Here is a 143886-nt window from a genome sequence, read left to right on the forward strand (position 1 = left end):
ATAGCTTATCCTCACAAAAACAATCATCGCGAGTAATTATCGGGTATACATTAATTCGTGTTTCGATCTCCCCCTTCCCCCGGGAACAAAATTTCTGGAGGGGAGGGCGGGGGGGGGGTTAGGCACCCTCGCCCTTTCTTTCTTCCCCTCTACCCCCATGCGTACGCCAGTGTACGTATATAAGCTGAGGAGCTAGGACATCTGATAGCTCCTCAGCTTATATATGGCATCTGGTGTCATAAAACTTCGCCTACAGACCTTAATGTCATGTTACCGAGCTGTTCATTTTAAAGCGAAGCTGTATGTGGCGGAGAAATTGTGTATATATAGGCAAGATGAGAAAGCACCCAACCATTAATTGGAGCATATATGGAAGCAAAACCTAGCTCAATTACAACGGGACTGATCGACTCCCCAGCAGGTGATCATAGCATGAGAAAAGAAAATAGTAGCCTTGAAAGTGCCCGTTAAAATTAAACACCAGTGTGTAAAGTCAGATCATCTCGATGCATGCATTCAACGCTTCGAGGTTATTGCACGCAGCCAATTAAAATTGGCCAGAAGACCAATGCTCTGTTTAAGTGACAATGTCCTCAGGGTTTTCGGGTGACTTCCTCTGGAAGATGCTGGTAATCACCGCCGGTCAAGTACGAACCACTAAAAATGTGTCGCAAGACATCATTTAATTTTTAGATGCGACACTGAGAGGAGCATCTCTTGCCGGCGGCCCTGTCCTGCGTGCGTCGGCGTCCGCGTCCGCACAGCTGCGTCTCTCCTCCGCTCACCCCCTCTGCTCTCTCCGATAGCGAACACTCTCTCTCTCAACATCTGCGGGCGCGTGGCGCAGCGCACTCTCACTCCGCCGGTGGGCGGCGCTGCGCGCTGTGCGCATGTGCAGTACTCTCTCTTCCGCGATCTCCTCTCCTTCGGGTGCGCTGCGCATATACGCGGAGTGCCGCGCTCCAGCCGCGTCAGTCGACGGTCGTCCACGCTACGCTTGCTCTCTCTCTCTCTCTCTCTCTCGCATTACCGACTGCTCACGCAATTCGAGTAATCGACCCAACGGAAACGCACAATGGAACCCCCTTCAGCGTCGCATCACACCAGGGTTCCCGCGAGGGGAGGTGGGCGTAATTTTTTTTTTCTTATCATCTCGCAGTGACATTGCAAGCCAGGCACGACGACTTGGCTAACATCGGCATCATCGTTAAACTCGATCTCTCTACTTTTTTGCTGTGACAGCACATCCACAGCACTGAGGTTTCTATTCTCTCGCGAAACAATCGTCTTGTTCAGCCCAACTGCAGTCGATATGTGATGCAAGCAGAGATTTTTGGCCAAGCACAGTAATACCATTGCTGCTAATATATTTGCTTGCTTACGTCTTTCCAAAGTCCATCCACCTTATTTCTTTTCAACTTGTCTATGTATTTCATCTCACAGCTATTCCTTCCCCTACGAGGTGTACTGCCACCCTGCAAATATATCTGCAATTGAACCAATTTACAACCTTCAAAAACCTCGGCCTTTCCCCTTAGTGGAAACCTGTCAAACTGCAGGGAGCAACAGTGGTCATCATCTCTTCAGCTCGACTGGTTCTCACCTGATGTGTTCTAAAGAAAGCCTATAGGCATAGGCGTCAGCAGGATTTTATCTTGAGGAGGGCAAACCCATTGTATTGCGAGGGGAGAGGGCGTGGGGGAGGATGCAAGTGCTGGGGTGGCTTGGGGAGGGGGGCAAGTTCCCCTTTTGCACCCCCCTGCTGACACCCATGTCTATAGGTGTTGTGTGTCGTTGAAGAGGACGACGAAGTGCTTCTCAGCGGATCGCTGCTCTGTCGGTCTTCTACTTGTTGCGTTTTTTAGCGTTTATCTCGCCAGGACGCCGCTCCCTAATTGTAGCGAATGTGATGGAAGTGGAACCTGCGGACACTTCGCCAAGTAACCCGCCCTCGGATAGTGCCACGCCAAGGAAATGAATCTGCCTCGAACGGCTTCAAAACGAACGGCTTCAAAAAGCGGCCAATGTGATGAGGGCATACCTCTGAAAGCAAGGACTCAGCATTTCTAGTGACAAGTGCGCGGTGGTTGCATTTACCCGCAAAACCATGTCCCAATATCCCATAGCCATCAATGGAAAGTCGATATCATATTCCAGAAATCACAAATTTTTTGGCGTAGTCATCGAGAGGGACATGTCATGGAGCGCACATGTTTCTTTCTTTTAAAGAAGAAACTCACCGCCATCGCCCACATTTTCAAATTTCTCGCTGGAAATACGTGGGGCACATCGGTCAGAGGAATGCTGCAGCTGTACCAGGCACTTTTCCTGGGAGTTTTGCGCTACAGCTTGCCAGGGATGTACATGCTCCACTAACCTTCAGGCGATCCAGAGCATCCAAGCGCAGGTTCTCCGCACGTGTCTTGGCTTGCCGCGATGTGCGTCAACAGTGAAAACAATATATACATTACCCAAGACTATCCTACAGCAACTTGTGACCACTGAGACGCTACACCTACACATCAGGCTCCTCACGAGGCTACCATGTCGCCACCTTGCGCAGCTTCCTTAGAGTTGACCACGCTCTTCCTTTGCAGCCATTGTCGCAGCGCACAGGGCTGAGGTACTGTCAAGTTCCACACCTGCGGTCGCACCGTTCTCCCCGTTGTGGCGCCGGGCAACACCGGAGATTCGTCTGCATGTTCCGGGCATTGGAAAGAAGGCTGACTTGCCACCACTGGCTCTCAGACAGTTTTCCATGCAGTTACTGCATGAACAACACAATGACCGGAAGCTTATACACAGATGGTTCTGTGACGTCCTCGAGCTCGGCAGGTGCGGTTGTTATACCATCAGAATCAACCAAGATTCGATTCCGTGTTGCCCATGCCACGAGCTCGATGGTTGCTGAACTTGCAGCCATCCATGAAGATCTTCAATACATTATGGCAGCTCCACCCCAAAAATGGTCCATTTTTACCGACTACAAAGATGCCCTTCAAAGAGCAGCCTTGCACAGCGGTCCTTTCCACCAACTTGTGACCGATATTCGAGAATTATTTCACCAGGCTGTCATACTGGGGCATAATAATTTATTTCAGTGGCTGCCAACCACTGTGGAATAACTGGCAATGTTTGGCTGATGCCGCTGCCCGGACAGGCCATCACTGTGAAAGGACCATCTTCCTTCCGCTTTCAAGGACTGATGCCGCCAGGCTGCTTCGTCAGTTCGCGCGCAGGACTTCCATTACTCAATGGAATACACCGGACTTTGTGCATCCGCGCCTCCACAACCAGGACCCTCTACTCCAGTGCCGTCTTTCGTGTGGGCTGTCTCGATCACAGTCTACTTTACTTTGTAGGCTGTGATTGGGAGTGGCCTTCACGAAAGCCTACTCCTGCCTCATCGGGATGGCCAGTAGTGCCCAGTGCGACGCCTACGAGGTTGAAGAGACAATCGAACATGTGCTTTGTCGTTGCCCTCAGTACCCATCGAAAAGACGCGTTTTGGCCGCCGAGCTCAGCCAATTGGACAATCAGCTGTTCAAAGTAGAGACTATTCTAGGACATCGATCCATGCAATCAACTTCGCAGAAGGCAGCAAAAGCCCTTCTGCATTTCATGAAGGACACACACGCTTGGATGAAAGACTATAGTGCCCACGAAGGGACTAAAATGTGTGCGTGACCCCGCTCCTATCCCCTCTTTTTCGCCTGCCTTCTCTTTCATCCCCTGAACACCCCTTCCCCAATTCTAAGTAGCAATCCGGGCTCTAAGCCTGGATAACCTCTCGGCCTTTCCTCTCGCTTTTCTCCTCCTCCTCCTCCAGCAACTGTACAAAATTTACCAGAAGTTACAGATGTCACCCGACTTATGGCAACTGTTTGTTACTATTGAAGTCATTGAGGTTTTTGAAAAGCAGGGACAAAGTTTTACCCATTTGTGAAAAACACACACACCTTTCATGAGATAAATTAAAATGTACACAGCTTCTATAGTTACCTATCAAACTGTTACGTATGTGCAGATTGTCGAAATCACAGCTCATAATGAAAACACAATTTCCTTACCGCTAACTTTTCTCCTATATCATTGCAAAGTACGCTATTTGCTGCTGTTATTACAAGTGGCCTCATGTATTTCCTACGTGCGACAATATATAAGACATTGAAAAGCAGTGCAAACTGAAAGCATCCAATGTCACCAAGTAAAAGAGGTTTTATGCCACCCAGACATTTAATGACCATCTTAGGCAGCAATTATGGCACTCATACCACTATCTTAGCACTGTGATTGTAGACACTATGGTAGCAGTCAGATGTGTACATTCGAAATCATCCTCGAAGCCTTCTTGGTTGGCTTTTTGCACCCAAGTTGTTCTTCATTAGAAGGTTCATGGCCCCAGTTTGAAACGACACCTTAAAAAAAAAAAACGAAAACCAGAAACATAAAAACATGCATCACCACCCTAAGCAATGCCTGTATGATTTCAGACGTTGGAAAAAGCAAATTCATCCTACTGTAGCTTGTTATAGTCATGCAACAAAAAGATTTACGCGTACAAATTATATACAGTAAGACCTCATTATCACGAAGTTGAAGGGTCGCAATTATTTCACTATAACCATTACTTTGTTATAGCCAATGTCTATTTCTACCAACAATTTAGATGCAGGAGAGGATGTACTCACCACCGAAATTCACAGCATCCCGCAAAAATTAGAAAACCAAGCGAGGAAAGCAGCAAAGAATTGTTATTTTATTCATGCCAAACAGCTCATTCATGACTATGCATTCGACAGCACGCAAGTTGGCAGCTCACTGCGAAAGTGAAAAGGCCCTTGATAGATTTTTGCCGGGTCTTCAGGCGAATGATGGCTTTTATAACTGCAGCCACGATTTCGAGTCCATCCTAGGTGCCGTTGTGACTGCCAAAGAAGCGGCGTGTCAGGTCTGCCGCATCACAGTGGAGTGCCTGGAGGAACATCCAGGCACCCTACCGGGAGCCCAGGACCCACACCCTCGCGCGTGTTGCCAGGGTCTTGCAGCCATTTTAGCGTGCTGGTGTTGACGGCTACCAGCTTACGCAAGTCTTGAACTACCGCATCTGTAACGCGACGTAAACCGCCATGCACTATAATACCTGACGGGTACCAAAACGGCCAGTAAATTGTCGTTGCGGAAAAAAAATGTTCGTTATACTCATTGCGAGGAAATTTTAGCTTCGTTAAAATGAGGTCTTAAATACATGGGCATGTGCAGGAATTACGATTGTTTCGTTATATCCATTGGTTCGTTACATCCCCGTTTGTTATAACGAGGCTCTTAAGAAAGTCGTCATCGTCATCAGTCTACTCAGTTCCACTGTAGGACGAAGGCCTCTCCCAATGACCTACAACCACTCCTGTCCAGCGCTGCTCCAGTCCACAGTTTACCCCTGAATTCCTTTATTTCATCCTTCCATCAAATTAATGGCCTTCCCTTTCTTCCAGACCCATGTCTTGGTATCCACTCTGTTACCCTAATTGTCCACCAGCTGTCGGTTCGTCTCACTAGTTCACTGCATGGCCAGCCCAAGTCCATTTCTTTTTCTTTATTTGAACTATGAAATCGTCAACTCTAGTTTGTTCTCCGATCCAGGTCACTCGTTTCTTGTCCTTGAGAGTTACTCCTAACATTATTCGTTCCATGGCCCGTTGAGCTGACGTAACTTTGCTTTCTAGTTGTTTAGTAAGGCGCCAAGTTGCAGTTCCGTATTTTATCACTGAACTGCCTATAATAATATGCGGCGTCTTAATCGAGGTAGCATTAAAAAGGGGGAGCAATAAGTGAGCAACCTGTAAGTTTCTAACAAAATAATTTGTGAGACTTTAAGCAAGCCGGGCTGAAGAAAAGTACATGATTTGTCTTTAGGGCTGCTTAAAGGGCCATGCAGACAAAACACAAGTTTGGTTCGTTCGACCGATTGCCTCGTTAGAATCATGCTGACACCACTTTTAACGTAAACTTTGCTCAAATAATCCACATAATTGGGAAGAAAGGGAATGGCCATGCGACCCACTAGCTCATTCCTGCAACAGAACCTATGATGTTACATGGCCGGCAAAAGCAAACGCAAATTAGGCAGGGGTCATAAGTTGCTGAACGAGCTATTTGTGCTTAAATGTAATGCATATTCATTTTACAGCCGTAAGAATGGCGTGGTAAACAATGAAAGTTACGAAAATACATGCAAACATTGAAGTACCGATGGGCACTGCTGTTGGTACTGGGTGCACTAGTATGCTTGTTTTAGCTGCACAGCAGTCCGCCACTTTGGAGTTGTCTTACATAACACTGGCTGGTTGACGTAAGCGACATTGTCTTCTGTGACCCTGTTTGTCGAGCATACACCATGTTTCATGACACGATTACTTTCTACCGCAACAAAAACAGGCTAGGTGTAATATGGTCAAAAACAAAGTAACCGTGACCAACGGTTCATGGCTCAGTATGGCAGTGCCATCTTAAAGGACTGTGGTAAGCAAGGCTGCAGAGCGTAATGACGCACTGGAAGTTTGTTTCAATACCCGTCCTTGTGACTTCATGGCAGACGTCATGAAAACAAATGATTTGGTGGGAAAATAAAAATTTTAATCTAAATTGATTAATTTCTCAGTGAATACGGCATCATTTTCTGCCACATAAGTACTGGGGGCACTATAAAACACGAAATCTTTCGAATAAAAGGAACTTGTATTTTGTCTGCGTGGCCCCTTAAAGCAAAGGCTTTTTTTCTGTCACTGAAACTCTACAAACTTTATGCTGCTTGTGCTAATCAGATTTATCCTGCGTGGCACAATGGGATACAGTCTTACAACTGTCCAGACAAAATTAGCTCTCTTCCTTTATGAGATTATCCCACACAAACAGGGTCATCACACAGGGATAAGACATCTTCTTGTGCACAGCTCATAGATGTCTGGGATTACATGCCCACAGTGTTTCACGGTTAGAACCTTGAACCGTATTCTCTTGCCATGAGGATAATCGACCCATAAAGCAAACGTTACCGAAAAAAAACAGTTCCAGGAGAATACTAAATGTTGTCATTTATGATCAAATTTGGTGTGAAAAGTTGCGCGAGCAGCTGACAAGTTCAAAATTTGGAACTGAGTGACTTTGGAAAACTTTATCCTGCTCAGTACTGTGAGTATCCACCAGACGATCACATTCTTCGTCAAATAAATAAGGATGCAGGCCTGTACTGCCAAGGAACTTTGTTCTGTTGTAATTTAACGTATACTCATGTTATGGTTCATTGAGGTTGAAATGCAACAAGAAGAAAGGTAAGGGCTACTTTGTTTATAGTGGATCCAAAGCCTAAAAAAATGCATTGTTGCATCAACTATTTGTGCACGTGCCAGATTTTCAATTTGTTAGAGCCGAATTTTACCTCTACTGTTACAATGAATATCGGATATAACGAACTAATTTGCTGTCACGATACACTTCGTCCGACTGTATTCAATAAGCGAGCTCCCCCCCGCTAATTAGCCTATAACCTGGCCCTGTTTAGTTCGTGTAAAAACCAAAACCATATTTATTACTGCGATGCCACACAGAAAACTTGTCAGCGAAAGCATTCAACTAGGTTTTGTTTCGAAAGTGCCTGTTCTCTGTCATTTTTCGCATGCTCCCACGATAAGTATCCAAGAAATACACGTCAGATCAATGAAGAATGAGAACTGGCCAATTCTGAAAGCAACAAATTTATTTTCTCTTCGTTTCTGCCTTGATGGATTGTAAGAAAACCCATTTCTCTAAAAAATGCCACTGCGAAACCAAGGTCTAAGATCAAATAAGTTTGAAAGAACCTCAGCTCGTAAAGCAAGCATAACGGTTTGTTTCTTTGAGAGAGAAATGAACAGCCGGATAGAATACCATACATGTACGCTCACATCAACAAGTCACAGTGAGGGCAAATAACATTTTACTACACTGTTGATTGATTGATTGATTGTAGCGTTTAACGTGCCAACGCAACGCAGGTGATGAGGTGTGCCGTAGTGGAGGGCTCCGGATTAATTTGGACTACCTGTGGATCTTTCAAGTGCACTGAAATCTCGCACACACGGGCGTTTTTGCTTTTTGCCTCCATCAGAAAAGCGGCCACCGCGGCCGGGAATCCAACCCGTGACCTCGTGCTCAGCAGCGCAATGCCTTAGCAACTAAGCCACCGCGGCGGCTACTACAGTAAAACCTCGGTACAGGCGACACTGTTACAAGAGACACTTGGTTATAAGACACATTTGAATGAAAGCGGTTTGGTCGGTTTTTTTATGTTCGGCACGTTAGCAACATCGCTTACAAGAGACGTGGTTACAAGAGACACGTTTTTTGGCTCCCTTGAGTGTCTCTCGTAACGACGTTTCACTGTATACTGTTGAGATGAACGAACAAGAATAGTAATACCTGCTTCAGATGTTGTTGCTTGCACTGCTCACTTCCCAGCTTGCAAGCGAGAAGTGCTGCGCTGAAAGTGTGTCTGCTATTCACACCACCACTGTTGCCAGCATTCCACCTTAAGAACAAGCAACAATACTCGAAGCCACGGTAAAAACAAAAAGTGGGTTGAGAGGTATAGATGCACTATACATAGCGTTGTTCGTTTTCGGGTACAACCCGATTTTACCCGATTCTTACCCCTCGAACATGTTTCGGGAGAATTGGGTTAAACTCGATTTCTCCCCGTGGACCTTTTCAAAGTAGCAATCCGCACAATCGTGCACTGACGGTCGCCGTTCTCACCCAGTACTTGCTGGAAGCAAGCCCCACAAACACAGCTTCTGAACTCGTTGAGTATTGGAATGGCTCTACCGCTTGCTATCCCAGGATAGCAAAAGCTGCACTGCCATTGTTGTGCCTAGCTAATTGAAGCTGTGTTGTCAGAGAACTTTCTCTAAGTTGAGATACGTTCAACGATCGGACAGGACTCGAACAAAGACTGTCATGTTGCGCAAGCAGATAATAAGGTATGTAAACAGGGATGAGTGAAAAATTCGTGACCAGCTTTTCGTGTATGAAATGTTTCATTTCTTAGAAGTTATCGATGCTCTTTGCTGTCATCCTTAAAGGGACCCTGCAGCACTCTTCGTGCAGTGCAAGTAAACCTGCGCGACGTTTAGATTAGACTTCCAGGAACACCCGAGCCAAATATTACACGTGAACGTGAAGCGGTAAGCGCACAAATCGCCGTAAAAGACGCGGAAAAACCAACCGCTCTCTCTTCAATTCTCCTCATTATGCACCCCTGGCATGGCCTCTGCGACGTCAATCGGGCCATGGCTGTCCTATTGGCTGTCGCCGGTCAACTTCGCGGCTAAATTCTGGCATTTCCTGCGACGATCAGCCGTCGTCGGCACTGTGTATGAACCTCTTCTATGTCTGAACCTGTCCGCATGCTTTTGGCATTTCTTTTGTTTTGAGTGCGCGCGGAGTTTGAGTGACGAACTAAATATTCCACTTTCAACGAGCCCACTCGACAACAAACGTTCATTGCTCCAAAAACGCCCTGCCCGCCTGAGCGCTTGCTTGCGACCAGGCCACCATCTTTGCTTTTTTGTGGCACCAGACCAGAAATAGATACGTCTACGTTGCGGGGAAAAGGACGAAGTTCCCCGGCCTGTGACATATCGAAGGCCGGCGAACAGAACGCCGCGTGCCGCCCCCCTCTCCGGGAGAGAGCGCGCAGCTTTCGTCGCGTTGTCCGCGGTTGAGTTGAGAGGGAACATTTATGCGCGATTTTTCATCATGCGTAGTTTCCGTGATAGTGAACGGATTTTCATAATTCTTGCCGGAGGAGATTGCTGGGACAATAGACTTTACCCCAAAATACATTCCAAGTAGTCGATGGTAAGTGTTGCATGCAGGATCCTTTTAATGATTCATTTCCAAACAAATGCCAAATTTCGGAGAGCTTTTTCTAGAAAATCTAGATGTCCCCCCCCCCCGATCACCAGCTTGAAATAAACACCAATCTTAACACATTAGAGTTAAAAAGCTGGTGATATCCTTTAAAATAAACTGATTGTATTACTTAGCACGTCTCCTGATTTAACTAAAAAAAAAAACCCAAATTTCGGAATGGTTTTAAAAGAAAACTTGATTTATTCTCCAATTATCAGTTCAAGAAATAGCGTCCGATTTTTACCCCCCCCCCTCCCCCAATTTGTAAAAAATATAAAACATGAAAACGAACAACCTTAACTATACACACTGGCATGCGCATATGTGTGGCCTGTTACAGCCTTTGCTTCAACTTGACATGGCCACTGCTCACATGTTCCACTCACTTCTGAACACTAAGCCAGTTCTCTATTGTAATAAACGGAGCAACAAAAACAGTGACCACGAATAGATAAAAACAGCAATCCTATAAAAATGCTCAATGTAATAACATGCCATTAAGAACAACAGTCACTTGAGATTAATAACATACAACTACAGTGTGTGACATTATACTGCATTTGTAAAATGTTGCTCAAAACTTTTCCATAAGGCATGACGGCTGCAATGTATTATTTTGCAGTAATTTAGTTGACGCCGACAGTGGTGATGCCCTTGGAAACAATCCTAAACCTCACAACGTTTCCGAGAGCTCTGCAGTCGCCGCTTTTGACTACCCTCAGTTCCCTGGTTTCACCGGAATCGAACAGGTCACCGAGAAAGCTGAGTTCGAGGGAAACGGCCGGAACGTCTTCCCAATTCTTCCCCAGAGCGGGCTTCATCGAGCCGCTCTCTCCTGCCACAAAATCGTTCGTGACGACAATGGCTATCCTAAACCGCGCCGCCAAATGCTGCAACGCGATACACAAGTGCGACAGCAGCGACAAACCACCGAGGTACTGGTCTCCCGTCAAAACTGGGGATGCAGCAGCCGTCAAGGAGTCGACCACTATCATCTTCACATCGGACAGGTCCGAATCACCCTTTCCCGTCTCCAGGGTATCGCGCACTTGGTCTACAACTTGCACCACCTCTAGCAAGTCGCAAACGACCACGTGTCGGATCTTGGCCAGCATAGTTTCGGTTTTCCCGTTCCCGCCTAAACGGCTAGCGATTATTTGGCGCACTCTTTCGGCCGAAAAGCAGCACAGGGTGTCGATGTAGAGTGCGCCGAAGTGACTCGCCACGGCGAGGTTGGCGGCGAGGCTGTGACATAGCTGCGTCTTGCCGCTGTTGCCGGCACCGACGATTTCGGTGACATGTCCGGTGTAAAGGCCGCCCCCGATGGTGTTGTCGACGTTAGCGCTTCCCGTGCTGAAAATTGCGGTACTCTCTAAAAGCTGCTCGTAGAGTTCGAGCCCGGTGCGGAGCCTGGGAGCGTATACGGCCTGTAGAGATCTACGTATCTGAATAACGTTCTTGTAGTCGAGACCACTGCGTTCGACGAGCGCTTCTCTTTCGCAGGATAGGTAGTCGACGACCGTTTTTATTCCGGCAGCTCGGAGCTTCTCGACGACTGGCGCGGTTAGTTGGGGGCAAAGTCCGACGCACAGTAGCGTCATTCCAACATAAGCGACTGCTGAAAGTTGTGTAGAACCAGTTTAAAACTCGCGTACGGTCATAGAAGGGCCAAGAACCACGGGAACACCAAAAAACTTTCAAAAACAGACACCGAACGCCGACTGGCTTGTCTCGGCTCATTGTGACTTACGTCGACCCCACGCAAAAGTGCTCTTTTCTTAGATGATTATAAATGTATTCAACAAAACAAATTAGTATGGTATAAACTAGAGCAATTGCGAAGACATTGCTCAAACGTTGTTGTACATTTGTCAAAGTTGGTTGCATTTGCTAGCTGCAAAGGTAGAATAAAAAGTAATCATAACTCCACCGCACACACAATATAAATAAGAATACAATAAAAAACAAATAAAAGTCACCTAATGGGCATTTTTTGTGTTACAAAATTTGCTCTTTGATAAGCAGCGTTTTCACCGACCTGTCAGTGGCGAATCACCATTTCGCATACCAGGCGTCAGCTGTGGATCAGCTGGAAGAATAAAAAACAACATAAGTACGCGCGACGTAAAGCTGACGCTTGACTCTGCGTACGCAATGACGACAAAATTAAAGGACTATTCAGTGCCGGTGCGCTTCATTCGCTCTAGACTGCAAATATTTATTTAAAAATGAAACTGCATTGTAGGCACATGCTCAAAACTGCGATTCAGTGCAACTTCTCATCGCCGCGAACATATCGAATGCACGCGTTCTTCTAGGGTTATGTGTGTTGAACGCAATAAAAAATGACAGTTCTGTCAAATATTAGACGTACAGGCTTTTCTCAAAGTGCTGACTGCGAGGAAAAAAAGCGCCCCTCGTAAGCTGCCCTTCGAGACTCCCCGGCGGCCGCAGACAGCCGCCTGTGCCGGGAATGGTCACGTGACTCCCACCAGCCAATCGCGAATAAGGCCATGGTGACAAGTTGTTGATGTGAGAGGTCTCCGATGCTGCGAGCGGCAGACTGCGTCGAAGCGGGAATTTTTCTGCACAATTCCTAGCGATTTTCGCCGCTTTCGAGCGCAACTCGGACCGAGGACGATCCAGCGGTTGCCGGCGGCGCCTGCGAGGCTGACAAGTCGGCAATGGTACGTGAAACGTGCGGAACGGAAGGCTTGCGCTGACCCGTGTCTCGAGTGTGTGTGTGTCCGTGTTGTGTGTACTACGCGCAGCCTAGGCCTAACGGTGTCTGCAATCCCCGATGCCGATCGCATCGCGTACGCGCGGTGTCCGACCGGTGTTCCGGCTCTAGCACGCTCCCGCTCGAGAGAACGGACATCTCCGTCGTGTTTTCGGCCGATCGGCCGCGTAAGATGTCGGTTGGCGCTGAGATGCCAGCGGTGTCTGCAAGGAAACGAAAAAGAGCAAGAAAAGAAAAAGCGAAGGCAGTAGTTTCTTTTTTTTCTTTCTAGGTCATGTCACTGACTTCCAGGTGAAATGCGTATGTGTTAACTGTGCTTACAACTGAAGATCTGAGCCGTCTGCGATCTTGTTAGCGTCCTTTTTGAGCTAGTTAGATTCTTGAGGAGGAAAAACGATCGCGGCGTAGCCATAACTTCGAAGGAGCATCGCTCGGGAGAGCGTTGCGCGTAGAGGGTTCGCGTTGAGGTTTAGCGACGTTGGCATCTATTCAGGTGCGCTGTTTCCTCTTGCAAGAAATCGGGCCGCTGTGTTCGATGGCGTTTACGACCTTACCCCGTCGATGCCGAGGCCTTAGTTCGAAACAGCTGTCATCCGGGCCTTATTAGGACCACGGGCTGGTATTGTACTTCGTTCGCAGCTGTGAAATGCATACGTGACGTGAGCAGGCGTCGCTGACGTTTGCTGGCTGTTGTTTGACGCGGTTTTTGTCGTAACCTTCGTGTTACGTTTTCCTTCTTCCACGTTAAGTGGCCGTGGATCGATCATTGGCGTTGATTGCGCAAACAGGTACCAAGGTCTTTGACACCGAGTGTGTGACCGCATTTTTCGCTCCACACACACCCCGGCGTAAGGTTTTTCCCCCTGCTCGCCTACTTTTTCCTTGCACAATAGGTCATGTTTTAATTCCGTAGTTTGATAAATCGGTTACTTATCTGATAAGAAAGTTGCTGAGGGTCAATCACATTTTCTAGGCCAATGCCCGGCTGAAGTCAGACACTCCTGATGCAGCATTTGTGAAAGGTAGATCGTGTGACCGCCTGAGTAGCTTATCTGCACTGATGCATAGCAAATGTACGGAAGGCTTGTGCACGCTTGTTAGTGGGCGAGAAATACTTTAACAACATGTCAGTTACTGCATTATGCATCACCACTTCCTTTTGTTTGCCATCACTGGTTGATTGATTGATTGTAGGTTAACGTGCCGACGCAACGCAGGCGATGAGGCGCGCCGTAGTGGAGGGCTCCGGATTAATTTTGACCACCTGGGGATCTTTATCGTGCGCCGAAATCTCGTACACAGGGGCGTTTTTGCTTTTCGCCTCCATCAGAAAAGTGGCCCTGCGGCCGGGAATCGAACCCGTGTCCTCGTGCTCAGCAGCACAACGCCTTAGCCACTGAGGCGGGTTCGTTTGCCATCACATTCGTCTGGTTGACCTGCGTGCAAGAGAATGTAATGTGGTGTATCGGCGTCTCTCTTTTGCACGCACATAAGTGGCAGTGCTGTCTCTAAGCATAGTAGCGACTAACAAGTAGGAATTCACCCCCAGTCCCTGATGTATAGTTTATCTCTCTTTGCGTGGAAGGGTTTAAGCATGGATGTGGTGAAACTCATTACTAACGTTTGCAACGTCTTCTCTTGGCCCAATGACATCACAACGCGGAAAGCAGGATGGCAATGGCAAAAACACGTACGAACAGTTACTGCCAAAATATACGACTCTTGTCGCACCTAGAACCAGAATCGCAATAATGCCAGCACTTGCCAATTTGCACCGGAACTAGGCCTGTTTTGCTTTTGCGTCTTTTTTGGCGCTTTCATATTACTGTACTTGGGTACAGCTTAAAAACAAACGGAAGTTTCTGCTCATCACCGCAGGTGAAACAACTTGTTACCAAGAATTTTCATATTACTGCAGCGACGACAAAGGAGCGCAGTCACAAAAGCAGACGATGTAATGCCTGAGGCGTAATCCCTTTTTGAAACGTGCGTGCGCGTTGGCATCCAGATTACTCGCGGCAGCGGAGTGATACACCACATGCACTACTGCTGTTCTTTACTCGAGTGCAGCCTGGCAACATGGTTCTTTTTTGCAACCGTTTGATGCGATGAGAAAACAACTTTACACCTAAATGTGCACGCAAAGTCAAGCCGAGCCTCATTGGTTTGCGGCTAAGATGAATTTCTTTTTGTTCAACAGCGCGCGTTCTGCCCGTGACCACCAAACTGGAGCACTCGTCATCGGTAGAGTGTGGAGTGCTCGCTGATGCCCGTGAGGGCGGTGGTACACGGAGTAACGTTTTGCCGCACTCTCCTCCATGCACGCAGGCTTCGTCGGACGAGCCCTTATACCTGACGGTGGGCACGGATGTGAGTGCCAAGTACCGGGGCGCCTTCTGCGAGGCCAAGATCAAGAAGGTCAACCGCATGGTCAAGTGCCGGGTGAGTAGGCGGCTGCACTCGGCGGCAGTCTCAAAACGATGAAACTACGTTCCTCTGCGCTAGCCGAGCGTTTGGACTTTTGTGAATTGCTGTTCCACTATGTTTCCAACTTCGTAACCTTGCTTAGTTGCTGTGTTTTATTTACCGTGGCCCTATACACCGAGGAATTCGTCGTACTTGCGAACATTAAGACAGGGGCAAAGCGTTTTATTTACCGTGGCCCTATACACCGAGGAATTCGTCGTGCTAGCGAACATTAAGACAGGGGCAAAGCTAAAGAGGAGACGAAACACATGCTAAAATTCCTTAGTTAGTAACCAACTCGCCCAACTTAGCGCTTTAGTTGTCTTATACACCATTTTGAAGTGTAGCAGCGCAAAAAAACAATGAGGGGCACACAAGATATTCACAAGACGGGCGCTGACTCGCAACTAGTATTTTATTAGAAAGAAGAAAAAGAAGCACGTACAATCTGATGTCGTGAAAACAACAAAATTCGAAACATCGGATAAAAGCTGGTGAAGGCATGTGGTTCGCTCGCATAGCTAGGTGGCATCCAAACACACCTTTAAAAGAAGGCTGGTTTACACATTTGGCCCGACTCGATAGGTTTCTGCAACTTCTCGTGTCAGCTGGACCTTGTGGGTGAACAAAACGTCTCATTCATCAAAGCGCGGCATGGAGCCTCATGATCGGCAGTGCGCTGCGGGGAGGATGTTTCCTTTGTTTAATCATTCAAATGTCCCCCTTGGCGAGTGTTGATGCACGATTTCCCAATGTACACTTTTCCACAGTCGAGGGTCAGGCGGTATACAACCACACCCAATGGCCAATACTCGCGCAACTTTCAATTCCGTTCCTATACACTGTAGGAAAGGAAACCGTGGACTCTATGATGCGCTGTGGCTCTCCTGTATTTATTGAGTATGCGTTAGGCCTGGCCGGAACTTGGAAAGCGGCGTAGACATGCGACCGCCCCTGGAGCGCAGTCGTGTTCGACCTCCTGTGGCGCGTGGCACTGCTGATGCCGCCGGGCAAGCACCGCTGATGACGATGGTAGGCAGCTGTTCATGATGATGATAGTGGCACTGCAAACAGATGATGATGCGGAACCCAAACACCATTATTCCACCCCTCGTAACTGTCCTCGCTCATAGCCATTTATTTGAAGCGGGTTTTTTGTTTTTTTACACCAGTGTAAGTTAGTGCAGTTCTTCCTGTCAATCACGTGTTACCTTTGTCACATTCTAACTTGAACACAGCACTTGCGCCCTTGGTATTAGGTGCCCGTGCGCCTATAAACCTGACCGAAGAAGAGCGAATGTTGTCACAGTAGAGGGGACGGTGTCAAATTGGGTTGTTGTGTTGCATCGCGGACAGCAGGCTGTGAATGTTTTCGTTTGGAGCAGGACGCGATCCGAGGCGTCTTGCTGGATGGTTTTGATGCCTGCGTCTGCTTGTGCGTCTGTCCTGAATGGGAAGTACTACCATAAGGCCTCTGGACCATACAGTGGGGTCAAATGCCAGCATCCTTTACATCTTCCCCATCGAAATGGAGCGCAGTGCTTCCGGCATTGTGTAGAATTATTGCTTAACTCTTTTTTGTTTCTTTAAGTGTTCATCGTTGAATCGCGTCATTCGTATTTTCTTTTAAAGGCCAGCTGCAGTGAAACTTCGCGAAGGTGAAATTTATTAAACATGCCGTAGGATTGATTGTAGGGTTTAACGCGCCGATGTAACGCAGGCGATGAGGCGCGCCGTAGTGTAGGGCTCCGGATTAATTCTGACCACTTGGGGATCTTTAACGTGCGCCGAAATCTCGTACACACGGGCGTTTTTGATTTTCACCTCCATCAGAAAAGCGGCCGCAGCGACCGGGAATTGAACCCACGACCTTAAACATGCCGTAGGTATCGCTTGGGCTACAAGAGACGCAATTAGCAGTTGTGTAAAATAAGTGTTTAACATTACTCCGTGTTGCAGCAATTGCCACTGCTTTCCTTCTTTCTTCTTCTTCTTCGTTTTTCAATTTTGGTTTCAAAATAGCCTATCTCCACTGGCCACTGCGGCGGGCTGGTGCGCATTTCAGGTGTCGTGTTTTGTAACTTCCAGTCTTTTTGTCAGACTATGAAAACAGCAGTTTCTAGAGGTTGAAATTTTCGCTCCAGTTGGCCTTTGAGGAGAGAAAAAAAAGTTGAGAGCCATCCCGCTAGTGAATGTGGTTGTAGTGCGAGAGTGGTCGGTGCATGTGTCCTTCAGCAGCGAGCAGAGACAGCCGAACGATGCCGTGGAGAAGGGCGCATCAGTGTTGGTGCTAGGCGAACCCGCACCCTTCAAGTCACGGCACTATACCCAGGTACAACTGAAGAACGGCAACGGAAGTTGCCACTGTGTCTCATCACTGTAGCCGGATGTTACTCCGCGCGGCGCAAGTAGTGCGTTACTGGGACTATTTTGAACATGGCACGAGCTGTTTTCGTGATTTTTTTAACTTAATCTGCTTATAAAGTACTGCAGCGACAACAAACAAACCACATGAGAAAAGGCAGACGATATCGCACATCCATAGCAATGTCCTTTCAAAACTTGCGCGCCCGTTGACATCCGGGTTCGTCGCTTAGGCGGACTGATACCGCACACGAGCTATTGCCGTTCTTAACTTTTTACGGAGTATAAGAAAAAGCTCTTACCATTACGGCCCATATTCTGAAGGTGCCAGTTCAGCCTTGAAAAGTCCAAATGCCATCTGGCAGCGCTCCAGACACTGGGTTTTGGGATTTATGTGAATGAGACTAGCCACCCAAGCTTAACGTACTGCATAGTTGATAGTGACTTTGTTCATCACGTACATGCACAGCCCTGTCTTAATGTGTGCATTGAAAGAGTAGTGACACGAACTTTTAAAGCTGAGATAACGATGTGAAATGCTTCCTTTTTTTCTTTAGCTATCTCCCAGCAAGTTTCAACAGTAACAATTCGGTATAACATATTTTAAATCCATTTTAATCTTTGCCTGCACAAGAAAGCCCAGAGGGGGTCAGCATGACATCATCTGCTCCTTGCCCCAAACTGCCGACGTCAGGGCTCCCGTGACGTAGCCGACACACTGGCTGCGGTTGGCGCTCATTGCTGCGCTGTGTGTATCACGTCATGGTTTTGGGAATGACGTCATGCTGCCCGGGTGCATGGGGGTGGTGAAAACCTCGGCCGGTCTGGGTGTGCACGCGTCCAGACCGGCAGCGGTGCGGCAAGAATGGCGACGACATGGGCACCCTCCTGTCGTGCTGGCCACGCGCCTTTCGTTTTGTTGAAACCGAAACTGACACAAATGAACGACACTGTAAATGATTGTTTACGCTGCAATCGACCATCTAATGTGTGCCATTTTATGATTAGTGGGCTGGTTGGCATCTATACAGTTGAACCCCTTTATAAGAGACACGTACCGGGGAGCAGTTTCTGTCTCTTATAAGAGATGTCTCTTATAAGCAGGGTACCATGTTTTCACTAACTGATCAACCCATAGTTCAATGTGGGCACCGTATGACTAAAATAAGCTCAAAAGAACGCTACAGCATGTTTCAAAAGATTCATTCTAATTATTGTTTGGCCCCAGAATTTATGAAACTTTGTTTGCTTCACGACTGTATTTACACTGTTTTTTACAACTTATTCTACAGGCTTTTTTTCCCTTTCCTTGTTTGTGGAAGATGAATCGTTGATGTTGAGTTCACAAGCGTAATGAATAGCCAGAGCACACAGCTTCCGCTGTGTGCTCAGGCTATTCATTACGCTTGCAGGACTCAACATCTGCAGTGCTTCTTGATTGGCAGCTACGCGAGTGGGAGAGCCCGCATGTGCAATCGCACTCCATTCAATGGATGGCAGTAAGCTTCAACCACTTCTGTCAGTTGCATTTCCATTGGCAGGGCTTCTCATCATCATTTCATAGCTGACTGAACCACTTTGTGTTTGCTGGAGTTATAATAAATTGCGACTGCAGGCGTCTGTCGTCCACCTGTGTAACCAGAATGGAAGCAATTGCCATTAGTGACTGGTGGCACTGCATCTGAAGTTAAAATGTCGTTACAAGCGAGATTATTGATTAAAGTTCAAGGATGACTTGTCCCTTATAACCAATCTTCTACATCCGATGTCTGTTATAAGAGAGGTCGATTTAATGGGAAAGATAGGGCAGCCAACCATGTGGGTGAATAGTGTCTCTTATACCCATTTGTCTCTTACATCAGTGTCTCTTATAACGAGGTTCAACTGTAGCAGCGAAAAAAGTGCATCACAAAAATTTCGTGTCAGTACTGCTTTAAGGAAAGCATGTTAAAGGAGTACTGACACGAAATTTCTCGCTTTCAGTTTTTATGCTGTAAAGAATACCTATGGTCCCAGTAATTACGAAAATCGAACCGAAAGGCGTCAGCCACCAACATATAATTAATTATAGCACGTTTATTGCAACCACTTTCAAATTCGGTCGCCGCGCGGGAAAATGGCCGTTCGAAGGAGAGCCTGCAAGCGGACTGCCTGACGTCACGGTCTCCGTGACGTCGGACCGTGACGTCATGGTCTCCGTGACGTCAGGGACGTTCGCTGCATCGTCTGCTACGGATTGCACGCGGTTCACACTAAAGCGCTGGACACATGTACGATTTGTACACTCGATTCGCATGCGACTGATCGTTACGACTGTCACCACGACTAGTCGTACGCGTGAATTTGAGACACATGACCCGATGCGTGCATGCGATGCGTCGTCGGCGTCGCTCCGCCCACCGTTTTTGCTCCATGGTCAACTACGACTATCGCTGAGCTGAATTTGTAGATCCCGCGCGTTTAATCGCAAAAAATGGATAAAGCAGGCAATCGTGAAGCGTTTCCTGCCTTCGGAAACAGTTCGCGCACACGCCGGCCGCGCCTGCCAGCTCGGACACTCAGCGGCTCGATCCGGCGCAGACCACGGTAGCAAGACGGTAGCAACCGCTTGTCGCTGCTCTTCTGAATCAATCTGATCGTTAAAATGAAGTTCCACATGCGAGAAAGTAGGTGTTAGTGTGGTGAAAAATTGTGCTTGGGATTGTTATCAGGGCTTATTTTAAAAGCGGCGATCAGATATCTGCCGCGATGCAAGCGTATACGCTGACCGGCCCCCCGCGGCGCGCGGCGGGCGGTGCGCCGACCGGTCGAGAGATGGCAATACCTGCGCGGAAACGTGAAGTGCGCACTTCATAGCGCACTTCGCAAGCCTTGCTCACAGCGGTACCGCAACCAAGCCAAACCTCCTATCGAAGCGAGACCGCCCACAACAACAGCGCAGGCTATCGCTTCCGGTTCCGGAAACAACTGTATGACGTCATGCTGAATCGGCCGCAAAATCGCGGATAGCCTGACGTCACACCCTAAGCGATTTCGCTAGTGCTGCCGATTTGTAATAGTTCGCGGCCAGGGCAATTAAAATCGATTTTTGATGCGTTTCCAGCCTCGGATCGCTCCAAAAATTTCTGTGGGTAATCTGTACAAACTACTGAAGCCAATTATATCGTTATTTAGGCCTCTAAATTTGGTGTCAGTACTCCTTTAAAAAAAAAAGCTAGCCGGAAATAACTGGCAAAATAGAACGTAGAAAAGGAACATAGCAAGCAAACGGCCCTGTTTGCTTACTTTTTTTAGCTTTCCAGTTCTTTGCACAGATAAATGTGGCCAACTGCCCGGCGTCGCGATGTCTGCTCCTGTCTCCTTAACGTCCTCACACAGCTAGAAAGGGGGGTGGGTTGTTATCTGATTCCTTCCACGCGAGAGGTGTTTAACCTTTGAGCGCTGATAACGTGGGAAGGTAGACAACACAAACTTCTGTTAGTTTTAAGTACAGTTTCGAAGCGGTGCGTGTTTGAACTGTCTGTGCAATGCGCTTTGTTTTTGCCATGTTTGCCCAGTTGAGTGTCTCGTGCAATGCGAGCTATGGTCGCGGCAGGCGTGCGAGTGCGGGAGGCTGTAGAAGCTCCCATTCGGTTGGAAAAATAGGTGACAAGTTGGAGGTTACTGTGTGTAGAGGTCTTTTCAAAAAGGAGGGAGTATATGTTCTAATGTTCTGTACAGGAGCGTTTGCACACTGTTGAACGTGGTTAAACTGGAAAGTCTGTTGTGGGTTCAGCTATGGAAATGTGTCATTGGCAGGCATTGAAGACCGGCGTGGCAGGGGGCGCTAGAAAGTTAGGTGGGCAGATGAGATCAAGAAGTTTGCGGGGATGAATTGGTCGCAGCTGGCACAGGACCGGGATAATTGGAGATCTATGGGAGAGGCCTTTGCCCTGATGTGGGCGTAGACAGGCTGATGATGATGAAGGACCGACCTTTTTTAAACTGCAGGTTTTGCAGGGCAAAATGGTCTTTGCAACCTTTGTGCACGAATCGTAACTCTTGTCGCGTGGCATTAAAGCAATTTTTACAGCAAGTGCATTTGTAGCATGCAGCTTCAAGGGTGATGTGAAGCTCTTTCAGGACTTTTTTTTATTATGTTTTTTAAGGGAGGGGGAGGATAATTTTGTGAGGTTGTTAATCTCTACCCTTGTATTTAAAATCTGTAAACATTTTACAATATCAAAAAAGTCCATTTTTGCAATTGTGAGGGTCGTATAGATTATGTTCTGTGTTTCATGGTTTTCCTATCTTCGTTCATGACTATTGTACCCGACACTTGGTTTATTTCGAGGGAACATTTGGGGGATAGAGTTCACGATTTAATTTGCCTTTAGTAGCGTATCGGTAGACCGGAGTAGATTAGCTATCTGCAAGACGGCGGAACAGGTTGTGTGAGCTTAACAAACTGTTTTGTGCACAAACCTTTGTTTCGGAACGCGTGTTTTTTGGTTGTTCTAGGTTATTTTCCTGCTCTAAAGCCCATTTTACCGCTCTAAGGATGCTTCTCGCTACACTAAGGTCCTGATTTGCTGATTCAAAGTGCTTTTTTTTTCTTTTTTGCCGGCACAATCTTCTATTTTACTGCTCGCATCCCTAGTAAGGAGTCGCAAATAAGTGAGGTTAAGGGGGATGTTTTAGCGGCAGTAGTGAAAGCTTGCCTGCCAAAGATTTCTAGATGCAGCGTTTGAACACTGCTTTCTAATACCCCTGTCACACGGCAAACCTAATTTCATTCAAAGTGAATGATAATAGCCGTTAATGACATTCGGTTTGGCCGTGGGAGTCTACACAGTGAAACAAATGTCATTTGGTTGGGATAGCGGTCACGATTAGCGGGCTTGCAAAACCGCAAAATTATATTTCAAGCACATCTAGAACGTTTCCACACATATTCTTTAAAAACATAACAAAGGGTCATTTTTTTAAAATAAAACAAAGAAAATCACCGGTTTACGTCACATCAGTAGGCATGTCAAGCCGAGAGAAGTCCGCAAAAAAATCTGTACTGGGGTAGTGTGCACACTGGAGACGAGATTTTATTTTTGGTAAGTACTTGCTTGTCTTCGTTCGTCTGAAATACCAACATGAAGGGGAAAATATAAGTTTACTAACAGTTTTTAGAAAGTGTATTCATTGGTTTATTACTGAACTTTCTTCTCTAGTGGTACGCCACTGCTGTCGAGGCTACTAATTTGGCTGCTGAATGAGCTCCCGAACCTCAGTTAGCCGCTAAATGTCATTCGGCATTCCTGTGTAGCACCCAATTAATGACATTTAGAGTGAATCACATTTGCTTTAAATGTCATTAGATTGATTGATTGATTGTAGGGTTTAACGCGCCGACGCAACGCAGGCGATGAGGCGCACCGCAGTGGAGGGCTCCAGATTAATTTTGACCACCTGGGGATCTTTAACGTGCGCCGAAATCTCGTACACACGGGCGTTTTTGCTTTTCGCCTCCATCAGAAAAGCGGCCGCCACGGCCGGGAATCGAACCCGCGACCTCGTGCTCAGCAGCGCAACGCCTTAGCCACTGAGCCACCACGGTGGGCAAATGTCATTAGATCTGCCGTGTGACAGGGGTATAATTGCTACCACAGGCTACGGTAAAACGACACTGTTCATTTTTAGCCCATGTTTGCGTGCAAATGAAGTGGAACAGTGACACACACAGTCGCAATAACTTTCAGACCGTCCCCAAAGCAGCAGACGGGACTGGCACTGCAAACAACGCCGGGGTGAAAGGGATGGCGATGGGACGCCAAGCGGCATGGACCAAGGTGCTCCGATGGTCACCCCACCTGCACTGCGGTTGAGGGATGCCCACAGCCTCCTGAAACAGCCTCTCGAAGGAGACTGGCACCGTGCGCGGTCTTTTGGGAGGACGCCGATCGGTCGGGAACCGAAACGCCCCGTTCGCTGCCTGCGGCGGTCTCTCCCCCTCCCCGCAGACTGACGTGCATCTTCTCAGGCGCTTTTTCAGGTTGCGCACTGCTGTTGGAATGTACTGTGTTTTTGCACGCATAACCAGTGCCGCCTTCATTGTCAGCTTCCACTGATTCGAGGCCTCTAGAAAGATCGCAAGAAGTGTTGACCGCTGCGGATAGTCTCTGAAACTAGCATTGGACAATCGCGAAAGTCTTTAACCCTTTCGGACGCTGTGTACACAACTGTGTACATTTCAGTCCTGCGGTTTTTACAAAAAAGAAATACCAAAGCTGAAAGTTTTCGCTAGTTGAGCATAATTTTGTATCCCCAATCTAACAGTGAAGATTTTAGCGCCATCTGGCGGCTAGTAATATCAGTACGGCCGTAAACAAAATGGCGATTCACATGACGGCTTCAGCGGGTGAGCTTTTCCAACTCTTTTTCCGCATTTTCTCAAAACTTGCGGCCCTAAAAAAATATAGAAACAATGCATATCGCTTTAATATATACGTATGTAATAATATTCAGCGCTACTTGATGCTCCTGACCTCTGTGATGCTATGTGCACAATTCTGTGCTTACTGTAAAAAAAACTGATTGTGTTGGGGTCAGTAACCTGCCAATTCATCTTATTTGGTGAGATACAGAGCCTAGAAACAACAAAAACAAGTTTGCTGGCGGGAATAGCGAGTGGCATCTCAATGGGTTGAAGGGGCCTGAAATACATTCGTGGATATGGATAGTAAATCCCCTCGGATGTTTAGATAACTCGGTTTGCGTCAAACCTTACCGTCTGTGTTCACGTAAACTCGTTCAGTCTTATTCCGCAAAGTTTGTAACCATTTTTCTAGTGCTTCTTTCGAAACGCCCGCAACTTTTTGTCGGCTTGTGAAGTTGCTGTTACCATCAATGCTTGCAGCAAAGAAATGTTATGTTCTTCTTGAGGTTTTGGTACGTGGACAGTAAGCTGTGGCGCAGCCTGAAAACAACACGATGCAAGCTTTGATGACCGCAACTCTCGCATCGATGTTTCCCTTGCTCCATGATCGTGACGGACCAACTCCAGGTCAACTATCAATGGTTTGCCAGCCTCTATATTGCACGACTTCTGGTTGCATCCATGTTTGTCTCACGGACGCGGCAAACTTTCCAGGGCCCAGTTTTGCTATTGGCTATCCAACACAAGTGTGTCGACATTCTGAACATTTTTTTCTCCTGGTGACTGTTAGTCATCTGTTCGTAGAAGCTGCGCTTTCAATGCCCTCTGAGGTTTACTCGTTGAGTTCATGCGCCCCGGAAGCACTGCAATACAACCACCTGTTTTCAGCCATCTTACCGTTGCGGGATCAATTTGGATGTGAAAAAAATTAAGGCTGCACTGCAGTTCTTATTTTATCACTGGTTACTTGGACTTCATGCTTGTGATTTTATGCTCTGAAGTTTGTAATTCCAGTTGCTGAAGAAACCGGTGACGCGAGGCATTAGAAGCTTGGATGTTACATGCTAGTGAACAGCTGTGCAGCGATCAGTAGGGGCAACAAGTGCTTAGCGCTAGCTCACCTATGACGATGTTTTTGCAGCGTCAGTGTTTCAGGGCCCCTTTAAAGGGCCCCTGCAACACTTTTCTTTCAGGCACTCTTTGGGCCTTACGTCTGTTCTTCGTAACATGCAGAGATAGACGCAAAAGGAATTATCAAGATCCGTGGCGAAATGGAAGAGTTATTTAATTTTGCTCCAATGACGTCGCATCTTGGGACCAATGAGGGCGGTGGAAAATTCCGTGTTCCAGAAGTTTGAAGCCCATGGTTGTCTGACCTGGGCAGCTCCTTTCCGCTTCTCGATGGTGTCGTTCGGCACCGCTGAGCCAATTGCACCAATACAGTGCCGTCTAGTAGGAGGAGGTGGAGACGCTCGCTGCATCGATGTGTGCTGCTAGGCTTAACTTTTGAACTCTGCCGTACTCTTCAGGGTATTTTTGGCTAACAGGGCGGCTGTTCATAACAAGACCAACCTTGAAATTATGTCCCAAGGGATTCAAAGTGTGGAGTGTCTGTGCCGCCTTGCTACTGCGGCTTGACATGAACTCCACTTGTGGGCTCACAGAAAGGCGAGAAACAGTCGCATATCCTGTTAAAAAAAAAAAAAAGAACTCGTTAGATGCCTACATACACACACGCAAAAAAAAGGAAGTCATTGCGGGTTTGAACCACCGACCTTCAAAACGAGCCTGCAGAGTTAACCACTCGGTCATTCCAGCAATGTGGCTAGGTGCGAAAATTCGGCATACAGTGCTGGTCGTCAACGAATATCTGTCTGTGTGCGTAGTTCCTGTCGTTTTTCAGAAATTCTGGCCGTGATAACGTTCGTTTATCACGAATTGATCTTGCAGATAAGCCCCATAATGCAGTACTACAAGAAATTTAGCCGTAGCTCCCTCGTTTGACCAATAAAGAGATATCCCACTGTCGTGAACTCCTTGACGCAGGCCAAGTTGGGCATGAAAGGAATGCACCACTCAAATCACACTTGTCTTTGGTAACAGTTTTCCAACAAAAATAGCTTGGTTGAATTTGGTTCATGACAGCCGATTGCTGCTAGAGAGAAAAGGTGCGACTGTTTTTCGGTGAATGGAACCACGAAGCAGCAGTCTGCCTTGCGAGGCTCGCTGACTATACTACTTCTGGCGTTGGCACTGTTACCTGCTGAGGATTGCATCATCATATGAAACGCAGACGGACGACTTGAGAGGGTGCGCAAGCACTCGAAGCAGGCGATAGTGTCTGCCCTCTGTTACTATGTGCGGTGAAGTTTTTGTGGTTCCTCAAGGTAAAAATATGACCTATAGACTCCTAATAATTCCTTTTGCATTTGTATCTGAACGACGTGAAGAACAGCCGTAAGGCCTGAAAAGTACCTGAAAGGGAAGCATTGCAGTGGTCTTTTAAAAGTATATCCTCTTATCCTTGTGGAAGCAGAAAGGTAAAAAACCAACAGACTTCAATCCTGCTTGAAACGCACCCAGACCGCTGGCCCTAATCAACACTCTGTTCGTGGGATAAATGTAGTTTTATTTTTGGGTGCTCCATTGATGACCAAAATGTTACCACCATGAAGAGTGCTATCTTCATTCTTCGCACCTGCGTGCAAAAACAACATTCTTCTCCGAAGGAAAGTTTGACATCCACCTCAATGCAGCCATATGGCTACAAAGCAAAGCTGTACAGCTTTCTTACAGACTTTGCAATTGAAGAAAAATTCGTCCTGGTCCAGGATTCGAACCCGGGACCACCGCTGAACCAAAGCAATCGCTCTACCAATGTAGCTAACCAGGAGGCTAGTCATTTGTAGCGCAAGAGCAAATCGATCAACTCAAAGTGATGAACAGGTGCTAATCGGCCAGATTTGAGGGAAATCCCCAAGGTGGAGTAAGGTGGATGTCAAACTTTCCTTCAAAGAAACTTATTTCACCTTGGGGATTTCCCCTAAATCTGGTCGATTACATTCTTCTCATTTGTGTGGTGGGTTTTTCGTTTTTTTATGCGTTTCATTGGAATTTACAATGGCCAGACCTTTGTTTCGTCACATGCAGTTATGCTGCAATCTCACACGACGGCAATCTCTGGACAGACAAAATAGTTGCAATCGTTTGGAAGGATTGAGCCGGAAATCGATTATCTATTGGGGGAGGGGGGGGCAAGTGTGTGGAAATGGGGTGCGAGGATTTCGGTGGGTGTCGCATTGGATTGAGGTTATAGGGTAAGCTCAAGTTTCGCCGTGCTTTGCTGTCGGTCGCTTATGGACGTTACGAGTGGCTAGTGTGTATTATACGTGTTAGAAAGACACTTGTGTTGAGAGGGTTACCTGAGTTGTTTTCTTGGGCACATGGAGCCAATATGCATTGGGCTGTTGGTCACAAACTCTGAATGTTTTTGTATGATTTTGCCGCAGGTCACCTTTAAGAACAACCATGGCACACACGTCATTCCAGACGACCACATCAAGGGAGGCACGTTGCGAGTGAGTGTTCTCTGCTTTGTCTATTTTCTTTTTCTTTGTGTAAACATCTAGGATAAATTGGAAAATGTCTAACAAAGTCGGAATAGTAAAAGAGATATTTGAGGATGGTTTGAGTTGGCTGGTAGAGTTCAGGGCGTCGGCTGTGGTGAGCTTTGAGAGAGACATATTTGTCTACACTGTCTTTTAATCTTTTTTAGTCGTCCAAGATAAGTTGGCAAATGTGTGAGAGGTAGAACGTGGCAATGAATATTTGACGATGGACTAAGACATTGGCTAGTAGGGTTCGAGACAGTCTAAATTGAGTTCTGGGAGAAGGATGATTCATTACGGCCTGAAGCTAAGGCCCAATTGGTCATGCAGGAGAATTCAGGTGGTAGTTACGAGCTACACTTTGACATTCGTGCACCCACCCCTCTCGTTCCACTTTATAATCACCCTGTTCACCCGACGAAAATTGCCGTATTTAAACGGGGCATGAGGCAGAGAGGAGGTCGCAAGCAAAGTTTGCCTATTGCCATCGCGCAAACGTAGCAAGCAATCTTGCTCGGTTCCTGTGGTAACCGTTTTTGGAGTTCAAACTTTCTTGATGTCAAAATAGCAATCTTGCGCTTCTCTTCACCCAGCCTCAGAAACTGTTGACTGCGTAAGTATGACAGCTCTTTTTCACCTCAAATGGGGCTCCTGTTCTGCGACTATCACCATTGCCAGCAGATCCTTGTGGCCTTCCGTTTTGTTTCTTGCGCGTAAACGTTTCTGCATTCGTTTAGCTGTGGCTTTGTGGTGGTGTTTTATTTAACTGAGCTTGCCATTGCCGTTTCTTTTTCTTTCTTTCTGTTTACTATAAGCACTGCACAATCGTTAGCTGTTGATGAACGGGCAGATGTAGAGGTACAGCCCAAAACTAGGGACGAGGGCTTACCGGCTCAAAAGTTGTTGTTTCGGCCAAGAGCTGACTTTGGTTGTTGTTTGGCATCTATAATTGCCCATGCCTGTTGGAATGCCGTATACAAGAGGGCGTTTTAGTTCTTGTTTATTTTGCCTGCGTCTGCTGCGCTCATGTTGCACCGTGTTCCGATGCAAATCCTTAAAATGGTGGCACGTTGACGCAGGTCGGCGCTCATGTGGAAGCCAAGCACCCGGACAAGAACCAGTACATCGAGGCCATCATTGGAAAGCTGCTCGACTACAGTCAATACACTGTTGGTGAGTGCAACTCTTGCGCAACGGGGGCGTAAAGCAGGGGGTTTCATGCGAGTTCTTTCACAACTTCAAAACCCTTGAATTTGAAAAGCTTGTTTTCAAGGCCTTGAAGGGGCTGAAATCTTTACAGACCCTTGAAAATCTTTGAATTCCTTGAACGTTCTGTTTTAATAAGCATACATAACGACATGATGCTGTTTAAGTCCTGAGGGAGCGTTTCTTGCCTGCTTCATGGTTCATCTTCATTAGCAGATAAAAGTTTGCATTTTGTAGCACACTGAAAGTGCCTATCAGTGTAACCGTAGCAAACAATGAAGAGGGATCTTTGAAAAAGGAAATTTTGCTCTGGCCATGGTTCTGAAAAGGGACTTTTCATCAGACAAGTCTCCTTGTTGGATGGTAAGACTCTGGCCGTGTTTGCATTTTTTGACAACTTCTCGTAATTTCAAGTCTTCATCTTTCCCTAAACATTTTTATTTCTAACAGACCGTTTGTCCTTGAAAATGCACTTCAAATGTGTTAAATGTCTTTGAAGATCCTCGAGTTTTTGTCATATAAACCGGCATGGACCCTGTAAAAGAGCGTGGGTTTGGCCACATCAACTATGTCAAGAGGCTGACCAGTGTGTGCGCTCGCTTATTACAGGGTGCTAATGACCTCCCTCGAAAACGATAGCAAAAAATGGCAGTTGACTTTTTCTTGGAGAAGTTGTGTGTATAAAATGTGAAAACAAGCCTTTGGGATAATGAGGCAAAGCAAGTTGGTGTTCGTAGCCTGTGGAACGCCAGGGAAGTGACTGCACGAAGACGCGGGAGAGAACAAGAGAGTGACTCAGCCAAGGCCTTTGCTGCTGCCATGTTTTGGTTTGTGTTTTGGCACTGTTTCTTTTATGATGTTCCTGTATGAACAAGACCAGTTTTGACGCCCTTCTGTTGCCTGTAGTATGTAGCATGTGGACACTAACCATCCCATGGATCCTTAGCATATGTGAGCGTGATACTCGGATGGCCCTCTTAAGCCTGCCTAGGAAGAGATTGGTGTTAACATGGGGTCTATTTGTGCTGTCTTTGGTTTTTTATTTATTTATTTATTTATTGTCTGTTTGATTGTGCGCCTTTCAGCGGAATGTTTGAAAACTTTGTGTTCACTTTTGTGGCGTCCCAGTGGAGCTTTTGGGCAAACTGTCCTTTTTTAACAGCGAATCTGGTTAGAGAGTCGGTATTTTTTCTGACCACAGTTAAAAATACCAAGAAATTGCCGAGCTTGCGCACGGGAGCACGGGCCTCGCAGCAACCGCTCGGCAGTTAACAAAACCAAAAAAATGCCGACCGCTCATGTGTGCGTGCCTCGCGGCGACCGCCCAACGTCCCAAGGTTCGCCAAAAAGAAAAAAAGCTCCGGCATTCACCATAATCGAGGCAAAACTTGCTCGGAACGAGAAAGACGCGTCATAGCGTCCGCCCCTACAAGGTGATGTCCATTTGGTTATCACTTCCAAAAAAAGAAAGAAGCTCACACTTGTAGTAGCAACGGTGATGGAGTATAGGTCGTTGCGGCAGTGAAGAGGAAGCAAATGGGCTGCAGTTGTGGACTTAAACCAGCGTCCGCCCCTACAAGGTGATGTCCATTTGGTTATCACTTCCAAAAAAAGAAAGAAGCTCACACTTATAGTAGCAACGGTGATGGAGTATAGGTCGTTGCGGCAGTGAAGAGGAAGCAAATGGGCTGCAGTTGTGGACTTAAACCTTTGGGATGGTCATGAAGGTTGCGTACAGCTTCGCTACCTTCAAGTCTCGCGCGTTTGTGTGAACTGTCTTCATTTTTCTTGATCTCAGATTGTTTCTGCGCTCTCTCACTGTTGTGGACTGGTTCTTTTCTCTTCCCTTCTCTCTCTGCAGTATTTGATGATGGAGATGAGACCACACTCCGGCGAACATCTCTGTGCCTCAAGAGTGGTCGGCACTTCGCGGAGAGCGAGGTACGTTTTGCCCCCGCTCTCTCCTCGTGTAAAGTGCTTGCAGTGCGACCGGCCAACAGCTTTGTATGCGTAATGGGTTTTGTACCAAACAGTTGAAGAGAACTTGGTATGATGTTTAGGCAGTAGCAGACACATCAAAGTTACGAACAAGACTAAAGTTTCCTTTCTTGTGGGACAGCACTTGCCAGAGATAAACGTTCCTAAAACTACATCACCTCTGTTTGTTTCGTGGTTAGCCATTGCTGGGACTTTGGTGTTTACCACTTCAGAAGTCATCCTGTGTTTTATAGTAGCGTGTGGCATTAAAGCTTGCATTTAATGGCGGCGACTTCTTTTTTCCTTTGTCAGACCTTGGACCAGCTGCCTCTGACCAACCCCGAACACTTTGGCACTCCGGTCATTGGCAACAAGCTCAAGCGCAAGCGGCGGTCTATGCTCTCAGCCATCGTTACCATGTACGTTTTTTCTTGATTTTTGGCAATTAGGTTTTTTTATTTACGAGCTCGACTAGATTTCCAAGCCATAGAGGCCACAAAACATAAGATTGTGGTGCATGACTTCCTGGTGTGTTTGTGGCAAAAGGCATATCAGTGTGTTTTTGGACGTGTGTGAACAGTTAAAACCACCGGAATACCAGTATGTTGATAACAACAGGTTGCCATTGGTTATCGGTGCTGGACTGTGAGAAACGGAATCTGGCACACACTTGCCAGGGTGGTTTGATCGTGGAGTGGGTTTGATCCCGGCCGCGGTGGGTGCTTTTCAGATGGAGGCAGCAAGCGAAAATGCCGGTGTGTTGAGATTTCGACGCATGTTAAACACCCCCAGGTGGTCCAAATTAATCCATAGCTCTCCACTATGGTGTGTGCCTCATTGCCCAGGTTTAACTGCAGGGCATTAAATCGCCAAAATTTTTAATTTTAATCCGGTGCACCATTGCACTTGTGTTCTACTTGTGTTCTCAAGTCCTAGGTATGTCCTCTGACATCTCGCATACCATCGACAAGGGGTGAACTAAGCAGGCCCCTTCTCTTGCATAATTCATTGTGTTCCAATTACCTTTCATAAGGATCACCAAGTAATGTTAAGCAGTGGTACCTGTTTTTACGTTTCTGTCATCTTTCTTGGCAAAGGGTGCCCCTTGAACACCGTTTGTTCTTGCTTTGAGGAAGTGGTTCTTGCTTTGAGGTAGTTTTGTGATAACATGCACCTAGCACATAGTTTTGCTTTGAGGTAGTTCTATGATAGTGTGCATCTAGCGCATAGTTCATGAGCCTAACTTCTGTAAGCCTCACGTGTCTTGTCTGAATGCCTCAGGTGTCTTGCCAAACATGAAGAGTGACCGTATTACCAAAACGGCCACCGCTGTAAAGAGAAAACAAATTGGGTTCGTGTGAGATTTGAGTGCAAGTCACCAGTGCAGCAGCCAAGCGCTCTAACCTCAGCACTAGTCCAGAACCCCACCAGAATGAAGAAGAATTAGCCTTATGCGTGTGCTGTGACAGGTGCACATGGCAACACGTGTGTAGAATCGGTGTACGTGGAGGAGACCTCCGACTGTGGGGGAGCTTCCATGTGAAGTGTGGCCTGTTGGCGTAATTAGTGTCTGAAGATGAAGAAAGAAGAACAAACACTGTGTAGCTGTAAAGAAATCTGATAATTGGCAGGCTTTTGCCTTCGAGCTACATAGGCAGACTTAAGTGCCTGAGGAATTTTTTTTCGCATTTTTGCCTTTCTTTTCTTCGGACCGCAGGGAGGAAGACAGCAGCGACGAGGAGTCTGCTTCGACCCCGCCCCCGGCACCCACACCCCCTCGGCGGGCCACGCCCACTTCCGGCTCGAGGGGCGGGGCCTCATCGGCCGGTGGCGGGCCCTCGTCCTCCGGCCGTGCTGCGCCTTCCTCTCCCCCGTCGGAGTGGCGGGTTGGCCGGGTGGCCAGCCTGGACATTGGGGACAAGCGCAAGCGCGACTCGTGGGCCCCCGTGCTCATTGTGAACCCGGCGGCCGCTGCAGGCTGCAACAGCGTCACCGTCCCGCCGCCCCGGGACGACGTGATCGTCCGGTCCTTCAGGGACGCCAGGTTGTAAGTGGACATCTCCTTGTGGACATCTCCTCCTTGAATTAGGCTTAGCAAGGTTGATCTTGATGTTTTTACCGGTAATGCTGTTGCATGTTACAAGGTTGTGAGTAGACATCTTGTAGACGTTCCCTCCCAGGGTTAGGCTTGGCAAGGTTTATCGTTTTCTTGAGAGTGGAGCAGGAGACAAGGTCATGAGTAGACATCTTGTGGACGTCTTCTGGACGTAGGCTCAGGCTGATCTTTTGTCTTTTCTCGATGGTAGTGAGCACTTCCTAAGTGGCACGTTGCAAGGTTGTGAGTAGTGTGCCGATGTGCTGATGACAGAAGGTTGTGAGTAAACGTCTTGTAGATGCCTCCCAGACTTAAAACTTAGTTAGGTTGCTCTTTATGTCTTCCCTCAACGGGGTGTATCTTTTATGTGGCATAGTGCAAGGTTGCGAGTAGACACCTTGTCGATGTCGCCCAGATTTAGTCTAGGTTGCGAGTAGACATCTTGTAGATGTCGCTCGGACTTCGCCGTAGTTAGGTTGATTTCTGTCTTTCCCTGACAGAAGTGCACGCTTCCCACGTGGCATTACACAACCCAAGGACTGTAGAAGGATTCGAAATCTTACCGCCGAAGTGTCATTTGAGCTGAAGTCGCTTTGTTGCAGGCGCAGTTACTCGAACATGGTTCACATACGAAAATGTCTGCACAGGGGACTCTGAACGTGCCCCAATCGCGCTGTTTCTCTCTCCCTCCATCCTTTGACGTCACAGCCTGCAGGTGTCAAAGCGGGACTTGCGCGAGTTCTCGCGGGAGGCCGGCTCGCGGGCCGAGAGCAACGTTTTGCGGCTGGCCGTGGACCGGGCCGTGACCTTTCTGGATCGGGGCGAGCTGCCCACGGGATGGCGGGCGGACCAACTGCTTCTCACCGTCCCTTCCGCCAGAGCTCCGTCGGCCTCCCCGTCATCGTCAGCCGACGCCGGCAGCAACTCTGCTTCCGCACCCGACGACGACGGACACGACTCGCAGTCTGACGTGAGTGTTGGGGCACAGAGTAAGAACAAGACAGGAGAGGAAACGTCGCTTCCTAGGGTGGCCAGCTAACGGCACAAGTGCTTGGCGTAGGTCATGAAATGGGGCCATAGAATAAAGCCATGAAATGAAGCCATGAAATGAAGCCATGAAATGAAGGCGAAATGCAACTTTGTCCAATTTTAGTGAACTAGCCCTTAGTAATTTACTCAGCTCCATTCGAGCCATGAAAGGTATGTTTTTAGCCGATAAAAATGCCAGGAATATTGAAAAACTTTCAGTGTTCATTCTGAAGGGATGTTATCAGTCTAAAAACATAATATCAGTGTGTTAACATCACGTTAGCATTCAAGAGATGCAGTGAAACAGAACTAGAGACCCTGCTACAATCGCCCAGTCAATGTTTTTGATGGTGCCTCAGATTGGTGGTCGCCAATCGCACAAACAAGATTCTGTGACGACATAGGGAAATTGCCGTAAATTGGCTGGGGAGTCGCTACTGCTTCATCTGTTCTCCTTATTATCTCGATTATTTGGTTGAAGTTTGTGATGAAATTTGTGGAAATTTGTGTCAGTTGCTATCTGGACAAAGCAGTCGTGTTAATATGGTGAACTTGTATTTTGTCCAGCGAGCAATAGAACGGAAGATGATATGTGTAACATTAAGGGACAAGATAAGAGCGGAGTGGGCCAGGGAACAAATGCGTGTTAAAGACATATTAGTAGAAGTTAAGAAAAAGAAATGGGCAGGGCATGTAATGCGAAGGCAAGATAACCGTTGGTCATTAAGGGTTACAGAGTGGATCCCTAGAGAAGGCAAGTATTGTGGGGGGGCGGCAGAAAGTTAGATGGGCAGACGAGATCAAGAAGTTTGCGGGGATGAATTGGTCGCAGTTAGCACAGAACCGGGATATTTGGAGATCTATTGGAGAGGCCTTTGCCCTTCAGTGGGCGTAGATATGCTGATGATGATGTATTTTGTCCTCATGCCTCTTTAAAGGAGCACTGACACGAAAATTTCATGTTCCACTTTTATTGTTTTTATCGATGCTTAATGGTCTGCCGAACCCGAAACAACCCTTCAAATACCGTATTTACACGATTGTAAGTCGACTCGAATGTAGGTCGACCCCCCCCCCCCCCCCCCCAAAAAAAAAAAAAACGAAAAAACAAAAATGCCAGCGCCGCTTAGAAAATCGTATCACAAAGAGAAGCTTTTCCGTCGACCCACACGGCGGCTCCACAAGAGTGGTGCGCTCGCGGTATGCGCGGTATTTGTTAAAAAAGAAAAGCTTTTGTATAGGCACCCGGAATAACCATGCGCCGTGGGTTGAGCGGGAAAAAACATTCGCTCCGAGATGACAACCATCGAAGCAACCGGCAGCGGCCACTGCCGCCACTGCTAAAGTGAACTAGAACCACTGCCGCGCGATACCAAAACAAACATGGCGGCTGACGGAAGCGGCCGCTCGCGAGTTCTTTTGAGCGACTAACCTCCCACCATCGCGTTCGGAAGTGTACTGAACAATCTGATATGATTTGGGCTACGTTAGCGCCGCGCATTGAATCAAGGGATTTGCTAATACTCATTTTGTTTATTAGAGACGAATAAAACGCTTCTTGACGCGTTTTTGCACGCGATTCGTGCACGGCGACGCCCGCGTCAACGATTCCGCGCGCGCGGCAGCTTCTACTGGTTTTACCTCGGTATTACGGTATTACGCGTGACGAGCGCGGCAGTGGGAGAAGCCTGACAAAGAGCGCGCCTCCCATTGGGGAGGCGGCCTCTTCATGCCGGCAGTTTGAAAGCGCTCGGGAGTCGGGACAGCTGGCTGGCGCCGCCGGAGATGTTTAGGCTTACCACGGTGGCGGCGCGGATGATGCTAGTGTCGTTTTCGACCACATTTCTCCTTTCCTGCTCAAACGCCTTTGTTTGTGCCTTCAGTGATATCTTAAAGTGCGGTTAGAAGCGGTCGCTAAAGCTACGCGCACCTCTTCGCGGCTGGTGACGCCGCCTAGTTGCCGCCGCCGATCGCGTAGCGCGCGCGGGTGGCATCAGCGCGGCGCATTTTCGCGAGCACAAAACGCCCCATGCGGTTCACACTTTAGACCATAACCATGGGAAAGAGGGTGCAAAGCTGTCCCCAACTCGTAGCACCCCCGATTTCTCGTTTCTCTTGCCGTTACTAGCGGTAAACGGTTACATTTCGATTCTAAGTCGACCCCCAAACATTGGATTGTCATATTTGAAAAAAAGGGTCGACCTACAATCGTGTAAATACGGTACTTCAACGCGCGATAGTTAATTACATTGAACGGCCTGAAAATCGTTTGTTTCAAATTCCCGCGCTTTCATCCCGAACGGCGCATATGACAGACTCCCGGACAGACGTCACCGCTTCGTGCGGACGTCACCGGCGCCCGCTTGAGAGGGTGTTGCGCCCGCTCGCCGCTCGTGGGGTTGTGCGCGTGAAGGGACGTCACGAGTTTTTGACGAGCGCTGTCGCGTCACTTCTTTTCCGCTCTTGGATTGACGTCACGCTGATGTCCATTTGCTGAGTGCCGCTCCGCGCGCTGCTCCGTCGGCGCGATAAATGAGATCCAATTGAACTACGTTCTTCGCGTCGCAGGCCGCTCATATTTCAGCCAGGGTATTATGTTGAGTGAAGGAAGCGAACTGTGCAATAATATTAACGCCGAAAATTGGTGTCAGTGCTCCTTTAAAGGAGCCATGAAGACAAAATACAAGTTGGGTTTATTAGAAACACTGCTTAGTCCCGATAACAATGATACCAATATCATCACAATCTTCGAACAAATAACGGAGATATTAAAGAAAACGTGTGAAGCCGTGGCGACCCCCTAGCCAATTTCCCGCAACTTTTCTATGACGTCACGGAACCTTGTTTGTGCGATTGACGGCCGCCTAACTGACCTGTCGCGACGACACATGACTGTACGTCTGTAATGGGGCCTCTAGTTCCATTTGACCGCATCACTTGAATGCTAACGTGCAGTTAACGCACTGAAAATTATGTTTTATTGTTGGCCCGTATGACGTCATTCTTGCTCATAACACGTCACTGCGGCGCAAAATTTGAAAGTTTTTAAATACTTCTTGCTTTTTTTTCGGTATAAAACCATCTTTTGAGGCTCTAATGGAGCTGAGTGAGATACTGAATCCTAGTTCTTTTAAATTAAACGAAGTTGTATTTTCTCTTCATGGCTCCTTTAAGGGGGGACACTGGTCTTAAAACAACTTCTTTTATTTTCAAGTAAACTCTGTGAAACTTGTCAGTCTTGCTGCTTTTTTCCCACTGATTTCCAATATGCCAGTATTTTTTCAGTTGGTCAATTAGTTCCCAAGATAATTAGAGATAATTAGCCATTTTTGCCCCACAATTAACAAAACAGTGTTGGTCACAAAACTGTAATCTTTATATTTTCCATTACTATGAACCCTGCTGAATGCAATAATGGAAACAGTTTTTTGATGCACCGCTTGGAACTAATTTTACGGCTCATTAAACTTCGGTAGCACCAGTGGCAAGGAACCATTTTCAGTACCCATTTCAAACACCGAAGTTTAATGAGCTGTAAAATTAGTTCCAAGCGATGCATCAAAAAACTGTTTCCATTATTGCATTCAGCAGGGTTCATAGTAATGGAAAATATAAAGATTACAGTTTTGTGACCAACACTGTTTTGTTAATTGTGGGGCAAAAATGGCTAATTATCTCTAATTATCTTGGGAACTAATTGACCAACTGAAAAAATACTGGCATATTGGAAATCAGTGGGAAAAAAGCAGCAAGACTGACAAGTTTCACAGAGTTCACTTGAAAATTAAAAGAAGTTGTTTTAAGACCAGTGTCCCCCCTTAAGCTTCCAGCATCTGCTGTGGGTGAGAAAATGGTGCAGCAGCTGTGATCGGCAATCTGCCGTGCAGCCGCGGAAAGAATTCTGACCGCTATCATTTGGGCCATCAGGGGCCGCTGCCCTCTTCCTCCCCATCGCAGCCGTGAAGCCTTGTAGTCCCCGTTGATTTTAATTATGACATCTAACCGCTTGCCCACAGCGCCACAATGGGCCGTTTCGCCTCCTATATCTATCTTGCTCCGTGGTGTGGGGCAAACTTTACAGCCAAACTTTTATTCCTCCCTTATTTTACTCATGGGGCTGTTCTCAACTTGGGGATACTTCCCATAAGTTTGCAGTCTTGACGAGAAGCCTTTTCTGGTTTGTTGCCACGTTTGTCATGTGTTGCTCGCCGATAAACATGCGAGTGCCAGCAGCGTGGAAGGGACTCAAAAGCCAGTAAAAACGAAGTTTCCTTAGCAAGACAGCGAACTCGTGGAAATTGTGCCAGTCAAGAACAGCCCCCTTGGAGTGCCGATGTTGTTTTGTGAGACTCCAATCAATTTTCTTCTTTTGTCAATTTTCTTCTTTTCTCCTTTGTCGCCCCCAGGTGTCTGATGATGAGCCCAGTGAGGAGAAGGACCGCTTTGTGGCTCAGCTGTACAAGTTCATGGACGAGCGTGGTGAGTTTGGGCTTCCGTTGTTGCGCTCGCCAGTTAGTCTCGCCCCTGCCTCATTCCTTCATTTTCTTGGAGTACGGTACTTGTCACTTGCTTGGCTTTCGTGGTGTCACATTCCGACATTCCTTTAATACTTTCCTGCCCACGTGAAAAGCAGTGATTTTGGGTTGTCTAGCAGAATAATTTATTTTCCCGGTCCCCAAAAATATGTAACAAAATCACTTCTCGTCTGCTCTTCTCTCGAACCTTCTTCGGGTCACAAGATCGCTTTTCAGGCGCTCTTCTCTCGAACCTTCTTTGGACCATAAAATCACTTCTCACCCTCTGTTCCCTCGAGCCTACTTCGGACAATCACATCACTTCTCGCCCGCTCTTCTCTTGAACCTTTTTCGAACCATGAGAGCACTTCTCACCCACTTCTCTCGAACCTTCTTTCGACCATAAAACCACTTCTCACGCGCTCTTCTCTCGCTTCCCACACACACTTCGCTCGAACCTTCTTCGGACCACAACATCGCTTCTCGCACGCTCATCTCCTGAACCTTCTTGGACCAGAAAAGCACTTCTCACCCGCTCTTCTCTTGAACCTTCTTCGGACCATAAAATCACTTCTCATGCGCTCTTTTCTTGAACCTTCTTTGGACCATAAGATCTCTTCTCACCCGCTTTTCTGCCGAACCTTCTTCGGACCGTGAAATGCACGCATGCACGTCGCATTCGCGTACACAGGGACGCCCATCAACAAGGGCCCCGCGATGGCCGGCCGGGACCTGAACCTGTACCGGCTGTTCCGGGTGGTGAGCAAGCTGGGCGGCTGCAACCGGGTCACCAACCACAACCAGTGGAAGGCCGTCTACGCACGCCTCGGACTCCCGCCCTCGCCCCCCACGCAGGCCAGCGCCAGTCTCCTGCGGGCCGCCTACAAGAAGTGAGTGGTTCTGTTGTGGAATACCCAGTGGCTGGGACGGAAAAGTGGCTGTCCTCTAAAAGAATTTCCATTCCGTAGCGCGAGCTTGAACTCTGCAGTAGCGAGAGGTGGCTGCTGACGCCAGTGTGCCTCTTAAGAAGTGAGTGGAAGAACGCAATTGTCTGGGATGGAAAAACAACTCCTTTAAGAACGTTCCGTAGCACGGGGTGTTCCATAGCGCAAGCCTAAACTCTGCGGTAGCTGGCTGTCGATGGCAGTATGTTGCAGGTGAAAGGAGGCAGCCGTGTAGGATGAAAAAATGGATCTCCTTTAGAAGTGTTCCGTAGCACGAGGTGTTTCATATTGCAAGCTTGAACTCTACAGTAGCGAGAGGTGGCTGTTGACACCAGTATGCTGCATATGAAGAGAGTGGAAGAACACAATCATCCGGAACGGAAAAACAACCCCTTTAGAGATGTTCCGTAGCACAGGGCGTTCCATAGCGCAAGCCTAAACTCTGCAGTAGCTTGCTATCGATGCTAGTATGCTGCAGATTAAATGAACGGAATAACGCAGTTGTCTGGGACAGAAAAATGGCTCCTTTAGAAGTGCTGTGAAGCGTAAGGTGTTCTGTAGCATGAGCAAAACTTTGCTGGTAGTAGCAAGAGCTGGCTGTCAACACCTCTACTCCACAGATAAAGGAAGCAGAGGAACACATAACACAGCCAAGCAGCGAACGGGTAGGAGAGAGATCAAAGCCATTAGATAACATGGACATGGATTGCAAAAAACAAAGCATCTCAAGAGACAAGGTTACAAAGCCCTTTGACTATGCAAGGCAGAAGCTAGGTATGTCAGGTGTTCAACCGGACCAGCATGCTTTTTCATCCACAGCCCATAGGAAGTGATTAGTGTCTTTGAACTTTTGTTGTTGTTTTAGCTAATGGAAAAAAGCTTGTTCTTTTTCACTGGGAGCATATTTGAATGCATGGTGTCATGGGTCTGTTCTGTGGCAGGGAAATCCACGTAGGGTGTTAGTGCAAGGAGGTTTGTGCAGGGAAGATTGTGAAAGTTCACACAACGGCAAGTGCGAATTAACTGCAAGTTGCATGTTAAAATGGTAAAAATGTTGATGTTGTGAAGCTTGTATGCTGAACATCCCGTCCTTACCTGCGTCTGCATGCTAATACGCAGCGCGACAATAAGAAAATAAGGATTGAAGATAGCGAAATGTTGACGATGAATTGAGCCTAGAGTTTGAAAAGTTGGTCACACTGAGCTTTGGAAAAGACGTGATTGCATACGCGCCTGACGAAAAAATTTAGGCGATATTAGTGACCGCTCATGATTATGTTTTATATGAAATGTGCCGTAAACCTCAACTCTGTATGGCAAAAAGAAAGTTGGTGCTTTTTGTGAAGTCTGAGAAAAAGTTTTCAAGTTTGCGCTTCTTTATCTCAGCGTGTGAGCTTATGTGTCGTCGCCTTGTGTTCAACAGGTACCTGCAAAGCTTCGAAGACTTCTACCGCAAACTGGGCTGCACCATGGTGTCGAACCCACGGTCGGGGCGTGTGCGTCACCGGTCGGACCGCATCATGACTCGCAACCAAGACCGTGGGCTGGCCCTGTTCGCTCGCAAGGAAAAAGAGGTGTGTGTTTTGGCACGCCCAGCTATTACCGCGGCTGGCGGCAAATTTTTATTGTGCTGACATATTATACGGCTGTGTAATTATTATATTGCGTAATTGGTAATAATTTTATTATAAATATGATAATAAATACTAATTCTGTTAGTAATAATGTAATTACAGCTGAACCTCGTTATAACAAACACCGATATCGCAAATTATTACCTATAGCGAAACTAAATATAAACCTTGGTTGGTCACGCATTATTTCAACGACACTTGTTCTACTGGAACCGTGATAGCCGCTCGCGATGTCGGATATAACGAAGGAATATTTGACCACGAGTGTTAGAAGCTACTTGAAAAAAAATCCCCCTTCGTCCGAAACTGCAGAAGTATACAGGCCCTTTTGACACTGGAAAACTTCATCCTTCTGAGTGCTGTGAGTAGCTACCAGATGAAGATCCCATCCTCCATCAAATAAGTAAGGACGCAGGCTTGCTTTGTCAAGTGAACTTTGCTCTGTTGTGATTTCACGTACTCATGTTCCGGTTCGTTGAGCTTGAAATGCAACAAAGAGAAACGCAAGTTCACAGAAAGAGAAACCTTGTTCACAGTGGATTTGAAGCCTCAAAAAAGCATTTCGTATTAAGTGTTTTTGCGCGAGCCAGATTTTCAGTTTGTTAGAGCCGATTCTTACCTCTACTGTTAAAACAAATTTCGGATATAAGGAACGAATTTCCTGTCCCGATACTATTTTATTATATCGAGGTTCGACTGTAATATGTAGTAATGGGACTAATGGGGTAAAACTTTATCAGTATGTTTTAGTAGCTGGGGCTGTTGGTGTCTCCTGTCATTGTCGTCATCGTAATCATCATCTCATGTAGTCACGGTACTAAAACACTGGGGAACTCGTTTACTCCTCGCCCTAGAACACTTCGTAACGCATACTTAAAAAACAGCAGGACATTCGTTTCTGGCTCATGCTAGAGAGCTGCGTGCTTCAAAGACAAGAGACTTCTTGCAGCTAAGCTGTGTACCTCTACCCCCCCATCGGTTTCATCTCCGTTGGCAAAAATGCCAAGGCGTCAAGAATACACTTACACCTTGCATGCTTCGCCCCTCACCAGGCTTCACGTTAGTGGAGGTGGCCCGGGATTTTTTCAGGAAGCTGTGTACCGAAAACATTCTATCCAGGAAAACTTAGTTTTCAGAACTTGAATGTAGTTGAGAAAGCTCAACTGGAGCGAGCTTTTACAAACGTGACGACTGGAAATACGCAATAACTGTGCATGTGTCAACAGTGTTTTACTGTATAATAGTAGTGTTATAGCATTAATAGTAATACTGGAAATAATGTAGTTATCAGCCAGTAAATTTCGGTTCTCCTCCATTAAAAACGCTTTGCTGTGTCTCGTGTCGTCGTGAGGGACGAGGCAAACTCCCAAGTTTTAGCAAAGTCAGAGTCCAAACTGTGTGCACTTTATGTACAAAATCATATACGGGATGTATAAAGGAAAATTGAAAGTCCACTGGGGGGCCTAAAAATGCTTGCTGGGGTATCGTTGGGGTCGGCAGGACACTTCCTGCTACGTACCGCAAGATGGAAAGCAAAAGGCCCCTTCTTCTCACCAGTCCGAACTTATATAGGCATGTTGTGCTGCTGTTTGCTTCGCAAGCAGCTGTGCCGCTTTCTATATCCTGGTGGTTTGGGGCGTCGTTTCTGTTTTGAAAGATGCGACGCTCATTACGCCCTCGGTTTCATAGCATTCGATTTACTTTACACAAGTGTCGGCGCCCTGCTTGAGATGCCAACAGCCGGGATTATCACAAGTCATGCATGAGTCAAGTCAAGTCACAAGTCAAGTCAAGCACAAAAAAGGCATCTGAGAATGCCGAAACAAAGGTTGAGACGGATTAACAGTTTCAGTGGTTACGATGAAACGATGTCAGTCGTTGATACTGTAACCGACCAATCAGATTGTTGGTAAGAAAAAAAGACGGAGGAACCGATGCATTCGTCACAGCCGTCTTTCTTTAAGCCGTGTCTCAGTGGTAGCCCCGGGGCATAGACTGTTTGAATGGCATGCCGCAGGAAAAGGGTCGAGAAATCGCCACTCGTTTAAGCGTGTGTCAGTGGCAGCCCCACAGACTGTTTGAACGCCATCCCGCAGGAAGTGAGTGGCAACTGGTTTAGAAATCTCCACTCGTTTATCGGTGCTCTATCGTGTGCTACAGGCAGCTTTATTAAGTGTTGCTAAAACCTTTGGTGAGGGAGGGGACATGTTAAAAAGAAATAAGAAAAAGCCAGGCAGGGTACAAATAGCGCCGACCATGCAAAAGGCATTCGGAGAACGCACGTGGTGGTCGCTACCCAACAACGTCAAAGAAAGCCGCATCTTTTTATACCACGCCAGAGCGGCCTTGCTTATTTCTGCATTCACCGTGCATCCTGACGACGTAACTGTCAGCACTCCATTCGGCATGTCGCGTCGTCTCTGCATTTGCGTTTCCAGCAAGCAGTACGACGACCTCTCTGACCTAACCTTACAAATCCACAGTAATATTTGTTGCAGTTTTTCCAGTTTCCCTTCAAAATCTGCTACAAGCGGCACAAAAATCTGTTTCAGGGCGTTTCGCATAAAATCTTTGTGTAATTTGTAACAGGGCTGTTTAACAGAAGTCAGAGCCTTCATTGGTTCGTCTGTAATTTGCGCATTTTTTGAGCTAACCACCGGATGGCTTTGCTCGCTGTAAAAACATTTTGAACGTGGGGAAAGTGGACACTGAAATTGACAATCGGAAGGGTTAATCCAGAGCCGTTTATTTACTCTGCCGCAGACTGCAATTCCCCGCATGAAAACTTCATGCGTAAGGAACATGCAACATCGGCCTCAGGAACATGGAAGCCTAACGAAGGTGACTCAAGTAAAGCATCTAAAGCATCCTGAGCAAATCAAAGCGTTCCAACAATGCTCCAAAAATGGATTTATGCTATACGCCTGTAGCACCCTCTTAAGAGAGTTTACCTTAAATTGAGGACGACTCAGCGAGCAGTGGAACGGAAGGTGATAGGTGTAACATTCAGGGGCAAGAAGAGAGCAGGGTGGGCAGGGAACAAACGTGTGCTAAGGACATACCAGTAGAAATTAAGACGAAATGGACGTGGGCAGGGCATGTAATGCGAAGGCAAGATAACCGCTGGCCATTAAGGGTAACCGAGTAGATCCCTAGAGAAGGCAAGCATGCCAGGGGCCGGCAGAAAGTTAGATGGGCTGATGAGAACAAGAAGTTTGCGGGGATAAATTGGTCGCAGTTAGCACAGGACCGGGATAAGTGAAGATCCATGGGAGAGGCCTTTGCCCTACAGTGGGCGTAGATAGGCTGATGATAATGATGCCCATAGCGCATCCGTAACTTCCTTCAGTTCTGTTGTAATTTCTATTTTTTGAGCTTGGCATTGCAGTCGGTCGTCGCAGCCCGTGTAAGGAGGCTTTGGTGTCTTACTTTGTCCGCTTCTCTCGTTCTCAGCAAAAGAAGAAAGAGGACAAGGTCAAGGAGAAGGACGAAGACAAGGATAAAGACGATGAGAAGAAGCCCAAGGAGAAGTCGGCATCGACGCCGACCCCTCCCGTCGCGGTCAAAGAAGAGCCGCCTCCGGAGAAGCCGAGACCATCGCGAACATCGAGGGCCACCAAGCAAGATGAGGACAGCAGCAGCAGCAACACATCGACCGCGTCTCCAGCTTCGGCTGCTGCCAAGCCATCTGCAGCCGCAGCCAGCCAAGATGACACAAAGGTTGGTGTGCTTTCCTTTTTAAGAGTTTTTAAGTGCAGAGCACTTTAGGGGCTCGCCTTGTCGTCGTAGCTCGCTCGCTGGACCTAAGTAGAGCCACATGGCGTCCTGTCGCTGTGGCATATCTGAGAGGCTTCGAAAGCTAAGTGGTTTATATAGTCATAAGTGTTCCAAACTCGTGAACTGCTGGCGCTTGTCATACATCTCCCCGTTGTTTAGTGCAAAGAAGACTGCAGGTACATTTGAGGCAAAATATACGTAATTAACCAGCAGCGCCCGCGTTCATTTAGTGAAGTACGCTCGTTGGGTTGGTTTGTATGATAGTAAGCGAAAGAAAGTGGCAGTGCAGCGTGGGCACGTGCGGGAGGAAAAGCAAGCACAAGAAGAACAGAACTCTCCCGGTGGCGCAGTTTCAGGCAGGGAGCACACAAGCACTGCGAAGGCGGGAAGTTCGAATTGCAGTGGGTTTTTCGGCTGCCATGTGTATCGCTAATTTGGATTACACCGACCAGCGTTGTCTTTCCCCGTCAAGGGCTTCTCTCTCTCTCTGCACCTCCCTCTCTCTCTTTCTTCCTGTTTCTCTCTCTCTCTCTCTCTCTCTCTGTCTCTTTATTTCTCTCTCACTTCCTTCCTTTCTCCCTCGGTCTCTCTTTATTTCTCTCTCTGTCCCTCCCTCTCTCTTTCTTCCGATCTCTCTTTCTCTCCTCTCTCTTTGTCTATTTCTCTATCTCTTCCACCTCTCTTTCTTTCCCCTCCCTCTCTCTCTCTGTCTCTCGCGGTTTCTCTCTCTCTTCCCCTCCCTCTTTCTCTCACTCTCTCCCTCTTTATTTCTCTCTCTTCCTATCTCTCTTTTCTCCCTATCTCTTTATTTCTCTCTCTCTTTCTTCCAATCTCTCTTTTTCTCCCTCGGTTTATTTCTCTCTCTCTCTCTTTCTTCTCTCTCCCTCTCTTCCTATCTCTCTATTTCTGTCTCTCCCTCTCTCTCTCTCTCTTTCTTCTCCCTCCCTCTCCCTCTCTTCCTATCTCTCTATTTCTGTCTCTCCCTCTCTCTCTCTCTTTCTTCTCCCTCCCTCTCTTCCTATCTCTCTATTTCTGTCTCTCCCCCTCTCTCTCTCCGTCTCTCTCTCACGTGTTTGTTGCGCTGGGAACAGGTCCGGACGAGAGAAGACACTCGCCGGGAGAAGCACGAGAGTCCGGAGAAGCGGGAGGCGAAGCCCTCGGCCTCCACGCCATCCTCCTCGCGGAAAAATGAGGGCGGCGGCGACTCCACGGAGGTCGAATTCCTGAAGGAGGCCACGGTCGTGCTGACGCCGACCACCGTGGAGAAGTCACGGACCTCCAAGGCGGCAAAGGAGTCCGAGCCCACCACTCCGACGACCACCCCTAAGCGACAGGTATTTGAGGGGGAACCCTGGTCTTGAAGACCGAAGATTTACCAAAAAAATCAGTTTTCTGTATTCATTTTATTTAAAGGAGCCATGAAGAGAAAAACAAGTTCGTTTAATTTGAAGGAACTAGGATTCAGTATCTCACTCAGCTCCATTACAGCCACAAAAGATGTTTTTTAACGAAAAAAAAGCAAGTATTTAAAAACTTTCAAATTTTGCGCCACAGTGACGTGTTTTGAGCAAGAATGACGTCATACGGGCCAACAATAAAACATAATTTTCAGTGCGTTAACTGCACGTTAGCATTCAAGTGATGCGGTCAAATGGAACTAGAGGCCCCAATTCAGACGTCCAGTCGTGTCGTCGCGACAGGTCAGTTAGGCGGCCGCCAATCGCACAAACAAGGTTCCATGACGTCATAGAAAAGATGCGGGAAATTGGCTAGGGGGTCGCAACTGCTTTACACGTTTTCTTTAATATCTCCGTTACTTGTCCGAAGATTGCGATGATATTGGTACCATTGTTATCAGGGCTAAGCAGTCTTTCTAATAAACCCAACTTGTATTTTGCCTTCATGGCTCCTTTAAATTTGCAGTTTACAGATACCAAAGAATGTACCACCAAAATATTATGGCTGCACCTAAAGTATTTACACAGCTGTTGCCCTTTGGAGTCGCCTCAATGGCCATTTTTGCGTGTTTCCAAACTTCGTGCCTTGTTTTCTCGGAACCAATTTTTTTCCCACGAGGTCAGCTGTCTGGTACAATATCTTGGCATGTGCTGGTCGGATTTGTATCATTTCTGCTGCATTTGAAAGCTTATGAACTGAACAGTGCAATAAAACCGCGGAAACGTAGTTTCTTTTTCCTAGCACAAGATTTTTGTCCGTTTTACGTAAACATTGGTAATTCATGACCTTGGATTTAACAAGCTTATTGTATTTGCAGAAATGAGGCTAAAATTATGTCTGTGGATTAGTTTCACTCCCTGGTCCTCTTAGAGCAGAAGGGGATAAAGAGTATTGGAACATTTCATAGTTAGATAATGAAAAAATTGTCGAAATGGAATGCCACGAAATGTTTTATAACTCTGATTTTGCACCACACAGATGAAAACTGACTGCATATTTCTGCTGAGGATGTTAAAATACATTAAACGTGTAAATCTCAATCACACAGGTTAAGAAATAACAGAAATATCTTGGAGACCAGTGTCCCCCGTTATTTCTACGTGGGGTGCACATTTGCCAGTGGTGATATCGTGCTCTTTCCAGTGTTGTGGGGACTTGCAAAGATGAGCGCGACACAGATCAGGTTGCAATGGCAGCGGCAGGAAGGTCACGGGATAGCACTCCAATCGTGGCTCTAGATTTAACCTGGACCACTTCGACGTCGCACGTTTCTTTGAGCGAGTGAAAATGTGTCAGCTTTGGTTTTGTTAACGCAAAATACATGGTTTGGAGGTACCGTATTTATTCGAATCTAGGCCGGCCCCGATTCTAAGCCGACCCCCGAAAGTCCGAAGGCGCGAAAAAAAAAAAACTTACCTCGAATGTAGGCCGAACAAAAAAGCGAGGTCAGCGTTCACAAAAAGAAAACACGTTTATTGAACATGAAGATGCGGTCCTGGAACTCAATCAGTTTCTCTTCAAAATCACCGGGCAACTTCTGGACGATTGCGGTTCGACGACGGAGGCTAAAGCCGAAGTGCTTCATGAATTTCTGTAGCCAGCCCCGACTGGCTTTGAAGTGTGCCCGCCATAAGCCTCGTTCCCTTAAAAGCTCCCTTGCTTTTGCCTGGAGCACTTCCGTCGTTACTGGAAGGGCAGCTGCTCGCTGCGTTTGAACGAAGTCAGCCAATGCCATCTCCATTTCATGGTGACGGCATTCTCGTGGTCCGGTGATTGCCAACCTCGTTGCGGCGCACGCAAATATCCTCTCCCGTTGCGTCCTCCAACGACGGACATTTTTTTCATCCACGCCGAAGTCCCGCCCGGCTTGAACGTTCGACGACAACTCCGCAGCTAAAACAACTTTTCTTTTAAAAGCGGCACTATAATGGCACCGCTTCTTTTTGCGCTGTCAAAACCAAACGCCACACCGCACGCAGGCCACTGTCCGCACAATTCAAAATGGCTGCCTATGGCCCTTAAGTGGCTACTGGCTCGTCTAGTAATGGCTACAATACTTTCTTTTCTGGGTGGCGCTAGCTGCGTGCCACTTCACTTGGAAATTGGCGCGTATTTCAAAATCCTCTAATCCAAGCCGACCCTGGAGTTTGATATATCGGTATTTCAAAAAAACTATCGGCTTAGATTCGAATAAATACGGTATTAATGTTGGCTTCGGATTTGGCCTGGACTGATTCGACATCGTACTTTTCTGTGAGCGAGTGAAAACATTTCAGCTTCGTTTTCGTTAACGAAAGCTTCTTCCAAGTTCGGGACGCTGTGCAAGAGAGTGTTTTGCTGTGCATAGAAATTTCGTGCATAACGCACGTAGTTATGGCTGTTGTGGAAATTTTGTTGGGTGGCATTTGTTGTCAAATCTGTCTTCTCAAATCTATCGTGGAGAATGACTGATTCTTTGTTTGGAGGGGCTGTTCTTCCACAACGTGCACAACAGTGAAGTTTCTTGCTTTTTTGTTTTATTGCTTCCACTTTTGTTTTGGTGTTTATTGTATGTGGTCAGACTCCTTGAAACCCTCGTTTCATGGGGCCAGAGAATGAAAATGTGTTTGGAGAGGTCCTCTCTAATTGTTTGTGATGTTGTCGTTGCAGCCAAAGAAGAGTAGAACTGAGGAACCGGCCGACAAAGAAAAGAACGACGATAACAGGCATGCACCTTTTTTTTTTCCTAAAGCTACTCGATAGTGTACAATACTTTGACTAGAAAGGCCGTGACTGGGTGGCTCTCGGGAAGCATACACACATTCGATTACGGTGAAAGGTGGAGGGGGGAAAGGGATTTAATCACTTTTTCTCAATGAAAGCAGCAGGATGCTGGAATTATTTATTGTTTGTCTCGTCTCTCTCTCTTCTCAGTTGTCATTGATTATCTTGGAGTGGTTTGCCTATTAGAATACGCCCTTGGTTTTAACGGGTGACTACTCTTAAAGGTGCAATACCAAGAGGTAAAGATTGCCCGCAAAAAGTCGCAGATTGTTTCCCTAACTGGTGGTTTTGGCACTTGTATTGATAAACAAAAAATGTAGTCAGGCTGTCAACGCTGGGTAGGTGTAACTTTAACTGTCGAAGGAAGGACAACACAAGATAAAATAAGTTTTAGCAGTGAAGACTGATAAGACAAACTTACATGATTTCTTCAGCTTGCACGAACTGCTGTTCCCGAACTTAAACATAAAAGTCAACGAAAAAAGGCGAATTCGAATGCGGTGGACCTTACTCTGAACTCGGCTGTCTTTCTCGCAGCAGGCCAAGCAGTAGCGGCGCTGCCACGCCGTCCGCGGCTGAGCCAGAGGCAAAACCGGAGGCAAAGCCAGAGACAAAGCCGGAGCCGCGTCCTGAGAGCAGCGGGGAGCCCACCCGGCGGTGCTCACTGGACGTGAGCATCGACGTGGGTGACCGGGTGAAGGTGAAGTACGGCCGCGGGCGCCAGCTGAAGATCTACGAGGCCAAGGTGCTTCGCATCGAGGAGGAGTGCAACGAAAAGAAGTTCTACGTCCACTACACAGGCTGGAACATGAGGTGAGAGCGCGTTCCTTCCAAGCCGCACTTCTTCCTCCTCCTCCTCCTCCTCCTCCTCCTCCTCCTCCTCCTCCTCCTCTTCTTCTTCTTCTTCTTCTTCTTCTTCTTCTTCTTCCTCCTCCTCCTCCTCCTCCTCCTCCTGTTCTTCTTCTTCTGCACTGTTTAGGCTGCATTGTGTGTGGCGAACTCGAATTGGACTGGCACGTGCATTTATTTGAGTAGGAATAGCTGCAGAGGTTACAATGGTTCCTGCCTCTTCCAGGTATGACGAATGGGTTCGTAAGAACCGCATTGTGGAGAACGTCACGGATAAGACTTCGAGGCGGAAGCGGCTGCAAAAGGTGCGTTTTGAAAAAATGCCTTGACCACCTTGTGAAATTCCTGCCTGTTTTGCGTTTAACGGGGGAAATGCTTGATGTGTTCTTTTTTTTTTTTTTTTTTTCTTACTCCCACTTTCAGGAAAAGGAGAAGCAAGCAGATGCTTCGGTGAGTTCATTTTTATGTACTACTCTGTTCACACTGCATGTGTTCTGGAATCGAATAAATCTTCGAGGCTGGAGCTCGAGTATGCTGTCAGAATTACTGACATCCAGCATCGTGGCAAGGGGCCTTTAGTTCACACAATACTCTTAGTGTGCGTTTCCTCTGCTTGTTCAGCACTCGAGTGTACACCCATGTGTGTTGAAGTCTGCACTAACGGGTGATTTGGTCCCTGAGAAGTTTTTTATGACATGGCTCTTAAGGGGACACGCGGGTCGAAAAAACGCGATTTTTTCGAAATATACCGATTTTTTGTTTTCCCTTGCATTAGCATCTTTGACTATCCTTCTTTCATGGGTAAAAAAATGAAAACGAAATACGAACGAGAACTTAGTGAAAAATGTGTCTGAATGACTCGCGGTGACCCAAGAAATCGCGCAATCAAGCCAAATTTCGGCCAGGTTTGAGAATTTATTCCGCACGGCAGCGTGGCTCGCCGCCATTTCGGTCACTTGAGAGAGGTAAATCAAGCCTTCTTCTCTCGACTGAGCCGCTCGCCAGCTTCGTATCTCCGCGTAAAAAAAATAAAAAAAATGTTTCTTCCCGCTTGTTTTGCGAGCTCCCACTGGGCATTTAAATCACGTGACGCAAAAGCGGGACCGCCATTGGCTCTTGCCGCTTGTGAGCCGCCATCGCCCGCATCGTTCCGTTCGCTACTTCGCGCTATCTTTTCTATTTCCTCATCGTGTGTTTTTAATCGTGAACGGTGAGGAGAAGCGTGACTTTTGTCGCCGGAAGCAGCGTACTTCATGCCGGTGCAAAGGAAAGCGCAAGCGGCGCAGCATTGTGACGACCACGGCCAATGCCGGCACGACCGGCACCGTGAGGCCTAACGGCGCCGGGCCTTCAAGCGATGCAAGCGCGGCTCTACCAGGCGGGGCTGATTTTATCAGCGAAGATATCGGCTTTATAAGCGCATCGGAGAATAAGTCGGCAGCCTTCCAAGGTGAGGAGACAGCCAGCCTCGGGAGCGGTGCAGTTATCTGTGAAGTCGGCGCTCTGACTGACCTTGAGTGGCACCGTGTGCGCGACGTGCGGGAAGTGCGAACTCGTCGTAGTTGAGGTTGCGAACAAGCGGAAGGGCCTCGCATCGGTACTAGAACTGAAGTGCAAAAACGAGAAGTGCCCTGCGGGAGTGGCTGCGGGAGTGATTTCTTCTGTTTACTCGTAGCAGCGCGCTGCCGCTGTCGGTCGCGGAGGCCGCAAACCGGAACTCTGCAGGGGAAGTCCCCGTGATAGTTTCGCCGTCAATGTGAAAGCGGTACTCGCTGCACGCGCGGTTGGCATCGGACACGATCAGCTGTGCAGGATTTGTGCCATTCTTGGTCTACCAAAACCACAGCATCAAAAGACGTTCTACAACACTGCCAAGAAAGTTCATGTTGCGGCCACAAAAGGCGTCTCTGACAACCTTGCTGAAGCAAGGCAAGTAACTGCGTTGCAAGCTGGTCAGACTGACCTCAGTGTGATTTTTGATGGTACTTGGCAGAAGCAAAGACACGAGCCACAACAGTGTTGGCACTGCCATTTCTCTTGACACTGGTCTCTGCCTGGATTTTGAGGTGCTGTCAAACTACTTGTACTTGTAGCCGCCACCAAAAGCTTGATGAGCAAGAGGAGGAAGTGTGGCAAGCCTTTCATGCCTCTTGTGTGTGAAAAAAATGACTGCTCATCCCATGCCATGGAGACGGAAGCAGCACTGCGCATCTGGCACAGGACGCTATTGTACAACCTGCAGTTCACTGTAGTGGAGACTGCCACTGCCCTCGCAGGGTTGTGGTTCAACAGGGGCCACACTAGCTTTGAGCAAGTTCTCCAAGAACTGGGAATCTTCCCTTCAGAAGAACTGGTCAGACTAAGCAATGCAAGTGACCAGCGGAGGATCAGGCAGATGTGTGCCAAGCTGACTGCTAAGGCTAGCCCCATTGCCGCAGCCTGGTGAAACGGTCCCATACCAAGGACTACCCCAGAAAAAACCGTGAGGGTGCAACTTATGCAGCAGGAGCATTCTAGTTTTAGTACCTCAATGTGGACATTTCAGACTGTATCCCCACCAAATTTCATGTTGTTCGAGCAAGAATTTCTGAATCTGCCAAAGAAATAAACTTTCAATTGCGTTTTTCTCAGCTTGTTGTTTTTGTCCGTTTTCTGAGTTTGTGCACACTTATTTTCCCACTTAAAGTTGTCGTATCAGGATGAAATTTTGCACAGATGTTCATTATAACACGTAGAGTGCACAAATCTTGTTCATTATGCAATTTGTATCCTTAGATATTTCTGATGGTCATAAAACAAAAATATACACAACAAAAAAAGGCACACTACCAGTCATTTTTTTTTCGTGGTGAGGAAAATGATGATGAGGCTTTTTCAGGTAGATTTGTGCACTCTGCAGTTCATAAGGAACCACCTAGGCTATTTTAAAAGTTTCAGAAAAAATTTTTACTATAAAAAAAAGTGTGCACAAAAAAGCCATTTTTCTGAAAGTCATGCTGCATAACATTTTATCCGGAGCAGCTATTCAAAATCTGATTACATATATGACCAGAGGAGCTCAATTTCTACAAGCTGTGAAAATTTCAGCCTCCTAACTTCATTATTAAAAAAAAAGTTGTTTGGAGGAGCACGTCCCCTTAATCCTTGTAGCTAGCGTTACGATAACCTGGCTACTCGGTATTCTTTACTTCTTTTCAGCCGCACCAAAAGACAACACCAGGACCCAGTGGCAGTCAGTCAGCGACCTCGGGTCAAAGCACGGGAAGCACATCAGGTGCATCGTCCGACTCTCCCACCACCTCGAGCAAGAAATCGGCGCGTCGGGGTCGTCCACCCAGCGTCTCGTCCAATCGCGGCCGAGCCCTGTCCGTGACTCCTCCCCCGGGAAAGCCGTCGGCCAATGCCATGTCGACAAGGGCCACGCGGTCGGAGCGTACCGCGATTTCTGATTCGCCGCTTGTCGCCGGCTTGGAGCCGCGTCGTCGCGGCCGGCGGAAGTCGGGGACGCACTCACCGCCCGGCCCGGACGACGACGAACATTCGGAGGACGAAGACGAAGAGGAAGAGGAGGAGGAGGAAGAGGATGAAGCCTTGGAGAAGACCGAAGCTTCGATCAAAACGGAAGCCGACCCATCGGACGACATGGAGAAGACAATGTCCGCGGCTACGGATTCTAGTGAGGACGTTCCGGCTCCAAGCCCTGAGCCAAAGCCTGAGGACGTCTTGGATCACGAGGTTGTGGTGAAGGAGGAAGCTCCGGAGGAAGAGGTTGAGGAGAAGATGGAGTGCGACGATGAGGACACTGACATCGATGAAGGGTCGGCGGCAGCGGCCCTGGCTTTGCCTTTAACTCCGCGAGCACAGGTCAAAGAGGATGCCCAAGTGACCGCAACCGAAGAAGGTGAAGTCGACGAAGAGAGCGACGAGGCAGAGGTTGCAATGCACATTGAGGAAGACGTCCCGAAAGTTCTCGAAGTCGAAGAAGTTCCCGACATCGCCATGGATGACGACGACAGCTTGCTCGAAGAAGGCAGCCTGGTCATCTTCGAGGACGAGAAAACGGACGCCGATGTACCGGACGATGATGAACAGGTGCCTGCTGAAGCGGAGGTAGTAGCAGCAGCAACTGCGTCTATGAAACAGGATGAGGCTCCAGCAGAGGAAGAGGACAAGGTTGAAGCGGATGAGCAGAAGGACGAAGAGGAAGAGGAAGCGGAGGAACCTGAAACGTCCCCGTCGCTCGAGGCCAACCGGCCCGCTCTAGCCGCCACACGCGTGATAACGATCTTCCCGCCGGCATCTGAGCCAGAGGTGGCCAGGTTCAACGCCGATTGGCTGAAGCAGGCGGAGATGGCAACGAAGGAGGAGGTCAGTGAGGAGAAGGAAGAGGAAGGGGTCGAGGAGGCGGTGGAGGAAGAGGCGGCGTGTCCGCCGTTGCCCCCTGGCGAGAACGACGACAACCTGGAGGAACTTCCGGCTGAGAGCATCAGCGACGTGCTTCTTCTACCCCCGTCCCTGGTGGCAAAGGAGGGTCCAGAGAGGGACGCGCTGCTCGCGCCGGAAAATTCGCTCCCGGCGTCGGAGTTCGACGTCTGCAAGGATGAAGAGGAGGAAGAGCGGGAGGAGGAGGAGGAGGAAGATGAAGGGGACAACCTACCGGCCAGCCCCGTCGACGGCGGCGACCGAGAGCCCGTCACGAGCGCCATAGACCGTATTGAATTTGTCAAGGAAGAGTCTGAGTCTGCGTCCACCCAGGACTTCTACAAGGTGGCACTGTCGCTAAGCGATGACGGAAGCAACTCGCGGGTGGAAGAGGAAGGTGGGAGGAACCTTGACAAGCCGGTGGAATTCCCGCCGGTTTGCAGTGAGACGGTCGTCTCGGCAGCCGAAGTCGAGGTGGGCCCGTCTGAGGGCGAGTGCTCGACAAAGCGGACAATCAAGCGGAAGAAGTTCAAGGGGGGAAAGTCTAAGTTCGGAGCTGAAGTGAAGTTGAAAGGGCGGAAGAAGGTGAAAGGTCAGCTGTCGGCGGACGGCACGAAGGCTCCGCGGATGAAGAAGTGCCGCAAGGTCGACGGCGACCAACACATGGTGAAGAAGCGGAAGAAGCTCAAGGGTCTTCCTAGTGGCGCGGATGGCGGGGACGGTTTGGAAGCATCCCTCAAGAAGGCCAAGCGGAAGATGCGAAAGGCGAGCAAGGAACACCCCGAAGGTCCCAAGAAGGGCAAGCGGAAGAAGTTTACTGCGGCCATGGCCAGTGCAGCCGCCGCCGCTGCCGCCGTCGCTGCTGAAGACTCGGACGAGATGGGAGGCGGTGGCGGCGACGTGGAGAGGACGTTTGCGGGGAAGATCAAACGCGACAAGCGCAAGGCCACGCGCCCCTCGCCACCGTTCCACCACGACTACTTGTCGACGCTCGCCGAAGTGTGCGGTCAGGAGGTGGAAATGAAGACGACGGAAGCGCAGGCGGAGTCGGCGGACTCGCTCTTCTTGCTCTGCGAGGAAAAGGTCCCGGCGAGTCCGACGAGGGAAGGGGATGACGAAGAGCCACAGCAGCAGCAGCAGCTGCCTCACCAACACCACGCACATCACCACAGTCACCACCATCACCACCACCAGCACCACCAGCCCCAGCACTCACACCATCATCATCAACAGCAGCAGCAGGGTCCGACGAAAATGGACATCTTCACCTCCGTAGCCGAGGCGGCGCTCGCGGGACCTTCGACGTCCGATCCGTCGGCGCCCGTTCTCGACAACACGCCTCCGACGACGCCGGACGACAGCGGCGGTGCCGAGAATGACTCACCGGGATCCTCACTCGCCGGCTCGCCGCGACGGGAGGGTGACGCGTATCACGCCATCGACGGAGAGAGCACCATGTCGGCGGACTCGGAGAACAGCCGGGGGTCGGCGGACGGTGCGGGCGGATTCAAGGCTGGTGGCGAGGATGACTCGTCATCTTCGAGGACGACGGACAGCGCGTCTTCCGCGGAGCGGCACAAGGCGTCGCCGGTGAAGCGGCCGGCAAAGCATGACGAGGAGGCACTGCTGATGCACGGAAAACGGGCGAGGAAGGCGGCGCGGAAAGCCCTCCTGTCGGCGGTCGACTCCAAAGGGAAGGCGCACCGCATCACGGGACGAAGCCCCAGGGGTGAGTGTGATCTAACATGATGTCTGCCAGCTTGTTTTAAGGGGGGACACTGGTCTTTGGGACGAAAAAAATCGCGAAAAAGTCGATTTTTTGAAAATAAGATTTTTGAATTCCGCAACTATTATTCTCTCTATGTGCGAAGTTTTGTGTCTCGTGAACCAGTATTTAAAACATTATATTGATTTATAACGCGCGTGGGAGCTGAATTTTTGCTGAAGCCAATGCAAAAACGGCCCTACTTTCGCGTTGCGCGGCAGTCGTACCGCATGCCTGATCGCAGCAACCTCGGTATCGGTTGAAAGAGCGGCTTTTCTTCTTTTTTTTTTCGCGCCACAACTGCCCCCGTGCAGACATTGGCCGAATAGCAAAACGGCGCCAAAACCCCCCACAACTAGCGATCCCATTCACCGAGAGAAGGCACGTGACCAAATCTCGTCTCCTGATTGGCAGAGCCTGGTTTGCATCGTCTGCTCTGGTAGTGCGAGCGCATCCGAGGCGGCTCCATCTTGCTTATCGTGTTCGCACGACAAGCAAAGAGCCATGCCGAAGGCCCAGCTAAAGTTTGCTACGAGGCACAAGTTTGGGAAAAAAGCGAAGCGGTTGTTGTACAACTTCCACAAGAGTCCTGCAGTTGCAGAGGAAAGCGCCGGGCCTGACGCGCTACCTGCGCTGAGCTGCGCGGAAGCCACCGCCGCCGACGTAGGCCTAACGGCCCCACCAGTCAGCGGAAATGCGTCGGAAAGCGGCCGTATGAGATGCGACACAGTGATGCTGCAACCTGAAGATTTGCTGCAGAGAGAGGTGGTTGCACGAGAACAGTTGAAAGCGCTTTCTTCAACTCCTGCAACTGAGAGGAAATCCAACTTGTTCACGAGGACCGACGACACTCCTCCCGGCCCACCTGACGAGAGCAGCTTCGTGATTGCGAGTTTGGACTGCGTCAACGTGTTGCTGTTGGCTGTAAAGTGCAGCGTTAGCGGTGACAGCGTGACATTTAGAACCGGCGAGCGGGCGTATGGCCTTTCCGTAAAGATGGTTATCGCGTGTGCGACCTGCGGTGATGTTGCCTCGGAGTGGAGCTCTCCCCGCGTGAACAGCGATAAGAAAGTTAATCCGTTTATCGTGAACGTTCTCACCGCGCGAGCGATGCAGGCTACGGGAAATCGCCAAACCGCGCTGAACGATGTGTTTGCTACAATGAACATTTCTCACCGCGAGCTGCACACCAAAACGTGGCAAGGCTACGTGAAGGAGAAGCTAGCGCCCGCTGCGACTCGCGCTGCCGACAACGTGATGGCCGAAAGTGCGCATTCAGTGAGAAAGCTCTACGACGATCTGCAACTGGACAACCCTGGTAACATTTGTGTTATGTACGACGGGTCGTGGATGACGCGAGGCCACTCGTCTCACATCGGCGTTGGCATGGTTATCGAACTCTTTACGGGATTAGTTCTAGACTTCGTCGTGCTGAGCAACTTTTGTGCTGGGTGCGAGCGCGGGCCAAAGGTAGGCGACCCAGCTTACCGAGCTTGGAAGGACAATCACGTCTGTCAAAAAAACACTGAAAAGAAGGCTGGTGGAGGCCGGTCTCATCCTCTTTGAGAGGTCACTGCAGCGGCACAAACTGAGGTACACCACAATTCTGTCAGACGGCGACAGCCACACCTACTTGGCGTTGGTGGGTGCCAAGGTGTACGGTTATATTCCAATCAAGAAGGAAGACTGTGTCAATCATGTGAAGAAGAGGATGGGCACCACCCTGCGTAACCTGCTTGCAAAAGGTACGGGCTCAGCATCTGAGAGGCTCGGTGGCAAGGGTCGGTTAACTGGCGACCTTGTCACTAAGCTCAGTTCTTATTATGGCTGGGCATTGAAATCGCACGGTGGCGACGTCAGGGCCATGCACAAAACGGTGATGGCCACCTACCACCACATCACTTCAAACGACACCGTGTCCAACCACAGCCTCTGCCCACCAGGCCCGGACTCGTGGTGCCGGCAGAACGCTGCCAAGGCGAAGGGGGAGCCCACACCAAAACACAGATACAACCTGCCACCTCACGTGTGCGAGGCTCTTCTACCTGTGTACGAGCATCTTTCGGACGAAAAGCTCCTGCAGTGCTGCCTGCAAGGCAAAACGCAGAACTCCAATGAGTCCCTCCACTCCATGATATGGGCCCTGGCACCCAAGGAGAAGCACGCGTCGCTGTTCACTGTGCAAGCTGCTGTGGCTGAGGCGGTGCTGAAGTTTAACGCAGGCAACGAAAGAGCCTCGGCTTCCATTCTAATGGCGAATTCCATTGGGCGAACAGGAGCAAGTGGAGCGAGCAGTCAGAGCAGCACACGGGAGTAACGGGGACGTGTGCTTTCGTTCTGCGAATTAAATATTCGCGCTGCTCCGGGAGCAGTGAAAAGTGGGGGAGGGCGTGATGTCAAGAGTCATGTGACCAAACGTTTCCCGCGCTTGCTTCCCGGAGCATTTCGCGCGCTCGTGAGGTCCGCACGCAGTTATTCCTCGCCAGTTTTGCCAGATACGTGCCGGTGGTTTTGCGTCTGCCTTCCGCATGGCGACGAATGAAGAAGCCGAGCGGCTGTTCATGTTCATGATAAAGGGGTCACCATCGTGTTTCCCAAAAATTAGCTGCGAACGATAACAGCATCCGCCGTCTTTCCCAAATACGACTCTACCTTCGGTCGCTGCTCCGGCGGGGTGAACAGGTGCTCGAACATAAACTCATGCAATGTCAAATCGTCGTCGTCGTCGCTGCTGCTGCTGTCCGATGATGAGCTTGCGCTTGAATCTGTGGTGCTTTCATCATCTAAAAGTAGCAGCAATTCCTTGTCCAGACGGTCGCGCTTAGCTGCTGCCATACGCACTGAGCAACTAGCGCGGCTGCTGGATTCCGCCATTTTTCCTCCGCCACCCGGGGATAAAACCAGAAGTGACGCATAAGAGGTCATGTGACTTCCTCGGCGTTCCCGGTTACTCCGCCGCTTGCGACGGAGCACCGAGAACTGCTCTCGGCTGCTCTCGGCGCCAAAAAAGTGCTCCTCATCGACCAATGAAACACAACGCCCCTGCTCCTGCCCGACCACTGGAAGACGCCAGAACTCGCGAGAGCACTTTGGGTGCAGTTGGAAGTGCTCCTGTTCGCCCAATGGAAAGCGCTATAAAGCAACTTGACCTGAACCACCCTGGGCTTGCCAGCACGAAGCGTATGGCAGAAAAAGACCGCCGTCGAGGATCCGCCTCTGCACGCAAGCACAAGTCAGCTGACGGCATGCAGCGAGCTTTCAAGAAGCGCCACTCCGGTGCCTCCAGTCAAACAGATTATGTGCCTGGTGGCTACTGACTCCATACCAGTGTAAATACACTGCAATTTTGTTGTTGTTCTCACTGAAAACGAGTCTGCTGTTTCTTTCTTCATTTTCTCAAAACACAAATTTTGGCCTGTTTGCAAACTTGCGGAAGAGCTATCTCAGCTCTCAGGGCACACAAAACTATAATTTTTGTTGTGCCATGGAGCAGAATGTGCAAAGCACACAATGGTAGGAACAGAATTTTTATTATATGCGTCGAAAAATTTTTATTTCGCTCTGAACCAGACCTCGTGGTGCCAAGTTTTGAACAACAAACTTTAAACTGCCATAAAATCACTACTTGTTGCCTTATCAAAAAAGTACTCCTAACATTGTGTTCCTTGTGCTTTCTAGTACATTTTGGTGTGAAGAAAACAACTTTCAGTTAGTTAGGCTTTTTTCTACTAATTATGCAAAAAATCACTACTTAATGTTAATTATACTAAAAACTAATTGGCACAGAAACAAAATAAGTGCAGATTTGAGATCAGCACAGTGAAAAAAACAAGGAAGATAGGTTTAAGACCAGTGTCCCCCCTTAAAGACGATAGCCTTTCTTAGGCTACGTGAGCACGAAAACTGGCCTGCCTTAGAATTCTGCCACAGGGCCGATAGTTTCGCAAGGCATTCGAAAACTGCTCAACCTAGAAGACAACTTCATATTTGTCATCATTTTTCAGCTACAAAGAACATTAGACAAATATGAAGCAAAATGTAATTATGGCACTGATACTGGACTGTTCTTTGAATTTTAATTTCACCTCCTAAGGTGGCGGTATAAATGTCGTGAACTACCATATTTACTCGAATCTAACAGGCACCTTTTTTCCGGAAAAATAGCTCCCAAAATCAAATGCGGATTACAATCGAGTACGACTCGAAACTGCAGCGCTGTATCGCCATCGACATTTCAAGATGGCTGCTTGACTACTGAAAGCATAGCCAGCGCTTCGTAGTAGACGCGTGTTTGCCTTTGTTGTCTGCGTAGTCTTTTTTTGCGTTCCTCTGTTCTTTCTGCCATGGAATTTGTTATTGCAAAGACACGGTGGGTTCACCATGATGCTGCGTTTAATAATCTTGCGCCCGGAAAGCGATGGAAATCGGGTCGCGTTACATGCGTTCAGTGTTCTGGACACCTGCGAAACAAAAAGAGAAAATCTTCGCACACAAGGTGAAATGGAGAGGGTTCAGCAGACCAAAGAGGGGTGGTATCCCCAAATAGAAGACCTGCTGGCGGAGTACATGCAGCAGCAGCGAGCGACTCAGAAACCCGTTGTGACAGAGCTACCGGGGTAGCGACGGCGCTGCCTTGGACCGTCGTCAAGGTGACTGTCTTGCTGGCAATAACTGGCACTTTTCATTTCGTGCCAGCTTTGGAATAATCCTTGCTTGTTACAAGTGAGCAAAAGTTGAATTTTTGTATTAAATAATGAAAGTCTAGTGCGCGTTACACTCGAGGACATAACTTTTTTTTTTTTCTTCGGTCCGCGAAAAACAGGTGCATGTTATAATCGAGGGCGCGTTAGGTTCGAGTAAATACGGTACTCAAAATCAAGGTTCTTGTGCTCCAAAATTGGAACTTTGCTGCTCCAGAAGCTCCCGAATCTGTTTGGGCTGTCCCAGCCCTGCTTCTCTCTTTGACGAGAAGCACAACAGCGCACAAATAACGCGCTGCTCTGACGCTGTCTGTGCAGATTGTCTGGCGATGTCGTCCGCCGCCGAAAGCGGGTCGTGCACGCCAACATCGACGATGACCACTTGCACCGCGATGACGCCAGGCAGCACCAACATGGGCAGTTGCCACCGACCGTCCAAGTTCAACTTTGACCTACCCCTGGGTGCGTACCTCTTCGGGGGAACGAAATTTCTTGGCTAATTCCTCTTTTGAAAGAATTCACGGTAATGTAACCCTTTCGGCTCTGGGGGTGTTAATTGATGCCATCGCATAAAAGCTCCTCTGGCACATAGAGAACGAAACCAAAACTGCTAGTTTTGTGGGAAATCGTTCTTCGATGATGCGCATTGTGATGGTCATCACTTTTTCCTTTTAGCGGGCCTTCGTCCTACAAAAAAGCAGTTCCTAGCGGTGAAGACAAAATCGCTACATTGAGGCTGAAAAAAAAAAAAAAAAGGGAGGCCCTAATTTTATTCCCAAGCTTGTAAATGTATAAATACATGCACTACATAGTTCGTTCTTTGTTTGTAGCTTCATGTGGTCGTAAAGTTTAGGAAAATGTGCAAAAAAATGTTTGTGCCCAACATAAAATGTTTAATTGTCAGATGTCCTAATTAATCGTTATATTATTAAATTGGTAATTACTTGCACTGCTGGCTCTATTTTTGGTTTGTGGGCGTGTGTGGCCCTAAAATTTAAGAAAACACACAGAAAATATTTTTTTGGGTTGAAATAAAAAATCACGGCTGAACGGGTTAAAATGTGTCGGGTTCGGGGAATTTCTTAAATTGTTAGTGTTGAGAACAAGAGCGGTCATAGTTCTGCTCCTTGGTCTGCTATATGATACATCACAGTACCCATGAGGGAAAGTTTCCTGCGAAGGAAAGTTTGACATCCACCTCAATGCAGCCATGTGGCTACAAAAGCAAAGCTATACAGCTTTCCCAGAGACTTCACAGTTTAAGAAGAATCACAGTACCCCCTAAGCTAAGCTTTCATAACTCCACCTGCTGTGGCATGCCGTTATGCTCTTCTGTGCACTAAGCCCCACAGTTCCTCCCGTACTTCTCGTTATACTCCCTGCATGTTGTGGAGCTAGCCACAATCACAGGGATGCACCAACAAGTACATACAGTGTTTGTGAAAAGTTGCTAGGCCACGCCAGAACTTTGTGATCCATGGAGGATTCAAAGCAGAAGCTTAACGTTCAAGTGGGACTGAATTAATTTGACAGAAAGAATGGAAAGTGCTTTTGCCAGCTTTCTGCGAGAGAAATGTTCTGTAGCACTCGAGAGGTTAGTTCGTATGTTGAACCTTTTGTGGCCTGGTAACTTTTAGCATGGCCTGGAAACTTTTGAGAACAACTGTACATGTGGGCAGACAAATTTATGCACAAAGGCAGTCATGCTTCGCGTTCTATTACAACGGGAACATCATTTTTAAAGACTTTAGTCTTTCTCGGGCTACTTAATTGCAGAAATTTTGGTCTGTCTGTCGGTCGGTGACTCCAAAGTGAAACAAGCTGCGCAATAGTTTATACACCCACGGCGGAATCTAAACGTCTAAGTCCGGTGTCAATGTTCATACTTCTCAACAGTGTTGAACAAAAACAGGACATTATGCAAATATAAGGCATAAAATCAATACATCAGTAGTAGTTGCAGTGTTCCTTTATTAAAAATTCATGGATGCTTGCTTTTTCAATTGAAATACTACATCCACCGCAGAAAAAAAAATTCACTCCCTCGCCGGCGTGAATTTAAGAAATCAAACGGAATTTTAAATTTGAGAAATCTCAAATGCCGCCAGAAGCTTCTGGCGGCATTTAAGAAATCAAACGGCAACAGCAACGAAAAGTTCCCTTAGGTGGGTTCCAGATTCCGCTTGGAACGCGTGGAGTAGGGCAACGTGGTTCTATAAACGTAGGTGCCTCGATTCACTCGCGTCTGTGCCGTACGGCAGCGCTGGCATCGAGGCACCCGACTTGGAGCAGTGGAACACGGTAAATTTAAATTTACTTGAGCAAACCTCCAGCGTGTTATCTTGGGAGGAACGAGACGGGAGAGGAACAGCGTGAGAGGTGAGCGGGAAAGAGAAGGGAGGCATTTACTTGGCAGGGGCACCAGTCGACTGTCGTCTTTCGTCGACATTTGCAATGAAAGGAGCAGTTACGGGGGGCCATTTTTGGTTCGTAATTTTCGCTCAAATTCTGACACCAGTTCAAACCACTTGCTAACTCTCTGGAGGCCTGGAAGCCATTGTCTGCTATTGGAATCCGTGTTAAGTGTGCACTTCTCCCTGTCTGCTTCGCCCCTCGTAGATGACAGCCTGGATGCCGAAAAGCGGATAGCAGTCCTTCAGGACCGGCTCACCGAGCTGCGGAAAGTGTACATGCAGCTCAAGGCCGAAGTTGCGGTCATCGACCGGCGGCGCAAGCGTGCGAAGAAAAAAGAGACTGGTAAGGCATTTCTAGAAGGCCTGGGGATGCACGTTCAAGCAGCATTGACGAAGCAGCATTGACGAGAGTCTTGCCTTCGTGATGTTTTAGGAGCTGCAAATCACCCAAGCTGTTGGTATTTTGTGCTTCAAATTGAATCAATCATGCATGTGTGGGCCCAGAAAGTTACCCACCTTGTTGATGCAATAATGAAAATGCATTCCTGCTTTCATGTGTGATAAAATATTGTACTTGTGACTGCAGAGGAATGTGGAAACGTCTGTAACGTAGCACGTTTGATCTACGTTACAAATGTTGACGTAGTCTTCACCTATATGTGAACAGTGTCAGGTTGTCATTGGAGCACCATTTTGTGTCTTCTGTTCGTTCGGTCCCCAGCGTTAATCAAGTGTAATGAGTCCGCACCAACTTCTCAAACTTTTAACCAGTGTAGCATTTCACGATATATTTTTAATGCTGTGTCTTCGATCTGTTTGGGATCAAAGGAAGTCCAGCTGGAAATTGCGCACGGAATGGTTCACTGAATTATTTTCTTTATTTCAGTGGTGGCCGCTTTGATTTAACTCAGCACACCATTTGTTAAACATAACTTTAATCACATCATAACGATTGGTCTTTTTATTCAGCTGACCGGAGCCGTTTTGAGCAGTGTTTTTGCTCCAACACTGCTCTCATTCTATGGGCAGACTAAAATACGGAGCTCCTCTGGAGCAGTTCAGAGCAGTGGAAAATGACAAATAAAAGAGGCCTGATGTTGCTACTGAGGTGTGGGAAGCATCGTAGAACAACGGCTCCCTGAACACTGATCGTGCCTGTGTTTGTACATTCTGGTCTGAGCTCGTTTTATGCCTGTGCTACACAGCGACTTTTAATTGACAGTTGAACGCTCATTTGGAAGTGCACCTAATGTACCGTATAATTTGGAATATAGGTCGAGAGTTCTCACTAAAAAGTTTGCCAAAACGTCACCTCTCGACCTATACAGTAGCCGGCTGTCTTTTTGGACTCCGAAAATTCGGACTTGTTGGGTATTTCGGTCTTTCCCAAGGAACTGCCAGTTGTCCTGTCCCATCGGAGTAATGGCTCGCAGATTTTTCGGACTATTTTTCCTTCCCCTGCAGGTCCGAAAAATCGGTCGGCTACTGTATTCCGGCTTGACCTATATTCTGGCTTGTATGGCGTTTGCAACGGGGCACTCAATAGACAGTCGGTTTGAAGGCCTTCGAAAGGCCTTTTAACCAGCCGTGTGGCACAGGTGCAAGATAGTTTAGTTAACTCTCGACGTGTGCCCGTTTTGTTGCAGGTACGCCTGTGCTGCCCGGTGCGTCCGCGACTCCCACCCACTCCCAACCCACATGTTCGCCTCCGAGCTCACCCCAGCAGCCCGTCGAAGTGGAGTGCTCGTCTTAACAGCACCGCGTCTCGGAAAGTCGTCTTCTGCGGCGTCTCCTTTCTTGGAGGCTTTCTCACCCGGTTTGGTCCTCTGGACCGATCTTAACGAAGAGCGGCTGCTCGGAGAACAAGCGTCGCCGCTCGCGCGCCTCAAGCACACCACGGGGGTGATCATCACGTCACCGCCCGCTGCCTTCGCTTGTCACCAAACGACGCCATCGTCACGACTGTCCATTGTCGTCGCACCTTCCCCCTTCCTTCTCTTTTGCCGCGCACTCTCTCTCCCATCTTTTCATTCGGTCGTCTTCGAACACTCGTCTTCTAAGTGGGCGGGAACAAGTCACGGAGTACTGCACCTAATTCCGCTTGCCCACCCAATTTCACCTGCCTAATCCTCTCTCATTGCTGAGTTTTACAAAAAATCGCGATTGAGGAGTTTTGGGGTTGAACACTGCCGTCGTAGAGAAGCTCAGAGAAGCTCGAATAAGGCGAAGTGCAATTGAAGTCCTGGTGGAAGAACAAGTTGTGCATTTTCAAAAGCGTGCGGAGATTTGAGCTGCGTCCTGTCTGTTTTTCTGTTGCGCTTGCCGAACCTGTATTGTTGCAATGAAGAATTTCGTGCCTGCATTAACAAATTGCCCGTAAAAATTGTTTGTCTGCATTCCCTTTTGGTTTTTGTCGGTCTTGCAGAGAAATAATAGACACGTACAACCTGAATGCCGGAAATAGTATGACTATTTTAAAAATTCGGTAATTTTTTGCGTCACTTCTCGGCGTTCAGGCTTTGTCGAAAAGGTGGAAAAGAATCGTGCGAGGGTTTTTGTTATCCCTTGAGATCTACTGAATTAGTGCTCAGGACAGGAAATAAGTGGAGTTAGGAACTTGTGTGGATATTTTCGACGTGTTTGACATGTCGTCCACAGTTATCGTCACTGACTTTGACTTCTGTTTCGTTGCGCCGCTTGATGTGATGTTTGACTCGGAATGGCTTCTGTCAACTCCTTGACGCTGATAGCTTAGTTGCGCTTGCCTCTTTTAATACATTCAACAAAGATGCTTGTACCAGAGGTGTGTTCGGATACCGTGCCACAGCGGTGAATGTGTTTTACGCAAAGCACTGATATTTATTGTACAGACGGATAAGTAGCTCTGTGCTTCCACGGAGTCCCTTTTTTTGCGCCTCGACATTGATCTGTCATGGGCAGCTACAGTTGTCAGAAATTCCGTGCAAATTCTTGGGATCTGATAGTTCACTGTGCCGTTCGACATGCTGACTACTTATACATTAATTTGAAGTTGCATTCGTGATTAGGATATGGCTAAAACCCAGTAACGAGGAAAGGCCAGCGATAAGAGTATATTCTTCCAACTCTTGTCCACATTGAGGGTTTCGAACCTTGTTCTGTATTGTTTGTTCTCGAATTGATGGAATTGCTGCGCGCAAATGTTGTTCGTTTTTGTTCAACCTTTACAAAATTTTTTTCAGTTGTATGATTGTTGGCAAACTGCAAAAAGGGGAACGTTTGTCTCTTTTTGCGACATGCATTGCGTCGAAGGCTCAAGCTTTGATGACTCAAGTCTGCTGCTGTTAAATTAACGGCAATTTCAGCGGATTAATTTCGCCTGTTTATGGATTGTGCAGCTTCGTATGATTTGCCCGTGACGTTGTTACGCTTTTAAATTGTGCGCGGAGTCTCCTGTATTGACGGTGCAAAAGTGCGCAAAGACAGCCTGGCTCAAATAACGGCGTGCGTGTGTGTGTAATCATGTTAAGCATTCATACGAGAAGTGCTGTTTGTGTCTCACATTTTGACAAGGCCACCAAAGGTTGTGAATAATGCGAAATATTTTCGAGTTGGCAACTCTTCCCGACAACCTGTTATCATTAGTGCTAGCGTTGCAAATACATAACTGTGTGAAAAGATTGAGTATTTGTGAGGTGTTCTCACAGCGCACAAATAACTGAACGTCTACCTAAACCTTCTTCCAAGCCCGGCCCACGGAAATGGGACCAAGGAAGATCAGGCGACTTGTTGTTGTTTTTCACAAGGTCAAGTCAATCGAGAGGCGAAGGCTCTCTTGCTGCCCGTCGAGCAATAATAAGGTTGAAGCGATGACAACGCGCCACGCGGCGGGAGAGAAGCGGCACTTTTTAGGAACGTTGTTTTTATTTATGACATTTTTATACGCATTTTACGAATGCATCTCATATCCTGTTTCTAGCTGTGAATACATTTGGCCATTTCGTGTCCTTTGTATGAGCAGACATTGTTCTTTGCTGCTTTGGTTTGTTATGTAATGTATTCGTGTTGATTCTCACTTTATTTCGTGTGTTTTCTCATGTTAAATTATTTGTTCATTCGGAAGCTTTGTTGTTGAAAGAGAGCGCGGATATTTTTTCGTTCCCTCGTCTTTTGCAGCTTCCTTGCCAGTGCAAGATTTGAGGAAGGACATTTTGTTTTCGTTTGAGATCACGCTCTTGTAATTTTTTCTTTTTTTTTTTTTTTTGCGAGTTTGTTGTTACGGCGGATTATTTTCCGAAAATGCTTGTCCAGCCAAGGATGAAACGTCCGTCAGAAGAAATCCAAAGCACAAGTTGCACCTCTTGACGTTGTTCGCAACCATTTGCAACGTCCCTTGGCATGCCAAACAAAGCTCAGAAATGTGTCTCTCCCTTGACTGAAGGAGGGTGTCTCGCAATTTCCGTTCTGTGTACATAAGATGGTGTAAAAACGTGGTGGTTATATTTTGATGTTCTCTTGACACTGCGTGCAACTGCACCGCTGTTTTGATGCAAGGTCTCGTGCCGCGTACGGACACCTGCCCAACTCTAGCATTGCAGCGCGCAGCAGACTTTTCGCCTCTTCTTTGTTTCTACATCCAGCGCCGTTTTGTGTTTTGTACGCTTGGGACGGCGCTGCCCTGTTTTAATTTATGATTCCCGTTGGATTTTGTGTGCACGTAGTGTAAGCCTTCACTTGTATCTTAGCGTGTAAAAGTGTGTGTACAGTCTCCATCTCTTTAAAGGCACTTTTACATGATTTTTATCCAGTGTAATTACTATAGTCCCGAATGTGTTTGTCTGGTGGTTCAACCCACGAATATATAAAACCCTACCTGCTTCATAAGCCTGCAGAATAAATGTTGTTTATCCTACTCATACGTGTGGACTCTTGGCTCTATTTTCTTGATTCTTAGTGTCTTTCGTCTTGATTTGTGACCACTGATGGATGGTGCCCATTGATGAATGCTGCATTTCCATGAGGTAATTCGAAGAATTTTGGAGGACAACCTCAGTGAAACAGAAATTAAAGTAATTTGCTAATTTGCCATACATGAGTCACTTTGGAGGACTTAACTAAATCATGGGTTCGTTAAAAAGGGGTAAGTAAACTTTTCTGATTGCTCTGTGCCAACTGGGCTCCGCTAGCTTTGAGATTTGTATGCCACATTTTCTGGTCTATAAGTTGCACCCCCCTAAAAACGCAGTTTTCTGAAGAAAAACAAAACGTATGTAAGATGCATCGGTGTACAGAACACTTGTTAATCAGGTAAACTCATAGAGGATCAGTTCGTTAGAAAGTGTGGTGAACGTACATGGTTGTGGCGGCTGCCACCTCTGAACGCATCCCCCGGTAAACAGTGCTAGACACGTGCACCTACCATCCAAAGTCTAGACAGAACTAATTTCTCAAAAATGGCTTATTGATACACACAGATGGTATGTACTTACAGACGCCGTTTAGGCAAAGCCATTGGAGCCTTCTTCCTCGGACTCGCTAACAAATCATTCATTTATACCATAGAGCTATGTCTCTTAATCTGCGCTGACATCACGCAGCACACAGGCACCTGTTCGAGGGCGGACCACGCACGGCCGCCACGTACCAAATTTATTCATACACAAGACGCGCCAACAAAAATTTCAGAAAAAAAAACGCGACTTATACACCAAAAAATACCGTATTCGTGTACTATGTTTTCAAGCCAACAATGTCTCAACAAAGCATGGAAACCAGTCTTTCAAGTGGCCAATGCAAAGTTGAATAGTTCCTGTGCCTTCTGTCGAGAAGCCAGCTAATGCTTTCTAGCAGTGCCACTCGATTTTGCCACCCATGTATCGTAGACAAAACGTTCTACAGTGCAAAGGCAGACATTTTGGTAACGGCCGCTAAAGGGATTAGCTTTGTTAAACTATCTCTTGTGCAAATGGGATTGTAAGCAGTAAACTTAAAATATTGGAGTTTTTCAGTGAACAAAATGATCAGAAACTTTTCTCTTTTTTTATTTATTTCTTGCTCAATTTTTAGCGCGAAAGTGGATACACCAAGTGGATACTGACTGGATACACCAAGATTTCACTCACGTCATATCTGTCACGAAAATGACGCCAGTACAATGAAGCAAGCAGCCTGTAAAGGGTGCACCCCTGCACACAAGGTCTTCTTGCGGGGAAGCAACCTTTAGTACTAAAGAGTATGTTATACTCTTAGGGTTGTTTATTTTCTGGTTTTATATTTTAACAAGAAAGTATTTTATGCCGGTATACACCAAGATTTCGCTGACGTCATATCCGTCACGGAAATGACGCCAGTACGCCGTTGCCGAAGCGATCCGCCAGCAGGACGTCGCTCGCCAAGCAGACAGGACAGTGCCGACCTTCAAATCATGCCCAGCTTCAGCTTTCGCTGAACGTTTCACTTTCGTGTTTTACCGATTCCTAAGACAAAGAAACCAGCCACAGTTTTTTAATATCACTGATATGCAAATTCACCATGATGACACTACACAATTGGGAAGCAATTCTTTGTGGACTGAAATTGCACACGTAACTGCAAAAAAGGGTGGAAGAGTGTGGAAAGAACGTAAGTTGTACTGTCAGCTGCAGGACAGACCCCTTCGTTTCATCAGATGTTTCATTTTGTCTTCACCTGCTGAGCATGAGGATGCGGGTTCGATTCCCGGCCAGCGCGACTGCTTTTCTGATGGAGGCGAAAAAAATTACGCCATCTTCCCGTAGGGGAACCCTGAGTAGTATGCGAAGCAGCCATGGGGTCGACTGAAGTTCCCATTAGTTTTCAGGTCGTCGTTTCCGTTGACGTTCAGCTTCGCTTGCCTTCGTTGTATCAGTAGCTTCTTGACGTAGTTTGAATGAGTGAAGGACCTAAGGCGCGTTCGTAGCTTATGCTCCGGCCCGTCTCGGTTTGTAGCGCAGTGGGAAGTGCGCCACGTACCTCCCGTTGCGGCCGGAGAGTCGTGGGATCGAAACCGGGCGCCGCCTATTTCTTTTTATAGTGGACTGCGCTGACGTCAGCCCAAACACTGACGGGCTGAAGAAACGCGCATGCGCAGTAGAGTGCGGACGGCGGACAACGACAACAAGGGAAGGAGGGACACAGCCCCGAGCATGAAATGCTTCGCATCTAGAACGCCCGTGTCTATGAGATTTCGGTGTGTGTTAAAGATCCCCAGGTGGTCAAAATTAATCTGGAGCCCTCCACTATGGCGCGCCTCATTGCCTACGTTGCGTCAGTGCGTTAAACCCTTCAATCAAACAAACAAGTCAGTCATGTTGTCGTTATCGAACCTCCATATAGTAAACATCCACACTTTTGGTTTCAGTGCATATGAAAAGCCGCCGGCTGGTTTAGTAAATGACGAACATCGTCTGAAACAAAAATACAGGCAAGTCTGAAAGGAGATCCAAGTGTTGGTATTGTCGATGGAACAAGATGGAAGGCGTCAAGGGCAGTGTCCTAAGGGGGCACATGGCTCTTTAAAGAGCTTCCTTTATTTGTTAAGTAAACTCTGTGAAACTTGTCTGTCTTGCTGCTTTTTTCCCATTGATTTTAAATGTGCCTATATTTTTTGAGTAAGTCAGTTAGTTACCAAGCTAACTAGAGGTAATTAGCCATTTTTGGAGGAACAATAGACAAAACAGTCTCGGCCTTAAAACTGCAATGTCTATATTTTCCAGTACTATGAACCCTGGTGAATACAATAAGAGAATATGGTTTTGCGATGCACCGCTTGGAACTAATTTTACAGCTCATTAAACTTGGGTGTTTGAAATGGGCATTCGAAATGCTTCCTTGCCACTGGTGCCACTGGTGGTGATTTTCGCAGCCAAACAAAACTGAAACATAATAAAAAAGTAATGCATACTCTTTCACACATTCTGGCGATTATTGGCATTGTCAATGCAAGGCTAAATAAAGAAATCTACATTTTTTAATTGCTTAGGTTATACTGATCTTGAGCTGGAGAGTTGAAGAGACGATTGACGGCAGCTTCTGTTTTATCTTCAGTTCGGGTATAAAATTAGTTTTAAAAAGGCGAGAAAACTTGTGCGGACTATCACAATTTGCGCTTGCACTGAATATCCTGATGCAGCAATCAATGAAGAGTTTCGTGCTGGGCCTGTTGGTTCGTATTCGTGAAAAAAAAAAAGACTGAACCCAGCATTTGCAAACGTGCACAAACGATGGAGATGTATAACACGCTTGGTGTGCGCGTTGTGCATCTCTCCTTTGTGTACATGTTTGTGAAGGCTTAATTACATCGTTTTTTTCCGGAGCGATCAAATCCGCGTTATTTTTCGATAGTGTGCGGAGTGCTTTACCAGTAGAGGAAACACTTGCTGGTACAGCTGGTACCAGGAACATGCACACAATGCCAATTTCACACATTCGCTTTGGCCCTGTGAAAATGTACGGCTGGTCTTGTTAGTCCCAACTGTGGCCAGCTGGGCATGCCTGGGTAAGGGTAAGGTTAATGGGTTTATATCTGCGAAAATGTTTGTGTTCAGGTGAAGAGTGGTGGCGAATAAAAAACCATAGATAAGGAGGCGATAAAAAAATTGGCGGCAATCCGCGCTGTGAGGGTGGTTGGAAAGAAAAAGCTGTAAACGACACCCACAACAATTGCCCATGCGAAGTCACTTGAATTCCCACACGTGGCTCTACAAAGAGTGAAACCAGAGATTCTGCCAGCCGTTACCTGGGATTCACGGTGACGGCGTCCCGAACACAGCAGCGTCGGCCACGGCCGGGCTAGAGCGGCGGACGCCGCCGCTGCAGCCCGGCCGTGCGTCGGCAGAAAGAAAAATGAGAGGAACGTCTTTCGAAGGGTGAGACAGCGAAACCTAGCCATCCTGATGTGCTAACTCGAGGCTACACCACCGCGCGACACAAGCGCAAACACCGAAACAATTCGGCATGTGAGCTTAGCGATTCCCATTTATACCAATTTAAACTAGTTATAATAATAATAATAATAATAATAATAATAATAACTGTGGTTGATTCCTCTGTCATAGGAATCGGTAAAACACGAAAGTGAAATGTCCAGCGAAATCTGCCGCTGAGCATGATTTGTGGGTCGGCGGCTGTCTTGTGGGTGTGCTTGGCAAGCGACGTCCTGTTGGCGGGTCGCTTCGGCAAAGGTGTACTGGTGTCATTTCCTTCGCGGATATCTCATCACTGAAATATCGGTGTATCCCGACATAAAACACTGTCGTGTTAAAATATAACGTTCGAAAACGAACACCCCTAAGTATAACGTACTCTTTACTACTACAGGTTGCTTCCCCGCAAGACCCTGCGTGCAGAGGTGCACCCTTTGCAGGCTGCTTGCTTCGTTGTACTGGTGTCATTTCCATGATGGATATGACGTGAGTGAAATCTTGGTGTATCCAGGAATAAAACACCTTTGTGTTAACAACAACAACAACAACAACAACAACAACAACAACAATAATAATAATAATAATAATAATAATAATAATAATAATAATAATAATAATAATAATATAGTTTAGTAAGTTTGAGAATTGCGAGAAAGCTGAGGAAACTTTTATAGTAGTTATTTATCAGAACCAGTTCCTTCTTTCGCTTTTTGTAATACCTGTTGGAACACAACCGAATTGGTATTCACCAATTTAGAAAACGCAGTCCCATTAGGGGCAAGCAGTGCGCAAACGATAGCGTTTTTCTGGCGGCCAGATATATCTGTATGTGGTCTCTACATTTTGTTTACCCGCCCATCCTCTCCCAATGCGGCTATGCGTCGAGGTGGAAGGAGGATCAAACTCACGGACTGGGAAGCCTACAAAGCCCGTGTAAATCTCAGCATTACGGCGGCAACTCCAGACGACGACCTTATTCCAACCATTCAGGAGTCCTCCCGATCCACAATCAAGCGTCTCAACGTGAAGACAGACCAAGTCTATGAAAGATTACGGGCCCTTCGCAGGCGTGCGGAACGAAAGGCGCGAGTCACTGAGAAATCAGAAGATGGTCGAGAGGCTCGCAGAATACAGAGGTATTGGCGGTGAGCGCGACCACGGGCGGCGCTGCGGAGCGCGCCTCCGTGACGTCGGCTTAGGGATTCTCGCATTTGTCGTCTGCTTCACTCGGGCTCGCTCTCTATGCTGTTCCTTTGCGCGCGGTTGAGATTTTGTGCTTGTCCGCAGCAGATCTCGCGAATGCGCAACTTTTGTTTCGTAACAAAAGACTTAAAATAGCGTAAACTAGCTCAAGGCGTTATTTTAAGTATAGTTTTTGATACCGCTCCGTAAAAAAACATTGCCGGCGTCGCCCATGCATTGCTGCGAAGCTTGTCCTGTGCGGAGCGCGAAGAGTCGGAGCTAGGCGTCAGCCTCTGTGTTCAGCAGTCTTTCGAACAAAGGTAACAGCCGCAGGCTGACAACCGACAACAGCGAAAATGGAAGACCAAAACAAGTTCCAGGCCTTCGGGGCTGTCGGCTTTGGCAGAAGGCATTACGATTCCAGCTAATCGCATGTAAGGTAAAACAGATTTGGCAACCTTGCCTAACACTCAAAACTATTGTATCAAGTCACTTTACGTTGTCACGGCATGAAAGTGTGCCGACATGCACTATGGGGCACAAATAATGTAGGTTGATTTCCAAATAACCTGCTGTGTGTATAGGCGCGTGCTGGTTTTCTACCTGGCTTCTAACCAGTATGCAGGCTTATTGAGCAAAACGAGTAACCTGTAAGGCAAACATACACTAAGACTATGTTTTTTTCATATTTGGAGGGATATTTCGGTACATTTGCCACAACCATATCATCCCAATATTCAGACAGGCATTATAGTAAAACTGCACTGAAGAGGGGGAGGACCAGGAGGAGGAGAAAACAGTAAAATCGAGCTGGTTAGTGAGCAGGCTCCTCAGTCCAAGACGAGAGAGTAAGATTCATTCTTCAATTCACCGAACGTCATCCCGAGTAGGCCAGGACTTGTTCTTTGCGACTGAAGGGGTTGGAAAACAATAAAGAGCTGTCTGGACATTTTCATTGGTTTCGAATTGTGTTATACTGAAAATTGGCATGTATACTATTTATTGCGTTAGTTTAGCAAGTATATCAAGTTTTCAACACCGTAATCATGTCAGAACTTTTCGGGTTGAGATTGAGTTCGTTACGATATCGATGGTTGGATAGAAATTATGTGCACAAAAGCCGCCTTCGAGTACTGTGGACAACGTTATCTGCGCCGTAGCACAGATCTTATTGCATTGAATATTCACACGAACTTTGTGAGCCTCGCAAACATCCCCAAACCTCCTAGGACGTTTAGGACGGTGCAGAAAATGAATGCGTTGGGCACAGAAAAAAAAAAAAAACGTTCATCTAACAACGAAAGAAAGAGAAAACACCCGTTTTATTTCCTGCTGTGCGACCCGCTGCTTGATGCGTAGCATTAGACTCTTGAGTCTTCATAAGAGCATCTCAGAAATAGTTAAGGGAAGCCTACGCATTTTGATTACTTATCGAGGAGCTCTGAGCGCTGAAACTCGCAAATACGCTAGATAGGACGAGGGCGAGTTACGTCTGAGCGATGCTCTCTGAAAGTCGTTCTCTCTCTCCTCGTGTGTTGTAAAATTGTGCGGGAAAAAGCTTGAAATTATTCAGAGCCGTCAGAATCTGATTGAAAACACGCTTTTTAAAGCACCAAAGCATCAAAGCGGGCGATTTCTAGCAAAGGCACTGCTGCCAGTCAGAACCGGACGACCGCGGCGCGGGTGTAGCAGCGCGGCGAATGTAGCAGACGACAGCGGAGCGGGTCCCTAAGCTGACGTCAGATCCAGGGGGCGCCACTCAAACATCTCACCGCCAATAGGGAAGGCGCCACTTAGAAAAGTTGAGCAGACAGCGATGGCGGGACTTCAGGTCAAAACTGGACGTTCGCAAGCCTCTATCGCGAATTTGGCGCGTCTTTAAAGGGACCCTGCAACACTTGCCATCGACTACTAGTATTGTATTTTGGGATAAAGTCTATTGTCCCAGAAATCTCCTCCCGCAAGAATTACGAAAATCCGTTCACAATTAATGAAAATACGCGCGATGAGAAATCGCGCATAATCGTTCCCTCTCAACTCGACCGCGGGCAACGCGACGAAAGCTGCGCGCTCTCTCCTGGAGAGGGGGGCGGCTCGCGGCGTTCTCTTCGGCGGCCTTCGATATATCACATGCCGGGTAGTTTTCTCCTTTTCTCCGCAACGCGGAGGGGCCTATTTCCGGTCTGGTGCCTCAAAATAGCAGGCATGGGTGCCTGCTCGCAAGTGCGCGCTCGGGCTGGTAGGGCGTTTTTGAAGCAATAAACGTTTGTAGTCGAGTGGCCCCGTTGAAAGGGAAGTATTGAGCTCATCACTCAAACTCCGCGCGCACTCAAAACACAAAAGAAACGGCAAAACTGTGCCTACAGGTTCAGGCATAGACCCAGGTAGCACAGAATGTCTAGAAAACGTCGTATTTATGGAGGAAACGTCAGAAAGGGATTTCAGACAGGAAAAGATGGCTTCTAGAAGTCAATCATTGCAAGGATAATATCCCTCAGACAATGACGTCTTTAAAACGTATTTCTGATAACTGCTGTTAGCAGTTCTTCCTCTAGCCTTCTTGTAGCCGGCCGTACAGTCCCGCGCTTGGGCACGCGCTGGTTTGAGAGTAATCAGGTTTGGCGCCAACCATGGAGGAAAGAAAAGGTTAGGAGAGGCCCTGACGTCACATTTGTGAAGCCGAGTCCCGCCATGACTTGAGCCCACGGAGCCCAGCACTCTATCCCATCATCCTTTGCTGTCTCCGGTTTGATTTGACTAACATGGCGTCGCCCTGCCCTCCCGCTTAGAAGCGAAAACAGCTTCGTCGCTAATTCCTCAGTGCGATGTCATCTTCTAAGTTGTTGATTTGGCCTTCAATTTGCCCATTCTAACCCTCACCCAAAGTTTCAATCGAAAGACGGCCTTCGTTTTTGAGATAGAAGGACGATTTTTCAGCCCTTAAGCCTGGCAAAGTAGCGTTTGTCGTCGTCATGGCAACAGGCTGGCGGGATGGCGAACGCAGACGCCTCCGACGGCAGAGTTTTCAAACTGGCCTAATTTAAAAACGTTTGTCGTAGCGACTGCGCTGGTTTGCAAGCGTAGCGAGGCAGCCACATACCAAGCGCCTTAAAAATGTGTCCGTTCTATTCGCCCAAATTTGGCCGCCGCAGTTGTAAACAAGTAAGCAACGTTGTCCATGGGCTCAAGAAAATTCACGTGACTTCCTCCACACTTTTCGCAATGCATTGGGGTGCTAGGGGCCTCTCCTGAGTATTCTTTCCTCCATGGCGCCAACGGTATGGCCCATGGAGGAAAGAAAAGGTTAGGAGAGGCCCTGACGTCACATTTGTGAAGCCGAGTCCCGCCATGACTTGAGCCCACGGAGCCCAGCACTCTATCCCATCATCCTTTGCTGTCTCCGGTTTGATTTGACTAACATGGCGTCGCCCTGCCCTCCCGCTTCGAAGCGAAAACAGCTTCGTCGCTAATTCCTCGGTGCGATGTCATGTTCTAAGCTGTTGATTTCGCCTTCAATTTGCCCATTCTAACCCTCACCCAAAGTTTCAATCGAAAAACGGCCTTCGTTTTTGAGATAGAAGGACGATTTTTCAGCTCTTAAGCCTGGCAAAGTAGCGTTTGTCGTCGTCATAGCAACAGGCTCGCGGGATGGCGAACGCAGACGCCTCCGACGGCAGAGTTTTCAAACTGGCCTAATCTAAAAACGTTTGTCGTAGTGACTGCGCTGGTTTGCAAGCGTAGCGAGGCAGTGAAATACCAAGCGCCGTAAAAATTTGTCCGTTCTATTTGCCCAAATTTGGCCGCCGCAGTTATAAACAAGTAAGCAACATTGTGTATGGGCTCAAGAAAAATGACGTAACTTCCTCCACACTTTTCGCAATGCATTGGGATGCCAGGGGCCTCTCCTGAGTATTCTTTCCTCCATGGTATGGCCTGATGTGACTCCATGGACTGGGAAAACAGTGGCTTTCCTCTCTGCCTCTACCTCCTCCGCAGCGTTCGCATGAGCTTGGGCGCGCGCTGGGTTGAAGAGTAATCATTTTGGCGCCAACCCCAACGGTCAGTTTGCGGCTGGGCGCCGATCTTCGAGCTTCTTTGTGTAGCCCTCATTTTTGTAAGTATTTGCTATTTGTGCCGTTTTCATTGGTCACATATTGTTCCGCCCGTTGATACCGCCGCGCTGTGACATGATTCTGATGTATTTGTGACAGTGATTCTGAAAAAAGCTTTATTTCCAGCCACAAACGCCCGTTAAGTTGTCTTGATGTGTGCAGTTTCGCGATGTTGTCAAACACGAGTGTTGTATACGTAATACCGTGGTTAGTTTTAAGCGAGAAGTATTTGGTTAAGCAGCTGCTCCTGGAATATATTGTTGGCATTGTAACATTTATTAAATGTTTTGGTTTACTTGCGCGACAACTTGTGCTGCATCTTGGCATCCTTGGTCGGAAACGCTGAGCTGCGCTTTCACCGTAATTTTTAAGAAAGCCGGCGTCAAAATTTTGAGGCATCTTTTTTGCACTAACCCAGGAGGGCCGTAAGCGAACAAGTGGGTTTGTTTCACTCCTTATGAGAGAATTCTGTCGTCCCATGCCATGACGCAGTGCCTGCCTGACAGGGCGTCGTGGGTGAACGTTTAGCCAGCCTGGCCGCAGCGCCTGAGATATCCGTGTTTTGATGCCGATAAAGCTCTGCAAGCCGCCTTCAACACGGGTGCCTCTGCTCGAAGCGGCACTGCGATTTTACTGGCGCCTGTTTATTTTTTTTGTCGCAGCAATTAATATCAACGTATTGCCGCAATTAAAATCTACGTAGGTTCAAATCGCGATCTGTTTCGGAACCGACCCGACTGTTGCCATCGCAACATGCCGCCCCAACCAGATGATAGACGTGGTAAGCGTCGCAAGATGTTAAATCCTGGTTAGAGATAAGGCTCTTTCGGCAATGTTAAATTAAAGTAGTGCAAAAATGTCGCGCGATGGCTAGTTTTGCATATTTTAAGCAAATTTTAAAATATATCAGCTTGAAACACCAATTCTTGGGAGTGGATATTCGGCCGGCAGCCGGCCTACCCGCGCGAGCGGAAGTTTGCCGGCAGTCTCCCCTTATTGGCTTGCTGCGGTCACATGATTAGTGCCGGCATGCTGTATGAGAACGCGCTTTGCCGGCAGACAGCTGGAGAGTTTTCTTTCGCAAGCTGCCGTGAAGCGAAGAGTGCCGGTCTTCCGCGCTGTAAGCTGTTATTAGCCGGCAGCTTTCTTGGCAGTTTTCTGTCGGAGCTGCCTAATTATTTGCCGGCTCCTTGCCTTAGCCGCGACACATCGATGATCCGTTAGGTGAAGGGTGCATGCCTTTTGCGCTAGGATAATTATTTGCCGGCAGCTTGGTTTAACTAAAGGTCATATTCTAGGCCCGATTTTAACGCACTGTGGCGGCGCAAATAACCGAAATAAGCCACTTATTATGACACGAAATGCCGGCACTCCTTGCTCGCGAAGGACAACTTCCGTGACAGTACGACCACGTGGGTTATTTCGGTCATTTGCGCCGTCACAGCGCTTTTAAAATGAACCTAGAATAGGACCTTTACTTAAACCAAGCTGCCGGCAAATAATTTCCTAGCCCAAAAGGCCTGCACCCTTCACCTGACGGAAGATCGCTGTGCCGTGGCTCAGTGAAGCAGCTGGCAAATAATTAGGCAGCTCGCGACAGAAAACTCGGGCCAGAAAAACAAGCTTGTGCCACCTCGTCAGAGGTTAGTCAATAGGTAGTCAACTCCTTTTTGGGCTGTGAAGCCTGCAGTGTTAAATGAAATAGCACCATGCTTGCTGCTTCAGCTTGCCCTGGTTCAACTTTTTATTATCTTATTGCAACTGCTCAGTTTAGTTAAATTTATGTAGTACGTACAATAGGCCGTAAAAAAGGGATGTTCTCTGAAATATGCGTGCGTGTACAACTCTTTTTAAGAGGCTGTGAGAGCGAATATGCAAACACGAGGAGCCACGGACGCAGAAATGAAGACAGTCATCATGATCCAGCTCAAGAATGCAAAGGCGCGAACGTAAGACCCACATTGACTAACACATAACAGGGTATTTTAAACGGATTACACACCTAGGGTTTTTATTGGCTTTTTTTCTGCAGTTCATCCAGACAACCTGAACAGCTGGAGGTACGACCAGTACAGCACAGCTAATTAAGGAAAGTGCAAGAAATGGGAAAGGCGTCGTCGACAGAAAGGTCACCGAGGATTTGCCCCTCATCAGTGCAGACAAGAGGACCCCATTATCTGTTGTGGTTGCTGAGGGTATTTTTTTTTTTCAAGCATGTATGAACCATGACTATTGATGAAACGTTTTGGCATTTAGGATAGCTTTACTACTACTGGTGATATTTGCTAGTCGTGCCGCACATGGCTTTTTATTTGTTTAGAAAAATTGTGCATTGTTTTCTTTTTTTTTTCAACCATGTATGAACCATGCATGTATTGAAGAAAAGCTCTTTGCATTTAAGATATGTTCACTCCCGCTGGTGATGCTCTGTTAGTCATGCTGCACGTGGCTTTTTATTTGGAAAGTTTCTTGCATTGATTTATTTTGTTTTTGTTTTCAGAGTTCTGTTTGCCCTCCATCCTTTGTTTAAAAATAAGAAAGTGTAGAGTTCTGGACTTGTTGATACAAGTTTGTTGCATTGCTCTTATCTTGTTAAGTGTTTTATTTGGACGTTTTTATATAAGATGCTTCTGGCAGGTGGAAAGGACGCTTTCACCGCAATGTTTTCTGAATTGTAACGGTATTTTTCTCCTCAGCACATTACCCCCATTGCTTGGTCTCAATAAAATGTTTGCTCGAGCCAAATGGCTTTTAATGGCGATTGCATGCAGCAAAGCCGCTGCATTCGCCCCCAGCATCACCTCCGGGGGAGGGGGGTATGGCAGGGGGGTTCATAAAGCCGTATTTCATACGTCTAAAAAGCGGCTCTAAATATCCCAAGAAAGGGATTCTTAGCATCTTTCTAAAGCCCTTTGCTAGACCAGAATTATCAGAACGTCTTCTAACCATCTAAAATGCGGATTGAAAAGTCGCATTGACAGACTTATACAGCTCTTGTAAAATCCAACTTCTAAACCGATTTTTGAGGATGTTTTAAAGATAGTAAATAAATCGTCTAGAAATAGTAATACCCGCTGGACATTAGACGCGATTTAAGACCTTTCGAAAACGTCGCGAATGCGTGATCGGATTGTCTGGGATGTTTGCAAGCCGTTTCTTTCGTCCTGAAAAATCGCGGTCTTTTGTGCTACCTGGGGAAGAGGTTCGTACACAGCGATTACGACGACGGAAATGGGAGAATCTACCCGCGAAGTTGACCAGTGACAGCCGATCGGGCAGCCATGGCCTATGTGACGTCCCTCAGGCCATGCATAATGAGGACAACTGAAGAGAGAGCGGTTTGTTTTTCCGCGTCTTTCACATCGATTTGCGCGCTCACCGCTTCACGTGCACGTGTAATATTTGGCTCAGGTATTCCTGGCAGTGTAATCTAAACGTTGCGCAGGTTTACTTGCACTGCTCAAAGAGTGTTGCAGGGTCCCTTTAAGGGAATGCGCAGCGATGTTCAGCTTATACCTAGTGGCACAGGCTGAGGCATTTAAATATTTATGTTCTTTTTAACTTGCCTCACAATATCCATGTCAATGTACCCATTCCGAGCGCTATCGTTGCACGACGACATTTCATTGAAAGAGGCGGCTGAAGAGTATTGTAGGTTACTGTCTACAAGAACAGTACCTCCGACACGCCACACCAGTGCCCGCTCCGAAGTACCGCTTGCAGCTTGCCTCGCCATCTACCTCACTTTTTCCATACACGAGCTCAACGCAGCTTCAAAACCATGTTGGACAAATAAATGCCGTCTCTCTCTCTCTCTCTCTCTCTCTCTCTCTCTCTCTCTCTCTCTCTCTCTCTCTCTCTCTCTCTCTCTCTCTCTCTCTCTCTCTCTCTCACGTGAAAACAAACGTTCTTCACCGAGTCAAGACGAAATAACCTACGAGGCCATTTCTCATCTCTCGCATCACTCTCGATTGCGTCTTCCAGAACATTATATTTCAATGTGGCTCTGTGGCACAGTACCTTCCCAATGAAAACTAGCTAAGTTAGTGGCCATTCTAAAACCTGGTATAACCACCAACTACGTATGATTCTTTCCAACCAATAGCTTTGCTAAGCTGTGTCGGTAAAATTGCGGGAAAAAATAATATCCAGAAGAATGTCCTGGTACCTTGGGAGAAAAAGCTCTACCCGCCTCAGATGAACGGTTTTTGTGAAAATAGAACAGCCATTGACAACGTGATTGCACTAGCTTCATCTCTGGAGGAAGAGTTGCATAATTGATATGTTCTCATTGCCGTACTTTTAGACATTAAACAGGCATTTGATCCAGTTTTTCATGGTGCCATTCTGGCATGCCTCACTGCTCTTGGGTTTGGTGGAAAACTTTACGCTTGAATTTCAAGTTACCTGTAAGGGCGACGACTTTTCATGTCCACGCCGGAGGCCCAACTTTTTACTATACTACACAAAAAGGCGTACCTCAAGGAGCCGTATTGAGCCTTCTGCTATTTAACCTTACTATTATCCACCTAAAGCGAGTACTCCCACCTGGCGTCCACGTTACACTTTATGCCGACGACATCTGCATTTGGAGTGCGTCGCGATCGCATCGTACCACGCAGCAAATGGTATACAGAAAGCTCTCGCAAAAATATCTGCGTACCACTCACCCGGAGGACGGCACCAATCTTCCTAGAAAAGTGTTGCCATTGATTTTACTCGCAAGAACATGAAACGATATCCACTAGTTCTCGGAGGCCGCACCCTGCAATATGTACGAACCATAAGATTGCTGGAATTTTATGGTTCCTTGAGGGGTTCCTTGAGGGGTTCCGGTGCCGACATGGGAACCAGGCGCTTAATGCTCCTATTTCTTCAGTTGTTTCAGGCCTATGCAGTGGCGTCTGGCACCGGCCTTTTTGAGTGGCTACCTGGAGCAAGCCGGCAACACAACGTGGGTTTGGTCTCCAGCTTCAACGCAGCTGCGCCGCCTTCCCCGGATTCACAAGTGGTACAACAGCCATTTCGTGCGACGGTGGAGGCACACGAGGCCAGCTTCACGAAATGCTCGCCCGATGGTATTGACGTCAGTATCGCATCTTCGAAACAACCTACACGTGCGTGGTCGCAAGGCGATGCAGCAGATATGGACCGCGTGACTGATGTCATCGCCATCTGTCGGCATTGGGAGACATCATCAGACGAGTGGCTACTTGAGCTGCTTGAGCGCTTGCTGCGTGACGGCCATTTGGGTTCCGGTGCCGACATGGGAACCAGGCGCTTAATGCTCCTATTTCTTCAGGTTGGTGTTTTCTATCGATACAAAAGAACTAGAGTAATCCCAAAGTCGGTACCGGAGCCCACTGGACCACTTAGGAGATTTTTTGCTTTTTGCGGGTTGGAGTTATCTTGTGTGTTGAGCGTATTGAAATCACAGTTATTACTGGCCGGCGATGTTGAGGAAAACCCCGGCCCGCTGTCAAAAGAATTGGAACAGGAACTCATGAAAACGCTTCGCGACTTGCCGAAGATGTTAGAAAGTCAAGACATGTTAACAAAAGAGTTCGATGCGCTAAAAACACAGAATGAAATGCTAATCAAGAAAATCGCAGAGCTTGAAACGAAAATTGATAAACTCGTAGGATCACCACCTTCAGCGCCACATGTTGAAAGTGAAGAAATACGTACGCAAAGTGACCAACTTGCAGATGCGATGCGAAAGGTTTTCAGAACACAGGATGACATTGAAAATCGCTCCCGCAGGAATAATCTTCTGTTTTTTGGTGTGGAAGGAGAGGAAAAAGAGACATGGGATGAATCAGAGGCCAAGGTTATTTCGCTTTGCGCTGAAAAATTGCAGGTTACAGTGACGCCGTCATCAATAGAAAGGGCTCACAGAATGGGCAAGCCTAAATATGATAATCCCAGACCAATAATTGTGAAGTTCGCTCTTTTTAAGGACAAGCAACGAGTGCTCTCTGCAGCGTCAAAATTAAAAGGTACTAAAATTTCAATGGGTGAAGATTATTCTAGAAACATCCGACAAGAAAGAGAAAAGCTCATCGCTTTTGCACGGGAACGCGGTGCCAAAATTAAACTTAGGTACAATAAGCTCACGCTGGATGGCAAGACCTACTCGTACGATAGCACCAGTGATTCGGTTCGTGAATGCGCTCAATAGCAGCCAACACATACGACGTCTGACCGAAATAATGCTTCTTTCGATAACCTGTCTTTTCTTCTTGTGAACTGCCGCAGCTTGAAAAACAAAACCAGTGAATTTCAAAGCGTGGTCAGCATCACGCAACCGGATATTATTATTGGAACAGAATCCTGGCTAGATGGTGAAATTTTAAATAATGAAGTGTTTCCTTCGGGGTATACCAGCTACCGGAAAGATCGCAATACGCGAGGTGGTGGCGTGTTTATTCTAGTACGCGATACTGTACAGAGTATTCCGGTCCGTGGTGATGACGCTTCTTCCGAATCTGTGTGGTGTAGAGTAATATTTCCGGTCGGACGGAATATTGTCGTCGGTTCTTTTTATCGACCCCCTGGTTGTGTCAGCACAGCCCCCCTTCTTAGTTTATCGAGATCTCTTTCTGCCCTTTCGTCAGATATTGTTCTTCTTGGTGGTGATTTTAATATGCCTGAAGTTACCTGGAATGATACACTTCCAGTTGAAAATAGTCGAAGCGCGATTCACGCTGCATTTTTTGAAATTATTCGTGCATATGGGCTTTTCCAGTCGGTAAATTTTCCTACTAGGATTACAGCATCGGGAAGTAGTGTACTGGATCTGGTATTCAGCAACCAAAATGATTTTTGTTCAGTCGGCTATACCATTACCAGGAATTAGTGATCATGAAGTTGTAAGTGGTACATTAATGTGCAAGCGGGTCAAAAATAGTAGACCATGTCCACGAAAAATTTATTTATATGACAAGGGCAATTACGATTCCTTGAGCGCAGAATTGAGTTCTTTCTTGCCGTCCTTTGTGGACTACAGCCAATACCTGGACATAGAGAACTTATGGACCATATTTAAGGATAAAATAATTTCATTAACAAACAAGTTTGTCCCATCAAAAAGACAGAAAAAGCGCGTCGACAAACCTTGGATGACAAAAGAGTTACGTACGTCCATAAAAAGAAAGGCTAGAATGTACAAGACATTTAAACGAACAAAAAGCCCCAGCCTATACGCTAAACTAAAGGAATTTAGTATGCAGCTCAAAAACGACCTGAAGCTTTCAAAACGCCGATATTTATCATCCCTAGCTGATAGAATGAAGAAAAACCCCAAAGAAGTATGGCGTTATATCAAAAATAACAAGGACCCTGTTGGCATTCCTGCTATCACGGATAACGGCAAATTACTAGAAGATAATTTCACTAAAGCCGAGTGCTTTAACGCATATTTTTATTCAATGTTTTCAGCTCAAAATCCCACTTTTGTGTCTCATTCGCTTCCAAAATTGCCAGATATGAATGACATTGTTATTACTGAGCAGGGTGTGACGTCATTACTCCGAAATCTTAATCCATACTCCGCGTATGGCCCTGATGGTATCTCAAACCACATTTTAAAGCGCTGCGCAGCCGCAGTAGCTCCTTTCTTAGTTTTAATTTTCAATGTGTCACTCCAAACTGAAATGCTACCTCGTGATTGGAAAAGCGCAAATGTCACACCCATGCACAAAGCTGGGGACCGGAATCAAGTATGCAATTATAGACCAGTATCTTTAACGTCTGTCTGCTGTAAAACACTTGAGCATATTTTGTACTCGTCTATCATAAAACATCTTGAGGAAAATCATTTCTTTTCGCCAGCTCAGCATGGCTTTCGCTCTGGTTTATCGTGTGTCACACAATTAACTGAGTTCATTCATGATGTTGCCTTCTCTTTCGACCAGGGCCTGCAAGTAGACGCAGTATTTTTAGATTTTAAAAAGGCGTTTGACGTAGTGCCACACAACCTCTTGTTGCATAAGTTATTACTTTTAGGAATCCCTAGTCGCCTTCTTGGTTGGTTAAAACAGTACCTTATTGCACGGGAACAACGGGTAGTCATAAGTGGCACTTCATCATCACCAGTTGAAGTTCTGTCTGGCGTGCCCCAGGGATCAGTTCTTGGCCCGCTGCTGTTTTTGGTTTTTGTGAATGATCTACCCAATGGTATCCGGTCAAATATCAGATTGTACGCCGATGACTGCATCTTGTACTACCCTGTCAAGAGTGTCAGTGATTCACATGTATTACAATCAGATTTATTCAAAGTATCAGAATGGTGTGCGCAATGGCAGATGAATTTAAACATAGCTAAATGCTACCATGTAACATTTACTAATAAGAAAAAACCACTGCAGTGTAGTTATCTTTTAAACAATAATGTATTACAAAGTGTACAACAAATGAAATATCTAGGTGTAACATTGAACTCTAAATTAGATTGGACATACCATATTCATGCAACAGCTGCAAAAGCTTCTCGGCTGTTGTACTTTTTTCAGAGAAATTTCAAACGTTCCCCTCAATCACTAAAAGAAACACTTTATTTCACCAACATTAGGCCTATTTTGGAATACGCGTCCGCAGTGTGGGACCCATATACGGAAGTGTTGAAAGAACAGCTGGAAAGGGTACAGAAGCGTGCAGCCAGATTTGTTACAGGGAACTTCAACTTCAATGTAAGAAGCTCTGTCATCCGAGATAACTTAGGGTGGCAAACATTATGCTCGCGTAGAAAAATTTGTAGATTAAAGCTTCTCCATAACATCAAGATAGGGTCAACTGGAATTAACAAAAACACTTACCTAAAAACGCCGAATTACGTGTCCGCACGCAGAGACAATTTAGAAAAAATTAAACCGTTCCAGTGCCGCATCAATGTATTTAAGTATTCCTTCTTTCCCAATACAATTAACGATCGGAACGTGCTCCCGAATGAAATTGTGCGCTCACCAAATGTTTTGACTGCTCTTGAAAGTGTTTCCTGAATGCTAACATTTGATTTACTGCTTTTGACCGTATATTGTTGCTTTGTTCTGAATTTTGTTCTGTTGCTATGTTCTGCTGCGTTCTGATTAGAGACAAACCTGTATTCCCATTATATAGCTTGCATTTCTATGATTACTTGTTGTTTTTGTGATTAATAATTAACCCCCCTACAAAAATGCCCAACGGGCGCTGTAGGTATTTGGAATAAATAAATAAATAAAAAAAATCTTAATAGACCGGAATCTTACCCTGGCTCCTGAAGTAAAAAAAAAAAAACACCCGTACGGGCATAATCGCAATGTAAAAAATCGTCGGATATCTCGCTGGCAGTCGCTGAGGCACTGTCGCACTGTGGTACGGCTCTGGAAAGCCTATGTCGACGGTCTACCTGCGTTACAGCCTCCCTGTACGCCAGAAGCTTCAGCCTACAAGCACAAAGCAGCTAGATGCGGCCAGAAATAACTGCCTCCGCATCTGCCTCGGCCTCCTGAAATAATCGTCGTGCTTAGGTGCGATCGCTGAAGTTATCTGTCTGACTTTAGACGTGATTCGGCTCCAGGAAACTGTGCGAATAGATCTACGCATGGGCTGCACGCGAAAAGCCACTAACACGCATGGTTGAAAATGGTAACTCGAGTTTCGGGCAAACACTCAGAACTTTAAATCTTTCTCTTCCCTCCCAGGCACCAAAAGCAATGCCATCTAATTTCCCGCCCTGTACCCTTTCGTTCCTACATATCAGATGCAGCATCCCCGGAATTGACTCCGAAAAGAGCATGCCTCAAAGTGGACTCTTACAAATAACACTTCACCACACCAGGCGGCTGTACTCTGATGCAAAGCACATCGTTACAGATGGCTCATGCACACCTTAGCGCAGTTCCTCCGGAATCTTTATACCTTCTACTGCCACATGTTCTCCTTTCGCCTCGAGCGGGCGACATCATCTACGACAGCCGGGCTTCACGCCATCAGGAAAGCTATACGCTATACGTTTTACGCCAGCGGCCGAAGCAATGGACCACTATTACGGACTCGAAGAAAGTGCTCCAAAGCCTGCAACTCAGCGACTGCTTCACCATTCATGAACATGCCTCTCGTGACATCACATACCTGCACCGCCTTCCCGGTCGCTGTGGTGTTCTAGGAAATGAGAAGGCGGATGAAGCTGCTCGCCGGGGCCTGGAAATGCGTAATATGAGAAAGACTTCCTTCATGCTAAACTGTGGCGAAGGTGTTTGTTTTGATGGATCGTAACCGCCTCTGTTCAGGGGCGTATCCATGTTTTTTCTGAAAGGGGGGGAGGGGGGTTAGCATGTATAAGTGATGATGATGATGATGATGAGGAGGAGGATAGTAGCCTTCTTTATTCACCGAAATTTGTGATAACCAAAAATACAAGAAATAGAAAAAAGTCATCAACTGGAATGTTTCTACAACCTGATGGGTCATCTTATTGGGGGTATAAATTCCAAAATTAAGGGGGGTCAGTACATCCGGACACCTCCACTCCCCCCGCCCTATGGATCCGTCAATGTCTCTGGGCCCTCAGAGCACCACCATGCCTTTCTACGCTACGTAGACCCTGAGCTCAGGTTGAAGCTGCCAGACGTACTTCTGCGCCGATTAGAGTCGTTTCACCGACTACGTCTCAACGCAGCGCTCACGAAGTCATACCTTTTTCGACTTAATGCAACGACAAACCGTTACTGCCACAACTGTGCATTGCTGAAAACCGCGAAGCATTTTCTGTTGGAATGCTCCGCATATATACACAAGGTGCAGCCTTTACCTTGAGCGCCTCAGACCAGGACCAATGACCTTGAAAGTACTTCTTGGTCCATGGCCCTCTCCACTAAGGTCCCTAAAATTTTTTAGGGACCTTACTCTCCACCAGCTCAACGCAATGTACTGGCGGCGTTGCTGGATTATCTGGACGAGATTGGCTTCATTGAAGTGAATTAGAGTTTAGAAAACAGTCTTTTTAATCACACTACTGACACAACCTGAGCGTTCACTTTTTTGTTCTTTTTCTCTCTTCTTTTATTTCTTCTCTTTCTTCCTTTTTCTTCTGCCCTGTGATCTATCGGACCTCTCCTTTCCCCCTCTCCTTCCCCCGCCGAGTAGCGTGTCGGTGTCTAACATCTCGGCTTTCTCTTCTAATAGAGAGCCTCTCTCTCTCTCTCTCTCTCTCTCTCTCTCTCTCTCTCTCTCTCTCTCTCTCTCTCTCTCTCTCTCTCATTTCATAGCGCCGGTTTTCGCTTCAGACAATCGCCACCAGATCCATGTTTGTGTTGGTTCGGGAGTTCTGTGAGCTCAGAGTTAATACTACCAACTCTAGAGGGAAAGTAGCCCGGCCAGCCATGTATTGAAGCGGGCTCAACCCGTCGAGTTAATACCAGAGCAAAACGACGGCTCGAAGCGGCACGACGGTCTGCTTGACTCACCACTTCGTGTTTTCTTTCGGCTATCGCATGCTCGACGGACTCACGAATCAAGAAAAAAACGCGAATTTTCTGTGCGGACTGTGTCGCTGCACTGCTCGTTCTGGCGGGAGCCGAGAGAAAACATAACGACGCTCGTTCATGACGCGCAAAATGAAGTCTCGAAAAGGCGCCACTCCCCATCGGGTAAGTAACGCGGGGAAAAGCACTTGTTGCACTTGATCTCCACCGGCAACGGGATCCTGAAATGAGGAATCCGACCATGTGCTGCCTCCCTCTCTGTTTTTTTTTTTTGCAAAATAAAGTTTTCTATCTATCTATCTATCTATCTATCTATCTATCTATCTATCTATCTATCTATCTATCTATCTATCTATCTATCTATCTATCTATCTATCTATCTATCTATCTATCTATCTATCTATCTATCTATCTATCTATCTATCTATCTATCTATCTATCTATCTATCTATCTATCTATCTATCTATCTATCTATCTATCTATCTATCTATCTATTTTTATTTTTATTTTTATTTTTCTTCCTTTCTTTCTCTCTTTCTTTCTTTCCTTCTTTCTTTCTTTCTTTCTTTCTTTCAGCGCATTGGCCAATCTCCCCTGGGCCCGGTAACCTAGTGTTACGTTTGCTTCACATTTCACGGTGAGCGTAGTGCGCGTCGATTTAACAGGAGGACTGTTTACCTAAGCATGCATTCCGGGCATGTCCTCCCGGAGGGTGTACCCGAGCATGGAAAAGTCTGCAAACAGATTTCCACCTGGGAAAAGAAGGTGCGGGAGAGGGAAGACAGTGTGATGTCGGACTCGACACAGCCGCTCCTGTCGCCATTCACGTGGACAGCACCAGTCGACAAGAAACAGCAGTTTCGTGCACTCCTTACGTATGCGACCCCGGACAATTGTGTTTTGTTTCAGTGGGCCCCGCAAGGTGGCGCTGCGGAATTTTTCGCTCACGGTCAACGCCGCCGACGACGCAGGCTCTTCTGCGACCCGAAGCCCTCAAAGCTACGCGTTGAGAAGTCGGCCGCGTATCTGCTCACTTCGCGGCAAATGTCGTCGAAAGACGATAGTCTTCTCCCGCCTCTGCTACGCAAATTACAATCTTCTCTCCCCCCCACCTCGTCTCCCTCCTTCCACGAGAAACACGGTAGACATTTGCTAAAGTCAATTCAATTTTCCCGCGTTTCACTATTTGAGCCATCTACTGGAACCTTTCGTTACTGTTCAACTTGGAACACCACCACGAGATTCACAAGCTCTTTTTGTATTTTGGAATAGAAATATTCTGTTCAACGCTTTTTTATGGACACTGTCAAATATCAAGTGGACATATATTTTCAATTGAAATAACACTGCGAGTATCCGTTGGGCATTGGTGTTTTGCCTCAAATATGTTGTTTTCTTTCTGCTCAACAAAGTTGGCAAGAATGAAGCATGTAAAGCTGTTGACTGGGCTAGTTGGTTATTCATTCATAGCGGTGATATGTAGCGCGGAAAAAACACACGGGGACAAAATGTATACACACGGACACACGCTATAACGCTTGTCCGTGTGTACACTGCTCGTCCCCATGTATTTTTCCGCACTACATATCACCACTATGAAGCAGATTCAGTGGTTCGGGGAAATTTTGTCTATAGGTTGTACTCACCTGCGAGGCACACATGCAGGCAACCATGTGAGCGCGCCGCCACTGGTTACGTCGGGCTCCGCGGGATGGCGGTACTTGTCCGTGCTAAGCACGTGCTGTGTGTAGGACGTTCCAAACTCTACCCCACCGAACGCAAAGTAATCCGTAGACTTCAATGTGAGTGCGACTAATAACCTACCTGTTGACACCACCGTTGAGAATCGGGTTGAAATGGAGCAGGCGACGCACGCCGCTATTTTTTTTTCTGCGTGGTGCAGGAGCAGTGGCACAAGTCGCGCAATGTCCGTGGCTCATCGGTCATGTCCGTGGCCACGTGTCCGTGGCCGTTGCCAGTGTTGCCAAGCGAAGAAACTGACAGCTCAACTTTTCAGTGAATACCGTCTGTGTAAGCCTCCCGCTGTAGTATACTTTTAACTTATGGCCGGAAGCCCGAATCAACGGACGGACAGACAGACAGACAGACAGCCAGACAGACAGACAGACAGACAGACCAAAATTTTCGGGTTTAAGTAGTCCAAGAAAGATAACCGCCTTTAATATCAAGTTTTTGTCGATGCTTTTGCGTTCAGGATCCGAGCAAGCGTCGGTTATGATGTCCCCATGCGTGCATATAGGACATCATTACCAGTTTCGCTTTTAGAAACGAACCCGTCCGTTCAAAAGCGAAACCACGTACACGCCCTTTGGATATGTCCGTGTCGTGAGATATCGCACGAGTCGTGTGCCCGGAGAGACCTCGAAGAGGCGAAGCTGTTACGGTGTCGGGGCCGGCCAGGCCTTTTAGCCGGGGAGCTGAAGCGTGCTCACACGCGCTGCGAGGACACGCTCAATTTCACTTCGCGGCGCACGTGGGCGTGTTCGAAAGTTCTCGGCGAGAAAAAGTGAACGCCCGCGAGCGGCGTTTTCTTGTGCTGGGACTTTCAGGTTGGGAAAACACAAGAACCTCCCCGGAGGCGCAAAACGTGTGGGAAGGTAGCGGCAAAGTCTGAAGAAAGAACGATCCACGCAGTAAGCGGCTTCGGCAAATGGGATTTGGATGTCGGCAGTCGGCTAATCCAAGCCGACATTTGTGCGGGGCTTCAGCCGTCTATGAAATCTGTTTTATATCTCAGGTCGGCCACTATACTCGGGTACAAGTTAAGAACGGCATCGATGATGATGATGATGATTGATGATTGCTATTGGTTTCCCCTTTGTAGCGGGGTGATGACGTGTCAAGTCTGCTTCATTAAGAAGTATACTTTGCCCCGATAACAACGATAACAATTTTATCGCGAACCTCAGACAAATATTCGAGATATTAGGGAAAACAGGGGAACCAGTGGTGACTTCCCCGACATTTTCTGGTGGTCCCCCTATGACGTCACAAAATCTTGTTTGTGTGATTGGCGGCCAGTGACTCAAGCCACCCTCGAGAAATATGGACGATTGTAGTTCCGTTTAACCGTATCACTTGAATGTTAACCCGTAGTTACCATACTAATACCGTCGAGCCTCGTTATAGCGAACACTGATATAACGAACTATCACCTATAGCGAACTAAATACAAAACTTTGTTTGGGCGCGTTTTATTTCAATGATACTTATTAATTTGTAACGAAACTGAAACCGTCAGGGCTGTGCGCGGTATCGGATATAACGAAGAATTGTTTGACCAGGAGTCCGAGAAGCTACGTGGAAAAAATCCTATCTTACGAAGCAGTAGAAAAATAGAGGCCCTTTTGATCGTGGACACTGCAGAAAACTTCATCCTGCTCAGTGCTGTGAGTAGCCACCAGGTAAAAATAACATCCTTCATAAAATAAATAAGGACGATGGCCTGTTTTGTAAAGTGAACATTGTTCTGTTGCAATTTCACGTACTCATGTTCCGGCTCACTGAGCTCGAAATGCAACAAGCATAAAGGTAAGGGTTACCTTGTTTATGGTGGGCTCGAGGCCCAAAAAAATGCATTTTTGCATGGCGTATTTGTGCACGAGCGTTATTGTCGATTTGTTAGAGCCGATTTTTACCTCTACTGTTACAATGAATATCGGATATAACGAACTAAGTGGCTGTACCTATACTGTTTCGTTGTAACGAGGTTCCACTGTAGCTATGTTTTAATGTTTGCCCGAATTAGGTCACTCCTGCCCATACTGCGTCACTGTAGCGCGAAATTTGAAAGTTCTTCAACATTTCTGCTTTCTTTTTCTTTTATCGGTAAAAAATATCTTGCGTGGCTCGAATGCAGTTGTGTAAATTACCAAAGGCTACTTAATCCCAATCGAACAAGGTTGTATTTTGTCCTCATGGTTCCTTTAAATCGTCCAACTGTACTCTCCGCCAGAGTTCGGTTGGCGCCAATTGGTCGTCCGAAAATGAGGAAATGCGGCGGGAAACGACCGGTTAGATTTCGCGCCGTGACCTACATATTCCCAATCCCGTCTGTGTCAGCCAGGCTGTTATTCGCCGTTGTCCCCCGGGTAATTTAAATCACCTTCTTTTTCGCCTTTTTGTCCACTCGGCACTAGTGAACGCCTCCTTCGCACACTGCGCCGAGAATCTCGCCGGGGCGATCGTAATCACACCTTTGTCGTCAAACCCAACACAGTGTCCTAGGAAGTGGTTTATGTAGGCCGGCTGCCGCAAACGCGTACAGCAGGTCCTTCTGCAGGCTTGGCTGAACACAAATGACGCCGTGCGTGCCCGTCTATTAAACACCGCGCACAGTCCGCACGGAACAATCTTCCCTCGCAGTATCTCGTTTTAGATCGCGCCTCCGTAACTGCTCTCCATTGCAGCCTCTTTTTAGGTTTTTGTTTTTGAGTGGAGGTTTTTTCGAGAGCCTCCGAATGTGCGAAGCCTCAAATCAAACGGGCCGCTCAGTACCACGTGACCATCACGTGCTGTTCAATGTTCCCGCTCGCACTGCGTGCGCTAGTATATAAACCAGAAACTAAATTTTCCTCGCCAGAACCAGGACTTCTTCTTTGGATAACCGACCACCATGACGAAGACGTTTGTAAGTACGAATTTGTGCCAAGATTTCAGTAACGTCTGTTTTCGAGCTACCGGAAGAAGCTACGATCATTTACTCGTTTCTTTGCAGTTAAATCGTTACAAGAAATATTAACTATCCGGGAAACATAGAGCCAAATCACGATAACGGGAACCTGGAAGAACCGGGAACATTAATTCCATTTAAAGGAGTTCCCGTTGCCGAGAGAATATATTTGAAGTCTTAAATGTTTCTGCTGATATATACGAAAACGGTAAACTGCGCATAAAACGAGGACATGAGAGAAGAGGACTAAGCACACATGGTGCTCTAGACACACTAGACACACAAGGCGATTCTTCTTCCGCGTCCTTTTTCAGCAGGTAAAAGGGACCTGAAACGTCGAACGCACAACTATTTTTCATATGCAGACATTCACAGACATGGGAACATACGTATCTGACAATCAATGAGTTGCGAACGATTGCAATCTTGCAAACTGTAAAGATATGGTAGTGGCTGTTTTCTGGTAATAGAATCGCCTATTGCTAGGTTAGACACAAATAAGGTCGGGGCCGAAATTTCTGTGTGGCAACAATATGCCCTAAAAACAGGAAGGTTATCAGCTCCGAGACTGTCTGTTGAACGCTCATAAACAGCTTGGATGCTCTGTTTATCCGGAGTGGAAACATCTCCGTTCGGTTTAACCGGGTGTTCTGGCATTGCGAAAGTGCCAAACCAAATAACTCTTGCACGAGTTCTTCCCTTTGAGCAAAAATTTTGCTTAATCGATTTCCTTTCACGGAGATTCTACCGTGCGTGCCATCATTCGTTACATTGTATCCCAGTCTTGTCACACTGTACTATTCCACGGGTCATTTGCTCTCAGGACGTGGCGTGAGTAGATTGCTTTGTTCGGCAGGAACAGCCCGTCAGATTCACTCGCACCACCGCTCAACAGCGGTGTTAGACACGCATATACGCAATAAAAGCCCGGAACGTCGAGAACGAACGCAAAAAGAACACTGCATTGACGTTTCGGCTCCCTGAACTGTAGGCTTGTTCGCAATAAAACTCTGAATAAGGTTCCTGCCCGGGGAGCGGCAATATAAAAAGTACACTAATAATTTTTGTTGTTTTTGTGGTTGGCTTTTCTGTTTTTTTTTTTAGTATTTCTTCCAAACAAGGCGGTCGCCCTTCGAGCATTTGATTTTACATGCGTACACTTTTTAAATAGGAAGGAGAAACCATTGTACCTATTTGGTCATATGTATGCTCTACAACTCGTGATTTTCTTCATGGGTACTTTTTGTCGTAATGTGTAATGTAGTAGTTCCCAGTAAGTGAAACCTATAGGAAGATCAGCTTGTGTAACTTCAGCAGATCTGCTCTTGCCAAGGTTTTCTGCAGGCGCGTGTTCTGATCGCGAGGTGTAATTTTGTTAGGAGCAGAATAAAATTTGTAATTACTTTTTTATTGTCATAAGGTGTTGAAGGAAATAGGTCACCTTAGAAGCGACGACAAATTGGCGAGTTGGCAAGGAAACATGATGGAAAAGAAGCGCAAAAAAAACGTAAGACAAAAGAGAGAACTGCACTAGACGAGTGCTTACCTTAATAGGTCCTCTTATCGCTAACATCACTTGCAATGATATTCTTAGCTAGCTGTATGAAATTTTCTGTTGGGGTGTGAAACAAAAAAAAAACTGTTATGCGAGGTTAGCAACATGACGGTAAAACCCAAATTCCATCCCAGATAGATAAACTACTGAGAAAACGTTTGAAGTCTCCGTAAGCAGAGCCGCAACATCCCAGTAATAATTTCCTCCGCTACTTTTCATTATAGAAAGATAGTTGCGCGAAAGTTATGCATTGAGTTTGCATCGTAATGAAGGAAAATATTATCCTGCGCTTTCAGAAGAGCCACTCGACACTATACCGCTCGCGGCAAGGCTATTCGCAGTTTGTTGTAGTCACTGCATGAGTCGCAAACGTGCTTGAAACAACCTACCCGCATGAGAACGACTGATCGTCGCCTCTTCGTTACTCGCACATTGTGACAAGTATATATTTTCGCTCACTTCCGAAACTGTAGTAAACGCAGTCGATGCCGCGCCGGTCATTACTGAGACGGCAGCAGTGCATTGATATCGCGTACAGATTTTTTGGCGTTCGTTACATCACAAAGCAGCAAAATAGATCTCTCAAAGTTTGCGGATATGCTGAATTACAGTAGATGCAATTAGGTCAGCAGTAACTGGTGCAGCAAGGGTTTTTAGACGTAGGATTGCTTCCCTTGTTCACAATTTTAATACAGAACTGTTTGCTGTCACGCTGTCGCCATGCGCACTGCAAATGTGAAGCAGTACAAGAAGGGTCAAATTTTAGATCCGCAATAATATTTCCACTAACTGCGGAAGCTAGAACAATGAAATACCTTAAATACTCCCCATGGCGTTTAAATTGACCATATGGTATAATTCAGCGTCCTAATCTTCGCTTCGGTGTCAGGTATTGGAGCAAGGGACGACAACGGTCTTTTTTTTGCCCTTAACCACTCCGGTGTGACCTGTTACCTTCCAAGAAAGAGGCTTACGAAGGAGAAACAACGGTACTTGCTACACTCTGCAAGAAGCAAATGGTTTCTTTGCAAGTTTGTTTCAGACGTCGCGCTTAATACCTAGTTCTTTTGTTTATCTTGTTTGCCTAGATCAGAGATAAGGTAAACTTTATTGTCACCAGCTGCGTTAAAGGGGTAGGTTCTTGAGAGAGTGGTGCCAACCCCTTCCCTCCAGACTGGACATGCTTTGGCGAATGGGGTGAACCTTCACAAAACCTTCATCCGGCCTGAAGGCATTGTATGACGTCTACGCACTGATGTCAGTAGAATCTGTGACTAATGGCTAGTGAATAAAACGACGTAAAAGTCAGATTCTTCACGCCACATCCCTGTTTCCATCGCAAAACGTTGAACTTGAAATGCTTTCTAATTCTTCGACAGCTCGGGGTGCTGGTCTTGTCCCTGGCATTCGTGGCTGTCTGCCAAGCGGGATACCACCACGGAGGCCATGGTCACGGCGGTTACACAATAAGTCACGGCTACACAAAGTTCTTCGACAACCAGCGAACGCACCATGGCTACGGCGGAGGATACGGCGGAGGCGGATATGGAGGAGGCGGCTACGGTGGCGGCTACGGAGGAGGATACGGCGGACACGGCCACTATGGCTGATCGTGGCCGGAGATGCTTGTACTGCTTCTGACGAAGAAAAGGTTACTGCTGATATGCTATTGGCCTTGGTTATTTGTTATCCACATCACGCATGTTTCGTCTATTGTCATTTCAGGTCACTTCTGGTTTCGCCTTTCAGGACCAAAAGGTCCGAACAAAGTACTGTAATTACGGGCACTTGTTTGGACTAAGCACTCACCAACTCATTCCCAAACCACTCCAAGCCCTACCGTTGTGGTTCCACAGTTTTGTATAGAACGCTTGTTGGAATAGTTACTGGGCTGAAGAGTTTTGCTGTTTGTTTGAAATAAACTCCTTTCAAAGACCCTGTCTTTCCTCATGTTTTCTTACTTGCAATGGCTGACGTTTTGTTTTTCGTTTTTTCTTGCGGCGAAGTCACTTTATGCGAAGTGTAACTTCATATAAACACGGAATAAATTGGATATGACGAGAAAATTTATCTACTATACCGCCAAGAATGCACATAACGCATATCAGGAAGCAGCTTTAGCTTGCTAGTGGTAGTTTTACTGTAGGTGCAATGCTGAGAAATGTAGGTGATCTCCGCTCGGTGCGTAATACGTTATTTCGGGTTTAGTAGTGGTATTTTCAGTTAATTCTCGAAAACACGTTATAGCAGCGTTGCGGGAGGAATTTTGTGGATTTTTATTCTCGCGATATGCAAATGCTCGGAAAATAGGTACAGAAACGGGATTTTTTGTTCATAGAAATGCTGGCTCTGTTTTGTGATTGTGACTTACATTTTCCATTTGACATGGTAAACGCGTGTATGCTTTAGTATGGAAGAAATGTTCAATTTTTACAGAACGCACTTCAAGGGTGATTTAACATAGCGAGAGGCAACGCCGAAGTACCATAAACCTGCAACTGACGCAAAAAGCTAAATTTAGGTTAGGTGGAGCTGCGTGTCGTAGCTGAAAAGGAATGCGGGGGGTTACGCACCGAAGCTACACGGGGGCTTTGGGGCGCTCCATATCGAAGGCCCCGGAATAACTTTGACCACCATCGTAACCACTTTGAACACCTTGAAATCTCGACATCCGGGACTTACGTTTTTTGCCACCATCAAAAAAATGACCGCCGTGGCATAGATCAAACTCACGACCTTCGGCTCAGAATCGCAGCGCCTCAGCCACTGTATCATAGCTAGCAGTGGCCCCATAGAACGCTTGGGCTGCTAACAAGAAGAGTCACGTGATGAAATGGGCTATTCTGTCTGAGCAAAAGAGGGGTAAAATTTGGCATACCATTTCGCAAGATGCGCAGATTGAACGAACCGTAATTCCTATACAAAAAAAAAAAAATAACGTAGCTGGCGGCAGGACAACCACAGGCAACACGCTTTTGTAGCTGCCAGAGGAAACTGGAAAAAATTCCAATATAACCCTTTGCGACACGGATTTACATGTAACCGTCAGAAAAATTTGTAACTGCCTGCGTGTGTTTTTGATAACCAAAATTTCCTTTAAAAATCATAAACAACTCGATCTCCTGAGTAGTTAATAAATTATATCGTGTGCTCGCCATCGTAAACGGAACCACCGTTTCCTAACCATTGCTGCAAGAAAACCTATGCACATTATTGAGATGTGTAGCCATTATATATTCAGGTAAGAGCTTCTGTTTTACTTTAATAAATGTTTTAACTAGACAGAAAAGGCGACACCAAGAACACCTACTTGACGACCCGTAGAACGCCGAGGCGTCCATCTTGCCCTCTTGTTTTGGTAATGCATTTGGCGCAGCATTCACGAGACAACAGCCCTGTTCCGTAGAGCGGGAAATGCGAATGCTGGCTGAGCGGTTCCAGTGGGCATGACGACAATTGTAACTCACAGAATCCTCTTAAAAGTCGCTTGCACAATTGTACACACCGTGCCGCAAAAGAATAAACTGAATGAACGATTTTTCGTCTGGTTTATAGACACAATAATATCACAACATCAGGCAGAAATTTTCGAGAAAGTTTATACCTGAAATATATACTGTGGTTCGTCGATGTGAGTAATTTTACGGTAGGTGAACCTCTTCCAACACTAACTTAGTGAGCCACATTTTGTCTGGTCTGCAGGCATCGACACTACAGTCCTCGACCATTATCACCAGTATGATAGCGGTCGCTCTGCGCTCCCTGCCCGTCGATTACATTGCGTTTCTTTTCCCTTCGTCACTCTCCCTAGGCACGCAGCTTTTTAGAGGATTACCTATAAATGGTATTCACTGAAAAGTTTAGCTGTCAATTTCTTCGCTTGGGAATACTGGAAACGGCCATGGACATGGCGCGGCTTGTGCCACTGCACCCTCACGCATCAGGAAAAAAAGCACCTGCGTGCGTCGTCTGCTTCGTTTCAACACGGTTCTCAAAGGTGTCAACAGAGACGTTATTAATCGCACTCACATTGCAGTCGAGGAATTACTTCGCGTTCGGTGGCGTAGAGTTTGGAACGTTCAACACACATCGTGTACTTAGCACGGACAAGTACCGCCATCCCACGGAGCCCGACGTAACCAGTGACGGCGCACTCATATGGTTTCCTGCATGCGTGCCTCGCCAGAGAATACAACCTATACGTGGCCTTTCCATGCGCCACTGAATACAAATGAGACTGTCCGGGCGCTTTCGGGTTTATAGCGTCACTGGAAAACCCATGGGTTTTTGTTTTCGTGGATACGAAGAATCCTTCCATTCTAGCCATATTGATACGAACATAGGTGGATAATGCCCAATGGAGCCGTGACAGACCACCGACGACGACGAGGAAGTGGCTAATGTGCAGCCTGGGCGAGCTGCGTCATGGCCACAATGTAATTACACAGTGTAAATATGTCGATAGCGTCTCCTTGCGATTACATCACTTCACCATCAACCATGGATCATCTCATCTGTTCTGCCGCCAGGCAACATATGGGCAAGTTCGCCGTAAAATAAGGTCAAACCTTATTCCACTGTCCACGGGATTTGGACAAGTGTATACCGATACATTTATGGGTGGACTGCCGATTTGCTTTGATTCGGAGTTCAATGATCGTGCGGATATTATTTGGTATAGGAGAGCCTTCTCAGAGCTGGAAACATTGTAAACTTACTTCGGTATGTGTAAACTATATATTTCTCAAAAATTTGCCGGTGCGTCTCCACGTTTTGTCTCCGTTTGGGACACGCAAAAAGCATGTAATTTGCGCCCGGCAACACGTTTGTTTCTCCGTTATTACAGTGCACTTCAATGCCAGCGTTCCGATTTATTGTTCACAGAGCGCAAACGGAAAACGTTTATTTGTTTCAAGCCCCACTCACAGCAGTGCAGAGAATTTGTTGCCTGGCAAGAAAAAGGATCCAAGAAATGAGAAATTCAAGAAACTACAAGGGCTGTACGGGTCAAAACTTATCAATGAATATTTCTTTTTGAAATGACAGAGATGGTCGCTGACTTTCCCCAGCGCAAGTCGATGAGCGCGTGACATAAAAATATGAGCTTTTGAGTCAGCGAGCAACGAAGCCAACAAGAAAGCAGGGGAAAGAAGTCGGTTTTAGTATAGCACGCCACACGCAGATCCAACCTATTGATCACTCGCGAGCGTGGGAATTCGCGTTGCGTGCAAGCGTGGGTCCAGGTGGGGAGCAGATGACTGACCCGGTATATCTTGTAAGAGACTGACCACGCCATCTTCGCCATATTGCGCAATGGCTTGCGCCACATGCCGACATTCAAGCAAGGGTCAAGGGTGGCGGTGGCATGCTTTGCTTTTTAAGGATGCCTTTCTTGGCCTACAGAAATGCTCAGATATCTGTCTGTCTGTCTGTCTGTCTGTCTGTCTGTCTGTCTGTCTGTCTGTCTGTCTGTCTGTCTGTCTGTCTGTCTGTCTGTCTGTCTGTCTGTCTGTCTGTCTGTCTGTCTGTCTGTCACTTGATTTAGCCGCCTGACCAAAAGTTGAAAGAATGTTTGGCGAAGAAGTACACAGTGAAGACCTTTCCAAACTACTGAAACTGGTGGCATGCATCATATGTATCAACATTGTTCAGCAACAAAAAACAAAAAAAAAAGAGGCGTACCTGAGGGAAAACATACGTACATTACGGACAGTAGTACCGTTCTTTCAAGTAATAGACGTGGGATTCTGCTTTTTCGGGAGCAGACAAAAAAGGCCGGTAAAACCGGTGTCGAAGACAGGCAACGTACAAGTAAATACGGTTGCGGTTTTTGCTTCGAACTTTGTAAGGATGAGAAGGCGAAAGCATTGTTCGACCTTCTGTTGATCCACTGTTGATCTTTTAGTGTTGAATTTTCACGGCGCTGTCGTCGCGCCGCTGTCGCAGCTTCACCCATAGGCGTTTTTTCGGACGGTCGTTGCGGCGGGAACTTTCGAACTGTATATAGCTTCTTCGCCATGGGGCACTTTCTCGGTATAGCCCGCCGGCGACTAGGGTTGCGTGCGTCGCCACCCGTAGTGGTGTAAAATGAAGCTCTGAGCCCACGCGGCGACGTATGCAGTCCAGCCCGCTTATATCGAACACATCGGGATAAGGAAATCAGTTCGTTTTTCCGTTTTTCGCTATATCTGGACATAAAATCAATGAGTACAAACGATAACAGGAAACGAAGATATGTTCGTCATATCCGGGATTTCTTTAAAACCGGGTTCTCTATAAGTGGGCTATACTGTATTAAGCCAGTCTAGAACGCTGTACGGTCCATCGCCCTTTCTCGGAACCCTCCTCCGGAACTGCTGTTTCCCTACTCCAGCGTGCATTCTCCGCCCAGCGCTCCGATTATCTGCACCGTCGATTTTTCGCACAGAATGATGTAGCCCGAAACGTTCCTACACCATAGAGATGTAATGTTTTCGCATAAAAAGATGCCTTCTCGAGCTGTTCCAAGAACAGTGCATCCAAAAGATCCCAACAGGTGGCTCGGGAGTTGTGCGAATGCGGAAAAATCGAGTTGAGGGAACTTCCATTTCTTCCAATAATGGAGGGGTAAAGAGGAGAGAGGAAAAGGTGTTACGATTAAGGGGCGGCAAAGACTGCCTTGTTTCGGCGACATTTGCCGAGAAGTAAGCGGATACACGACCATTTTTAGGGGAGCTTATATGGCTAGGGTTTCATGCATTTTTAATGTCCTAGCTCAAAAGCCTCAACGTATCTTTGCAGTGCGAGGCCTGGGAAAATGAACGTTCAGGTGTGCGTGATATGAGCACGTCATCACGGCCAAATTCGCACGCCGTTCAAAATGCTGAATCGGACCTTAACCCTTTCGGCCCTGGTTGTGTCGATTGACGCCATCAGATAATGGTTCCTCTAGTGCATAGAAAACGAAACCAAAGCTGCTAGTTTTTTTGGGGGGGATTGTTCTTCATTGATGCCTATTGCGATATATGTCCCTGTTGTTTCGTTTTATTGGAGCTGCACGTTACAAAGAAGAAGAAGCTCTGGTGAAGGTGGAATTACTACATTGAGGCTGAAAAAAAATGGCGGTCCAAGTTTTATTCCGAAGCTTGTAAATCATACCTGAATTGCGAAGGTTATTTTTTGTTTCTAGGTTCATGTAGTCAAAGTTTAGGAAAATGTGCAAAAGTTCTGCTCGACATAAAATCTTTATTCCCAGGTGTCCTGATTAATTGCCTCGTTAACAAACCTGTAATTACTTGAACTTACAGCTCTATTTTTTGTTTGGGGGCTTATGGGACCGTAAAATTAAAGAACGCACACAGAAAACGTTGTTTTGCTTGAAATATAAAAATCGGGGCTCCAAGGTTAATCTTATAGGCCTCACAAATTGGGTGAACATTTGAGTAGGGTAGTTAATGATAGCACCATTTTAACGATAAAAACGACTTTCCGTTCAAGCTGGTATCTCTCATCACTCGGATGTGGATTTTTAGTTATTAGTTATCAATATGCGCCATTTTCGGTATTAGTAGAGTTAAAATAAAAGAGTGTTCTTGTATGCATGTCTCTTTACTGGGGATGGTTGTCAGCGCTCAAGAGAAACAAAATTTGCGCAGTCCTTCACTTAAATAATGTATCGCCTCTACGTCGCGTGGTAACAAGCTTCGCTGGCCATTCACCATCGCGGAGCGGAATGGGATATTAGATGCAACGCATCTCATGCTCGCCCCTCTGTCCTTCCTGCGTCTGTCCGGCGTTGTCCGCACAGCTGCGCCTCTCCTCCTCTCCTCTCTCCGATAGCGAACACTCTCTCCCAAACAGCTGCGGGTTGGCGCAGCGCGCTCTCACTCCATTGCTAGGCGCCGGTAGGCGGCGCTGCGGTCGGCGCTGCGCACGCTGCGCATGTGCAGTACTCTCTCTCTCTCCGCGCTCTCCTCTCCTTCGGGAGCTGTCAATACAAAGCGGCATGCCGCGCTCCGGCGGTCTCAGTCGACGGTCGTCCGCCCACCTCCCCTTCGCGTGAGAATCCCTGCTATTGGCGGTGAGATCTTTGAGTGGCGCCCCCTGGCTCTGACGTCGGCTTAGGGATTCGCGCCGCTGTCGTCTGCTACACACCGCTTGTGAGGGGCAACAGTGCTTGGGCTAGAAATCGCCCGCTTCGTTGCTGAAGTGCGTTAAAAAGCGTATTTCTAGCGACTCAGTTATTTTGCCAGCTTCTGATGCATCTGAATAATTTGCAGCTGTATCCCCCACAAGTTTGCAACACACGAAGAGATAGAGAACAACTTTCTTCAGAGTATCGGTCAGAAGATCGCGTGTAACTCGTCCTTTCTTGCTTATTCGCGAGGATCAGCGATCAGGTCTTCTCGATAAGTATTCAAAATGCGTAGGCTTCCCTTCAGTATTTTTGAGATGCTCCTATGAAGACTCAACAGTCTAATACTACGTACCAAGCAGCGGCCTCTACACGAGTTACACGCGATCTTCTGACCGATACTCTGAAGAAAGTTGTACCAAGCAGCGGCCTCTACACGAGCAGCGGCCTCTACACGCCTCTACACGCTCTACACGCTCATCGCACAGCAGGAAATAAAGCGGCTTTCTTCTGTTTCTTTCGTTGTTGTCTTGTATCGGATTAATGTTTCTTGCTTTTTTTTTCTGCCCAACGCATTAATTTTTCTGCGCCGTTACCAACTTCTTATTAGGAGGTTTCGGGATGTTTGGGAGCCTCACAAAGGTCGTGTGGATATTTCCTTAATTTTGTATGGCATACATTCCCTTCTTCACAAATTGGCTTTCATTACGGCTGCGTGCAAGAAGGCGCATATCCGCAGCGTGCTTTGTTTATTCACATGCAAATACAATGATAAGGTTTGTGCTACGCCACCGCGATTGCGCCCTAGACAACGTGGTCCACAGTACTCGAAGGCGGCTTTTGTGCTCCGAATTTCTATCGTAATTATATCGTTATCATAATGAACTGACTCTCAACTCGAACAATGATGACATGATTACGGTGTTGAAGGCATGATATACTCGCTAACTAACGTAATAAATAGTATACCTGCATATATTACAACACTCGAAACCAAAGAAGAATTCCAAGTAGCTCTTATTGCTTTTCAACCCTTCCAGGCGCGAAGAACAAATCCTATTCTACTCGGGATGGCGTTCTACGATTTGAAGAAAATTACTTTTACTCTCTTGTCCTGAACTGAGGACCCGGCCCACTAACCAGATCGATTTAATTGTTAAACAAAGTTTTTCCCTCCTCCCCTTACTCCTCCTCCTCCTCTTGAGTGCAGTTTTCCTATAACGCATATCCGAATATCGGGAAGTGGCTGTGCAAAATGTTCCGAAATATCCCTCCAGGTCTTAACAAACATATATGTGTTACTATAAATTTAACGAAGACGTGACTCGTTTTGCTCAATAAACCTCCATACTGGTTAGATGCCTGGTATAGAATCAGCACGCGCGTAAATACACACTGGGTTATTTGGAACTCAACCTACAGTTTTTGCAGTCTATAGTGCATTTCGGCAAACTTTCATGCCTTGACAACGTAAAGTGATGTGACAGAACGCGTTCGAGCGTTCGGCAAGGTTGCAAAAACTGTTTTACCTTACATATGATTACAGGGAATCGTGATGCCTTCTGCCAAAGCCGACAGCCCTGAAGGCCTAGAATTTGTTTTGGTCTTCCATTTTCGCTGTTGTCGGTTATTAGCAGCTGACTGTTCCTTTTGTTCGAATGCTTACATGAGAAGCTGACGCCTAGCTCCGACTCTTTGTGCTCCGCACAGGACCGGCTTCGCAAGAAATGGGGTGGCGCCGGCAATGTTTCTCCCGTAGCGGTATCCAAAACTATACTTTAATTGACACCATGGGCTATTGTATTCGATTTTAAGCCTATCATTATGATAAAAAGTTACCCACACGCCAATTCTGGTGCGGACAAGCATCAGACGTTGACCGAGCGCAAAGAAACAGCAGGGAGAGCGATCCTGAGTGAAGCAGACGACAAATGCGAGAATCCCTAAGCTGACGTCACGGAGGCGCGCTTCGCAGCGCCGCCTGTGTTCGCGCTCACCGCCAATAAGCGTAATCAATACGATGGAAAACGCCAATGGAACCCCCCATGAGATGCGTTGCATCACACCAGGGTTCCCGCAAGGGGAGGTGGGCGTAAGTTTTTTGTTATTGGCATTGCTGTTTTCAGCTTCGTTGAAAACTACGTGACATGGTAAATTTTTCGCCCTCCTCAAGGCCCTTATAACAGAGCATAAACCATCGTTAGAGAGACATCGCAATTACGTCTTCTTTCCTGCAAGAAAATTGTCTCACGATTAGAAACAGCGCAAGAGACAGGACGAGGAAACTGACAAGGACGGGCGCTGTTTCCTCGTCCTGTCTCTTGCGCTGTTTCTAATCACGAATCCTTACCGACTCGCCCAGCTTCGCACAATTGTCTGACGATCACAATACTCCCTAATGCGAAATTTGTGCGCAGTGCGAACAGCAGACTTCTCGGTCACGGTGCATAGCTGCTGCGCCTCAGGAAGGGATCGCGTAATCAGCGAACGCCAGGTGACGCGCGCTACTCTGTCGTTATCTCGCAGCGCGCCGTAAACGCCGGCATGTTGTTGTAAATCTTGTTTGAACCTCCCGCGCATATGTCACGTGGTTAGGACGAGCCACGCAACGAGGAGACGAGGAAGGACCCATATGTGAGTGCAACAGGCAGCGCCCGCTGGGCTTCTGTGGCGCGGCCTCGGCATACCCGCTTCCTCTCCCACTTTCGCCATACTTTCATCCTCCGTTTCCCTTCTGTCTTCGGTGTCCTCTGCCTCCTCTCGGTCATGGCGATGCCTCTAAACCACAGTAGCGGACGCTTAAGTGCTGCGCACATGAAGCTGAGAAGAGCCTGCCGTCGTACACCGCATTCAACACGGCCAGGCTTCATATACTTGACCGGTGTGTTTGTTTGCCCGAGGCTCCAACTTCGAGCTGACAGTTTTGTGCCCACAATTGTTCAAGCGTCTAATCTGCTGTCGCAATGTGTGTACTTCCATGTGTTGAAGAAAACCAAGAACAGTATTGCCGACTTGTTCTGATTCGTGCTTCGTTGGAAAAGGGGCCTTAGTTGGATTCAAATAACTCGGCTGAAGCACACTACGGACCAGGTGTCCCATATGCTGCGCCGAATCATCACGAAGAGACGCGGCTTCGGGGAGAATGCGACGCTACGTCTCGTGCACGCCTTCATTATTTCCCGCATCACGTACGCAGTCCAATATGCTCTGCTCAACAAGCACGAAGAAGAAAGCGTCAATACAATCATCCGAAGACCATACAAGCGCGCACTATGCCTTCCCACAAACACATCCACCTTGCTACTCCTTCAACTAGGTATCCACAATAGGTCGTCCGAAATAGTTGAAGGACATCTCTTACAACAATACCGACGGCTTTCTCTTACCAACGCGGGCCGCCAGGTCCTCTCAGGACTGGGAATAAATGCACCGGGCTACAATGGCCCACTTCTAGAGCCCCTCCCCCGACCTACTCAAGAACTCATTAAAGGACAACCCTTGCCGCGTAATATGCACCCTGAACACCACAGTGGACGGTGTGAGGCTCGCGCGGAAACCATCTCACGACATTACAGTCAAAATGATGACGCGGTCTTTACAGACGCAGCGGCATACCCCTCCTACACAGCGTTCGCCCTGGTAATAAGCCCCGCCAAAGGAGGACCGACTACCACTGCGTCTGAAGCTGAAGAGGTGGCAATCGCACTTGCCATCTCCTCTACCCAGGCTACTACTGTAGTAACGGACAGCCAACAGGCCTGCGGGTACTTCCAGGCCAGAACGGTTCACGCCTTGGCCACCGCAATGCTACTCCACCACCCACCGCAGCGGCAGATCCAGATAATACGAACTCCAGCCCATCTGGGAGTGAAAGGGAACGAGATGGCGCACGACCTCGCGCGAGAAATGACACGCCGCACGAGGAGTGAAGACGCCGCCTCGGAGAGATTTACTCCCCTGCTGGCATACAAAGAAATGACCCAACATCTACGCCTGGCCCGACGCACCCTTACCCCACCCCTCCGACACCTATCTATCGAGCAGGCACACCACTACCGTGCCTTGCAAACAAACACCTTTCCCCACCCAAAAAGAGTCTGCCACTACTCCGAACAGATTACGTCCCCTAGCTGCCCCTTTTGTGGAGCAGACTGCACCCGGTTCCACATGGTTGGTAGATGCCCCTCCCACCCTCTCCCCAAGCCGAATCCCGAAACTCTCCCGAAACTCTCCCGAGCCGAAACTCTCCCGAGCTCTGGAGGCGCGCCCTGTCCAGCTCATGCCTGTCCGACAAGGCATATGGGGTCCTGGACTGAGGACTTCACCTCCTGAAGAGCCCGCGCAACTTTCTCCCACAATAAAGATGTTTATCCTCCTCCTTTAACTCCTCGATTCCCAGATAAACGGAAGGAAGAAAGGAAGAAAGGAAGGATAAAACTGTACATGGAAGGCATGGAGGTGAACCAGAGACGAGCCTGGTTGACCAACCTACACATGAGAAGTAGGAAAGAAGGGACCTAAAGAGAAAGAAAGGATATAAAAAAGATTGGTAGTGGAGCTTTACGAGCGAGAAAATAACGAGCAAAGGTAAATACACAGGCAAAACCATGGTCGATAAGAATGCCTAAATCAGACCAGCGAAACTGCCCAATTGGGCGAATGAAGGCCGGTGCACAGTACCCGTACAATCGTTCGCACAAGCCTGTGGCTTTTGAAAATGAAGTAAGCCTTTGTGGCCATGCGGACTGCGATGGGCAGTGCCTGTGAAATAAATAATATGCGCAGTCAACGGGTGGTTGTTGACCTTCTTGAGTGCGGTTGGCAGGTGCTGCCTCCGCGTTACAAACCGGGCATAGGATAAAGGCGGAAAGCGAAAACGCTCGTGTGTTCGACACTTCGGCGCCAGTTAAAGATACCCAGGTGGTCAAAATTAATCCTGAGCTATCCCCTACGGCGCACCTCATCACCTGTGTAGCGTCGGCGCGTTAAACCCCCCAATAAATAAAACCGGGTTCTGTGGCACAAGAGGTGTGCTATTGTTTCACCTGTGGCACTTACGTCACAATCAGGGCTGTCAGCCAGGCCGATAGTGATGGAGTAAGCGTTGGTGACAGCGACTCCTAGCCACAGTTGGCAAAGTATAGGTGGCGTACAAGCTTGGCAGGTAGGTAAGTGGCGCAGCTGACCGGGGTCGAGCAAGTAAAATCGCGAGTTTGAAAACTCTGGCGTATTCCAAAGAGCAGGCGTGATTTTGAGGGTGATGGAGCGCAGTGACCGTGCAGCGTCAGGGCGCGAGATCGGTATGCAGTTCGACTGGACACTTTTAAGGGCATAATAAGCTACTTTATCTCCACGTTCATTTCCAGAAATGGCGAAGTGGCTTGAGAGCCATAGAAAAACAATATTATGGTTATGTTTGACTTGGAGGTCATATTCCTGACGGGCCTCGGCCAGTATGTGCCGCGGCGAAGAGCCGAATGCAGGCACTGAAGAGCTGGCCTAGGGTCGTGGAGGACAGCCAATTTTTGCGATGATTCTTGCTTGATGTATTGAAGAGCCTCGCAAATAGCTGTGAGTTTACACGCGCTTGACATCGTTAAGTTGGGCAGTTTGAAATGAATGTCTACAGATCTGGCTGGCACAATTGCAGCTCCGGCAGAACTGGAGGTCGTTACAAAGCCATCAGTGTACGCATGAATCGGGCCTCTGTAGACTTCATGTAAAAATGGCAGAGAGCTGTTGAAGACCTTGAAGTGGCATATCCGCTTTTTTGGTTATTTTCGATATGGTTAGGTACACTTGTGGTTGCGGGAGACACTGAAGGGGCGATGATAGTTGGGCCGCAGGTGTGTATTTTAAGGTGAAGCTTTAGCAGTTAGCGGCGACTACCCTAGAAAAGGATGTCCGTGGTGTCGTCACGGCAGGGATGCAAGGAGAATAAGGCAGCCGAGTAAGATGTATAATGTGAGCCCGGAGGGCGTCTATTGCCACGTAGGTGGTTATCAGATGATCTCTTGCGATGTACATGTTTGTCACTGTTGAGGCACAGACAGCGTCGTAGGCCGGAGAACTCGGGCTTCTATCTCCTGATTTGTGCGGAGGTTGGATTTGCATGCATTGGAAAGAATGGGCAGGCTGTAACGTAGAACACTGAGATATGGCGCATTGTAAAGGTGGAACATCGGGCGAATAAAAATGACCCACGTCTTTCTGGCCAAAAACTTGAAAAGTTTGGCAACTCCAGTGAGCTTTTTTTTTTTTCAGGGATGAGATTTCTGATGTGCATGATAGTTTCCTATCAATGATAATTCCAAGAAGGCCGTGGCTGATTACGTAAAAAAAGGGGTGTCTCTTCAAAGAGATGCCATATTGCGGCATTGTTTAGCGAGTAAATGCCACCACTGCACACTTATCGGGTGCTGTTTCGGGGCCTTGTCGACGGAGGAGTGTATATGTGAGGGTCACAGCTTTCTGAAGGCGTCTCCAAACCAGAGGACGTGAAACACGTGACGTCCAGATGCAGATTTCGCCGGCATATATGGAGAGATGTACAGTTATTTGTGTGGCTTTCTTAAGTGCAATCAACGTGAGATTGAACAATGCCGGGCTAAGAACGCTTCCTTGCGGGGCGCCCCTGGAAACTTATTGCTACGTGGTCATCATGTAATAAAATTTTGACAACTCATTATGAACGTATACACCCTTTTTGTGTACGAAACTGTAGCGACGTTTCTTTCATGCGTACAATCCGTGTATAGAATATTTTTTGCGTAGCCTCGACCCCAGCTAATTTTCTCTCTTCTAGCTCGCTGTCTAATGGTTTCCTTTTCTTGTGTTGACAGTAGCCGCTATTAACGAGCGCACATGCGCGGCATACAAATATGGAGCGCGATAAACAAGCACGCATGCTCGGCGAAATGTCCGTAGTGGACCGTGTAAGATAAGGCGCGGCCAGGTAGCACTACTGCTCGAATAGAAGCTCTCTGAAAAAAAAAACGGTGTATAGTAATAATCCGAAAACGCATATTTTCTGCATTAATAAACGTTCTGGGGCTACGTGTATGCATGGGCCTTTAGGTTACTAAGAAAACCGTAACATGTTGTAGCGGCGTACCGAGGCTCAGAGTCATTAGATTTTGCATCCGTATATACTCTGGTTTCACAGCGAGGTCGCCCTGCTCACTTCAGCTCGTTTACCATTCCTTGATGAACGGTTGTCACAAGACTTACCCGTTGACAGGATAAAGGGCGTCGGTTGTATTGATGTCTACTAGCCTCTGGAAGAAACGCGAGCTTTCAGCTTCGTATGCGTGTCAACTTTTAATCACCGGCGCCTGTTGTTCTCGATGGCCCTCACATGTATACGAAAGAACGGAGCGTCAAACGTCTGCCACACTTTCGCTCGCCGTCATCAAAGACTCAAACAGGCAAACTGTGATCGCGGCCAAGACAGCCCGCACAGAGAGCCGCTTTGTGCCGAAACCCCCACTTCCATTACGAAAATGAATGTCAACGCAGCGCCAATACACTCAAGCACTCGAAAAGAAAAACGGCAAAAATCTCCTCCCGAAAAGCGCCGGAAACTCGTTGTCAGCACCACGCCCCGATCCGCATTCTATGGTTTTTTGAACGTGCCGTGCTGTCGGTCTTGAAGTCAGCGAGCAACGCTTTCAATAGCTGTACACAAACGGGTCTGCGCGAACAATTCGGACACCCGTTGTTTCTCTCTTTCTGTTCTCTCGCAGCACCAAAGGTACGGATTAAGTGAACCGTGATGCTGGCATTCCGTGCCGCTTTGCTTTTGCGGCTCTAAAACAGGTATACCTTTCTGCCCATTCGCTCATATTCGGCAGGCCTTGTGACCTTTAATTCGTCACCGGATTGGCGCGTCCAGGTTGACCAGTATATAAGGGCAGCGGCCAGCTTCCGAGAATCAGTTCTCTCGACAACTCCGCAGCAGTTCACTATGAAGACTATCGTGAGTACCTCCTGCGAGAAGGCTCTGTGGATATGCGCGTCTGGTTTGCACCTTGGACGTAATGTGGTGAGATGTGGGGTTCCTGGAGATTCGAACTCCGTACTGGATTTCATGATGTTCAGCTTCCAGACGTTTTGGGTCTTAACAATCGTGGAGGCCTGTTATTGATGGGTGATCTATAGTTGCCTTGCGATTACGGGATAACTGCTAAAAACTATAGCGTGGTGCTTCCAATAGCACAAACTACCTGAGGGTAACCGACTCTGCGGAAGTTCAAGATCTCCAGGCGGTCGTAATTAATGTTGAGCCTACCACAACGGTGCGCCTCATAGCCTAGGTGTAGCTTCGGCGCGTAATTTGAATTCGAATTTTGAACGCCTGCTAAGAAAAATAAATGTTGTTGGATCTTCAAGGCTTGTGTTAGCACAAGGCGATGTAGTGATCCCGATACAGGCCAGAATTAAGCAATTGACATGAATGTTTCTAGAACTTGGCATGGCGCGTTTATTGTGGGGCGGTCTTGTAATGGCTAACAAGAGTAGATTTGACTGAAAAGGAAATCATAAAACACATGATTCATCCCTCCCACCCCACCAGCTCTATCTTTAGATGGACCCAGATTCTTCCATTCTAATACAAGTGGTCATTCTCATTAGATCAGGATTTGAAGTAGAGAGTTCACAAGGCAGTTTTTGCGCATTCAGTTCCCTTATGAAGATAGAGTACCATTATTGTATGATATGAGCATGCAATTGTTGCTGCATTTATTTTGCTTGGGCATAATAGACAAGCGTTTTTCAGCCTGGTGCGTTGGGTAATTATGTCTAGCTTAGTTTGGTCTCAGCTTACATCATGCAATACTTCCGTTTTAGACTTGACTCTGACTTTTGTTCACAAGCACTTGCATCAATGATAGCTAAAGACGCTTAAATAAAAAAAAGGCTAACTTGAGTATATTCTGTTATCCTCCAGTGCTCAGCGAACCGTAAGCAGCCATCTTTTGAAGCCTTCAGTTACGGAAGCTTATGATGGCTAAAGTGGCTGGTGTATTAACCAAATTCGTGGTTTGTCATGGACAAATGCGTTCAAGGCCATGCTTAGCGTTTATGTTGAATTGTAATACAATCTTATGAGGTTCATCATGTGAGCCCCTTGATTAGGACAGGTACACAAATGCGGACTGTCAACCTGTCTTCGCTTGCAGCTGTGCACCCTTGCCGTCCTGGTCGTCCTGGCCGTTGCCAACGCTGGCTACCACGGAGGATATGGTCATGGTTACGGCCACGGAGGCTACAGCCATGCCGTCACTCACCATTACGACAACCAGAGGGCGCACTACGGCCATGGAGGCTACGGTGGCTACGGGGGCTATGGAGGCTACGGCCATGGCTATGGTGGATACGGCCACGGCTACGGAGGATACGGCCACGGCTACGGAGGATACGGTCACGGCTACGGCGGATACGGTGGTTACGGCGGGTACGGAGGCTATGGCCACGGATACTACGGCTAGACGACTACAGCTGACTGAACTCTGACGTGTGGATGGCATGGGCGGGCACAATAAACAACTGGTCTTCGCTGTTAAACTCTTGGACATGTGTCGATTTTTAAATGCTCCCCTTGGGCACTACCACTGGTGTGGCCACCAAGAATCGGTCTTATTAACTGTCTTTAAGATGACTATGGCTGCTAGGAAGGTAGATGGCTGCTCGTATCGAAATATGTTACTTTCTTTTTACGCAGTTATTTTTGCACTGTATTTTGCATGAGACAGATAACTTTTGTGCGGATAAAAATGCCCGGAAAGCCCGATAAAGGTTGAGGCTTCACCCGGCGTACAACTTAACACACGCTTGCTAAAGAAAAAACACTATGTACGACTACTGAAAACTGATCGTTGAAGCTTTGGCGTGTGCTTTGGCAAGGGCTGTACACATGCGTATCTTGTCATTTTTGCCTTCCGAGGCGTATGGAAGCGCAACAAAATTAGAGCGTGAAAATGACCTCAGATACTGATATCCTTCACTTGAGAGGCTATAATAGTAGAAACGTTAAGTTTCCCCTCCCTGATGGAGTTTTGGTTATGGATATTGTTTGCATCGAAGGTTTGTAATGCATTTACGGCGATAGTTGCGAAGGCTCCGAGGAGCGTTCGTTCGCAATCTCAAGTCAGGTATAGAAACAACATCAAATGGTGATTCCGCAGTTGCGGGAATTTTCGCCTGTGCGGGACGTTAAAAAAGAGCAAACAGACACATGACACTGACCAGGCCGGAGCGACTGCGAAGTAACGTGAAACCTATGGTTGTGTTTCTCCTATAGGACAATGAAAATATCAAAACAGTTCATGAAGCAGCCTATAATTATACTCCATTCATTAATGGGACTTCTGACTTCGAAGTGCTGCAAACTTCATTAGAATTGCATCTGCGGTTTTCAACAACTTGTGCCTGAGCGCTTCCGCACACTTTACATGTACGGGCAGGGTGGAATTCAAGCTTACTGAAAGACGCGATGGCAAATGTCAAGCGGAGCTGATGCGTATTCACAGGCATGTACACATTGGCAATAGCTGTCTAAAAATATGCGTAATAAATCAGAGCATCGACGAGGTGGCTAAGCCTCGATTAAGAGGTACAGCCTCCACCTTTAAAAGGTACTTTGATGCCTCGTTAACTCAAAGTCGTAAAATCCGTTGAAAATTTCGAGATAAGCGGAGTTTCGAGTTAAGAGAAATGGGGAAAATTTGCGGCAGGGTCACTGCAAAAAAGAACTAATGCTGGTAACAACAGATATACTGCACAGGGGAGCTTTCGTAATGCATTTAAGGCAAGAAAGTTTGCAGGAAAAACGAATTTTCATTATTGCGGAAGGAAGCGCTGCGTGATGCCCGCCTATTTTGCGTTCGCATCTGGTCCCAAGAAAGCGTTCTCGAGCTGCTGAATGCGTTTCGTCAATTGTTGGTCGCCACCGCCACATCCTACCTTGTTGCGAAGTAGGCGCAGTATCTTTGTTGTTTCTGTCGTTGTAGGCATTTCTCGAGGCTCCTTTTCGTCCTCGTGATCAGCTGCGTCGTCCACAGCTCTCTCGACGATGTAGGCGTTGGACAGCGTATACCGGTAACGAGAACATCGGCCTCGTACAGCGTAAATTTACCGAACACGATCACGTTGGGCGCTTAGTGGGAGCTAAGGGCTAGAACGGAGACCTAATCAGCTCCCTGTAGCGGACTTTGCCTTATGTCCTCTCTATCCGCACTAAGAGATATTCGTGGTCTCCCAAAAAAGCGTGTAGAGATAAAGGGGGGAAAATACACGGTGCCTATGAGAGGTAAAGGCATGGCGAAAAGAAGTTTCGACTTAACCGATATTTTGAGATATCTGAGTTCGAGTTAACAAGGGATTACTATATTTTTAAACAATTCTGGCGCAAATTCTGCATCCAGTGACTGCGAACCAATTACCAAACAACGAATGAATAGGTAGTGTTTGTGCTTTTTTCACTAGCATTTTTTTTTTCGCTTTACCCTACACATGTTTTTTTTAAATCTGGCGGTGTTGTTTAAACGTGGCGCCTTCTTATCGACGGGTGCGACGCTCCAGTGCGCAGCGTGATGCGGGTTTGTATAGAGATGATTGTGATATCCATAGAAAAAAAAAGTTTCCCTCCACTCGGTGAAGAAGGGTGACCAGCGAAGCTGTGGTTCGTAAGGTTTGAGTCGTCTTAGCGGCTAATCATCATTCATTTTGTTTCCGGAGAGTTTTGGTAAGACAACAGTTGCAGCCGTTTTCTGTAACCGTGCTCTCTCCGTAGATGGCGGTGTATTTGGTAATATTCACAACTTTACTGTGGACTAATTGCGACAAGTAAACGAAACTCGGCGTAATGGTACAGTCGGCTTAGCAGCTAATTTTCATACAATTCGTTTCGGGATACTTTCGATAAGACACGAGTTGGAGCCGTTTTCTGAAATGATACTCCCTTCATAGACGTCCTAGATTCCCATGGTTCACGGTACAACACACAATGGGGAAGAGTTCTCTCTTACACCGATCCTTTAAAGTCGCCTTCACCTCTGAACAAGAATGCATTGCTCAGAACGCGTTTTTTAAAGGGCAATATAAGATGTCTTATATCAAAATGTGATGGCCCTAGGACCTTTATTTTTTATGATTTTTTTTTGCATACGCTGAAGGGATGGCACACAGTTTTATCATTCCGGGGATATAAGTGGGCACCGCAAGGTGGCGTCACGCTCATGTCGAAATATTGTCTACATCGCCCTCTTTCTGAAGGTAATCTGCTGGATTGCAGCCATAGACAGCTTCGCTGTAAAAAACGGAAGAAAAAAAGGGCAGCGGACAACTGGCTCTACATGAGAGTTAGCTTGGGTCAATGGTAGTTTATTGATTGGAAGCGAATTAGAAGCTAAGAGGAAATTGCTTCGAAAGATTGACCTGAGGCAAGTTTTGAAATACTCTGAGCACGACTATTTAGAAGGCTTTAGGGGCTGTAGAAGTACACAAGCTTTGAGAAGCGCTTGGTGAACGTTTTAAAACAAAACAAAGAAACATAGTAATGCTTTCTGATTCTCAGGCGAGAAAACAAACTGTTTCATGTAAACTCACGACGTCCATATTGGGTTTGCACTTGTAGGTGCCCTGACCATGGTTCTGTCAGCCAACAATGGAGGCGGAGTGCTGCATACTCAGTTTTTTATGTACTTCCACACATATCATTTTTGTCGTCTTCGACAACACGCATTCTATCTATTCGCGGTTTTATTTAAACACTCTTGTAAGCAACGCAGCACACCATAACAAATACCGATGCCAAATCTTCCCCTATTCATGGCCTAATTACTCTACTTCTCGACGTCATACCAGAAACCTTGTGCATCAATCGCATGCTGTGTACCCGGGTTTCTCGTGTAGTCACGCACTTTTGGCGCGCCCTTTCTTCTTTACGTTCAAATGCTTTCACCAACAGCTTGACAGCCTGATGTCGTGGGAACAGGGCCTTCATTGTCCACATCCCGACCGCCATCCACTGTCATTCGTTCCGTGATCGCTACGACCGGAACACGGGCAAACGGTAAAAGGGTGCTGTTTGATTGCGCGGAGAATGTGTGTGTGCGTGCACTTTATGCGGAAGCTTTCTTTATTAATTTTTATTGTCATAGGATGCAGGTGGCATTCCCTCGGTGTGGACGTGAGCGGAACCTCGTTGACGAAGGCGCCGAAGCCCTTTGTCGGCATTATTTCTTTGCATCGTCTCCTGACATGCTCGGCTTTGGGCAATAAACATCGCAATTGAATCGATTGCATGTTGTTATCGATTTAACGTATAGCGAACGAATTTTTTGAAACCGAGAACCTAACCGGGGTTAAATGATGCAACCACCAGGCTTTAAAAGATTGCGAATGAAGAGTTGTAACGTTTGACACGGTTGTAATACCGGTTTAGCCAAGAATAAATTTGGTCGGTGTGTCAAGGTTAGTAAAAGACAGGCAGTTCTTGCCATTTACCCGCCCAAGGAGACGCATGCAGGCACGAAGGCTTGTACGGCACATGGTTCGATTGATTGATTGATTGATTGTAGGGTTTAACGCGCCGACGCAACGCAGGCGATGAGGCGCGCCGTAGTGGAGGGCTCCGGATTAATTTTGACCACCTGGGGATCTTTAACGTGCGCCGAAATCTCGCACACACGGGCGTTTTTGCTTTTCGCCTCCATCAGAAAAGCGGCCGCCGCGGCCGGGAATCGAACCCGCGACCTCGTGCTCAGTAGCGCAACGCACATCGTTCGGACCGACGCTGAAACTCTACTTGCAGGAACGTCACAACGCAAAACAGAGATTTAGTGAGCCATCACTAATCATCACTGAGAATGGCACTTTCATAAAAAGCGTTACGAAACGATATTCCAACTCACAGTGCAATGAGTGAAGCCGTTGTTTTCCTTCAAAATGTGTTTGCAAGAGTTTGCACGTGTCCAGGGAAATTAACATTTCCGAAGCCATTGCAACGCACCCAATAATCTTTTCATCTTCTTTTCACTCTTCCCCCCCCTAAACGATAAATACTGCAGTTTTCGTCAATGCATGCGCTGCTAACAGGTGTACTGAAAAATCGATAGAAATGTTTCAAGTCTGTCTTTCTCTGGTAATGCCTAGCACTCTACCAAATCACTTAATCACATAACGTAAGTCTTCCTGCGCCACGCAACAGCAGCAATTTAATTTGAAGGTATCCCAAAACAGTTGGGTTCTTAGCATCAGAAGATTCAACAAAGCTCCAAGTTTTATTCCGAAATTTCCTTGTGGGAATAAATATCCGATCTTCTACACTGCACCGCGGAAACTACGTGCGCTTGAATATCCCAGACACCGAAGGGAAGTAAATATTCTTGATTCAATCAGTACTCAAGTCGATAAGTAGAGCAGTACGTTCTGGAGTACCTACTACAGCTTATTCTCTCGATATTCTTGCAGGCAGGCATCCAAGTGTAAAAAAGTAGTGTGAAACAGCTAGGCTTAAAAACTTGGGTGTTTGCGTAGCTCAGAAAACACGCCAAGTGTGGGAAATGCAATTATTCCTGCGAAACTTCCGGTCCAGGTGGAGATTAAGAGACGCATTACGAAGAGATTGCGCGGACACGGAAAACAAGCCTCTCCAAGGATATACAGCCGCTGACATTTGGTTCCGGGAAAAAGGGAACACCAACTGTTCTTTAAGGTGGTGATGATTGTTTGGCAGAAACTTAGGGCATCTTACCAAACTCGTCGGAAGAAAACTTTGGAACGACAAAGATATTTCACGTTTCCCAACTAGAGATATGAAGGGAGCCACCTGAGTTAGGGAACGGGAATTCGCGAAAAACGTTATAGTAACAGCAAATAGTTAATTTCAGAAGGACTGCCTGAGCATGAGTACACAAATGGGCGCTGAATCGCGAGCACAGCGACAGATTAACGAAAGGATTTTTGGGGTGAGATTATGAGCACTGGCTACGCGACTAAGATGACTATGATTATGAACCCGACTACTAAAGGAATATTCCTTAGCGATGGAGCAAGCAGCACATGATGGCAAGGGCGATGATAATTATGATAATTACAAAAATGCAACGAGCTGTTCTACTCTACATGTGTTTTTGAACAACTTGGGGAGAAGGCGCATCGACGCTTGTTATTCACAAAAATAGGGATGTATACAACTTTGTGCACAATTTTAATGCTGTTTTCTGCTAGAATTTGTGCTGTCTTTGTCCAGTCAGTATAAGTAGCACAATTGGTGACCTCTTGCTGGGACGAGCGTTTTCGTGGGGTGTTGGTGAAAGTAAAACAAAGGGCTCCTCCGCATAAAGAGAAACACCTTTCGCTTATGTTTTAGCACAGTTATGTTCGATCAGTTCCAAGTATAGGATGCGTTAAAAATCACAATACCCTCACGTGCGGCTGAACCTGTATTTGTAGGTTTTTTCCTCACCTTCAGGGATGTTAAAGTTAGTTTGCATAACGTGTCTTTAGCCGCTAAGATGTCGTATTTAAGTGCAACAGGGTCGAGAACTGGGCCAGCTGGTATACATTCTTAATGATAGAACGATATATCATTATGAACGGGTTCCACCATGAGCTTTTGGTGGCATTGAGGCTCAGTCGGAACCAGCTGCTCATGACGAAACCTTCAAAAAGCGCAACACTGAAAACGTGAGACAAACAGAACAACAGGAGGAGCTCTGACGTCGTTCTGTTTGTCTCACGTTTCCAGTGTCGCGCTTTTTGGAGGTTTCGTCATGTATATTTACCAATTAGCCCAGCTCGCCATTCTGCTCCAGCTGCTCATCTTTGAGCCAAGCACTGCAACCTGAAGCCAGTTAACAAGTTTAGGGTGGCCATGTTGACCTTCACTGAGGGTCCAGCGCGGCAGATTTTGGTGTACGCCATGTAAAGTTTTCTTTTCTTGCTCGACCAAACCACGTGGTTTCACCTACATAGAGCGAGCATATACTGTTGAGTTCATTTTGTAGAAGCTCAAAGTCTGCAGTGCGCACCAATCGTTATATTGACAGGTTCGAGGTCATAGCTGCCGCGTTTGCAATGTTGAAAGGGCAAAATCTGTGAGAGAATATGTGTGGGCGCATGTGTCTACGTAACTGTCAATTAGAATTGTCGATTCGGCCACGAGGTTCCCCCGGCTGCGACCGTCATCACTAGTCAATCTCATTGAGTACATATTTGAAAATGTCCGAAGTTCAATCGCTCCACGCTTTTGTGTTCTTATCTCATAAGAATATGTCTACGCATCCTCTGCAACCTTTTCATTGAAGTAACTTTTGTGGGCTCATGACAGTGCCTGAGTTGCTGGACATTGTAACTAATTACTAAAGATAGCCAACAAATAAATAACATGTTAGTATTCGTGAAGGACAGGAGGAAGCTGCTTTCTATGTTGTTAAGCTTGAAGTCTTTGAGATGGTTGCCCCGTGGAGACCTGTCAGGGGTCCGACGACATCAAGTAGCAACCGTCACAGCTCCAAGGCTTGCGTAGGGTACGAGTTGTCCGGCGAGTGCAGGCGTATACAGAGAGAGAACTTATTTACCCGATACAGTCCCAGTATTAAGCTTAATTCTTAGCTTTTGGAACAAGGTTCCTGTATGTTTTTACTCTTGCGGCGGGATCTGGCTAGTCCTAATTGGTGTAGGCCTACCAGGAATGTCCATTGGATCGCTTTTAGGCCCCTACACGAAGCTTTGACGCCGGTGAAAGGAACATAAGTGAGGGATCCGGAGGAAGAATAGATGGGTTTGGCTGGCCATGGGGGAGTCACTAGTGTGAAAACATGTTGGGTGTGCCCAGCACACTTTGCATCAAAAACGCTGTGCTTGGGAAAAATGAATGCGAGCGTGCGACAGACGAGGCCGTCCTGAAACATTGCTACAGTCTGCTGAGGGCGCGGTGTATTTCCTGGTGATAACCAAAATTGCAATAAACGTAAACTTTGTCTACAGCCGCGTATTCTAGCTGAATTTACCTGCAACGATGGTTTTTTTTCATGGTGGCAGAGATGTCAAAAACGCCACATTTGGTAAATGGCAGGACAACACGTCAAGTCCAAGTTCGTCGGCCGCCTATCATTGCGGAGTGTATTGTGACTCCGCCGTTTCTTTTTCGTGCTAGGCTCAAATTTCTTTGTGTTGAGAGAAAGTTAAGCCTCATGCTTCAAGTGAGAGAAACACCGCTCTGGGCAGCTTTTATGGCCCAAGAATTTGCACTTCGTAGAACAAACATCAGCGAGAAGCCTCGCCCATTGTGAAGTTGAACAAAGTATCAACCTTTGCTGTACCAATGCGTGTAACCCAAACATGTGTAACCTGACCCACTCAAAAGAAAACAACAGTGTGTTTTGTTCGCTCTCTTCTTTCTCACCTCGATGGAGCAGAACGAATCGGCTCTTTTTTTCGCTCCTTGCGTGAGCTGCACCCGCTCGACTGCAACCAAACGCCTTTAGCCGGGCACAAACAAAAAAACCACAGGTCGCTCCCGTCGACACGACAACGAATCACACGCGATGGATCGCAGAGTGGGCCCCAGAGGTATATAAACTCCCCAGCTGTACTCGGCTCGCCACAGACTACCGGTGAACAGCCACTGAGCAAGAACACCACAATGAACTTCATCGTAAGTAAAACTGGCAAGTTTTAGCCGATAATAATTAGGTCTTTCCTGCTTCATGTATGTGTATAGAGGTATGGACATTTTCGCAAGTGAAACTGGCAAGTTTTAGCCAATACTATTGTGGTCTTTTCAGTGTCATGTTGGTGTATAGAGGTAAAAACGTCCTCGTAAGTGACGCTGGCAGTTTATAGCAATTACTAATGGGGTCTTCTATATGTCATGTTTTCGTATATAGGTATGAACAATCTAATACAAAAATTGGCAAGTTTTAGCCAACACTTTTGGCCTATGCTAGTGTGGTCTTTTTTGTGTCGCGTTTGCGTATGGAGGTAGGAACATACCCGTTATACACTAACGTCACCCTTTCTGTGTCATGTTATGCAATGAGGCAAGCATTTTTCTGCACGAGTTTGTTTAACTGCCGCTTACAGCTGCGACTTAGTCTAGCAAGGGCTACTCTCGGAAGTCGTGAATACAGGCTGCGCTTGCTCTCTAATGCTCGAACGCGTAGCTCGAGGCCATCTAGGCAAACTAGGAGACGTATGCTTCTGCTGCTTTTTAAAACCTGGCAGTACAGTCATACACCTTTTCATTTATTTGAAATAGGAAGGGTAAACCCGGCGTGTTGCGCAATATTTTGGAAGGCTCCAAAGCTACCGATGTCTTACGTATCCCGTTCTTGTGATTAGGAGCTGGTGGTAACAAAGTCAATCAAGTTATTTATCCATTAAAAACTCGCTGTCGGGATAGCAGCTGTAATGGTAACTTTTTCGTTGAAGTAAGCACTTTGTGCTTTAAATTTAGGTGGGGATTTGCGGACTTTAAGCTTTCTACACATGTCCATTAATATAAACGGGCCAAAAACGCCCATTGTAGCACCACTACCACTCTGTAACGTTTGCTGAGCTACGGAGAAATGCATGAACGGACAAGCGAAATAGAGCAAAATAATAGTTCTATTGAACAGAATAGATCTAAAATGGCTGAATGCTCTTGTCCATTTTTTCGAGCTACCTCTGCACCCCAGTGTGTTCCGTTAGTCACCGCTATCAGTGGTATGCAGGACTTAACAACAAACGTTACTGGCTTATTCCAGTAACCAAAAAAAAACAAACTAGCAAAAAGAGACTACACGACAAATTTATCACCCGTCGATACCTCTCATTAGCCTTGTAGGCTTCCTTTACTTGTCCATAGTCTTTTGTTAAAATATGCAAGCATTGCTACAAATCGCGCAGTTTTCTGTCCTTCCGAAGCTTGAGGAAACAGCTTCCGGCCTTCAACCATGAAAAAACCTTTTGCAGGTGGCACGCTGACGTATAGAAACCAGGCGTTATGTAGAAAAAGTAGTTTTATAGCAAAATCTCAGAGGGAAGGGTGTGGCGAAAAATAGGTGGCGGGCAAAAACGACGATGAAGAAGACGAGCATTATGTAGCAACTCATAGGATGAAATAAAATCTACGTCGTGTAAGGAAAGGAGAATCAGTTTGCAAGAACATGTTATGTGAAGGATTGGATACAGAAGAATGACCAAGGCATCAATTGGGTTGCTTACTATGGTACAACAGGTGGAGGGAGGAAGAAAACCAGATGTAGGAGGGACAGGAGCATATCTAGGGTAGCAGGCAATTCGCCCAACGCAAAGCATGAGCGAGTTGAAGTCAATGAAAGTGGCTTACGCAACTGGTTCACAGGGAACACCATAGATGGCGATAACTTTCACGGCACCTAGAAATCCGTAAAACGCCGATTTCTCTCGCGGTGAGCTCATGTTTAGGACACTGTGTAGGAATACAGTGCATGTAACCAGGATTTTTCTATGGATGCGCAAATGTTATTACCATGCCTCCCTGCTTCGGTGAATTGTGTTCTGTCAAAAACAAAATACGCGGCCGAACTGTGCCGGGATGCTGGCAGCTACAAAACCTTGTTTGGTCTAAATAAGTGCAGTTGATGCTTCACTAAGCGTCAGGTGTCGCTTCGGGTAGAATTGCTCCAAATTTGACGTTTCTAGCCTATTTTCTGAAACCATGCCCCTGCATCCTACCGTGAACCGTAAAAAAAATAATTGGACCTTATGTTTCGAGCTTATGACTGGTCGGCCACGATCCAGGCGCTCTACATGTGCGCCATCATCATAATCATCATCATAATTCCTTTGATATCGGGAACAGAACGAAGGCTCTTTCAAAATGCATTTCAAGTGGCGAAATCCGAAGTTATGAAAATTCGTTAAAACCCGGTTGCTCTAGTCTATCTAATTTTTAACGTAGCCCCATTCTTAACGTAGCCTTCTCTCAAATGCTACGGTGTCGAAGGCATCAATTTTTAACGTAGCCCCATTCTTAACGTAGCCTTCTCTCAAATGCTACGGTGTCGAAGACATGCTATTTGAAGAGCAAACTGCTTCAACTTTTGAAGGACGTACGTTCGTTTCCCCTTGTCTAGTGTACCTTAGAACCGCCTGCTTGCTGATGCTTACAACGAATCAAATAAGCAAGGAAGAAAATCGCTAATGACGTGTCACTGAGACGCGCCAGTAATAATAAGGGTGCTGCTAACGACAGCCATCCTAAGAAACTAAACTTTAAACTTCTGGAGTTTAGAGAAAAGGAAAGCTCGACAAAATTTCAGTAATTCAAGCAATTAAAAAAAAAACTTACACGCGCTTAACTTACCTCTCATTAACTTTACAACGGCAGAATTTGGGGCGCGCCTTTTATTTCTTCGGGAAGCGCGCAGCTTCCACCGTACTGCGCAGGCCTTTGCATAGATTTCAGCATTCAAGCTTTTCACCACTTCGCGTTTTTTCTTTCCCCGTCGTACCAACTACTAGACACGCGTGATGCCTGTCCCTGTCTCATTATCGCTGCCGTCAAAGGCACAGTTTCAGTTTGCACCACAGGCCTAGGAAGCATTCTGTTTCTTCTTTCTTCATTTAGGCGCTTAGCTTTCCTCAAATTTCAGCGGTTTCGAAGAAGAGGCACAAAGAAAGGAGCGGACTTCACCACGCAACTCTCCCAAGAAAGGCTATTTTAAAACATTCGCTGAAAGTTCACCTGACCCACGTCGTCGCGTACACCACGTAGAATGCAAACCAAACAAAAAAGAAAAAAAGTCATTAATGGAGGGGAATGTCACTTATTTAACGAGGTCCCATACAAAAAAATTATAAGCACCCGATATGCAGTACACACGGTCATATTCCGCCCGCTGTTCTTGAAGGCAGGATTCAATTTTTTGGCCTTCCACACCCTTGAATGCCTCTTCTTCTCCCTCTATCCTGAGATCCGGGAAGCGGGTCGTGCTCCCAGCGGAAGCTTCTCCCCAGCGGAAGCTCCTCTCGTCTTCAAAGCAAGCACAGCCAGCGCGAAGTGTTTGTACAGAGCTCCCGACGCGGACCTAACGTATGCTGTATTGATCCCTGCGACGTTGGCGATGGAAGTAATCGGCGGCAGGATTCAAGCCACGGCGTTTGATAGGAACAAACAGCAGCTGGCAGATAGACACCCTGTTTGAGCGCGGGGTCATCGGACGGTGAATTTGCTGGTCGTATACATTTCGTGTGATCGCATACTGGGGGACACTTCCCCTTTTACTCTTGCCGTAATGTTTTGTGCGTGTGCCTGGAAGTCGGTGGGAAATTATAACAACTACAACGACCCCACAACGCCTACGAGAGATCAGTTTAGTAGTGCCGGGTGATTGAAGGAAGATCGTAAAGAGTAGGAGCAAATGTGTCTGGCTAGCAGCATTTCCTTGTAGCTCATTCATAGCTTCATTGCTTGCCCTCTGGCTGTTGTACCCGTAATGTCCAACATTCACCACACATCACTGTAGTCATCCCAAACTGGCATAGGAAGCCCTGCCGCCCATAGAGCTGACCTCACAGGATCACTTTAAAGAGCCCTCTTTCTCATCTAAACAATGATTAGCTAACTTCTGGCAAGTTAGTGGCTTTCTGAACTCACCAATAACAAAGGGTAATAATAAGAAGGGTAATAAGAAGGGTAATAATTACAGTGGATAGCTAATCGCATGCGAAGTGGACGTGCAAACTGGCATAGGAAGCCCTGCCGCCCATAGAGCTGACCTCACAAGATCACTTTAAAGAGCCCTCTTTCTCATCTAAACAATGATTAGCTAACTTCTGGCAAGTTAGTGGCTTTCTGAACTCACCAATAACAAAGGAGCAAGCGCAACACCGATAATTGTGGATTGCCCGAAACAGTAGAGCACGTCCTTCTAGAGTGTCCGGCATACATCCAAGAAAGAACTCACCTCGCAGAAAAGATTGAGTGCCTCAACAACGCATCTATATCTTTGAAAGGTCTCCTTGGACCCTGGCCCTCTCCATCGTCCCAGAGAAAAGTGTTGGTTGCTTTATTTGACTATTTACGCGGAATCGGCCTCGCAGAGACAATTTAGAACTTTACGTGTCAGATCGTGTGGACTTTTAAGTCACCACGCAAAGCTTCGTGTTCACTTTTCTTTTAATCTCTTCTTTTCCCATCTTTCTTCTGCCCTACTTCTTTTAGGGCCTTTACTCCCTTCTCCCCATCCCCGCAGAGTAGCATGCAGGCGGGAACATGCCGGCAAACCTCTCTGCTTTCATCTAATAAAGAGCTCTCTCTCTCTCTCTCTCTCTCAGAGGGAGACGTTAGTTTGACGTGTGCTTCTGGGTGGTGAACAGCAATACACATAAGGCGCTGTTCTGAAAACTGAATGGGTCGCGTCCACTAGCTTTACACCCAGTAGCGACATTTTTGGAGGCACTATGATTGCCCTGTAAGCAAAGCCTAAAATCACGTGTGTAAATAAACTAGTCTCCTTGGTGTCTAATAGGGACGCAAATTTTTCATCATTGGCGCTTCATCATCACCGCCATCGTCGTTGTCATCATCAGCATGACCTTCTGACGGTGAACGCCGATGCTAATAATTTAATGGTGTGCTCACGCAGGCAAGCTCCGTACTGCGTCGTCAGCATACCGCTGGTGTATGAAACACTGAGGATGTATGGCTGTCTGCAGGGAAGAAACTGAACACGGACGTACGGCACTGAGTCACTTTACCTCATCTTTGTTCCAAATAGATGTACCTTCTCGGGTGGTGCAGTAGCTTCAAACTAAAGTCGGAAAATAATAGCAAATGGTCGACGAATTTCTTGCTGCAAAGGATTATCATTATCCCACTTAGCCGCTAGTATAGTCGTCACAACATGTGCTTTAGTCATCTCACAATAGCTGTACATTAGTCATCCCATTATACCTTCCTACCAATTCATAGCGAAAGGAGGAATAAACCCAGAATGCTTAACTGTTATCTCGACAGCTCTGCAGCCTTGTCCTGGTCCTTGCCGCCGCTGCGGTGGTCGAGGCTGGCTACGGTCATGGAGGCTACGGTGGTTACGGAGGCTATGGCGGGCACGGAGGACACGGAGGACACGGACACGGCGGCTACGGACGACATGGCGGATACAGTCACGGCATAACTCATTTCTTCGACAACCAGCGCGCCCACCACGGATACGGGCACGGCGGGTACGGCCACGGCGGGCACGGCCACGGCGGATACGGCCACGGAGGATACGGAGGACACGGTCACGGCGGATATGGCGGCCACGGACACGGTGGTTATGGGGGCTACGGTCACGGCGGCTACGGTGGCTATTGAGGTCGTGGGTTCTTTGGTAAAGGTTTTCGCCCAGGAATCACTGACCAGAAGACAAAACGCCATTGTACAGTCCATGTGTATAGGTAAATAAAAGCCTTGTTTCTGTTTAAATTTGTGAACTTTTTATTTAAAATGGTGTGGAGGGCGCTAAGAAGGGTAATAATTACAGTGGATGGCTAATCGCATGCGAAGTGGGCGTAACTTGCATCGTTGGTGGATCGCAACAAAAAATCTTACAGCTACGAGAATGAGATTTAATAGGTATAATGTTTTGAGGTAATGGTGAATGCCGCACTGGTCTGATGAATGCAGCGGGGTGGGCAGTGTGGTTGCTAATGCTATGACTGGATGGTTTCTTCAGATAAAACTACTCTCACAAATAATACAAACCTAACAAACAAGGGCTGAGCTAGCGGACTGAGATATATTCGATGTTCATTAGACTTTTACGGCATAACAAACGAAGTTGTAACAATTCGCGCCTGTATGTAAAATCTTTATGTTGTAATTTATATCCTGTTATGCACGCATAACAACTCTATCGCTGTCCACACCTTAAAAGGAATTACCCGAACAAAGCAGAAACCCTGGGCAAGGAGGTGACCACTGGCGTTTTTGTACTACATGCGATATGAACACATGCTGAGCTCGTATGGTGGCTCATGTAACTTTGAAGTTACTCCTTAAATATAGAACTTTGGATGGGCGAAGTCCTATTAATGCAGCAGTTTCCGTTTACTTATCACTTCCTTTTTGTATAACTACCAGAATAAACATATTTCTCACTCATGATGTAACAGCGCAGCGATTCCAGGACGAAAAAGAACTTGCATCGTGAACCTGTGCAAACTGGCCCAGTTTTGTGTTCCGCTACAAAATGATCGCATTTAAAATATCTATCTGTATGGCAAGTGAACAGGGTCGTCCAAGTGTGGCTCACCTGTGGCTCCGCGGCGACTGCCTCGCGAAGTTTCACTACACCGCGCATGCGCGTCGATATAAAATGGGTGTATAATTGCACGACCGTCTAAAGACGGGGCGGGAAAATCTCATGTAGACAGTCAAAGAGCACGCACTTGGAACATACTAAGCACTTTTACTTTGAAGGATTCGAGCTGGAACATAAATATAGTAACCGAGACGCTCATTTTTAAAAAGAAGGGTCCGGATTCTTATCACTTGCAGGAAAATGGGGTACAATCTGTGAAACGGGGTTGTTTTTGCAGGGAAAAAGAGGCAGGAATTTTTTTATGTGTTCTAGGGATTTCAGCCACTAATGATTGCCTTTATCGTTTTTTTACACTGGCTCTGACTAGCAGAAACACCAGTCAAAAGAATTAATTGGGAGCGCGTACAAATTCCCCAGTTTGTTGCGTCAGTTAGAGATCTTGCTCGGTGGACCCACTGAAGCCTTGACCATAATGCCAGGCGTCCGTTACGTGCCAGGCCATGCCCCTGTCAGATACTCCTCTCCCATACGTCGCCGTAGGCTGCACCTCGTTAGGCCGTAAAAAATAAACAGGAAGCAAAAAGCACAAAAGAGGGAACGAGTAACTCGAAACTTCAAGAACAACCAAAACTGAACGAAATGGTGCAGTCACAAATGGACATGACGCTGTTTCTCTTTCATCAGCGACCGCCACTCGAGCGCGCGAAAGGGTGCCGAAAATTGGCTTCTTACCCGAAGCAGCCTGTAGGAACTAGCCTGACACTCCTGCACTTCTTACTTTCTATATTCCGTTTGGTTCCCGACTCGTTCTAGCGTCCGGTAGGCATCGCTTACAGTCAGGCGTGGAATTTAGGCTGAGCGAAATGCTTGAAACAAGCAGGACTGAAGGTAAGAACGGAATGTTCGTGTCCCTCCCTGACCCGCGAAAATTTGACTCTATGATGGCGAGGATTTTATTTTGCTCTCGCTCTCGTTTCGGTCATTCCTGCTTTGAAAGCACGTGACAAGTTCGGTGTCAGTGTCTTGGTATAAAAGGAGTCCAAGACAGATCACCGACACAGACACTGCAGACAAGAAAGGATGTACAACATGAAGGTCACCGTAAGTTCGATGCTTTTGTGGCGGTGTTTCTAGCAGGTTGGCTCATATTGGCTTTCGATTGCATAAAGGTAAAAATCTGCGACAAAAAAGACAGAGTAGATGTGGTGTGTTTCAGCTATAAGTACTTAAGAGAGCGCAACACGATACTATTGGATCACAGCTTTGCGTTCGCCTTATTCTGGCTTTCTCAGGACGTTACATGCACCAACCTGCAGTGATTTTGAAGTGGGTTGATAGTGGTATTCTTTCGTCAAACTGAAGGCGCAATTCTTGCAAAATGGGTGATTGGGTCGTGCTTGGTTAGCTCGTAAACTTGATGCCATTTCGTACCTGTTCACCTCGCCAGCTTTCACAACCTGCAGGGCTTATTAGATGCGCTGCAATCTACATAGCTTGCCTCTGTTTCTTTATAGGAAGTGCGACAGGCGCAAAGTAAACACGTTTGTTGACGGCCTCAGCGTGTATATCACGTTCTTTGGAGTGCATAGTTGTAGTACTAACACGACCCCTAACCGAAGCCCAGGTACCAGTTTCGTCACGCTATTTCCTTAAATGTTGATATCAGTTGACGAATGAATGTAAGGGCTGGTTGTGCTGAATCGTGTAGCGTTTTGTGCTAAGAGTATTGAAGCATGATTCAGTTTTTTGCATTTTGAGTTTGTCTTCTTCATACCGACATTAGCGATCTCTGAAACAAAAAGTAACGCAGCTGGATGTATTTGAGAACTGTACAGAGCGTACGAATGCGAATTTGCGTGCTGTTCCTGCCGGTCTCGTGTTAGAGTTCTTCATGGTTTAAGTTATACTGTTGCTTTGAAATACAGTATTTTTGTGACTTCAGCAATCCTAAGTTACTTGAGACGAGCATATGGCAACGGCGTTAGAATCTAATGAATGCTTAATAGTTTCCGTATGATTCGTTCTCAAAGAGTGACATTTCATGTTCAACCACTTGAAATGCTCAAAAACGCAGGTCTGTCTTCTCGTCGCTCTTGCCCTTGTGGGCGTCGCCTCAGCCGGCTACGGCTTGGGCTACGGTGGCTACGGAGGCTACGGGCTCGGATATGGCATAGGACGCACATACTACTTCGACAACCAGAGGGCCGCACCTTACTTTGGCTACGGCGGATACGGTGGATACGGCGGATATGGCGGATACGGTGGATACGGTGGATACGGTGGATACGGTGGATACGGTGGCTACGGACTCGGATTCAAGGGCTTCTATGGTTGATGACGTTCTTTTGTGTTAAGGCAAGTGATGTTACTGTTTGTTGTTCGGCTACAACTCATCTGCTATGAGCAGTAGCTAGACTGAAGTTGCCTTTAGATACAAATACCGGGGCGAAAGCACGGTGTCACAGTAGAAAGACCCCTTGCACCAAAAGTATCTTTACTGTCCCCCCCAACGGACCTCAGAATAGTAGAGCCACATGCTACACTAGTACTGAACAGCCATCTGGCAAGGCGTAATTGTGGGTACGCCGTCCTGCTTCGTAGCAGTGAAGAATTACGAAATGAAATGAAAGGGGTAAAATGAAAACGCAAGGGAATCAATTGCACTCAACTAAGCAACGACTGAGACTGCCGTTTTATGAATCCCAAAGATTTATGTTACAAAGCGATATTTGCCTTTGATTTTGCACAGTGCAGGACTATAGAAGATATTTTAGACTAGCTGTATAACAATATTTAGACCTGGTGATTTCAGAACACAGCTTCAGCGAAGTTAATTTAGAACGTCGTGCGCACCGCACGCACGATAAATGTTTTACTCAAAAAGTTTGGTTGGTATTTGCATCGACTGCAGCCTCAGTCATGGTTACTCAAAAAGAATTCTAAACACGTCATGACCCGCCCTACGGCCTTGGTCCAAGCAGGAACGAATCAACGATGCGGAAAAGAAAATCGCTGGAAAGTAACGCAAAAGTGTGAGTGCCGCTAAAGAAAAACACAACCGAGGCCAAAAGAATTCGAGAAGTAAGAAAAAACGGGCAAAAGCTACGGAAACAGCGCGGGGAAATTGGTGGTACACGCAAGCCGTTACACGTGAGCCCGCATCGGACTCGTTCGTTACCCAATCCACTGACCTCATTCCGGGCGGACACTAAAATGACGGCAGGTGGCGGCCGGCGGAATCGCGTGCCCCCTCCCTCGTCCTTTCCCTCTCCCTCTTCTCTCTCTCATTCGCTCGTTGTATTTGTTCTTACTTTTTCCAATTATCCGTTCTCTGAGCGCCAATGTTGGGACCCTTTCGTAGATCGCCGAACCGAGACGCCGAAAACGCCCGGCAGTTTTCTCCCTGTCCCAGGCCATTAACGGCAAAGGCCGCGAGAAAGTCCTGCCCTCCCCTGGCTTCCTCTTTACCAGTGCTGTTTTCTTTTAATCGACCGTCCGCGATCAAGAAAGTGCCAAGACGAGGCGTTTCCCGGAAAAGGGCCTCTCTCTTTGCGTTTCCGAATTCATCCCGCGCTTATGGCCGCGGTTCCTTATGTAACCATTGTTAAGGCGGCGGGCCGTGGGATTCTCGGAATCGGCGAGTAGGCGACAGCGGCGCTGCTTCAAGCGATGAATGCGTAGGCGAGGCGGGTTTTAAGCAGGGAGACGGAAAAATATCCGCCGCAAATCTCGCCTGCTCAAAATTTTAGATTTCTTGTTCTTAGTTGCAAACCCACTTCTACGTCCTTTAGTCACAGGCCACTGTTTGGTTTTCAACTGTGTAAATCCATGTGCGGCAACGATTAAACGACGAGAAAAACCAATAAGGAAATCACGGAACGAACTGCTGCTCTCTAAGCACGCTGGTTTCAAGGGAAGTGATTGTAACGTACAGGGGAGCGTTTCTCACGATCTAATCCTTGTGCGAAAAGAGTTCGCTAAAGCGGTTGCCTTGGCAACAAGAGGCTGGAAAGTCTCGGCTCTCTTTTGACGTCATTGGGGGCTCTGTATCAACATTAGCAGGTTGTGTTCTAGGTGCGAAGAATTGTTGCGAGCACTTTTCGATCCGCAGGAACTTTTTCTTGAAGCCTCAATGGCATGTGGTAGATTAAACCACAGGACAGTAATCGAAACGAATGTTGACATTGGTGGTTCTTTCGGGTTATTACAGAAACAATAGAAGGACGGGACGTGTCGTCAACTGGTCTCTTTGGGTGTTGCAAAAAAAAAAAAAAAAAAAGCTCGGGCAGCCGCATCCGCGGGTAGCCTAGAAGCGCAGGGTCCTCAGCGAAAGTTGAAACATTGACTGCAGGAATGCACAACGCATCAAAGCAAATAATTTTTGTATTCACCTTCTGCGTTTCGATAACAAACCTTTTGAAGAAATGACCCTGCGTTGGAACAGAGATTTAAGGTAACGCTGGCTGGCCATTTTCCTGTGCCTTTTTTAAACCGTACCGCAACTTCAGCAGGAAGAAAGTAGCTGTGAGCAAAGTTCCTAACCGTTAACGAACGTGTAAGCGGTAGCGCCCCCTGCGGTAAAAAATAAGACGACATTAATAAGACCGTATATCCAAGGGTGCGTGTTGGCTGGGCCATTCTCCTCCTGGCACATTTGAGGTGCTGTTGGATTCCCAGTGGCAAAAGCAGTTGTATTTTTGGCAGCCCTTACAGTGAAATGTAAGTACGTTATCGACATTATCGACAAACCCAATACGCAAATAATATCGAGTGAAATATAAGCATGCTATCGGCATCAAACACCATAAGTGCATATAATGTGGAAAAATATGAGAGTTTTAGCTGACCGTTTCTGACGGTCCACTCCGCTCCGAAAGCTAGCGGAAGCGCCATTGCGCATGCGTGGCGCGCAAGGGCGTTAGCGGCGATACCGGAGCGGGGCCTCGCTCCGCTAACCCTTGCCTCTTAGCGGACCGTCGCGGCAGCTTACGTTACCGTGCGGAATATCAACATGGCTGTCCCGCGATGCGACCGCGCTCCCGCGAACTCCGTTTCTCTACTTGAAACGCGAGCGACGAAATCGCGAAAGCTCTTCCGAATAGACAAAGGTGCCACACTCCTCAACGAGCTTTAGTACGGACGCGAAAAGCGTCGACTGCCAAGCGCGGGGCTGCTTCTATCCAGCGCCGAGAAAGACAGCCTTTGGTTTGATAACGTTTTGGTTTGCACACGCATACGGCACGGCCAGTGACGCGAATCATTCCCCGCCGAGGGAGTAGCAAAAAGCCTTTCTGCCGCTCACGCTGCGGTTGTGCTTAGCGGGCCGTCGAAAGCATAGCGGAGCATCAAAAACGGTCAGCTCAAACTCTCTATAAACATATTGTCGACATAAAACCCCAAAACCGCATAATACGGAGAGAAATATAAGCATGTTATTGACATCGAAGCTCATGTTAGCAGTGCATTGGCAGCGTTTTAGACGTCACCGTATTGCAGATGCCAACGCGCATGGTTGCTTTTAACGTTTTTTGAACTTGGAATAATATGGTTGTGCCCTATGGTACATGAGACGATTATGCTCTTGTCAACAGCCAACTTAGCCGTAAAATACTGATGAGGAAACAGTTTAAAAACGTAACTTTGGGATTAAGGATACTGTGAGCGGAAACATAGCATACCCCTCTTAACACGACAGGCTCAGCAACGTGAGCTGCCAAGATCCCATTTATGCTTCGTTTTTGTTTATACATTGTGCGCGCTTATTATCATCTCATTTTTATCTTCCTTTTACACGCCTGTTCATCATCATCTCCGTTTGCTGTAACTAGTGCTATTCTTTTGTGGCCGTGCCAGGCACTCGCAGATAAAACGGACCTGAAGCGTTCTCGCCGACTCTCTCAATGTAGCAAAACTTTGTTCAGTCTTCGTTGAGTGTTTGATAGGAGAAGCTGGTGAAGTTGCGCTGGGCCTTTCGTGCGATTTTTAAACAAATTAGGACCCTACGCGAACAATGTGATGTAGCAAATGTCAGCTTGAATCACTGCTGCCTTTTTTTGGGAACCTTAACTATCATTTTATATTTTCAAGCCTTCAAGGAAATGTTCCGGGGTGCTCAGGTTTCATACAGCATGGTAGCGCAGGTCGTTCATTCTTAGTTTAAGCCGGCACACAGTATCCCAAATGAAGAGTATTTATTTATCGTTCGCTCATACGGAACAAGAATGTCTTTGACATCCTCGAACGCATGTCAAATAGAAAAGCCGCTTGGATTTAGGGCTGACCTCGTAACTTTTCCTTTTTCCCCTCAGGAGGACCCTCGTTGGAGTGCGATGAATGACCCTTGAATGACTCAACAACTCCGGAATATTATGTGTGCCTTTCTTCAATAAATGCCTCAGCAGCCGTACTAACCTTTAAAAAAAACGTCTCCAGTTGCTCCTTCCCACCCCTGTGCAGATGGCGCTGGCGTTTTCAATGCGTTATCGCTGCCATATTCACCCCAGAAGAGTATGGCTGGTCGCAACAAGGAATGTTCATTCTTTCAGGGGCTGTTGACGTCTCCTGTCGTCGTCGTCGTAATGTCGTCTCGTGCAGTCACTGTACTAAAACACCGGTAAACTCGTTTACGCCCCGCGCTGGAGCGCTTCGTAACGCGTACTAAAAAAGCACCGGGACACTCGTTTACGCCTCGCGCTAGAGAGCTTTGTGCTTCAAAGACAAGATACTTTTACAGCAAAGCTGTATACCTCTACCCCCAACGGGTTCACCTCCGTTGGCAAAAACGCCAAGGCGCCAAGAACACACTTATACACTGCAGGCTTCGCCCCTCCTTAGGGAGATGGCCTGGGATTTTTTTTATACACAAAGACTTTTACTGCAAATGCGAGCTATCTATAGTTCATACCACAAGCTGCATGCAGTACTGTGGAGGCTACATTGTTGTCAATAGAGTGCTTGTTCAGGGGCGCCTAATTCACCGTGAAGGGGTTTTTGAAAGGACCTTTCAGTCTCCCCTCTCGGTAGGTGGAACCGCAAGGCTCCGTCGCCTATTTTCGCTTTCCTTCGCGGAGGCTACTGACAACAATGTACCTACTGCAGTGCTGCATGCAGCTTGTGGTATGACCTATAGAAACAAGCTAGAAGAAATGTGATATTGCAACAGTCTTTAGCTGAAGAACAGAACATGTCTCACGTCTTTATTGAGACCTGTGGTCCATGGATAGCGACGAAAACTGATCTAGTGAGAACAAATAAACCGAAATAAAAAGACTGCTCCACTGGTGAGCACATAGCGTCTTTAGCAGTGTTATTGGAAGTCTATATGGCCCGGCATGCTTTAACGAAGCAACATTGACAGGAGAAAAGAAAAAAAGTTTTTTTTTCGAAAGCACTCTTAGCTTCAAGTTTAGTTAGAAATCGCCAGCGATTACAAACGTGGTTGTCCGAATGCAATATTTTCAATTAACTGAGCTTCACAACAAAATATATTTGCTTGTGGAACTTTGCCGACGTCATTATTGGTCGTTTTTCTTGGTACGAGCTTATCATAGTTTATGTACGGCGCTTGCCTCTTGCTATGTAGGAGCTCAGCGCCAGAACAGTGGCCAAATATTGTAAGATGGCTGGGTATGAAATTTCCTACGTCTTCGGGACGGAGACTCGCTCTTCCTGTTGGCGCGAGGCATCCGGGAGAAGGCGGCACAGCTTGCGGATCGGGGCACTCAGCTGTGCCTGCAGTGGGTCCCCGCCCACATCGGTCTGGATGGCAACGAGCGGGCGGACGAGCTGGCCGCCGGGGCACACGTGCTGCCTCTGTCGGACATGGTGGCCCAAGCGGCAGCGGACAACGCCCGCCTGCAAGTAACGTTGGCCCGCCTGCTCATCCAGCGACACACCCGGACCAGGCATCCAGACCCGCGGCTGCGTGTCGCAGGGGGTCTGCCGCCTGTGCGGGCCTCACGCTTGCCTCGACGACTGCGCTCGGCCATCCTGCGCATCCGCGTGGGGGACGCGTGGACGGCGGAGCGAAAGCACCGACTGGGGTGGGTGGTCAGCCCCGCCTGCACTCACTGCCGAGCGCCCGTGCAATCCCTGCCGCCCGTACTCTAAGAGTGCCCCAAGTTTGGGGCAAGGCGGGCAAAGCTGCTGGTCGTGCTTCAAGGAGTGCGGCCACTTGAGGAGCTGCTTTGGTCCCCGGGCAGTGCTAGGGAGCGGGACCAAGTGCTTGAGGCGCTGGGTACATACCGAGGGGCCTCAGGGCTGCACAGTGCACTCCCCTACAACTCCTCCTAACTGCCCAGATTGTAGTGGAGTGCTGCTGCTGAAGCAGCTTCTCTACTTGTGTGTGCGTGCGTGCGTGTGTGTGTGTGTCACCTCTTACATGTGTGTTAAACATTGTCCTCTGTAGCTGCAGGTGTTGTCTATATCTGTAGTGTTTCTCTGTAATGCCAATTTTCTCAATGTGTAACACATTTTTTTTCTTTTTCTTTTTTTCTTTTGTGTTTGATATTTACCCTTGTGTGTGTTATATACATTGTAATGTCAACCTTATGTATTCTTTCCTCCCTATCCCCCCTTCCCGCCCCTACACCAGCAGGCGTTCCGGTGTCCGCCCCCTGGGCGAGACAATTTACGCCTGTTGGTGGATCTTCCTTTTCCAATGAACAATAAATACAAACATACATACATGTCTAACATCCTTTATCCCTTATTTCAGACACCTGTTTGATTCATGCACTGAGCAACCATTTCTGTAGTTGTCGGGTGAAATTATCGATGCGTCCTCTATTTGTTTTCGAGGTTCCGCCTTTTACCGCTAGGTAGAACAGTGAACAGGGTCCCTGAATGTAGTTTACCTCTTTTTTTGGGGAACGGGGTAATCGCCCGCAACGAAGATACTATGCAACCTTCTTCCCAAGATTTATTTTCATAACGGTGTTTATGAAACGTCTCCTGCGTCTTTTAATTCTACCAATTTTTCTGAAGTAAAATACCAGTCAGGTAAGTTAAGTTAGTAAGTCGACAACACTGGTTATACAACCGTAAGTACATCCTGTACAAACAATGCTTTTTGACCGCGCTTCCTGGAAAAGGTTGCAAGGCTTCTTTCGAGCGCACAGAGTGAAACTGTCTGGAGGGTAGATTGTTCATTCCCTCGAATCACCAGGAATTGCGAATTTAATGGTTTGACGGTCGAATAAACATGGGTCGTATGTGCGGAATACGCCATTGGAGAAAAGCAGCAGCAAAATCACCAGAATTACAGGACTGTGCTTAGCACCAGTGCTCCCTTCCGGTACTGTAGGGATGGGTTACAAAAACATCACCCCGCCATGCATTTGGGGTCTTCTAATTTTATTAAAATACGGCCGCCACTATCAGGTATGGAACACGTAATCTCGACGGGAAAGCGAGAATGGCTTAGCCACTAACGGCTGAGTGTGGGCCACGCAGGTTGATTTGAAAACCAAATACAAATTTTTAAGAGCAATTGACGCGAGAAAAATAAACGAATAAGAAAGAACTCTTATACAATGGGGATTGTAGCAAACTCAGTTATTAAATATGCGTCATGTACATTCCGCTTCAACAAAACTATAAAATCGGGTCTAACTGCGAACCTCCTGCGAAACTCTAACAGTTTCAGCCTACACTTTTGCCAGCCTATGTGAAAAGAGTTATAGAAGACAACAATGCAAAGCCTACATTGATGCTATCCATTTGAATAAAAATGTTCTTGAAGTTGGCCCACGCTATTTCCAAATGATTTCCAGGAGCCGGTTTTGCCACATTCGGGACTCTACAAGGACTGTAATAACCGACTCCCGAGCAGCTAGCCGGAGTTTTCTGTCAGGACGGCTGGCTCCTACGACACTCCTGCAGCTCCAACGCCATTACCCAAAACACCACTTCAACATCATGTGAACCCCTGCCAACTCCTCGCTGACGGGTAGAAATTCACAAGAGTTTCAGATCTGGTTGACCGAGCTACCAAGATTCCGACAGCCTCCCCACATCTCCTTACATATAATGAAATTACCCAATATTACAGGATTACAAGACATGCTCCAAAGCCCTTACATATGACTTAGCAAAAGTAAAGAAATTGATTGATTGGTTGTGGGGTTTCAACGCGCCGACGCCTCACATGCGATGAGGCGCGCCGTAGTGGAGGGCTCCGGATTAATTTTCGCCACCTGGGGATCTTTAACGTGCGCCGAAATCTCGAACACACGGGAGTTCTCGCTTTTCGCCTCCACCAGAAAAGCGGCCGCCGCGGTCGGGAATCGAACCCGCGAACTTGGGCTCAGCATCACAACGCCTAATCCACTGCGCCACCGCGGCGGGTAGTAAAGAAATTATGCTAATACAGATTCAAACAGGCACAGTCGTAAACCCAGTAAGAATGCGCATATTGTTTCCGACATGATACGTAGCCCAATGCGAATTCGGTAACCAATTAGGAACTCTCCGCCGCATTATTGTGCACTCCAAGAAGAACTACGACCTAGCACCCCTTTTAACGCCCCCCAAACCTGACACGGGGAATATACTGTTGACCAGTGGTCGTCTGGGGGACTAAACACTCCTCGTAACTTGGGATAAGTCTGCGCGAACGTCCCACGGCGTCCAGAAATAAGGATCCAATCATATCTTTAAAGCTCTATAAACGTGTTCTTTCTGTCTCTGTCTCTATAAACGTTCAGTGGATGCGTTTTAAGTGGAAATATTCACTCGACATACATTAATTGTGCTTTGCGCTGTGACATCACTTAAAGCACAACGTAATTTCATTTTTCCGAATGTGGCGCCGCGTAGCAGAACAGCGCAGGCCACATTTCCCGAGTCAAATCGTATGGCGGGCCCCGTGATTGTCATAGTTGTCCCATTTGATTGAAGTGATTGGCCAACCGAGTGAGTTGGGAAGAAAAATGGTCAGTGGCATTTTTCATGGTCGTACGTATTTGGCAGCCAGCAAACTAAACCATGCGCTACCAGTTGCCCTTTCTCAGAAATTTCCCGAGCAAACAATTTCAGCAAATTATTGAATAAAATAAAATGTAGTAGATGAAACTAATTTCCTAAGCAATATTTTTAGGCTTGGTTGTGGTTTATAAGGAACAATACGGCTACGGGAAATTTTTATTGCAAGGTAATACACTTGGGTTTCAATTTTTTATTGGAATTTAAGGATTTGCGTTCATTAGGGCAACTTAGAGTGTAGATTACCTACCAACAATCTGCGTTCGCGCAAATTTAGATTTCCTGCATAACCCCCAGAAACAACGTCCCATTACTCAATCGGTGCGCCAGACGAAAGTTGCATTTCACCTTGGGAAACATATCCCAGCACACACATATCGTTTCAAACTCCGCTCGGGACGAAGTATATAGCCATTGTTACTGAAGTCCGCTCAATATCCATTGCCAGTAGGGGTAATGAGCCCTTTCTTGGGTCATCCATCACTGATGCAGCTTCAGATACGCACCTCTTTTACATTGAACGCTTCATCCAGTTTCCCGTCGTACGAGCTGTCATCTTTCCCGTCAGAAACTGACGGGTGCAGCGCGGGCGTGCTCAAGATAGCCTGCGAATGCAGTTGCTAACATCCAAAGAGTTTCGAGCCGGGATATTGTTGTTCTTGTTTTGGCGTTTGTTTCAACTCGGGGCGTACGCACCTCGGCGGGCACAAAGGGATCCATTGTTACCGAGACAAGCATTCAACTCTGGTTCCAACGCCCATAAAGTGTACCATGGCCACAGAGCCACACCCGCAGCCGCGAACACGACTCCCAAACGTGATAGCGGTGCTATAAGGAATGCAGGACCGGATGCCGCACGGGAACCACGCTCGACTGTTTCGTCATGTCTTTCGACGCCTTCTTTGTTCCGTTCTTTTTGCATCGAGAGCATTGAAAGACCCTTTGGTGGCCGTGTCAGGTTCGTTCTAGCTCGTTTCCTCATCGTGTTTTTCCCGCTGTGTCGCCACTTTGCAAAAAAGGTTACCCAAGAGCTAGCATTCCCGACTGTACCAAGATACGTGAGATAGCAGTATAATTGTCAAATATCAATAAGGGGTACTAATAGCTCGAACGGAAAGGTGCTGAAAATAGCGGGTGGCAATGTATATTTCTAAGTGATGATACATTGCTCTAAAGGTAAAGAGGACACACACGCACACTCTCGCACGCACACACACGCATATATATATATATATATATATATATATATATATATATATATATATATATATATATATATATATATATATATATATATATATATATATATATATATATCTAACTGATGAAGGCAAGACCCTATGCCGCTACATGAGTAGACTGTTGTTGTTTTTGCCGTGTCTCCGACTGTTTACTTATACTATTTCTACGCGCGGTTCGTGAGTTTCGTCTTTTCCTAGCTGTGTAAAGACATCTAAAAAAAGAGAAAAAGCCATTTGGGAAGCTGACCGCAACGCAAATATTTTTAATGCGGTGCTTCTCATATATCGGGCAGGATAGCCCTCCACAAGCAAAGTGATAAATTCCCGATCCGAAAGGGAGTAAGACAGGGTGACACCATCTTCCCAAAACTACACACAGCGTGTCTGAGGCGGCATTTAAAAAGCTTGTGTGGAAAGCATAGGATTAAGGGTAAACGGGTAATACTTGAGCCATTTGAGGTTTGCGGATAGCATAGTATTGCTGAGGGAGACTGCAGAACACCTACAAACAACGCTTGGGGAACTACAATCAGAAAGCACGGCCGTGCTGCTAAAGATAAATTGGAATAAAAGAAGATAAGTACGAATAAACAAAGATAAATAGAACAAGGACAAACAGAAATAGGAATAAATAAATACATAAATAAATACCGTATTTACTCGCGTAATGATGGCACTTTTTCCCCCAAAAAATTAGCAGTGGCTTGGCTCGGCTATGCCAGGATATACGTAGCGTGAGTTACGGTTCAGCACCCGTACTCCAATTGCATTGGATTTCAATCCAACACATTCCGATTTAATCCAATCCGATCCAAACCAATTCAAATCAATTGCCATCCAAGCCAATCCAATCCAATTCAATCCAAGCCAATCCGATTCGATTCGATCCAAACCAATCCAATGCTTCTCGTGTTTGCGCAGAACGGCCCTTCATGGCACACGCGAAACCGCTCGACCTCGGCCAGTGTAGCTTACGCTACAAAAATTCGATGCAAATTTAGGGGTGCGTTCATTACGCGGGGTAAATTTCTCGCGAAACATGTTTGAGCACAGAAAACGCAAGCAAGTTGTGGGTCAAATTTTTTACGGTAGGTCTCATGATCGTAAAAAAAATGGTAAACAAAAACATAGTAAAAACTCCGCACACCGCCGCCAGTCGCTTTGCAAAGTGACGCAAAATGCAATGTTGTGAATTACGGAACGTGCCGGAACGAGTCCGCTGCGAGGTGACAACAGTTCGACCAATAAGTGGCTGCTGCTGTCACAGTGAGGAACATCAAAACAAACATGGCTACCATCGCAGCAACCTGGGCGCGGTTCTTTCTTTGTCTTGTGAGTACATTATGCGCATTTAGTGAGAGTTTCATCCTCATCACTATTGAACGCGTGCTTGCCAATATCGCTAATATCGGCGAGACTGCCGCAATAACGTAGCCATGTCCTGTTTGATAGGGAATGGGAGAAAGGTACGCACGACCATCATCAGCTAGAATTGGCACAAATACGACATATTGCTGCGGCTAGTTCAGGGTGGGTTCATCGCATGGGAAATAAAAAAAATCGAACTTTGGAGGCAACCTGAAGGGGTGCGATCATTACCGGAGTGCGGTCATTATGCGAGTAAATACGGTAAGCATGCCAAAAACGTTCTCTTCAGCTTAGGAAACGAAACGCTAGAAACAGTAAAAGAATATCACTACCTCGGACATATGATTTGTGGTGACCCCTACCATAACAGAGGGAAATCCTGCCCAGAATAGGTATGTGTTGGGGAACACTCGACAAACATTTCCAAATAATGAAAAACAAGCTACCTCTCTCACTAAAAAAAAAAAAGTACAACCAGTGCATACTGCCGGTGATGACATACGGAGCTGAAACTTGGCGCCTTACTACACAACTAGAAAGAAAACGTAGGTCTTCTGAACGGGCCATGGAACGAATAATGTTAAGAATAGTGTTAAGAATGTTAAGAAAAAAAATTGACTTGGGCTGGCCATGTGGTGAGACGAACCGACAGAGAGTGGACAATTAGGGTAACACAGTGGATGCCGAGGAACGGGCCTGGAAGGAACGGGGAGGCCAGTAATCCGTTGGAGGGATGAAATAAAGAATTGGGGGTAAACTGTGGACTTGAGCAGCGCAGGACAGGAGCGGTTGGAGTTCAATGGGAGAGTACTTAGTCTTGCAGTGGACCCGTGTAGGACGATGATGATGATAATTCTCAGATATGGTTTCTCTCTTTTACTGCCCATTTTGCCCCTTTTTAAATGTGCGCTTCTTTTATGCTTACCTAGTGAGTGCGTGATTTTTTGTAGCATACGTATCAAAGAACAGCAATCATGGACCTTTAATCGATAGTTGCCCGAACGTAAGCGTTATGCGAACCAGAATCACGCAACTATGTTTAGTTGTGTGTAAAGTCTGCGACGAAGTCCTGAGTTTATTTTGGATTCGCTATTGGTGGTAAAATTTGGCAGCGCAGTATCTACTGCTAACCAGGACATCCAGTTTTGTGCTTGGAACACGTGTAAGGTGACAGCAGAACGCAGTGCATCATGGGACCCCCTTGCGGGCACTGAGAAGTCAACTGTAAGCCAGACATTGGGTTTCTCAACCGGTTACGCCAGACCCGAGATCACAAGTCAGAAGTTTGTTTCGAAGGTTATGACGACGAGACCATCATCATCACCGCCATCATTTGCGTTGTAATATCAGCCGCCTGCGCTTATCAGTTGGTGCCATAAAATTCTGGGAAGAGTCTGTTTGCAGGTCTGTTTGCTGTTTCAACGTAACGTACCTTAGTCTTGACTAACATAACCTAATCTGACCAAACCTAACAGGATTCTTTTTTATCAACTTTAGTTTTACTAAAACAAAGGAATGCTGCGGGACCCCCTGCAAAGAAACTCTCCCCTAATGGTGGGATACGTGATGGGCACAACGCATTGTGCCTCACCCCTGTTAAGTTGGCGTAGGAGAGCATTTATGTAACGTTGCACAAACTGAAACTGCAAATTTTAAAGAGGCGACAAAGGGGAGCTCAGAAATCATAGGGTCGACGAAAGTACATTCTTTCAGGCTCTCTGGAAGAAGCCTATGATATGTTGTGATTTGGGATGGACAGGTTGTGCGTGTGCACTTAGAATATACTCAAAAATAAATTTACTCCTAATTAAGTTGTGCAGTGAAACGCTAGCTGAAGTTGCAGACACATACTTCAGTGGTATTGCAAGTGAGTGTATACAACAGAGTGTCGCTTCGTGCGCCGAACAGCGCTCTAGACCTACGCATGGGCACAACACGCTCACCTTTTCTGAAATGTAATCTCGTAGCTCTTTTTTTCCACCTTGCATTCGTACAACAAAATGCAAGACGGTACGCTTTTCTCGACTGCTCGCGATTATGAGAACGTAATCTCCAATCTGTGTAGCGAGGGTTATATAAAACAAGGCTGGGAAGGCTCCACGTAATAACATCGGAAGTGGGCACGAGAGGTTGCTCTGCTTGGCCAAACATCGAAACAAAAGCAAGAAGGGAGGTGCAATCGTGGCCTCGCGCAAAAACAATAGAAGGAAACGTGTAGCCAGGCGGCGGAGGCCTTTGGGCACCTCTCCGCCTTATTGTTTGGAGTGATTTAGTGGCGCTGTGTGCGGAGAAATAAAAAAGAAACGAAGCTGTTTGCTTTCTCGGGTTCCTTTTCACGCGCGCCTACAAGGCCTACGGAATGGAGATCCCATGTCATACCTTATTTTTTGTTGTTAGGCCTTGGCACTTCAAATATTTACTTTACCAGCCGCAGGCCACCTTACGGGGGTTGTCGGAAATAGACAAACTCAGGTGAATTCGTATTTACTGACCATTGCTGATGGAAATGTCATGTATTATGGGGCGTATTGAAGCGCAGCAAAGACGAGGACAGGAATACAGATGACGACACACAGGACGCTAAATCATCTGTGTTCCTATCATCGTCTTTGCTGCGCTTCAATACGCCGATATATGTACCAACTCGCCCAAACCAATACTCTCCTGAGTATTACGGGGGTTGTCGGAAATAGACAAACTCAGGTGAATTCGTATTTACTGACCTTTGCTGATGGAAATGTCATGTATTACGGGGGTTGTCGGAAATAGACAAACTCAGGTGAGTTCGTATTTACTAACCATTGCTGATGGAAATGTCATGTAGTTTCAGCGCTAGTTACCTGTGAAATCGTATAGCATACAGAACTTATCGAAATCTAGATT

At 47.1% G+C, this 143886-nt stretch overlaps 4 protein-coding genes, 1 long non-coding RNA gene and 1 pseudogene across 7 annotated transcripts; 5 read left to right on the forward strand and 1 right to left on the reverse strand.

Annotated features, from left to right (window-relative positions):
* Positions 1–7731: 7731 nt before the first annotated feature.
* LOC144142564 (DNA repair protein RAD51 homolog 4-like) lies at positions 7732–11735 on the reverse strand. The gene has a single exon (XM_077674155.1). It carries the CDS (start codon positions 11547–11549, stop codon positions 10575–10577), a length of 975 nt encoding a protein of 324 aa, XP_077530281.1. The 5' UTR covers positions 11550–11735; the 3' UTR covers positions 7732–10574.
* Positions 11736–12449: 714 nt separating this feature from the next.
* LOC144142565 (uncharacterized) lies at positions 12450–67979 on the forward strand. 2 transcript variants are annotated; one of them, XM_077674156.1, is made up of 21 exons: positions 12450–12635; positions 15017–15130; positions 27437–27505; positions 28615–28708; positions 30603–30682; positions 31031–31137; positions 32436–32765; positions 33522–33783; positions 38249–38321; positions 39048–39246; positions 40724–40874; positions 44388–44654; positions 45803–46045; positions 48819–48874; positions 49470–49745; positions 50008–50086; positions 50205–50231; positions 52980–55932; positions 60987–61130; positions 63288–63425; positions 64729–67979. In XM_077674156.1, the coding sequence occupies exons 1-21, from the start codon at positions 12633–12635 to the stop codon at positions 64833–64835; spliced, it is 5772 nt and encodes a 1923-aa protein (XP_077530282.1). In that variant the 5' UTR covers positions 12450–12632; the 3' UTR covers positions 64836–67979. The 2 variants fall into 2 exon arrangements, with proteins under 2 accessions (XP_077530282.1, XP_077530283.1); XM_077674157.1 differs by having other exon boundaries at positions 49473–49745.
* Positions 56473–60967, forward strand: LOC144141648 (uncharacterized; annotated as a pseudogene).
* A 9145-nt stretch (positions 67980–77124) lies between the features above and the next one.
* Positions 77125–80038, forward strand: LOC144141531 (uncharacterized). Of its 2 annotated transcripts, none has more exons than XR_013316633.1 (3): positions 77125–77299; positions 79153–79246; positions 79330–80038. It is a non-coding gene; the product is annotated as an uncharacterized LOC144141531 (long non-coding RNA). The 2 variants fall into 2 exon arrangements; XR_013316632.1 differs by lacking the exon at positions 77125–77299 and adding an exon at positions 78826–78940 and having other exon boundaries at positions 79330–80037.
* A 30980-nt stretch (positions 80039–111018) lies between these two features.
* On the forward strand, positions 111019–112668 carry LOC144141532 (uncharacterized). The gene is made up of 2 exons (XM_077673076.1): positions 111019–111102; positions 112307–112668. The coding sequence occupies exons 1-2, from the start codon at positions 111091–111093 to the stop codon at positions 112613–112615; spliced, it is 321 nt and encodes a 106-aa protein (XP_077529202.1). The 5' UTR covers positions 111019–111090; the 3' UTR covers positions 112616–112668.
* A 7998-nt stretch (positions 112669–120666) lies between these two features.
* Positions 120667–126540, forward strand: LOC144141533 (uncharacterized). Its single transcript, XM_077673077.1, has 2 exons — positions 120667–120789; positions 126121–126540. Exons 1-2 carry the CDS (start codon positions 120778–120780, stop codon positions 126460–126462), a joined length of 354 nt encoding a protein of 117 aa, XP_077529203.1. The 5' UTR covers positions 120667–120777; the 3' UTR covers positions 126463–126540.
* Positions 126541–143886: the final 17346 nt, after the last annotated feature.

The sequence above is a fragment of the Haemaphysalis longicornis genome, unplaced genomic scaffold, assembly GCF_048455015.1.
Source record: "Haemaphysalis longicornis isolate Haplotype H1 unplaced genomic scaffold, Haemaphysalis longicornis Haplotype H1 scaffold_6, whole genome shotgun sequence".
NCBI lineage: Eukaryota > Metazoa > Arthropoda > Arachnida > Ixodida > Ixodidae > Haemaphysalis > Haemaphysalis longicornis.

Excerpts from the sequence above, each read along its gene's own strand:
- LOC144142565 (XM_077674156.1), top strand. Across the intron at positions 38,322-39,047 it reads CAAGTTCATGGACGAGCGTG|GGACGCCCATCAACAAGGGC; the intron begins GTGAGTTTGGGC and ends TCGCGTACACAG. Across the intron at positions 39,247-40,723 it reads CTGCGGGCCGCCTACAAGAA|GTACCTGCAAAGCTTCGAAG; the intron begins GTGAGTGGTTCT and ends TGTGTTCAACAG.
- LOC144142564 (XM_077674155.1), bottom strand. The coding sequence starts at position 11,549 with ATGACGCTACTGTGCGTCGGACTTTGCCCCCAACTAACCGCGCCAGTC.